This window comes from Gossypium arboreum, chromosome 6, assembly GCF_025698485.1.
Source record: "Gossypium arboreum isolate Shixiya-1 chromosome 6, ASM2569848v2, whole genome shotgun sequence".
Taxonomy (NCBI): Eukaryota; Viridiplantae; Streptophyta; class Magnoliopsida; order Malvales; family Malvaceae; genus Gossypium; species Gossypium arboreum.
Window position 1 is genome coordinate 6,381,642 of NC_069075.1, and position 144,179 is coordinate 6,525,820.

Consider the following 144,179-nt stretch of genomic DNA (forward strand, 5'->3'; position numbering starts at 1 on the left):
AGTCTTTGCTCCATTCTCGTTACACGACAATGAGCAAAGAGGGGCAGCTGTTATAGGCTAATTTTGACCCTATTACATCAAAGGCCAAAACAATTAAACCCTAGCTCAATACAACCTAAACTTATTTTCAAAAAAAAACAAAACCCTAACCACCTAGTGCCACCCCTATTGTCTGCTACCATCACACCCACTCCAACTACTCCCACTTGCAAAAGAAGAGAAAAACACACAAGAAAAAAAAGTAGCAAAGGAATAATATAATATGTATTCAAATCGGCTATAAAGCCAGAGAAAATAGAACACAAAGGAGGATTCTTTTTTGTGGCAAGAATACAAACATTCCATTTCAAAAGCAAAAAAAAAAAATTCCAGCAAAAGAAAACAAAAAAAAAAAGAACATTCAACAATCTAAGCAAGAAAAAAACTCCAATATCCGGCAAGCAACCAAGCAACCAAGGACTAACCACCATTAACACCACAACCAAGCTCCCAAATCGAAACCCACTCTAAATAGCCGAGCCAATCGATTATCAGCCACCCCAAAACCCAAACCTCAACTACCCGTAGCTTGATTTCACGCGGCGCATATGTTTGCTGTTGGTGGCGCGCACGGTGGAAGGAGAAAAGGGGGTTCGGCGACTTGAAGCTTGGATCTCTTCTTTCTTTCTTTGTTTGCTGCTAGAGACTTGTTTGTTTGGGGGGTTTAGTATTAAAAAAAAAAAGAGAAAGAAATATTTTAGTTAATGGATTGGTTTATGTAAGGTTTGATTGGTTAAATTTGGTTTGAGTTAATTAGTGGGTTGGGTTATATATTAAGTTAGTGGGTTGGGTTGGTTGTGTTGGGTTTCTTAAGTTAGTGAGTTAGGTTAGTTTGTATTATTATTATTATTATTATTATTATTATTATTATTATTTTAATGAATTGGGTTTAGTTTAGTTTGAAATATTAAGTTAGTTGGGCTAAGATTATTTTGTAATAGGCTGAAATGATTTGAATCTTTTGTCCTTATGTGAATTTTATTTGGGCCATGCAAAAATTTGGTCTAAAAAAAACAAATTTTAAAATATTCGGGTCAACCCGACTCTATTTATGATAATCGATCCAAAGGATTGATCACCAACAAAAGCCCATTTCAAAGAACCCGAGGAGAAAAGAGATTAATTTCAGTAACCCATAACATTGGGCTTCGATATATTCTTACCCTTTTTATTATTATTTACTCATTTCAATTTAATATATATTTTAGATCACATATTATTACAACATTATTATTAGTTTTCTTTTTATTATTTTAGAAATATTTTTATTTTCTTCTTAGGTTGTATTGGGCTAGGGTTTAATTGTTTTGGCCTTTGATATAATAGGATCAAAATTGGCCTACAACACTAAAATTAAAAAAAGGAAAGTTAAAAGCTTACATTTCATCAACCAAACCCTATGTATCAAGCACAAAAAATTTAGACTAAATTTGACCCAACCCAGCACACACAACATGCACTTTACACCAACCTTGACCCGAACCCGAACCCTTTTCTTGTAATCCTTGCAGAGTCTATATAATTTGAGTGACTAAACACTTTGGGTTATGTAATAGTGAACTTACTCTGTTTCAAGGGCTGCGATTTCATATCTCACTTCTTCTAAATGTTCGTTAATGGCAGTTACAGCATCTTGCACTCCTCTAATGGCTTCCTTGAGAGCATTATCATACTCGGCATTTGCCTCTGCTTCTTCGGTTCCGGCAGCTTCTGTTATCTCCTGGAGATGCACACATTCATGCTCCATTGGCTTCTTAAATGAGCAATTCTCATGGTTCACCAAACGCTCTGACGGACGACCTGCCTTCTTCAAGACCTGAATCGTGGCAGTCTATGTATAGAATATATATAATACACCGTCAGCAGAGAATGCAGGATTTTACAATAAGGCACATATTAAATATAGCCATACAGGTAAGAAGGTTGATGACAAAGAATATGTACCATATATATTTAATATAATATCGAAATTGAGTTTTATGTACCCATACCTGACGCTCATCTCCGATCACATAGAATGACAACATTAAATTGTAATTCCATTGTTCAATATAATAATCTTAGCAGCAATGGTACAAGAATGACTAGAGACATACCAAATGTAATTTCTGCTTTTCCTGTGTTTGAATGGCTCTGAGAAGCTCAGCTAGATCAACTCGGCAGTAATCGGGGTTTAAAAACAGAGATTCCATCTCAAGGACCTGCACTCAAACCAATGATGTAGTAAGAACATATGGTCTCAAAAAAATGAATCCAAAGTTTATGAATGTTCAGCTGTTGAACTCGGAACTTGTTTTGAGCAATCATTGAACTCTACTGTGATCTCACTGCAAAGCTGCTGGTAGGCCAATTCCCCTCCCGATTTCATATACTCCGAAAAACCCCTGATTAGTTTAATGCCAAAACTAACGTTCAAAATTCTCTCTAAAAAAACATGGTAAACATAACAAAAGCATAACATATAGTACATTCAGTCGAAGCCTTTTGAAGCATTATAATTATACCAGGCAAAGAACACACAATACAAGCAAACGAGAAAAACAACTAAAAACATGATACAAAAAATAATATGAACATGAATAGTTATCTTTAGATAATCTTTTCATGGTTTCTTTTGTTGCATTGGGTTGGTACTGTAGCAGATTTCAGCTTCTTTTGGATGATAAAAATCAGATTTATCCAAATAATAATACGAACAAGACAAGAATATACGAATGTATCAAAATCTACATAACATGAATTACTGAGTACAGAGAGTTTATAAGTATACAACACCTTAAACATTATGACAATAAATAAAATAATTACGACATAAAACAAAGATCACCAGGTCTAAAGAACACGAACGTACATTCTCATCACTCAAGGACACAATTTATTCCATGAAAATGGTTCATTAAGCATCAAAGAAACCTTTTTACAAACAATTTCCTATTCTTGCACCATGTCCATAAAAATTTTAGAAGTATATAATACCTTAAACACGAAAACTACACAAATACATGACTTTCCAAATTTAACGAATTCAATATCATACAAGTTCAAAGTATATTCTTATCACTCCAACACGAAAACATGAATATATGAATTATCAGCCGTAAAAAACGTTTTATAAACAATTTCCTATTCTACTCTTTTCATTTCAAGATAAAGCTTAAGTAAGCGTTAGAATAAGTACATGCATTTCATACTGAAAAACCTAGGTTCTAATTAGGCGCATGGATTCGCTTATTTACCACCAAAATATATACAAATAAGAAAAAAATTAAACCCCAAGGGAGGGATTTCAAGAACTACTAGACGCATGGATTAACTATTCATTGATATTTTCCCTGATTTTTAGCAATAACACTAGTATTGATTAGCGAACCCCAAGAAATAGTTATGAATAAGAAAATAAGTGAAACAAAAGAATGGATTTAACAAATCCAAATCAAATTTAGGGGTGTCTTTTTGGGGAGAAAAAAGAAATGAAGAAGGCTTACGTTTTAAGCTTGGAGTAAGCCTGAGCTCTACGCTGTTGAATTTCAAGGAATTTGCGAAGTAAATTGAGAATTTCATTGCTTTTACTGCAATTGCTGTTTTCTTGTTCAATCTCCATTGAGTCTTTTATTGAAACCTTCTTCTCAAAATCTTCCATTTTTTTCCTTTTCGAATTTGCCCCTTATTCCGATCTCTGCAAGTTTTCTTCGTTAATCTTCTGCGGTCACGCCTCCCTCTAAGAAACTGGAAATTGAAATGCTTCGTATTTACACTGAAACCAACAAATAACTTAGAAGGCTTTTGAATATGGGGAGTTAGAACCCAGCCCACTTTTTAATTTGATTTTTTTCTTAAATTTATTTTTATATATTATTCAAATATTTTTGGATAAGGATAAGGCCTTCAGACTTAAACCCTTAGTTGCCTTTTCGATTCTCGAATCAATTAATTTCAACAATTATTTAATTTAATTAAATAATTATAAATTTTAAAACTAATTAGTAAAAATTATTAAAAAATAATTTAATTATTTAATCGATTGAATTTTAACTCGATTAATATTATTATCCATACAAAATAACGTAAATTTGAATACTTGATCTACGTTACCTTTCAATTTAAGAGTTTAAAAAATTTATCTATTTAATTAATTTTTATTTCTATTTAATTAATCTGAAATTATTTATAAATCACTAAATTAATCTCTCCAAACCGATACTTCGTCCAATTTGATTTTAATAACATTGAATATGATGAGATTTCCCCCTCCAATATTAATTGCCTTGGTAAATTCTAAAAATAGTCACTTTTATTTGTTTTAAGTTACATTTTAGTCACTTATGTTTGAAATGTTATGTTTTAATCACTTACATTATTGTTTTGTTACGAAATGATCATTTTACTGTTAAACTCCATTACCTCCTTAACAGCAGTCCTACGTGGCAGTTCAAATGAGTTTTAAATTCCAACTGGGATGTCTAATTGCTGGAATAAAAATAGATTTTTAATTAAATAAATTTGATTTAGACTGTCACGTAGGACATCCAAGTTGGTATTTAAAACTCATTAGACTACCACGTGGGACCTCAGTTAGGGAGGTAACGGAGCTTAACGGTAGAGTGACCACTTCGTAATAAAGTGATAACGTAAGTAACTAAAATATAACATTTTAAACATAAGTGATTAAAATGTAACCCAAAACAAACAAAAACAATTATTTTTGTAATTTACTCTTCTTTTAATTGGTTCTTTCAAAATTAAATATCAAGATTAGTTATTTCAATAATTTTTTAATCTTTTAATTGGCCTTTTAAAATTAATGGATTATTTTCTATATCATCCGAAATATAGAAAATTTTAGAGACGATATTATCAAAAGGAAAAATTCTAGTGTACCCTAAAATGACTATGAAAAATACCAAAAATAAAAGCTTTGAACATTTCTAAAACAAAAACACACTCATCATTTACTCCTTAAAAACGTAAGTTGCAATAGTGGATGTATTGCAATTTCATGATACATTCACGTTGCGGATAAAAAAAAATTATGAAGTAAATATATTTATTAAAAGTTCACATAAAAGTTAATTGATATTACTCGTGGCTCGGCCTATTTAAAAAATGGGTTTTAATTTTTGTTTAAACTCATTTTTTAAATCTATATTTTTATCTAAACCTTCTTACTTTTTAAACTAACCTTCAAATCTAGGTGAGTGACTCGACTCATGATTAGATACCTTATTCATTGTTCGAGATTTTATATTATTTTAACTTGAACCCGCTTTTATTATCTTTGAGTCTAAACCCACATGTTTTAAATATTAACAATAATAAAATTATTTAAAATTTACATAATAAGAAAAACACTATATATGGTAATATTATCTTGTCTATATCTATAAGATTTTACATTTGACTGAGTCATATATGCTTAATCAATATGCTTTAATACATACATATATACATATATATATACATATATATTATATATATATTATATATATTCTCACGTATTAAGTCATGGCTTGCCTAAACAATGTAGTCAACTGCCCAAAGTTGGGTGGTTCTAACCATTTTAATTATTTATTTCCATTCTTTAACTTTTATTCTAACTTCTCACTGAAAAAGAAAATTAAAAACTTTTTTCTATTTAATAATTTGTATATTCTATTAATTATATTATATATATATTAAAAATTCATTTATTTACATCATATTTTATAATTGTATTTTGTATCGTGGGAGTGTACTTGAGTTAGTCTCAGTTTGTATGTTTAATTACATTTAAAGTTATTTAATTGAATTTGAATTTATTGAGTATTCATTTGTACTCCTCTCTTGAGAGGATTTATTTATATATTTATAAGGTGCAATCTTTTGATGTGATGTATTAAGATTAAATAGGTCTTTGTATGTTGACACGTATTTTCTCTTAGAATTAACATGTGTCCTCCAAATATGAATTCGTCTACATGGTGACAAAGTATATAGGCGAACTACGCAGGCTAACTACATGATAATTGAAGTAAGAAGAATCAAGTTGATCTTAGGCTTAGTTTGGATGGGCGATTGGGTGCGGTGTGGTGCGTTTAGTTTACTTTTTGTCTCACGCTGCAATATCGCTACAGTATTTAATCTCACCACCACCGCTATTTTTACACTAACCGCAGGTAAACACACCGCCTATCCAAACTCACCTTTAGTTGGATAGCGGGTTGGTCCAGGAACGGATAATGACAAACATTATAACAGAATTCAAATTAAATTATTTCAACACTAATATTTAATTGAACAATCAAGGAGCCTAATTGAGTATCTTAAATGTTCATTTTATAATTTATAAAAATGATCATTTTAGGATTTGTGATTGTTCTTTCTAATAATGTAATCTATAATATTTAAACTCAAATTTTTAAAAGTGTAAAATGTGCGGTAAATAATTTTTATTTTTATTTTCTAGAAAAAGTTGTTAGTTAATAGTTGACTTTAACTTTGTCACTTCATCATCAGCTACTTCCCCTTATAATATATTCCTTTGGTTCCATCTGAGTTTGGTTCATAATTTATACCATAAACTAATGAATCAACTGTTTGCCAATTGCTGATGTCAATCCGCGTTTCCCCTTATTTTTTCTCGATTATGTTGACTATTTTAGCAAACAAATCCTCAAGCTTCAACCTCATCCGCCATTGTTGCTTGCTTTACAAAGCTCAAAAGCTCTTCAAATCATCTCATTTTCATTGATTTACCCATGGGACAAGATAAAGCGAAACTAGTAGAAGAATACGAAATCCTAGATATACTAGGACGAGGTGGATTCTCAGTCGTAAGAAAAGGTATAAAAAGAAAGAACGGATCAGATCATGAGAAAACACAAGTCGCCATTAAAACACTGAAACGATTCGGAACGACGCCGTCACCAGCTCGAGTCGAGAAAACAATAGCTTCGATGGCGGCGTTATTGCCGACGCGTAACCAGGTTTCCATCTCCGACGCGCTGTTGACGAACGAGATCCTCGTCATGAGGAAGATCGTCGAGAACGTTTCGCCGCATCCGAACGTGATCGATCTCTACGACGTTTACGAAGATCAAGCCGGGGTTCATTTGGTGCTGGAATTGTGCTCCGGCGGGGAGTTGTTCGATCGGATAGTGGCGGAAACACGGTACTCGGAAGCCGGTGCGGCAGCGGTGGTACGGCAGATCGCGGGAGGATTAGCGGCGATCCATAAGGCGAACATTGTTCATAGAGATCTGAAACCGGAGAACTGCTTGTTCTTGAATAAAAATAAAGATTCAACGTTGAAGATCATGGATTTTGGATTGAGTTCAGTGGAGGAATTTACGGATCCGGTTATCGGGTTGTTTGGATCCATAGATTATGTTTCACCGGAGGCGCTTTCTCAAGGGAAAATCACAGCGAAGAGCGATATGTGGTCTTTGGGTGTCATCTTATACATCTTGCTTTCGGGGTATGTTCCCAAAATCTTCCATATTTTTTCCCGCTGTTCGAAATCTTAAATTATTTATTATTATTATTTGGTCATTGAATTTTTTTTTTTTTTGTTTTAGGAAAATTGAGAAATTATATTTTTATTTTAATTTATCAGAAAATTAAGTCTAATTGAGTAATATTATTACAATTGACATGAAAATCAATTTTTAATAATTAACAAAATTAACATTTCAGTCATTTGTCTGTAAAGAATTAGCAAATATCAATAATTTAATTTTATATATTTACCAATTTCTAAAAATTAAAATAGAATTATTAATTTTATAGCTTTTTTAAAGTAAAATGATATAATTCATATTAAACTCTTTTTATTTATTTAGGTTATATTTGATTCTAAGGGTGTGTAAATTTCAGGTAAAGCCGAATTAATTTGGTTAACCGATCGAATTCAGTTAATCAGTCGGTTAACCGAATTAGTCCGATCAGGGTCGGTTAATAATTTTTTGGAAATTTGGATAACAGTTTGAAATTAGTTGGTTAACCAAATTAACCAAACTTAATAAATAACATTATAATATATAAGTATTCAGTCAGTTCAGCTAATTTTTTGGAAGTATAAATGAATCGGTCGGTTAATTCGGTTAATATTTGATATGTTTTCTACTTGTTTTAATCAAAAATAAAAAATAAAAAAATATAAATTTCGGTTAACCGACCGAATTAACTGAAAATTTTTTATTTAGTTAATTTTTTTAAAAAAATTAAGTTCTATTAACGGTTAAGGGTTTAATAAAGTCGATTAATTTAATTAATGGTAATTCGGGTCGGTTAACCAATTTAACACCCCTATTTGACTCGATTTATCTCGATAATTTAAAATAAAAAAGAATAGCTTATGATTCGTCGATAAACATGTTCAAAGATTGAGCATTTTTAAATATGTTTGCATAATCTAAAATCAAAACATTCTTTTGAACTCTAAACTAATATACATGTTAAATGTATATACATTAGCAAAGCAAAATGAAATTTTGGGAGGTCAAATTTAAATTGTATATTTTTACGGTAGTAAAATGTAATTTTACTATTTTAATAGTTTATATCTTTATAATTTTTAAAAGATTAAATTAAATTTTTATCATTTTGAGGCTAAAGTGTAATTCTACCATTATTAATTTAAAATTTTATATATTATAAAATGCCTAAATGAAAAATCTTCCATTTTAAGGGGTCGGGGCCCCTGCCAACCTCCTCTGGCTCTACCAAGACTATATATATATATATATATATATATATATATATATATATATATATATATATATCTAACATCCTAACTCGAGTATGATAATATAGCTATTTGGTACTTAATTTTAGTTTCAAAGTTCAATTTGATATTTAAATTACTTCTTTTTTCAATTTGATACTTGAATTTGACTTTAATGTTTAATTTGATCTCCATACCAAATGATATCATGTGGCCCAAAGAGTACTAGACATATGTTCTCTAGTAAAAAATATAGGTACTTAATTGGGATAGAAAAATTTAAGTATCAATTTGAACATTAAAACCCCATTTAGGTGCCTAAATGGGATAAAAAACTTTAAGTATCAAACTAAAAAATTCAAATATCAAATTAAACATTAAAACTAAACTCAAATATCAGATTAAAAAATATTTTAATATTAATTTAACATTAAAGCAAAACTTAACTTTGAACCTAATATAGCGCAAACATGTTCATATTCCTGAATTTACGTAATATATTCACGCCATAATTGTAATGCCATTTCCTTACTTTCATATTTTGCAGGTATCCACCATTTATTGCTCAATCTAATCGTCAGAAACAACAGATGATCATGGCTGTATGTTAATTAGTTTTATTCCTTCTTTATAATTCATTGGATTTATTTGAATAATAAGTTAATATTTGATGCCTTGACAGGGAGAATACAATTTCGATGAGAGGACATGGAAAAACATTTCTTCATCAGCAAAGCATTTGATTTCTAATCTGTTGCAAGTTGATCCTGATAGAAGACCTAGTGCTGAGCAAGTATGTATATCATCTCCTTTCTTTTAACCCTTTTTACATTTGAAGCAACAGTCTATGGTTGGATTTGGATGGTAGCATCTATTTAAAAATATAATAATTTTATTATAGTGAGATCTTTTTGCAGGGACGTATTTAGCATGTTGGCAGGTCCGTCTCCCTAAAATAGAAAATTATTCATTTAGATTTTTTAAAATTTTTAAAATTTAAATTTAGTAAAAGTAAATTTACACTTTGCACCCTTAAAATGATAGAATTTTGATTTAATTTTTAAAATTATAAAAATATAGGCTATTCAAATAGTAAAATTGTATTTTTACTATCGTAAAATATATTACAATTTAATTTCGGCCCTCTAAATATATATATTTTTTACTTCACTTCTGCTACTGTTGATTATGTCAGGTAAGATTGCATGGAGAAATATGAGTTTACTTTTTTAACCTATTCAATTGGTTTTGACACTAAAGGAATGAAATTAAATTCCAAAAAAAATACATTTGATAGCTGGTTTAATAGGTTGCAGGTCACTAGTAAAATTTCCCGACTTTTAACGTGATTTAATCAAACGGTTACAATTTTTTTCTATATTTTAATCACAACCATTAATTTAAAAAGAATCTCACCTTAGGGGTTGGACTTACCTTCAGTTTTATTCGAATTTGAAATAAAATGACGATTTAAAATTAAAAAAGAAAAGAAAAGAAATGCAAATTAAATCAACTGCCTTCTTTCAATATGTACAGCTTCTAGCTCATCCATGGGTCATTGGGGATTCAGCAAAGCAAGAACAAATAGATGCGGAGGTTGTTTCAAGATTGCAGAGTTTTAACGCTCGTCGTAAGCTACGTGCTGCCGCCATAGCCAGTGTGTTGAGCAGCAAGGTTTTACTAAGGACGAAGAGGTTAAGGAGTTTGCTAGGCTCCCATGACCTATCAAAGGACGAAATTGATAACCTCAAGTCGAATTTTAAGAAAATGTAAGCATCCAAAACCGAGCTTTTTACTTTTCCCTTTTTAATAAGTTTGAGATTTCAAATATTAACATTTGCAATCCTTCCCTTCTCTAATATTGAACAAATTAAATCTCATCCTAATTGATTTATAAAAGATAATTTTCAAGTAATTTTGAGTTTAGATCCAACATCTACATCTCTTTCCCCATTCTCATATTGTAGCCCGAACTCGGATCTTACACTAATCATATCATGCAATCACTTTTACAATAGATCTAGAAAATTGGACATTTTCCTAACTAGTTCTTAAGACCATTCTTAAGGGATAGTGATCCTCCAAGTTTGACTCCCAGCACTGCAACCCTTTCACGCATGCACTTATCCTTGATTGTAGTCTTATTAAGAGATAAAATTCAATAAATTTTACAACTCAGATATTAGTTTATGCATCCATTCTTAAATATAGTATTTGGTAACATACAGATGTGCTAACGGTGACAATGCTACTTTACCCGAATTCGAGGAGGTGCTAAAAGCAATGAACATGTCTTCACTACTTCCCCTGGCTACTCGTATCTTTGACCTATTCGATAGCAATCGAGATGGTACTGTTGATATGAGAGAAATTCTGTGTGGATTTTCCAGTCTTAAGAATTCTAAAGGAGATGACGCTCTTCGCTTGTGCTTCGAGGTACATCTTTTATTTATCTTATTTTATAAATACTTTTATATTTAATGTATTTATAGTGTTTTAATTTAGGGTTAGTATTTTTTCAAGATAAATTTTTTAACTCGATAAACACAGTTAAATGAATGACATGTATTAATTTTGATTTTGTGTATTATCCAAATAATTTTTTTAAATTATGTACTATTAAGTTAATTACATGATGCTTTTTTTATTAAATTTAAAGTAATTTATACATATATAAATATGTATATGTATAATCATAAAAATAAAGTTTTTCGTATTTTTCAAAAGGGATTACCTAAAGTTATATATATCGTTAAAGTAGTAGAAACATAATATTTTGTTAGTTCTATGGTTTAAAACTCTTTGAATTTTAGTAATCATGAAGAACTTCGAGACCCGTTCTTAATATTTTTGAGGCCTTAAGTAAAATAATAAAATAAAGTTTTAGGTCTCTTAAAAGTTGATAAAAGAATTTTGACCTTTAAAAGTTAACTTTTTTTTGTGCCCTTAAAAGCTGGAAAATAATATTTTGAATCCCTTTTAGTTTTGGGCCTGGCAACAAGACTTTTCGATTCGACCCCGTGATCGGGTCTGAGAACTTCAATGAAGGAGATTTCAATTATTTTAGTAATTAGAAAATGGTCCTATTACTATCCTAGCTAAGGCAAGTTTTTTTTTTAAATGAATTTTTTTCAATTATTTGAAAATTTTGAGATATATTCTATAACATGTACAATAGAAAAAATGGAAAATATAAGAGAAAAACCCTAACAACAACACGACTAGCATAGCTTGAACTCAAGTCACACTTGAAAGAATAAATATCTTGACCATCAAACCAACACACAATGTTGATCATAAACTTTTTTTTTATTCTATTTATTAACAAGCTTCTATTTTCTTGGCTAACAGATGTATGATACAGATCGATCTGGCTGCATTACTAAAGAAGAACTAGCATCAATGTTAAGAGTAAATTCACTTCCTTATTCTTATAATTTCTTTTTTTCTAATTAATGTGGATGTGGGTAGTGGTGTGAGGCAATTTTGACAAATAACCATTTTTTCATATTTTTATAATATATATATTTATATTGTGCACGTACTAAACAAATTTATATACCAAAGTTTGCTACTAAATATAAATATATATACTTTTTACAATATTACATTGAAAATCATTAGTAGAAAAAGTGGGATGGAGTTACATGAAATAGTTATGGATATATCAGTGTTTTTAATTAGCATCCATGCAAGAGTGGTGTTGAAGAGGATGAGGGGGCTTTTTATCTTGGATCATTCTATCGTCATTTCTATATAGATAAGGGCTGCAAACGTTGTTAAGTAGGATTGTTTGTGACTTTTCTAATCTTTCATGGGAACTAAACTTAGAGTGATTTTTTAATATAATAATTTATTTTTTACTGTATTCCCGCAACATGTTTTAAGGATAATGGCATGAATAAACAAAGATTAATTAATTATTTTAGAAGTGTGCTGTATATAAAATAATGAAGGTTTCATTCATTACAGGCATTGCCCGATGACTGTCTTCCACCGGATATTACAGAGCCTGGAAAGTTAGATGAAATATTCGATCGAATGGATGCAAACAGTGATGGGAAGGTTACGTTCGAAGAATTTAAGGATGCCATGCAAAGAGACAGCTCTCTCCAAGACGTAGTCCTCTTTTCTCTTCGACAACAGTAATATTCATGTCTTTCCTAACTTTAATTATTAGTGTAGTACTTCTGAATCATGTTGGCGAATTTTGTGGTGGACGTGGTTGCGGGTGTTTTGACCATTATATGACATTTCGTCCTAGTGGTAGATGTGAACTTGACAGTGTTTTAAGGAAATTGATAATGTCATGATCGAACTGTGATGAGTAAAATGCGACAATGATAATTTTCGGTAGAACTTTGATTATTTATCGAAGAAGTATTCTGTTTTTTTTTTTTTTTAAAATTGTGATTCGAATATAAGTTATTGTTGGTGAAGACAAACATCCCACCAATAGATTACAATAGAAGTTTCGTGTTTTTAAATCATTATATCTAGGTTTAAGGGTATAAATTTTTTTCTAAATTTTTTCAAAAAAGCAATTATGATCTTGATTGACCGACATTGACCATTAATTTTTAACGATCAAGATGATGTAACAGTAAAATTTGACTTTTTTGTTCTGTTTTTTCGCCAATTGAGATGTCAACCCGGATGTCACATGTATTGTTGATGACATATCAGGAAAGAAAATGTTCATCAATACACTGAGTTTTGACCGTTTACATACTTAATTAAATGTAAAAAAGAAAACAAAAGTTTAATTAATATTTTTAAAATCGAGAATTTTTTACACTCTTAAGCTTTATTTCTATTAATCACTGATAAGTAGTTTATCGTTTTTACAAAGAATATATTAATTGTTTGAGATATAAAACATGAATTTAAATTTTATAACTATTTTTACCTATTTCAAAAGGGAACACTAAAATTTGCATATAATAAATTCAATAAATTTTACTAAGAAAGTTAGGTTAACATGTATTTTTAAATTTAACCAAGCAGATTTAACTTTTACCTTTTGGGTCATAATTGAAATTTCAAAATTTAAAAAGTGCATTAAAGTACAGGGACTAAATATACAATTTACTTAAAGTACAATACTAATAGTAAAATTTCACCTTTGGTATTCTTAAATTTGTTGTGTTCTCCTCCAAGTGGACTAAGGATGGGCCAAGATCCAAGTGGGCTAACCCTTATCTATCCTTATCATTTTCCCTCTCTTTAACTCAAAACGCAGCGTTTTGGGGGTACTATAAATTGCTGGAAGAAAACCCCTAATCCCCAATTTATTCTCTAGTTTCCTTCCCGCCATTCCTTTCCCCATATTTCGCCGACGTACGCCACCGTCTGCCGTCGCCATCGGCCGGCGTCTTTTATGATTCTTTTTTCTTTTACTTCCCTAGTCTCTTCGTCTTCTTTCTTTTTTCTGGTTTAGTTTTTTGTCAAATATTAAATTATTTTTTTCCTTTTAATTGTTTGAAAATCTAGATCTTGCAGTCGTAAAACCACTTGTTAAAATTGATTTTTGGAATCGGCTGTGATTTTAATAACTGTTTTCTTCTCAAAGTTGGGGTTTTTAATGTTTTTAAATTGTATTTGTTGTTGATTTTTTTTTAAAACCCTTACAGCTCGTGTTCCTTAATCAGTTCCGAGTTGCAAATAATTGAATCCGTTAAGTATGAAGAAGAAGATTTTATAATTTTATACATATATTTTCTTGCTCGTAAATTAAAAAAAAAACAGAAAAAAACTTAAACCCAAGCTTCCAATCACAATCCCACTTCCATGGCTGCCGTTGATAAGTACAACGTCGAGTCTGCTGAAATTCTCGCAAACAGTGCATTGGTCCGCCATTTTCTTTTTCATTTAATTTACATCTCTCCAGCTCTTTTTTTTTCTCCTTTCTTGTTGTTTATTATTTTTTATTTTATTTGTTATAGCATTTGCCAATTACACAAGCGGCACCAATTTATGAGCAACTCTTGACCATCTTTCCCACTGCTGTAAATTTCTTCATTTTGTTACTTTTTATTTTACTTTAAAGTTCAAATTGAGTTGGTTTTTATTTAGTTTTGAAAGTGAAAATTTCAGGCAAAATATTGGAGGCAATATGTGGAAGCACAGATGGGAGTAAATAACGACGATGCTACCAAACAGATCTTTAGTCGTTGTTTGTTGAATTGTCTTCATGTTCCTCTCTGGTAAATGCTTTCTAACACTGTTTCTTTCATGAAATATAAAAAAACCAAAAATTTAAGGCCCCGTTTGGTCCTTTACTGTTCCTTTTATTTATTTTACTAAGCACTTTTTTATATTGTTAAAAAAAATTGAAGAAACAATTACTATGGAAACACAAATTCTAAAGTAATTGCTCCTTAAATTTACGTTGTTAATTTTTTTGAATTCTGGAATTAGTTTTTATTCTTTTCCGAATGCAGATTTTGTAGTCTGCTATGGGAACCAAAAATTAAGTAATATAGACCAGTTAAGATAGGTAAGATAGATAGTTTTGGTCTATATTACCTGTACTCTTTATTTTCCTTAAAGTACCCATGTTTGACACCTATGTTTGAAAAATATTTGGAGTTCTGGATATTGGTATGGGGTATAATCCTTTAAGTATATGAAAAAAATTATAAAAAGAAAAATATTACCTGTGTGAAACTCTTGCTGTTGACGCTTACCCCCAACTCCGGGTAACATAAGTTTAGGTAATAAATATTTTAGCCCTTTTAGATTATATGGCAATTCCTTAAACCCTAAAGTTAGAAGGAACACCTTTGAATGGTGCATTCTGAAAATTAACTTCTTGGAGGTTTGGTTACATGTTTCTACTACTATTCTGAATAATGTTTTCAAACCATCAGGTTTGCTGCCATAGGAAATCATTGTGTTCTCTCTTCTTTAATTTTCTTTTTAAATGGAGCTTGGAAGGCTATTACTTTGGGAAATAGAAGAGTTTTGAACCCTAAGCATGGAATAAAAAGCAACCGAACATAACAGTACTACTGTTTGGTTTGACAAAACCCACTGAGTTGTTCTTCTGAACAAGCAGCTACCATACTTATTGCATCTATGTGTATATTGCCAATTATGTGTGCGATTAATCAGCCTGTTTTGTTGTTAATTTGTTTTGATGACATTATAAGCAAACGAGTACATTCTTAGGCTTCTCTCTCTCACACACACACACATTGTTTTAACATTCATTTCAGAGATCTTGGACCAGAATTAGCAAAATGAGCGGATACCTCTTGTCATTTTTTAACATTCATTTCAGAGATCTTGAACCAGAATTAGCAAAATGAATGGATACCTCTTGTCGTGTATTTTTCCTGAAGGAATGAGAATTTCATTATGTTAAGGTTGAGTGTCAACATTAATATGTCTTCTGTAGTGTTTTGTGCTGTGGAGTTAACTGGATAGAAATAATGCTTACTTGATGTGAGAACTTATTTCATCATGTTCCTATTGGTTTTGTAGGCGCTGCTATATTCGATTCATCAGGAAGGTCAATGACAGGAAAGGTGTAGAGGGTCAGGAAGAGACTAGAAAGGCTTTTGATTTTATGCTTAGCTATGTTGGTTTGTTTTCTCTTGAACTTTAAAATCTTTTTGGCTTTTCTCTTTTGCAGTACATATTGCTTTTGTTTTGGTTCAGGCATTTTAGAAGTAAAAATGGAAAGGATTTATATATGTGTATGTATATGTATTTGTGTGTTTGCGCCTGTTTCTATGCTGGAATGATCAATACAGCAGTCTTTATACCCTATTCAGAAAACTAATTTTCCCTTTTTCTGATGTGTATGTTATCAGGAGCTGACATAGCATCTGGACCCGTATGGATGGAGTACATTGCTTTTTTAAAATCAATGCCGGTTGGTGAAGTTTTTTGCCTAGATTTTCCATTAGTGTAAAGTTCCATTAACCTTTTATGCATGTATATGCTATTTTTTCCTTAGAAAGTGATGGTTTGCAGGCTGCCAACACTCAGGAAGAAACACAGCGAATGACTGCAGTGCGAAAAGCTTACCAGAAAGCTGTTGTTACTCCGACACATCACATTGAACAGCTATGGAGGGATTATGAGAATTTCGAAAATTCTGTTAGCCGTCAGCTGGTAAGGTTTTGCATCATGGTGATTACTTTTTTGGTTGGGTAGTTTCTAGTTTTGCTCTGGTGCAGGCATTCCATGTAAATTTATAGAATGCTGTACTTATTATCTTATTGGGCAGGCCAAAGGACTTCTATCTGAGTATCAACCAAAATATAACAGTGCGAGGGCTGTATACAGGGAACTGAAGAAATATGTCGATGAAATTGATTGGAATATGCTTGCAATACCACCCACCGACTCCTGCAAGGTATTTTCTTGCCAATTTCAGCCTTTTATTTTTGATTTTCATTTTTTCCTTTGGCTCATTGAAGTTAAGTGTCTAGTGCATGCACTTAAATTTGGATTGGTTATATAGGGGTAACCGTTATCGTATTATGGAATTGCTGTGAAACACTAGTGTTTCTGTTGCAGCGCAAGAATTGTGAAAGGTAGAGCAAGATGAGAAAATTATGACTGTGATGAGATATTGTATTAGTTAAAAAATGGTATTTCTTGGAAATTTTCTGGTTAAGTGGCTTCTTGATTGCATCTTGTGATTTTGGTTTAGTGTCGTGTGGAAATATTAATCCAACATAGTACTCTCTTAGTCTGTCTTACATGAAACTTAAAAGATGAGAAAAGAAAAGAAAAGAAAAGAAACTCTTAATTATTGCTATTGTTCTTGAGTAGCAACAATTATTTCTATTGTTCTTGATTAGCAAAAAAAGGTGGTTAATGATCTGAATTTATGTTTCTGAACTACTGAATTGTTCTTGATTAGCAAAAAAAGGTGGTTAATGATCTGAATTTATGTTTCTGAACTACTGAAATGAATGAAGAAACAGAAGAAAATATAAATTCTAGGTTTAAGAGCTAAAGCTCCTTGAATATCCGGAGTTGATTGCTTCACGTAATCTATATCTTGTTGTATAGTTTCTAAATTTTGAACTCCTAGTATGATGGTGGACTCTGTTTAAATAGTATATGATTTACTGTCTATTGCAGAACAAATTAAGACCAGATTAACATCAAAATTTATGTAATGTCAGCTTAAGTATTCAGCAGACTTCTAAAATTGAACTAAAGCTTGGTAAAAATGGGATCTACCTGCTACCTACAAACATAAATTTAGTATTGTTCAATTAGTAGAAGTATGCAAGTTTCAGAAAATTCCTCGTCCATGGACATGTGCTAAATTAAAGGCTTCAGCATTTTATCTTCCTTTTCTACCTTGTTTTAAGATTCTTTGTTGCACTTAACAGCATGAAACCTTGCATTAGTAACTGGCATTGTTCATGGATTAGAAAGACAAGTGCCAAAATAGGCTTTGAGAAGTTTTAAACTATGATGCAAATGTGATTAGGTTTATATGCAAATAGCAAAAGTCTTTACAAGGTTGCAATGTCTCTGCTGATTGTTCTGTGGTGGATTATATGATAGGAAGCTGACGACAGCTGCATATGTTTAATATTTGAATACTCCTTTTTTCATCGAAGATGTTACTATCTTGATTTCTGGTTTCCTTTTCTAATATTTCATTGTTATCTATTACAGGATCAGATGCAATGGGTTGCATGGAAGAGGCTTTTAGCTTTTGAGAAGTAAGACGCACAGCATTTCTTCCCCGCCCCCCTTTTTATGATTTAAATTTCAGACATGGTAGAAGGTTCATCGATCTGGGCACTACCACTCTAGGAATTTACTATTTTTTAATTAAGAAAATATGATCTCTTGAATTATGGCACAAGAAATGGTTTCTTACTTTTTATTTCATTGTTTTTGGATATTGACATTTTTGGTTCTAATGAGTATAAATATCATATGAACTGGAATAAGTTGAGCAGTTGCATGGACTGCCATCAATATCTCTTGTCAGAAGGTGAAACATGTACAAGAGCAAAGAAAATATTTGCTGATTGCTTCTATATGTGTATCATTTTAGTATTTACAAATTATTATTTTCTGGTGGTTTGCAACAACGTTTCCACTTCTCTGATGTGCCTGTAATAAAATAAATTTACACAGCAATTTTTGTATATATATTTTAAATGTATAAATAGCTGAAGATTTATGTTATGGTCGGATAAAAGTGCATCTGTTCCTACACTCTTGAATACTATTATTTACATCCTTAACCTCTTGAATTCAACTTTGTTGCAGAGGAAATCCACAAAGGATAGACAGTGCCTCCAATAAGCGAATTATATTCTCGTATGAACAGGTAGCTTAATACTCAGTATTTCATTTAATGATTGATATATCTACTTTTGGCTATTATGTATGTAATACTATTTGCACCCACTTGTCTCTAAACTTGATATCTTTTTCTAGATAGCATCTTCAGCATTAATGCATTTAAGCTTATGTGGAAATCTAGGGAGTCAATCCTACACTTATTTCCTAGCTTTTGTTTGCAGTTGCTTATTGTGCAATTTTCTGAATACTTTTTGCATTCAAGAAAGTTTCTACAAAGCAAAATCTGAAGCTACTAATAAAGAGCAAATTTATGTTTAATCAAAGAAGAAAAAGAAAATAATGAAAATGGGCTCAAATACTTTATCCATTTAAGCATAACTGTTTCTTGTAGAATAAAAAGGTACTTCACCCTAAAAGGTGCAAGATGCTCTTCTTAAGTGCATTGTGCCTTGGTGTAGCCGCATGCCTTGACTACATTAGATGATATGTTAAGAGTGGGCAAATTAACATGCAAGTTGTTGTTTGTGTGTATATATGTGTGATAAGCATAGGAATACAATTCTGTCAATAAATTAAAGGGCGATACACTTTTATCCTACTAAACATGCAAAATTTTCCTTTTTTGCTCAACATGCACCCTTTCCTTGTGAGAAGTATAGAGTGTGATACGTCCCTCTTTTAATTCTTAGAGGTAAAGTTAATTAATAACTATGAAAATAAAAGAAAAGTGAATTTCATTTACTTTTTTTGCACCTATAGTCTTGGAAAAAAAGTTCACTTTGGTGGGTCAGGTGCGTGCCTGATCAAATGCGCCTCAGGCCCTCACTAAAAAGGGTCTAAGATACTTATGTTGTTTATGGTCAAAGTGCAGCATTTAGGCACGCCTTGGTGTGTGCCTTGACAATATTGAGTGTAATGAATAAGGGTACCAGTTTCTTGTATGAGTAGGTGAAAAAAGGATTGAAATATTCTCAAATGTTACTAACCTTTAAACTATATGGTGACAAAGAGTTCTACAAGTTTCACTTCTTAATTTTGATAGTACTTTCTTTCAAAGAAAAAACTGTTAGTACTTGTATCCTCTAGGGGACCATTGAATTTTGTTTGTTTGTAGTGACCCTTTTATTTATTATTTTCTTGCTGCATTTATTTCTTTTCCTCATTCTTTGTCTCTATTAATGTTATTTGCTGCATTCTCATGTACCCAGTGTCTGATGTATTTATACCACTATCCTGATATATGGTATGACTATGCTACATGGCAAGCTAAAAGTGGCTCCATGGATGCTGCAGTCAAGGTATTTCAGCGAGCCTTGAAGGCTCTTCCTGGTAATTGGTTCTTTTCTCTTTGGCAAGAAAGTTGTTCAGAATATTTCTAGTAACATATTCTCATATGTATCTAGCCTCTGCCACGGTGTAGCCCTGTTGCACCTTTCTTCTTCTATAACTTTCCATCTGGTTTCTGGTTTATCAGAGTCAGAAATGCTGAAGTATGCATATGCAGAACTAGAGGAATCCCGTGGATCGCTTCAAGTATGTAAATTGTTCAATCTTTCCACTTAAAGTTGTTTAACTATTGGCTCTTTGCCTTTTTGATTTGCTTCCCCTTTGATGCAGTCTGCAAAGAAACTATATGAAAGCCTTTTGGGGGATGCTGCTGAGACCACGGCGCTGGCGCATATACAAGTAAGGAAGTTATAGGTTGTTAAATATAGTAGTTTTATCAATACATTGCAAGGAGTTAAGACAGCTTAAATTGCCTCCTTGTTATCAAGTGCGCACATGGTTTTCTTATATGATTAAAATTAAGGTTATTTTCTCTAAACTAAGGTTATCTCTCCAATTTTTGTCTGTCCTTAAATGGCCTATAAGAAGTTATGTCATAGCACTATTTTCTTATTTATTTTAGTGACTGTTTCATAGTTTCTTGCTGCAGTTTATTCGCTTTCTAAGAAGGAATGAAGGTGTTGAAGCAGCTCGCAAGTACTTCTTAGATGCTCGCAAATCACCTAGTTGCACATACCATGTTTATGTTGCTTATGCATTGATGGCCTTTTGTCTTGACAAGGACCCAAAGGTGCTATTTGTTTCATTTTCTCAAAAAAAAAAGAAAGAAAGAAAAGATTATGATAGCTTGTATGTGGGGAAGTGAAAGGAATAAAGGAAACAGTGCTACTTAAGATGATTATTATAAGAACCATTCATTTTCTTGTTTCTTCTCCCCCGGTTTGTGGAGGTTTAATGTTATTACATGATCGAAACAATTAATTATTTTCCAACAAAAAAATTGCCATGTGAATAATTTATTAAAAGAAAAAACCTCGCCATAACTTTTGCTGTTACCATCCTTTATGCAGGTTGCTCACAATGTTTTTGAAGCAGGGTTGAAACAATTTATGCATGAGCCTGTATATATTCTAGAGTATGTTTGTTTTTTCGTTATTTTTATTAGCATATTAGTTGTTACCTCGTTGGATAGTTTTGTAGGAATTTGTTCTCTTTGATGTTTTTCTTGAAAATGAAAACTGGTAGTAAAAGCATTATATATATTAGGTCTCCAACTTGAAAGTAAAAGTTCAAAATATCATGCCAGTAAATTTTGAGATAAGTCAAGGTGTTAACTCCTTTCCCTTTATTATACTTACCCTTGTTGCCTCAATGGCTAATTAAACAATAATTTTACTCTCAATCTAGATCATTTAAAATTCTTGGTTTTCTAGTTACTGCTTAGAGGGAACTTGACATATTCAGTCATTTGTTTTATGAAAACTTAGACTATTTAGATTAATCCCATGCAAATCATCTAAGTCAGAAGAGTAATTACATGAACCATTGTTTTAGAGTTCTCAATTCAAGTTTTCTTAGTCCTATAACGTTAGTGAAATCAGGTTTTTAGTTTTGAAAGAGAAATTGTTGGGAAGAACAAGATATTAGATTAAGAACAGCTCGTGCGAGTTCCCTGCATGTGGCTTGAGTGCTGAAGGCCCTGTTGATCTGTTATGTAGTTTGCAGTTATTATTTTAAATATTAAGTAAATGTAAACTTCTGTGCCTCAAGTGTTCTTTGGATGTGATCAACTTGTTCTTAAGTGTGCATATAATCTGCTAAATGATTCATTGCTTTCATTGCAATTAATGTTGTACAATATGGATAAAGACACTGTTATATTCTGATATGTGCAGATACGCAGATTTTTTGTCTTGTTTGAATGATGACAGAAACATCCGGGCATTATTTGAGCGAGCCTTAAGCTCACTACCACAAGAAGAATCTATTGAGGTACTATATTGAAATTAATAAACTGTTTCCATTTTTTTTTTAGTTAGTTAGTTAGTTAATTAATAAACTGTTTTTTTTCTCTTGGAGAAGTTGTATTAAGTTTGTATATAGTATGACAAGGATTAGAGAAGCATAAAATTTTCTGAGTAGTTTACTTGAATTAAGTTTGTATATGGTTAATCAGTGTCAATATCTACAGCTACCACTAAGGATGTGAATGCGAGAACAGATCCCTTTTCTGATTTATTATAAAATTTTCTAGAAGTCATTGCTAATGGCCCTTGTCCAAAATATTATCAACCCTCAACATGAAAATGGAAATAGATATCCGACTGTAAGGGAAGTGTCCACATCCTTGGTTTTACTGTTTTGCACTTTGAAGAGAATCTTACTGACTTCTGAGCAGTTAGAACCAGCAGAAGGTGGCATCATCTTAATTAATCTTCTCATTCACATCCTTGACAATACACCTTTACAAGCTTATGATAGAAGACCTGAAAAATAGTTACTATTTGAAAATGCAATGTTTTCTTATTTTCAAAAAGTGTATCTTTTGAAATGACTAGTTTATATTTTGTTTGTAAAACAGTGAGTTTTGGTTATATTTTGTTAACATTATAGCATCTAATTTTTGAAATTTCCCTCATTTGCAGGTCTGGAAACGATTCACCCAGTTCGAGAAAACTTATGGCGATCTAGCTAGCATGTTGAAGGTAGAGAATATCTGTTGGGTCATACTCGGTACTTTAATATATTTCCAGTGTGTTTTCGAAGCTGTTGAAGATTTCTTAGATCCTTGTTTCTTTATGCATGGAGGAGTTCTTGATATTATTTTGAATCTGGTCTAGATCTGCTTTGCTGAACAATATCTTCAATTATGTTTTAGATGTCAACCCTCAATCATCATCTTTGGGAGTTGTTCCCCCCCTTCTTTTAAGAAGAGCCGTAACTATTGTTTTATCCATGTAGGTTGAACAAAGGCGGAAAGAAGCTCTTTCTGGAACAAGTGAAGAGGGTGCTTCTGCACTGGAGACTTCTCTACTAGATCTTATATCACGCTACAGTTTCAAGGATCTCTGGCCCTGTTCCTCCAAGGATCTTGATCACTTGTCCAGACAAGAGGTTTCTCCTATCAGGATATACCATTGTCATTTTAGATGGATTCATTCTAGGTTGCATCCTTCATCATTTGTTTGATCTATGTGTAAATATTCATGTGTACTTGTGAAGTTGAAACATTATTGAAGTTCTCAGTGATGCTTTTACGTCATTCCCTTTTAGTTTTTGCATGTTTAGTTTGTCTGGCTATAAATTGTTTGACGGAAATATGCTTCTTGTTGTGATAGTAGTCTTAAGATTTTAAGGTATCATGATTCTGGGGATTGACTAGCACAACATTAGGATGTATAATCTTTGACTTTCCTTTGTATATCTGATTATTAGTATAAATAGGTTGTGTAATGTGTAATCTTTGACTTTCCTTCTTAGTATATCTGATTATTAGTATAAATAGGTTGTGTAATGGAGTGTATATACACAAGGAATATCTTCAGAACATAATTTTCTCTTTTCCTCTTCATTTTTTCTTCTCTTCTCACTGTCTTTTTCATGGCTGTTACAGCCAAAACAGTAACCAGCAGCAGCCCCTCTTTCTTCTCTTTCTTTCGATTTCACACTTCTCATAAATGGAACATTTCAATCAGAAAATGGAAAAGAGAAATCAGTTGCATGAGAAAGAAAATTTCTAAGGTTGTTGGTTTGCATATTTAACTGGGTTAATCTTATAAATCTTGAGGGGGAAAACTTGTGACATAATGCAGACTATTAGTTAGAACAGGAACTATGTTTGGTGATACACATTGAGAGTAGTAATTTTTGGTAATAGAGAGGATAGTTAAGCAGTACAACTTACGATTATGAATGGAGGAGGGTAAGACTAGGACATTTATTAAACATTGGCTTAGGACTAATAACTATTATTATTTATGTGCAAGAAGGTAGAAATATTTGTTAGTAAGTAAGACTTCTTAAAAATTGGATGTAGGATTAATAGTAGTAAGAAAACCGTGTTTGGTGCCGCCCTGGTCTGTGAATGGTGGTTTGCTCTTTAGGTGGGGATTTTGATGATTACCTGATTTTGGTTTATGCCTGTTTTGGCAAGAGCATTTTGGCATCTATGTTGAAGCTACTAGCCAAAAGAATGGCAGCTTTATGCTTGGTAGCAGATTAGAGTAGTATTGAAAATTTTAGAAGGGGACAAAGATACACACATACAAACACATCGTGTAGGTGCACACCTAAGAAGAAGAATGAAGTTCCTCTAGCAAGTATCTTAGCCAAATAAGTCCACAGAAGAATGAGCTATAGCTGTGTAGTCTTATTTGGTACTTGGTCTTGCAACAAGGGCCTTCTTCTTAATCCTCCATGATACAGATAGTTGTAGAGATCTCTATCAAAATCTTGAGGATGGCAGGTGAGTGTTATACAATTGATGACTGTTTTGGTTGATCTGATGTATTTGAGAAGTATGTCGTAAATAAAAGTAATATGCTATGTTTACGACTGATGGGAAATTTTGAAGTTCATTGATATAATGAGGTTGGAAATTTCCATGTCAAGATAACCATGTACCATTTCAAACTTTTTCTATAACCTATCAGCAACTAGGGATGTTATTCTTTTATTTTAGTCATAACCTTGATGTTTGTTATGGTCATTGTAATGTCATTGCAAAGGCCAATGCATAATTTGGCTCCTTTTAGAGCTTCTGATTGTACCGGATGCATATCTGCCTTTGGAACCTCCAGTCAAAATGAAATATTATGATCTTTTCTTACCCCAGATTATTGAGACCTGTCTTGATAACATGATTAACATCTACTTTTTAGATGCTTTAAGCTTGAACATGCTTTATTGTTCTTTCATAAAACCGCAAACTTGTTGCTCATGTCTCAGCAATAGATATGAAAAAAATTGGGACTTGTTTATGTGTAATTTCTTTTTCCTTTGAAAACTGTAGCTATAACTCGTAAAATTGCTTCTGTGCCTCTATGTTCAAATCATTGAAATTGCATTTGCTAATTTTTGAACTCGTTGATATTCTCTTCAGTGGCTCTCTAAAAACATTGGTAAGAAAGTGGATAAGTCAGCTCTCTCTAATGGATCTGCAATGACAGGTAGACTGTTTCTTGTTCCAGGTTACTATTAGTACTCATTGGGCTAATTTTTGTTTTCATTTGTGCAGATAAGAGTACATCTGCACCATCAGGTGTTTCGACTGCTTCTCTGAAAGTCCTTCGTCCAGATACGTCTCAGATGGTGATTTATGATCCAAGGCAGCACCATGGTACAAACATTTACTTGAATAAAAATATATGCCTCAATAGTCATGTGATTTTTTCAATGGTATTCTATTTTTCTTGGCAACTTCATTGGGCCATGAATGGACGCAGTATCTCATTTTGTCATCTTGTTTAATTATGGTGTTGACTTGTTCATATACATTGGTCATTGGCAGTATTGAACTTGAAACTAAAGATATTCTTTGTGTAGACTTATGCAGTCATTTATGCATGAAATAGGCATATAATTCTGTAGAAAAAATTAGACCTCATTGCCTCAATAATCATGTGATTGTTTCCAATAGTTTTTTAGTTTCCTTTTCTATTTTAGGTTGTTGTCTTTTTTTTTAATTAAGGTCTTATCTATATGCTTTGGTCATTAGCGAGATTGCAATAGAAGCTTTCAAGAAGTCCTTTTTAGAGACTTATGTGGTCATCTGTGTATGAATATTCAAGTGCTGCTTTGATGTGATTAACAAAATTTGCTCTTCTGATTCTTTCTAGTGAACTTCTGATGTAATTTGACTTGGAAATGAAATTAACTAAAACCATTGTTATTAATGTAAGTGATACTGGTAATGAGAGCAATTGAAATGCTCCATAGGGTTTATTTGTCTGATTGAGCTCTTCATTCTGGGGTGAGGTCCTATGGCTGATTCTGGGATTTATCTTATTAGATGATCCTTGATGCACACTGGTGAATACGAAGGATTATGAGATGTGCATGCACATGAGTAATTTATAAATCAAGCCTAAATCATTGATCTATAAATATCAAAGCAGTTTTACTTAAAACTGTCATATATGTCCAAGAATATGCCTATTCATCTTTGTATAACTACTGTCGTGAATCTTTGAAATGGCAAACCAAATATGAGTATTAAGAGAAAAGAAATATAAAATGTATTAGAATGGTAAATGATAAAGAGAAAAGCTCAACTTAGCCAAAGGGCCAGGCATTGAAAAAGGAAAGGAACCATAGAGATTCTCCAATTTTCAAAGTCAAGGGTGTTGGCTTAGAACGGGTCAAACATAAACATGTATCTCCTACGCTACTATTATGCTTTTAGAAGTGGTGACCCCTAACTAGCTTATAACTTTGTTGAAAACGGTTTTGTATTAACTTCAAGAGAAATGATGCTGGGTGATCGTGTGGTGCAGTGCAGTTATATTTCTGTTTTCAGTATATTAACTTCAATAGAAATGGTGCTGGTTGATCATGTGATGCAGTGCAGTTATACTCCTTTGTGTAACTTTTAAGGAATTATAGCTGTTAGGATTTTACGGTGTTTCTTTTTCCATTCCCTTTTTTGTGTTATTTCCTCATCGAGATAGAAGAGGGAAGGTTTTGAGAGAGGCTAGGGTCGGGTGTTTAAAATATCTGATATGTACAACGAATTATTTTATTTTGCTGTTCTTTTGGGCTTGATAATGGCTTTAAAGGTCACTAGCTTTTAGCAGTTCTGCTTATTTACCTTCCGGCAATTGACATGACTTGAGTGGCAAATATTATGCTTTTACCTTTTATAACATTAAATTGTATGCTTGTTGAATCATATTGAAATGCTAGATACTTAACTGACTGAACTTGTTTTAATGTAGGAACTACAGTTCCATCAAACACCACTGCTGCAATTCTCGCTGCTTCCAATTTGTCGAATCCCATGGCTACAGTTGTTGGTGCTGCTTCAAACCCATTGTCCAATCCCACAGTTTCAATGGTAGACGGTGTATCCTCTAATGCATTTGATGAAGTACTGAAAGCAACACCACCTTCTTTGTCAGCATTTTTGGCTGGCTTGCCTTCTATCGAGGGTAATCTTTCAAACTCCTACTGCAGTTGTGCATGCTGTAATATCTAACGCTGATTGATATTAACCTATAATCTGTATTTGAATTTGAATTATGATCCAAAATGCAACATATCGATGATGAAATACAGCGATGCATCTGCTTGAATTTCTCTGTCTAGTTGGCCTTTTTAAGTCCCTTCTGACCTGGTATCCTTGGAAAATTATTTGTTTTGCACTCTTGGCATTTTAATATCCTATTAGAATAACTAGTTTATAACTTCGGAATAATGATTCATTGTCAATTTTACCTTTTTTTTATATTTCTTTAATTTTTTAATTCATCACAAGGTTCATGCCATAGGGGCAAAGCTAGAATCAAAAAATAAAAAAGAACTTCATTGAGGAAGAAAATTCAGAGAATAAGGTAATAAAACCAAAAAATATAGCAGCTGAGAGGATATACAGAGCTATGTTTATCCGACCCTTCATTTTGCTTGAAGTATCCATCTTCGATACCCCTGTCAGAGTCTTCATTTTTCTTAAAGTATATGTTTTCAACACCCATGCCCGACGATGAAAGAACCTCTTTGAGAAAGTTATACGATGGATTTTGGTGGAAAATATTTTAAGTGAATTTTCATCATAGTTTCTGTCAAGAATACATTAAATGGTATATGTACATGTGCAGACACAAAACTATGTTACTTGGGTTGGGGGCAAGTGTCAAATAAGGATACGAGTATGGGATGTGATCCTTGTTTGATACCCGTGTGGATGCATGTTTGGCCATCGGTATGGGATATGATCCTTAAAAGGATTCTTCAAATAGACAGAAAAACTTAGAGAAAACTGAATATTTCCATATTTGACACATATTCGTATCTTGATATTCACACCCGAGCTGAGTAACATAGGGTGGTAGTAAGATCATTAAGTACATGATAAATTTTAATTGCTTATCTCAATTTGCGTCTGTCACCTGGTTATTCATTTCTTTTGGTAATGATTTCAGGTCCGGCACCAAATGTAGACATTGTATTGTCTATTTGTTTGCAGAATGACTATCCAACTGTCCAGACAAAAAAAGCAACGAGCCTTCCATCTCAAAGGACTGCAGGTCCTGCTCCTAGCACAAGTGATCTTTCTGGGTCAAGCAAGTCCCATCCCATTCCCAGTAATTCATCTTTCAGGCCACGGGACAGACAGCTCGGCAAAAGAAAGGATCAAGAGAGTAAGTTACTTGCCATTACTTTCCTGGTCTGAATATCATTTTTTATTGAGGATCAACTGCATTTTTTCTTATTTCTTATTGGAATGGGTGACTGGTCATGGTAATTGAAATGAATTTAATTAGCATGTGTTTTCTCATGTTGCTCCAACCCTTCAATTTTTGAGGTATTCAGTGTATATCTGACATAATCCTGGGTATAGGGATATTATTTTCCATGGACTCTCCAAATCTTGAAAAATTTGGATATACTCAGGTTAGACACAACAGAGTCCGAGTAACATAGGTGCTGTGGCACATGTACGTGCACAGTTTTGTTAAGTCTAGTTGGGTGCCTTTGTTAGTACATTTTTGGGGAATGGGTACGTGTCACAGGGCCATTACCCTCTTCCCCAAAAAACATGTCTTGTAGGATTGCAATGCACCCGCTTATATCCCCAAGGACTAAACGTGTGACATACGGCTATGGGAACATCCTCATATTAGCGTTAGTATTGAAGATCCGTTGTTAATCAGTGTGTTACTGTACAAGACTCCATTGCATCTAACCATAGGTGTTGTTAATTAGTGTGTTACATCCGTATGTTTAGATAAGATAGGTGTTTTTAACTTGTCATCCATTTTGAGGGGTAGGATTTGGCTAATCTGTGTGTGTTTATATTTTACAAGGGCAAGAAGAGGAGGAAAGTACAACAGTACAAAGCCAGCCACTGCAAAGAGATGCATTCAGAATAAGGCAAATGCAGAAAGCAAGAGGGGGTTCAGCTTCACAAACAGGTTCAGTTTCTTATGGAAGTGCTCTTTCTGGGGATCTCTCTGGCAGTACTTGTTAAATCTTTTTGTACTTGTATTATATACACTTAGCCACTTTCGCAAATTCTATGTATAAATTATTTCTTTTATATATTCATATTCATATTTGTGAGAGTAATTTGAGTGCAGCTCTTCATTGTTTGTGTTTTTTTCTCCAGTCTTGGACATGGTTTCTTATAATTTGGATTGGATGAGCTTAAATTATTCCTTTTATTTATTTTTAATAATAAAATATGAAAGATTTAAAGGTCATATTTTGCTAGTTTCCTTGTATTATATATAAGCCGTATAGACGATCGATGTGGTGAGAATCATGTCGCCATGGATCCTGAAGTTGGGCTGCAAATTGCAAAGTCCAAAGGACATCTTCAACGGAAGGACTAGCGGTCAGGTCGGTCATCGGACAGGCATCTCAGGCATATGTCCATCACTGTCTTCAAGGATTCAGTTGAGCATTCTATGATAATTGTAGGATCCACTATGCTTCTTGGAGCTGTATCATCCATCTTATTGATCACTTGTACCTGCACACAAACTGGAACAATAGCCAATACATCACCTTTAAGTATATATAATGTTTGATTCAAGAGCTTTTATATTCAAGTGAAGAGTGTGGATCATATTTTAATTTATTAAATTATTAATATATTAAATATAATTAATATACAGGTCATTATATAAACTTAAAATATATTAAAATATAGGGTCATTTTATATTTTAAGTTTATCAATTATTTATTTTAAAATGTTTTTAATATTGTGAGTTATTTTAACATATGGTCTTACTTGAATTCATTCAATATTTTATACTTCATTAATATTTAAAATATTTATTAAAATTAGTTATATTTTAAGTTTTATCTTGAATTTTTATACAATTTTATAATATATTTTAATTAAAAATATTATATAAAAATGCACGGAAGTGCATGGGATATTAATAAATATTTAAATCCATATTTAATAAAAAATAGATAAAATAAATAAGAAATTGAGACTTGTTATATTATTTATATATCACATAATATGATTACTAAATTTCAATTAAAACCAAAATATGTATTTACAAAATAAATAGCAACTCAAAACAGAATATTAAAAGTTATTTTTAAAAATTATTAAAATTAGAAAAGGTATAATATAAAATTAGCCTTTTTAACGTATATATTTATTGTCAATTTGATCTTTATTTTTTTTTAACCTAAATTTGAACCTCAAGCTTTTAAAAGAGATATATCGATCAACAACCTTTAGAATAAAAATCAAATTAATTTTTAAATGGAAATACGAACTAAAATATTAAAATTTTAAATTAAATCTATTTAAAAGTTCAAAAACTTTATTTTAACCAATGTCAAATAGAAGAAAGAATAGTTATATATGGATTCCACTTATGCAATTAATGTCAAATAAAAGAGTAATTTTATACTTAATAATGGGGATTTGTAGCAGGTTACAATCTTTTTCCCCACAGATCTTCTTATTTTGCCACTATATCTTATTTCTTTAACAAGAATTTGGGTCATATAACTCTAACATTATTTTTAAATATTTTCATAATTTTAAAAACTATTTCTTGATATAGCATATAAGATAAATAATGACATATTAACTTAAAGTGCCCATAAACTTGTCACACTAATATCATTTAAAAAATTGATATTTTAATTAATATTTTGGTTAAGTAAAGTAATTTGACTTTTCTAATAAAAATTAATGATTAAATTTAATTAAAAAATAAGAGTTAAATTAATAGAAAATATAAATACTAAGGACTAAATTTATGATTATGCCAACTACAAATTTCTCCTTAAACCCTAGATTAAGTCCCCAACACCAAAACCCTCCATTTCTCCGACCTTGTTCTCTGATGTCCATTCTCCGAAAACTCAACACCAAATTCCCTAACCCACAATTTATATCCAGTTTCTTCTTCACGCGCTTCTCCTCCTCTGCTCAGTATGTTGACCCCGGTCCATTCGACGACCCATTTCCGGACGAGCCCACATCGTCCTACTACGACCACCAGGTTTACAAAGCCGGCCGAAATGGAGATATGGCGACAGTAGGCTACCTTCTCAACAAGCGAATAAAAGACGGGTGCTTCAACACCATGAAAACCTTCAGCTTCATCACCAATACGGATTCCTCTCTCTCTATCCTCGACCCTTTGATCCAAACGTTGTCTCGTTTAGACAAAGGCGTCACGCGCAAGCAGGCTTTCGATTTGCTTATAGCACGTCTCTGCAAGATCGAGAGAATCGAAGATTCGCTGCGCGTGGTTCAGACGATGATGGAGAAAAGAGAGTTGAACGCCGCCACCTTTCATCCGATCGTGAACGCGTTGTCGAAGAAGAAGAGGATGGAGGAGGCGTGGCGGGTGGTGGATATAATGAGAGTCGCCGGAGTTAAACCGGACGTGACGGCGTATAATTATTTACTGACTGCGTACTGTTCCGAGAGTAAGTTGAGGGAGGCGAGTGCGGTGGTGAAGAAGATAGAGGAGGAAGGGTTGGGTGCTGATATGCGGACGTACGACGCGCTAATATTGGGAGCGTGTAGGGTGGGGAAGGTGGAAGGGGGTTTGGTGTTGTTGAGGAGTATGATGGATGCTGGAAAATCGGTGATGTATTCGACGCATACGCACCTGATAAATGGGATGTTGAGTATTAGGTATTATGACGGGGCGGTGAGGTTTGTGAAGGCATGTGGAGGGAGGGATGCAATGTTGGATCAAGAGAGTTTTGGGGTTTTGGCTAATAAATTGGTGAGTTTGGGAAGGGAAGTGGAAGCTATGGTTGTTTTGAGTGAAATGAAGAAAAGGGGATTGTCGTTCGGTAAAAAATTGAATGATTTTTATGAAATGCATCTTAGAAACATCAGCTAAGGTTGGTTTTCATTTTGGTTGATAATTTTTTATTTAGTATTTTTATCGCACATTAAATGTGAATAATAAGATTAGAAAGTATCTTTTCGGGAAGTATATAATTTGGTTTGAAGGTAGAAATATGGATGTAGGATTTACTAGTAGTAAGAAAACCTTATTAGTTGTATGTTTGGTGCCACCCTGGTCTGCGAATGGTGATTTTGGTTTATGCCACTTTTTGCAAGCAGCATTATGGCTTCTACTAGCCAAAAGAATGAAGGGTTTATGCTTGGTGGCAGTTTTGAAGTATTGAAAATTTTAGAAGGGGACAAAGATACACACATACACACACATTGCGTAGGTGTAAACCTAAGAAGATGAATGAAGTTCCTCTAGCAAGTATCTTAGCCAAATAAGTCCACAGAAGAATGAGCTATAACTGTGTAGCCTTATTTGGTACTTGGTCTTGCCTTCTTCTTAATCCTCCACGATATGGATAGTTGTAGAGATCTCTATCAAAATCTTGAGGGTGGCAGGTGAGTGTTGATCTGATGTATTTGAGAAGTGTGTCCTAAAATGTTTACGACTGATGGGAAATTTTGAAGTTCATTGATGTAATGAGGTTGGAAATTTCCATGTCAAGATAACCATGTACCATTTCCAACTTTTTCTAGAACGTATCAGCAACTAGGGATGTTATTCTTTTATTTTAGTCATAACCTTGGTGTTTGTTATGGTCATTGAAATGTCATTGCAAAGGCCGATGCATAATTTGGCTCCTTTTAGAGCTTCTGATTGTACCAGATGCATATCTGCCTTTGGAACCTCCAGTCAAAATGAAATATTAAGATCTTTTCTTGCCCCAGATTATTGAAACCTGTCCGGATAACATGATTAACATCTACTTTTTAGATGCTTTAAGCTTGAACATGCTTTATTGTTCTTTCATATAACCGCAAACTTGTTGCTTATGTCTCAGCAATAGATATGAAAAGAATTGGGACTTGTTTATGTGTAATTTCTTTTTCCTTTGAAAACTGTACCTATAACTCGTAAAATTGCTTCTGTGCCTCTATGTTTGAATCATTGAAATTGCATTTGCAAATTTTTGAGCTCCATTGGTATTCTCTTCAGTGGCTCGCTAAAAACATTGGTAAGAAAGTGGATACGTCAGCTCTCTAATGGATCTGCAATGACAGGTAAACCGCTTCTTTTTATTCTTGTTCCAGGTTACTATTAATACTCATTGGGCTAAATTTTGTTTTCATTTGTGCAGATTAAGAGTACATCAGTGCCATCTGGTGTTTCAACTGCTTCTCTTAAAGTTCTTCGTCCAGATACGTCTCAGATGGTGATTTATGATCCAAGGCAGCATCATGATACGAGCTTTTACTTTAGTAAAAATATATGCCTGTGATTTTTTCAATGGTATTCTATTTTTCTTAGCAACTTCATTGGGCCACGAATGGATGGAGTATCTCATTTGGTGTTGACTTGTTCATATACATTGGTCATTAGCAGTATTGAACTTGAAACTAAAGATATCCTTTGCGTAGACTTATGCAGTCATTTATGCATGAAATAGTCATTTATGCAATCATTAGCAGTATTGAACTTGTTCATATGCAGTTTACAAATCAGTGATGGCTGCAAACTATAAATTCCAAAAGCCATCAGCAGGTTTATCCACGAGAAATTTGTTCTTGTAAGTTATTCGGATTCGAGTCAGATAGACGATGGATGTGGTGAGAATCATGTCGCCATGGATCCTGAAGTTGAGCCGCAAATTGCAAGGTCCAAAGGACATCTTCAATGGAAGGTCGAGCGGTCGGGTCATCGGACAGGCATCTCAGGCATATGTCCATCACTGTCTTCAAGGATTCAGTTGAGCATTCTTTGATTATTGTGGGATCCACTATGCTTCTTCGAGCCGTATCATCCATCTTATTGCTCACTTGTATCTGCACACAGTTTTTAGTTTTGCCTTAAAACCTAAACCCGTGTTCATGTTTTTTATTTTGTTATCTGTAATTTTGTGTATTTGTATTTATGTTATATTATATTTTAATGATTTATTTTGTTATTTTTAAATCGGATAATCATATTGTGTCTAATATTACTAAATTCATAAAAATTAAAGAAATAACTCACAATATCTTTGACAACCATAACATCATTTTGGGACATGATTGGCCTTCCCACCAGAATTTCCATCAATATTACACCAAAGTCATAAATATCATCCTTCTCTACCTCTTTTTCCCTGCATTTTTAGTGCCAAAATTTATATTTATTTTGTTATAATCATATTTTATATAAATTTTAAGACACTTGTATATCGGTATTGTAATTATCATATATAAAGTTATTTAGAAATTAAGAAGTGTACCTTCCTCCAATGTTTGATTTGAGTCCATTAGAAGAAACTGCAGCACCACCCTGAAATTGATAAAAAAAAAAAAAAAAAGTTAATATGCATTTAACTCAAACAACTTATTTTTGTTTATAATAAATCTATCAATTATAATAGGGATAAAGTAATATTTAGTCCCTCAACTTGGTAATTTTTCTCAATGTAGCCCTTCAAGTTTTTTTTTTTTTTTTTTGTCTGTACACATTCATCTTGGAATCTAGTAGCTTTTCTCAGTTTTGGTCTATATAATGATGTGACACGAGTGTCAAGTTATTATAGGGACCAAAAGAAGAGAAAACCGTCAAAATTAAGAACTAATGTGAACCAAAAGTTTAAGGACCAAAGTATAAGAAAAAGAATACTAAGTTCGTGGCTCAATGTTGTTGATTGTAAATTACTAGTTTTCATACCATAAATCCAGCATTTTGATGAGCTAAAAGAGGGAGATTATAAGTGCAAATCTTGACATGGAAATTGGGATCCAACAAAACATCAGTAATCTTCAAATGATTTGAGAAAACTCCTGGCATGATCCCAGTATGCAGGAATTGTATCCCCTTTGCTACCCCTATTCCTGCTGTTATTCTTTGTGCCCAATTCAGCGTTTCCCCTCCACCTGCTTGGACGCGTATTTGTATTTAACTATATTAGCTTATATTCACATTCACATTCACATTCAAACACGTATTCGTTCCCAACACGTGCATATGATAGAAATGGATAGGATTTACCACAAATGGAGCTTCTCAAGGTGCCATTTGGAAGGGATTCGAACACGAAATATACGATGCCGACGGTTGAATCATCAGGGCAACATTCGAAACAGTGACCAATGCAACTAACCAAGTGGTTGTGTCTGAGTCTTGAGATCATCCCTATGTGTTGTGTAAACATGGTGGGGCTGTGTTTTTTTCTCATCTTTATGCTTCTGATCACAATTGCTGTTCCATCTCCAAGTTTTCCTCTGTAAATCTGTCATTTTTATTTAATACAAATAATGTAAGTTCTTCAATCATCAAACTTAATTTTTGCTGAATCATATGAACATAACAATACTACAGTATAATTAACCAACTACATGTCTATAAATCACACTTATACTTGAGTGTGAATCACATGCTATACCCAAAGAAGAATTTTAGATAGAAATATCAACTCCTTTTTTCTTTTTTAAAAAATTTTATTTTATAACAATTAAACAGAGAATGAGTAATTTGATTAGTTCGATGATAAAGAAAAAACTTTATAAAAATTGTTATGATATTCACGACTACCACCCACCAACCCGCCGGGTCTGACAATTACACCCAAGGGCCGGACTAAGGTGACAAGCACAACTCCCTGGTTACGCCTTATATGAGTAACATAGTTGTAAACATCGATAGATTGTAATCTTATGTTATTCCGGCTATTTAATTTTCTTAAAGCATTCATGCCTAATAATTCGTCCAACATGAATATAAAGATATGATTCTTTAAGACCCTTCTCAATATTAATAAAATTAGTCATTAGATTTACTTAATTGTAATTTATAAATTAAATATTCATTTTTTCAAAAATAGTCTAAATTAGAATCTTTATATAAAATTAACCAGCAACCAACGATTAAAATATATAAGAAAAATTAGATAGCAATTAGATTCGTATTTTGGACATAAATAAAATGACATGATTCATTAATTTTTATTAATATATATATAATAAAAATATTCGTATAAGGTACATACTTGAATAAGTGAAGGTTCACCAACGATGGATGGATGAGAGAAATTATTAGTAGCCTCCTTTAGTTCTTCCAAAGCAAAGGCACGATATGTAGGGAGGTTTGCTCCCATCTTCATTGTTTCTGATATATACCCTGCAATTTATACCAAAAAAAAAAAAAAAAAAATCACCAAAAGTAATATTTAGAATTGTTCATGAGTCGGGTTTAAGTATGATATGAACATATTTTATGTTTGTCTAAGTTCGGTCCAACCTAATATATGACCTATCATTTTGTCCAAAGCCATCTATATTTATGAAATGGTTAACCCAAACTCATTTTTGACTGCATATATTATTTTTAAAATATATATTTATTTTATTTTATTTTAATATTTTATTTTTTTATTTATTATAGTTTAATATATAATCATCTTAATTTTTTAATGTTTAGTATCATATATTACAATAGATTTAATCTTTTATATATTATAAATTACATAATATATAAAAACAACATTATATAAAACATGACAAATTTGAAAAATAAGCGGATCGGACTTAAGCTTTGAATGTATTTGATCGGGCCTAATTTTTTCCAAACTCATTTTGAGCTTAATATTTTTGCTTAAATTCTCTCAAATATTGGGTAAGCCACTAGACCTGAGTGTATACCATAAACAGGCCTAGTCACATCTTACCATTATTCGAACTCTTTATTTTTCTTAAAATATTTATATTTGTATTCATTTTTGAAATGATATTTGATTTTCTTTTGTCAAGCATACAATATACTTGATCTTCGTACCAAATCAATGTAACATATATAGTTAATTCTCTGTACCACAGTCTCATTTATTTGACAAAAAATAAATATTATATAGAAGTAGTTGTTATACACTTATAATAGCATTTGAGATACTTATAACAACATCTAAGATTTAGATTATATTTGAATATTTTTTAAAAACATTAAATTTAAAATTATAATATATATTTGTTTTCATTTTATAAAATACGAATATATTTTTATATAAAATTTAAACATTTTATTAAAATAATATTTTGGTTAAAATTTATTATTTTTATTTCACTTAAGATAGAACTGAATTTATTAAAATTTAAGACAAAATTATTATAGAGAATAAATTTTGTAAATAAGGTACTTCATATTTTAAGGCTATTGATGTTATAGAGCCTAAAATTAAAACATAAAATATTTATTTTACATATAATCGTGATTATTATAATAAATATTGTCACAAAATGTAATTATTATACTTTCTTTTTACATTTTGTCACATTTAATTAAGGTTAAATTGAATTAGAGAAGATATTAAATATAATAAAATGTATAATAATAATAATATATTTATCTCTTTAAAATTAATGATGTGGCATTATTTGATTGATATTTAAAAATAAAAATTTTATTTTTATTTTAATATAGATTATTCCTTAATTTATTATTATTTTAAACTTTTTATTATCTTTTGTCTTTGTATTGATGTAACTTAACTTTGAATTAAAAACTTTATAATTAGTATTAATAACAATATTAGTATAATTTTCTTTTATTTATATAAAGTATAAATGTTAAATTACTATAAAAGTTAGGTTCAAATCCTATAATTTGCGTATATTTTTCTTATTTTTTATAAAAATAATAAAATACATTTAAAATAATACAATTCACTTTGTAAAGTAAAATTATTTTAGTCATTATCCAATTGAGTTTATACCCAGTTTACTTGTAATATCAACTCTGTAAATTCTTAATATACAGTATAGATACCTATCATATATCTCATACATGTATATATATATATGAGGAGGGATCCATTTACATAGTATGAAAATTAAAATAGTTTCACATACTGTGGTGTATCTAGAGGGTTGGGAGGTGCCCTAATCCCCTAAAATGGAAAATTATCTATTTAGGTCATTTAAAAATTTTAAAATTTTAAATAAGTACAAATAAAATTACACTTTGCCCCCCTAAAAATAATAAAAATAATTTAATCCTTTAAAGTTTATAAAGAGATAGACTATTAAAAATTAAAATTTAATTTTAACCGTCCCTGAAAAAATTTCAGGCTTCCTCCCTATTTACACATTTCCATAACTATTTATATGATTAATATTTGAGCGATTCAAACATTAAATTTATCAATATAATTATATTTGTCATGCATATAAATTTTCGAATCGATCCGATATCTCTATCATATCAATCTAAAATACTCTATATATTCATATATATTTATCGTTGAATTTTTATATAAAATAATTAAAAATTTAAATTTACATCAAATTTTACATATATAATTAAATGTTAAAATATTAATCATATAAAATTATGAAAATGTATAAAATTATTTTTAATTTTACATTGATTTTTTTAGGATTAGAGGTTGAATAATGGAGAGAGAGAGAGAGAGAGTGAGAGAGAGCGAATCTTACTTGCATCAGATAATAGCTTCACTGTATTAACTGTTGAAAGCTTCTCAGTTATCAACCTTGTTGAAGGTCCTTTCATGGCCGCCCTTCTATTTCTTCTCTGAAAAACCCATAAACTCAAACCAACTATCACAGCTAATCCAACGATCCCTCCCACTAAACTCGATACAAGCACAGCCATGGCTTTACGTTCTTTATGCCGCAACTTTTGAGGCGAAACTTCGACGGCCAACGCTTCGTTATGGCAGAAACTCAAAGGCTTTTGATTTCCTTCTTCACCGGACAAACAGTTCCCGTCATAAGAAACAGCCCCTTCCTCGACTTTTTCTTGCAGACACGCCGGCAGCTCGCCGGTTAAAAGATTCGAAGACAAATTAATAAACACAAGGTGTGCATTGCAAGACATGTTTTGAAACAGCTTGCCGGTGAGTTTATTACCGGAGATATCGATGTAATTAATGGAAGGCAGTGAAAATAAAGATGGAGGGAAAGGTCCAATGAGTCCATTAATGGAGATATCAAGCTTTTCAAGCTGAAAATAAGAGTTTAATTCATTTGGAACACTGGATTTAAAACTGTTGTTACGGATATCAACAGTGACGACCTTGTGATGTAGAACAGGGAAATTTGGGCCAAAATAATTGTTTTTTAGATCAAGTATTTGAAGATTTGTCAAGTTTTGAAGACCGGGTATTTCCCCAAATAAATGATTATCCGCAATAGCCAAAACTCGAAGGTTTTCAGAGCTTGAAATGGAGCTTGGAAGTGACCCAAAAATTGAATTATTTTTCAAACTCAAAACAGCTAAATCATTAAAAGAAGAAACCCACTGAGGGATTTGACCAGTGAACTTGTTATGATCAAGAACAAGTGTCTGCAAATTGTTCAAATATGAAAGTTCCAAAGGGATAAAACCATCGATGTAATTGGAGCTTAAATTGAGTATTTCCATGGAAGAAAGCTTACCGATAGTAGCAGGTAAAGGACCCCATAAACCTAATGAAACCAAAGAAAGGACTTTGAGATTTGATAAACTTGAAATGCTTGAAAACAGAGCATCAATGGAGAAATTTTGGGGCAACGATGGTGGGAAAACGCCATTGTTGCCTGTGATGTGAAGCTGGGTTACATTGTCTTCGTAACAAACGATAGTTAAAAATGGCGATGGTTCGACGTTGCAGAAATCCCAAGTGCTGTCAAAGATGGTAAGAACCGATGGGTAATTGAGGAACTGCTGGATTTGCTTGAGAGCATTGTATTGAAATGGTTGAAACTGGTCTGAGAGATGAACACAAATAAAAAGAGTGGATAAAAATAGGAGAGAAGTGTGCATTAAAACTAGACTTGCCATTAAAACTACCGGAAGTTGTTTCAGTTGGAACAAAGATTGCATGTATATATATATATATATATCTGTGTAAATTCTGAATCAATTTGGCATCTTTATAATATCAATTGAGTGTCGCATCAATGTTAAAATTTTAAAAATTCGGCTCCACCGATTCAATTGGTTTAGAGTAGGTTTAATCGGTTAATATCAATTCTTGATCTAGTTAATTTAAAGCTATTTTTCGGATTAGTACTTTGATTGATTATCGATCTAGTTAATTTGATTGGCTGATATGGTCTGACTCAAACAACATTGAGTGATATCTATTTAAAGATTTCATTATAGTGGGTGTCTTTTAAATCAATGATCGAAGTAAATAAGGAGGAGAAGAACATCAATCCTTTGTTGATCGTGTCACGTAAAATTTACATTGAGAAATGTAAGTTTATCTTTTAAACAGTTTAACTACTTTTGACATAAAATAAATAAACTAATTTTTAAATAAAAGTAACTAATTTAGTACCTGATTTAACAAGGTTTAGGTACCAACTCAAGTTCCTAACTTTTTAGATGGTTTGATCAAATTATTACAATGTCCTTATTTCTATTTTTTAACCATAGTCGTTAATTTAAAAAAGATCTCACTATAATAATATTTACCTTAGACATTACTTAATTGAGAAAACTATTTTTTTATTTTTAATACAAGTTTTAGAAGTATTTTTTATTTCTAATTAGGGCAAAAGTTGCAACTTGAAACATAGTTCGAATAAACCAAAACTCATCTTATTTGTGTTGGCAATCTTTTTGAGCCAAAATGTGTTATACATTAAATTGGTTATCTCTAAATATTATCTATGGTCACCTATGGTGTTCATTTGTGCAGAATCAAATTTCAAAGGATTGGATCAGAATGTTTCAAAGTAATCCAAGTTTCCTTATTTATAGAGATTGGATCATGTTGGCTCCAGAATATTTTGAATATCTCAATCATTACCTTAGCCTTTACGAGTATAATTGAAGACCGTTTTGTATATAAGATAATATGATTGTAATTGATTTATAGAGTAACCTAAAACTCTTACATATGTTTAGCTTGTATTGAGTAAAAATTAATTGAGAAAACACTTTTCATTTTTCATAAAGGACCCAATATTTCGAGCACAAAATTGTAAGTAAACTCAAGTGAACCACTTAGTTTATAACTAATCTTTCAAGAGAAAAACTTTAGTAAAGAGTTATCCAAATTAGAATAGAAGAGCGAGGTTACTACATAGTGAGCGTATAGAACTTAAACTATTGGTTATTCCTTGTACTCGTTGGAAGTATAATGAATTAGCTCTCTAGGCAAGACTCCGCATTTATATAATGAGTTCACATTACATAAACAAGTATATCGTGTTCATTTCTTTTCTTACTTTAGACTTGTCACTTGGAACAATCGTAACTTACCAAATATTCAAACTTGCGACAATCAAGAATAAGCGTAATTTTTTAAATTGGTATCAGAGCTAGAGAGAAAATTTTCCACCAATAAATACTAGGTTAAAATGTTGTTTTTATAAATACATATTCAATGGTTGAAATTTTTTTTTATCAAATTGTATAGAAAGTCATTGTGCTATGTGTTTTTGGAAGATATAATGCTTCTATTATAATTTGAAAGTTTTCTATCCCTCTACTTTTTAAAATGTGAATTTTTATTTTTGAGGATAACGTTTTTAGTTAATTCTCTCATATATTTTTAAACATATGGTGATGTAGCATATGCATCTCGACATATCTTGTACCATTGGATAAATATTATACTATTTTTTTATCTTTTAAATATGCAAAAATTATTAAGGTATATATATATCACAACATCATATATTTTAAAAATAAGTCGTCAGATTATTTGACAAAATCGATAAAAAAGCTTGACCTCAAAATTAAAAATATACATTTGAAAAGTAAAAAGATTAAAATAATCAAATTAATAATAAATCCATTGAAAATATACAAAATTTTTACATTTAAAAATCTTTAGAATTTTTATCTTACTCAATACTTCACTTACTTGAAATTTAACTATTATATAATCAAGGGATAAATAGTAAAATTGTACATGAACTACGGTTAATATGCAATTGTATACATTAACTTTGATTTCGTGTAATTTTATATATGAAATTTTGATTTGATCAAATTCTTGTAAATTATTAACACAATTATTGATATAAAATTTATATATATATATATATATTGCATACATAAATAATTAAATTTATCCAATATAAAAATAAATTGATGTATTTATTTCTTTAAATGTGTATGATTAAATTAAAATTAAAGTTTCAAATATATATTTAACCACAATTAGAGCTTTCACGTGTATAATTACACTAAATTAAAGTTCATGTATACAATTACACATTAAATTAAAGTTAATGTATAATTTTAAGATTTTTTATATAATTTATATATTTCACAATTTCAACCTACTTCAATTCAATTATAAAGTAAATCATTTTTAAGAAAATTTTTTTGGCATATTTTAATTTTTATATTCTATTTCCTTGACGTGAATAGTGATAATTTTAAGATTCCAAAATTTAAAAATAAAATAAAATTAAACATAGTAAAAATATATAATACAAGAAAAGTAAACATAATAATTTTAAATATATATATATATATATATGAGTTTTGTCATGAGATGATCTGAGTTGGTCAGCAGATGACATTTTTCCCAAGAAAGAGATGAATAACGGTAGGGGCAGAATTCCATCCCTCTAATAATAGCTTTGGATTATTTGCCATCTTTTCTCAAATAAATATATTAATGTTGTCCCTATGTTCTCACAAATTGGTAATTTTGTAATTATATTTAATTATTTATATATTTTAAAAATATTCATATATTTTGGTATATTCGGAATAAGTGAAATATGATATTGTGTGAGCTGAAATTCATTTTAAAATAATTTTATATCAATAAATAAAAAAATGAAAAAAGAGTTGTGCCCGGTTGTCCTAGGTGTCATAATCGAAGAAAATTTGACGGGTAGGTCCACTAAGTTCACGGGACTCACACACTCCAAAAATTTATTTTTCAACTCTGAAGAAAGATCCCTATTCCCATGTCCCCAAAATACTATATATAATTGGTTTTTTTTTCAAAAATAATCTAAATAAATTAATTACTTATGAAAATGACTCATTTATAAAATCGTGTATAAGAATGACCTATTTTGAATAGTAAATTTCAGTATCGTCAATGGCAATGACGGCACCGAAGGTTACTATTCAAAACAGGTCATTTACGTACATGATTTTGAAAGTGAGTATTTTCGTAATTAATAAATTTTTTTAGGTATTTATGTTTATGCCACGCGCCGTGGATTAAAGTCTTTGATGAATGTGCACATAGTGGAACATGTGAAATATGTGGAGAAGTAGTGAATCGCTTAATGAAAATTAGGACTACCTAAGTAAATATGAAAAATAATATATGTAATCTAATAAGATTTGATTATAATCTTAGTGGATCATGTAAATCCCTTAATAATCTTAATTATAGATAGGCTTTAATCTTGACCATTGATATAAAATAAATTATACGGTTGGACCTTGAAGATCTCAACTATAAATAGAGTATTTTCCCTCATTTGTATTTAGATATGTACAGTAAATTGTACGTTTAGATATAGAGGAGCTCAACTATAAATAGAATTCTCTCCACTCATTTGTAATTATCTAACTGTATCTCATATAAAGTTAGTCAATATAATTTGACACAATTTACCCAAACACTTTGTGAGCGTTATTTTCTTATAAATTTTTTTGTTGTTTTGTTGCTTATTTGTCTTTTAAGTTTCTTTCGTTTTATTTTCAGTGTTTTAAAGAATTTTCTGTATGAATTCTTACTTTATAAGAGTTAAGCTAACTTAAACGAATTTAAAATTAAAAAATCTTCCAAAGCCACTTGAGTTACGAAATTAAAATTTTAACTCGTGACATTTATATATTAATATATTTATAAGCACATTTATGTTTTTTTTATATATATTAATTTATTGTATCTAAAATTATCTGATCTAAATAGAGAAAAAATAAAAGGCGACACCAAACTTTGCTCATATAAATTTGAAGGTACATATAAAATAATAAAAATAATGAGTCACGGGAGAGTTATGTATACCAAGCAACATGCTATATGTTGGAAAATGGTTGCATGACATTCTTTTTTGTTTGTTTTCTCTTGCCTTTTTCTTCTTAAGTTATAACACGTAACACGATGCGTAAACGATTACTTTTTGTTTTTCTTTTGTCCTGGTTATATCATATTTAGAGGTGATGTTGGTGGGGTTGGGCTTAATAAAAAGTTAAGTTTGATTTATAGATTTAGATTCGGCTCGAAAATAGGTTTAAAATTTTGTTTGAGTTTAGTTGAAATATAAATATTAAAATTTCAGCTTAGTTCAGGCTACCTGTATTAATTTATTTATATATTTTAAAAATATAATATATTAAAATATTAAAATATTAAAATAAATATTTTTCATTAACTTAAAAATAAATTTAAAAATATGTATACTTAAATAATATTAAAATATATACAATTTAATAAGTAAATGTCTCTAAAATAGTAATAAAATTAACAATAAAACGAGACTTATACAATATCTAAACAATAACAACAAAATAGTAGCAACATAATAGTAAAATTATAGCAAAATAGTGAGAAAACAACAAAAAAAGCAACAAAATAGCAAGAAAACAACAAAAAAATAATAATTTTTTTTTTACAAATTCGGGCAGGACTCAGGCCAAAAAAGCCTTACTTGAGGTCGGACTAGTTTTCTAAACAAGCATTATTTTTTTTTTGTCCAAGCCTATTTTTTGAGTTTATATTTTTATTCAAACTCTCCCACTTTTTAGACGGGCCTTCGGGCCGACAAGTTTAATCATATCTTCCTACTTTATTTAGTATTTTTTTTTCATTTTAGGAATGAGCAATTTTTCTCATTTAATCAAATAATTTTAAAATATATTTGACTAACCCAATTAATATTGATTGGTTGACCTTAATGAGATTCATAAAGAGGAAAAGACAGTGGTTATAGTAGTAGTTCACCTTTGGTTAGGGCAATGAGCTACTGAAGGAAGAGTTTCGTAAAATTGTTTGAGGAGGTAGGTTTAAATATGAAGAGGAAAGAGAAGTAGTTTTTGTGTCTTAATCTCTTTCTCAAATGTTGTAGTGAATTTATATATAGGAGACAAGAGAGTCTATGCACATGAGCTTGCTAACAGTAGAGTTATATTTTGTTCTTTTGCAATGGCAGCAATGTAACTTCTTAGAACAATTGAATAATTAATGAACCTAACACCCCGCGTGAATCTAGTGAGGATAGTCTTGAGAAGGTTTGCCAGTCTACTGGTGTCCAAGGTTCACTAGACTCTCCTGATTAAAAGTTCACCCGGTGTGAATACGTTAACCTGAAGTTTGCTTGTTGATGACACGTAAAGGAAGTATAACAAATCTTTTTTTAGAATAAATTATTTGTGTCATAATCATGTAGTATCATGTCAAAACTTAAATAAATAATTTTAAATGTGTTAACATATCGTGTTAAAATAATTATGTTGTGTTGGTGTTTTGATGGTAAAACTTGATTATTCCTCTAAAATGTTGGTTTTACTTCAAATACATAAAATAAATCAATTAAAATTATGTTTCTCTAAATTTTATGTAATTAAAAACTATAACTTTGTACCCATATTCGATACATATTAAACATAAATATGAAATAAGTATATTTAAAAATAAAAATAAAAGCAAATTAAAATATAAACAAATTGTATATTAGTCATCGACGTCTTGTTGTTGTTGTTTTTGCCAAGTAAGTTCATATGGTGTAGTTATATATAGTTTTAATGTATATATGTTGAATTATGATTTTGTTTGTATGTAAATGTAATTAGAATTGTTTACAATTTGGTACAAAAGGTGATGTGTTAAATGTGCCCGAGTGAACGTATTAAAGGCTAGGATACGACTGACATGCCAAAAAGGTTATTTGCGCGCTGGTACGAGATATATGTGATGGTACAAAGTTATTGCTGATTATATCGGAATCCAACATTTCTTTCAAATTACTGAGTTATATGCCTCTATGGAGACTCTGGTGTGGTGGAGGGATGTATTGTTATACAATTATATGTTGCCTACGGGTTTTGCATTTTAGTGCTCTGGTGTTGTGTAGTTACTGCTCTAACAAACAATCTAGTGTGGCATAGTTACGCGTGTATCCAAATATGTTTACTATAGTTCATCCGGTTAAATGATTAATAAAAAAGAGAAATGACAACGAAATGTTATGAGTTTGAGGTTCAAATGCAAATATGATGATTTGATATTGCATACAGAATTGAATTGTGGATTCTATGTGAATTGTACTAAATTGAATACCATATTAAATGTTGAATTGGTATATGACTCGGTTGTGTGATGAAATCATCTTATTATTGCGAAATGCTGTGTCAGACAAATTATGTCGAGTTAGTTAGTTTGATATGTTTAATTGTAAATCGAGGTAAGTTTATTTTTTTAGTACGTATAGATTTACTGAGCATTCAAAATGCTTACTTAGTTTTTTTCCTATTTATGTAGATTGTTTATTTGCGGAACACGTCGACCGGATCACCTTGAAGCCCACACTATCCTGTTATCCATTCGATACATTTTGCTTGTTTTAATATCAGTTATGTGGCATGTACTTAGACGTTAACATATTAGTGTTTATTTTGGATGCGAGTTTGATTTGAACTATGGTTGATGCTTGAATATGAGATTGTTAATATTTAAGCATAAGAGTGTATATGTTTGGCATTATATTCAGCTAAACATGAAACATGAGTAGCAAATTTGGTTGTATGATGGTTTGGATAAAAAGATAGAATTAAATGATGAAGTATGTTTGAATAATTTATAAATTCACAGCTTTAAATGACATGTCTAAATGTCTAATTGATGCATAATAGTTTGGTGATTATGGAAATGGTAAAATGAATGTTTGGTATATGTTTTGAATTGGAGTGTGCTTATAGGCACCATTTGAGTATATTTTGGTTTGGGCATGAAATGGATACTAAAATGGAAGATTTTGACATATTTGACACTAAAGTATTGATATAATAGGAGAAGGTATCGATATTTAGTATTTTCCAATCAATTTTTCAAACATCGAGTCCCAAAATGATATCGATACTGAACTAAAGTATTAATAATGTATATCAGAGTATCGATACTTTACAAGGGTATCGATACGTTAGGTTTTTATTTGATTTTTACAAACCATCGAACCTTAAAATGGTATCGATACGTAGGTGTAACACCTTTAACCCCGTCCCATTACCGGAACAAGATTGCAGAGTATTACCAATCATTCAGTACATTTGCACATAAACTAGTATAAATGCAATATATCCATCTAAATATAATTTTAATGGGTCCATGGTACTTTACAAGTGTAATTAAAACAAATCGGGATTCAATTCTAAAGCTTAGTAAATTTTTTGTGAAATTTTAAATTTTCTTATTTTGAATAGTACCACACGCCCGTGTGGCTAATTTAACATGCCCGTGCGGCATGGGACACGCCCGTGTCCTCAACCCGTGTGCAACACTGACTTTTAAACACGGCCATGACACACGTCCGTGTGGCCTGCCCGTGTACTAAACTAACTTTAAGATACGGCCGTGGCAACCAAGGCACACGCCCGTGTGACAAACTATGTGAACTCAAAATGAACCTTGTATTTTAAAAATTTACCAATCCTGTAAATTTTAATCCACAACCAATACAAATACCAATATTAAACCAATTCAAACGCATTTTATATATTATCTAATACTTAACTTTAAACACTTATTATGTATCATTATCAATTATCAATTATCAATTTACTTATTTCACTATTACAACTACAATTACAATCCAATATAACACACTTAAGACATCCTAGGTACATGCCATTACCGATAATTAACATGCTTTACCTTTTTGAGTTCGGGATCGACTTATGATGCTGATTCGACGATCTGTCTTTAACCTAACCTGCGCACGGAAACAAACCGTACGCTGAGTATGAACTTAGTGGTATTTCTATAAACCGATACTTAAGTCAATAATAAATCATATATCAAAGAACCTTGAGAATTCAATCTATTACTCCTAATAATTCAATCATTTTTTTGATATATATATAATGTTAAAATCTTGTTAATCACTTTCGATGAAATGTATACAGTTTCAATGTTTATTCATTATCCGTCGATTTTTCATATTTATTCAGTAATAACCTGTGTTCAGTATCATTCAGACATTCAGCAGCAATCCATTATTCAATAACAATTAGTTTTTCAGTACTTTTATTTACAATTCATTTGAGTAATAATATTATTCACCTTTCATTCAATATTTTGTACTATCTCATTTCAATAATAGTCAATATTCTTTGGTACCAACCAATTGATTCTTATCGTTCAGTGCTAGTCAATCAACAGTAATAATCAGTTAATCAGTAATATTCATTTATTCAGTATCAGTCGTTTATTCTGTAACAGTCAATTATTCAGTAGCAGACATTCTTTAATATTTTTCATTACCCCTATTAACATGACTCGGACCTAGACGGATACACGGATCTAACCTACACACCGGGGATAGTATATAGTATTTCATCGGCAGAAGCTGAAATACCTTGTAAGGAATAATGATATGATAATAATAATGATGGCGGTACACAAAGTACCTCATCGAACAAATCCGAAATAGTAATGTGAATGATCGGTACAAAGTACCTCTTGAACGAATCCGAACGATCACGATGAGTCGACACATATAGTGTCTCATCGACACTGATCGAATATCCTGAACACTTCCAATCCTATAGCATGCCAATTATATCCGACTAGCCCGACACTGTTAATAGGGTATTCAGTAAACTTTTAAATTTTCAATTTTATTCGTAATTTAATTTCAATTCAATTTAATACGTTTTCCATATCAATCTACATGCAATTCAGTTGCAATACAATATACATTTTGATTCATTTCAATAATCATAAAACACAATAATGCTTACCTTAATTACTTACCATAACATTCAATCAAAATATAATAATTAACAATTAAATTTCACTTTTTAATGCATCACCCTGTACCTTAAATAATAAATTCAACAATTAAATATTAAGTTCGGATTATAGAAATACAAACCGTAATTTCCAAGCTAACCCTCGTTGACCTCGTCTTTTCCTTTCTTAACCGAAGATTTTCCGTCACCCCGTTAGCTATAAAATTAATACAATTTATAATCATTAATACAATACAATTTTCAAATTGAATGTTTCAATTTTTATTCAACTTTTGTCTGAATTCCAATTTAGTCCCAAACCGAGACTAACTTTTATTCTTCACATTTAACTTAATATTTTCATTCAATTTTCACTTTAAACTAATTTCAGCTCTCTAATTTCAGCATAGAACCATAATTTTGAAATTCTTTCAATTTGGTCCCTACTATTCAAAACTTATGAATTACTTTACAATTCAATCCTTATCTCACTTCTAACTTAAATTTTTATCAATTTAGTCCCTAATTCATCATTTTATTCAACATGAACCATATTTAGAAATCCAATAACTTTCAATATATCAACTTAATTTCATCAAAACCTTGTTCCAAAGCTTCTAAAACATAAAAATTAAGTAAAAAGGGCTAAATTGACTTACCTATTTAAGCTTCAAGCATCAAAACCCCCAATTTTCCCTTTTTCTTTCTTTCCTTTGTTTTTCCTTCTTTCCATCCCTTATTTCGTCCCTACTCTGTTCTTTCTCCTTTCTTTTTCTTTTTCTTTTGTTTCTTTATTTCATTTACTTTACTATATATATATATTATATTAATATAATATAATATAATAATAATTCTTATATTATAAGTAATTATATAATTGTATTACTCATGTATGTATTTTGTCGAAACCACCCCTTTTATTTAAAAATCTTTTAAAATTTTAACATTTAATGAAAATACGGGGGGAATCGACTGTTTGAAAAATAAATACATGGAGTCACCACCGATCCTTTTGTTTTGGTATGATCGGGTCACCTAAGAATTTAGTTATTTTAATAAAACATTTTTGGTTCACTAAAACAACGATTTTGGTCTACGAAAATATGAGAAAACAGGCTCGGGAGTCGGTTACGTATGAGGAAGGATTAGCACCCTCATTACGCCCAAAATTGGTACCAAATCGATTAAATACTGTCCTTATGTCTAAAATTAAAAATGTTTTTGAAATGCGGTTCTTGTTAATAACATTTGAATAACCCGAGTTAATTGCTAAAAATCTTCTTGTTTCGACGTCTGAAAGTTTATAATTTGAAATTAACAAAAGGATGCCAACTATTTGGTCCAACGAAAAACCGAAACCCAGCACAGTAGGGCACGATTCCTCGAATTTTCGAACATCAAACATTACCTCACCTTAGAAAATACGAGTGAAATTCTGAAGGGATCTTCGATTGTTTTGAGCGAATGAAAAAGCGCAACCCAGCACGATAGGGCTCGATTCTCAAATCGCCAAACATCGAACATCGCCTTCGTTTTGAAAGGTTTTTAATAAACATGAATGAAAACCTAAAGGAATATTCGATTGTTTTGAACAATCGAGAAATCACAACCCAGCACGATAAGGCATGATTCCCGAATTGTCAAACACCGAGTATTACCTTCGTTTTAAAGGATTTTTAGAAGACCTGAGTGAAATTTTGAAGGGATATTTGATTATTTTAAACAAATGAGAAATTGCAACCCAACACGTTAGGGCACGGTTCCACGAATTGCCAAATATCGCATATCGCCTTCGTTTAATGGATTTTAAAAGATATGAGTGAAATTTTGAAATGATATTCGATTATTTTGAGCAAATGCGAAATTGCAACTCAACACATTAGGGCACGATTCCCCGAATTGTAACATATCAGATCTCGTCTCCGTTTTAAAGAATTTTTGAATGAATGATTATAAAGCTAGCTTAAGACGTATTAATTGGATTTGAAATAAGATAAAATTAATCATAAAAATTTGGATTTTATAGAACCACATTTCAAAAATCAAGTGAAACGATGATATGGGGTAAAAGGCACATATGATGGTACGATGTTTGATGAACAAGAATATTAATCGATTAGAAGAATAATCAATTAAAATATAATTAATCTAGAAATTATAACCTAATTTCAATCATGTATGATGAGTAATTAACAATTCAATAAGATGGATACCATGCAAGGAATGTATATATATATATAACAACCAATAAAGTATATGGAAAACATAATGGAATTTAGAAGTCAAAATGGTATAAGATTAATAAACTCGTGCTATATAAGTTGACAAGTTTGAATAGAAACTAGGAACATACATAACTATTGAAATAGATATTAGAAAATGAAAGTTTGAATTAAATCATATGTAAAATAATTTAAACACAAATTCATTTAAAAGTTGACAAAGTATGTGATAATTTAGATAAAATATGATGCAAAAGAATGATAAAGATGCATAAAATAGATTTATAGAACATATGTACATGCAGTATATTATAAAAAGAACATGAGATTAATAATAAGATATATATAAATTTTAAAATAGTCTAAAATTATACACACCCTATATTGAAACATTTAAATGATAGATTATATAAAATACAAAAGCAATGTAATATAAAGAAACATAAAAAAATAATTTTAATTGAAAGAGTTTCTAAAATTACTTCATATATACATAAAGAAAATATTTGGTAAATCACAAAGAAGGGTATTTTATAATGAAAAATATATTAAAGTAATAAGTGTGTTAATGCGTATATATGTACATGTAAATACGTGTAAATTTATATAAAAATGATACTATGTTTAGGTTTAGTAATGAATATGAATCAAATACATATACTAATATAAATGAATATAAAATAACTTAAATCTTATATAAAATATATATATACAAAGCACATTTGAATAGCAAAAATTACGTATTAAAATACAAGGATAGAGTCAAAAGTCATTATATGTATGAAAATACATTAACTTTATTATAATATATACATAATATGTATAGTAATACAAAGGAAATGAACATTTAAAATGTACAAAATGTGATAATAACATTACGAAAAACGAATCTACAAGAATGAAGAAGCAATTATCAAGATTAATTAAAATGTACAAATAAAATAAAATAAAAAGGGGTATAAAATAAAAGGACTCGATTAAAATTAAACTAAAACACATTGGGTAATTAGAAGATAAAACAGTAATGATAAGAGGACCAACATCCAACGCGCAAAAACATCTAGGGACTAAAGTTGGAAATATACCAGATTCCAAAACGCTGCGTTTAGGAGTGGGTTAGATTGAAAACGGATGTAAGTTACAGGGCCAAATTAAAAAACGAACAAGACAAGGACATTGGCTGATTTGAATATGGCGCGAAAGGGGAGGGACTTGTGCTGAAAATAACCCATCCACGACCAGGCACGCGAACCTTGAGTTTGTGCGGGTCGGATTATCGGGTATAGGGCTGCCCAAAAGGTATTGTTTTAAGACCATTGACATTGGCCCAAACAGCATCACCTAATACCCCCCATAAGAGCCTAAACTAACCCTAAGAAAATGCTCAGCCGCTCATATGAAGAAAAGAAGAAAAAGATCAAAACTTCTCCCTTCAATATTCGGCCGACCGATGGTTACCCACGACTGCTCCTCTGCCTCTCCTTTCAACCCCTAGAACAGTCAATCGAGGCTTCATTGAACCAAGGGGATCCGTGGGTCTTGCTTACCAGCCCCAAATCGCCACTGTGTTTCGATGGTGGCGGAACAAGCAGGGACTCGAAGGCTTCGGAACGCAGGTAAATTTCTTCACTTTCTTTTGCTTCTTTTTGATGATAAAATAATAAAGAAATCGAGTAAATAAAAATAGAAAGAGCAGAGAATTCAAAAAAGAGAAGGGAAAATCATCTCCTCTGTTTTTTTGATTGATTGTTATTATCTTTGTGTTCGTATTGCCTATTTTGTATTCGTAACCTTTACAACGATTAAAAGCTTGGCTTTTATCGCCGAAAAAAGAGAGAAAAATAAATCGAAAATATACAATATATTTTTGTTTCTATTCGTTCTTTGCTCTATTTGTGCGCTTGCTTGCAAATGCTGGTGTCTTGTTGGCGTCTGAGGCGTGGGCGTGGCGCCAGAAGTGGGGTGTCAGAGGCATGGAGCTCTTGTCAGAGTTCTTTATTCTGGTGCAGGAGAAAGGGGGTGACTTAGGGTTTGTCTTGGTTTAATATTCTGGGCCTATCGGGCCTTGTAAATTTGGGTTAAGTTAAAATTGGGTCTTGGGTCATGGTTTAGTTATTGGTTTTGGGCTGATGGGGTCATGTAGCTTGGCTTGTTGTTTGGGTTTTGGGTTAAAGCCTTTAAATGGACTGTGGTTATTTTACTATTTATTTATTTATTTTATATTTATATATAGGTTTGGGGTTTTTAGCGGTCCGAGCCAAAATTAGTCACTACATATTTAATTCATTACACATGTATATTTATTACCATACATTTGTCAACTTTTAATTTATTTCATAATAAATATCAATTTAATAAAAATAACATTAATAAATATCAAATATAAAACCATAATAAATAATAATAATAATAATAATTTAATATACATATTTATGCATAAAATTAAAGATTTTATGCATCTGCATCTCACTTAGGACAAATGGCATAATTTCCATTTTGGTCCTCTTTATTTTCTTTTAATCTACAATTAAATTTTCACACTTTATTCAATTTGGTCCTTTTACTTAATTACTCTTAATTAAATTAAAATCACTTAATTAAACTCTAATTAACCACTCATTTTACTTCGTAAATATTTTTAATAAATATTTACGAATCCGTTATTCAGAAATGGAGAACCGAAAATACACTTTTTCGGTAACAGTAAAATTCGGGTCATTACATAAGGTATGGTATCAGTACCTAAAGGAAAATATTAGTACTATAAGTTTAGTATCGATACCTTTTGATTTAAATTGATTTTTTTGAAACATCAAAACTTAAAATGGTATTGGTACCTAACAAGGGTATCGATACCTATTATGAAACTTTGAAAACTTTGCAATTGATCATATTTCGTGCTCAGATTAATAATTGAGCTTTTATAGGTTCGATTGAGTCTCGGAAAAGTTTGTTTAGTGTATAATGACTGTATTTATGAGACGTTTGATTGTTTTATTTTCAGTATTTCTGACGGTAGTTATTCCGATAACAGTTGTAGCCTCCCGTAGCTCGGACTCGGTAATCGAATCTGACGAAAAGTGTTACATATATACTAGTTTACATTTGAAAACTAACATGTTTAAAAAATTAAATCATCACTATTAAAATCATTTATTTCAACATTGTTCCACACATCTTTATAATTTAACACAAATGAATCAATAAATTATAGTCATTGTGATATATGTTGTATGTAAGTCGTTTTAAAAATAAATATGTAAAATATTAATAAATAAAATTATATGACAAATAAATTAATTTGTAAAAAGATAAATTAAAGTAAAGAATTTGTAAAAACTAAAACCTAAACCATACAAATCTAGTTATAAAAATAAAAATTGAACTCGGTATTAAATCGAAAAAGTTAATACTTTAAATTAAAGAATAAAAAATACGAATAAAATTAAGCGAAATAGGCTTAAAATTTAAGTAAATTATCTAATATTTTAAGATGAAATTATAAAATATATATAATTAAAAATGAAGCTAGAAGGATGAATGTTACAAATACAAAATGCAAGCATACATAATTTCATAATAATAGAGAGTTAAAGTGTCAATCATGGATACAAATTCGATAAAAAATTATAAGTTGCAACTCGATAAAAGATTTAATATATACAAGATAGAAAAAAGATGAAATGTTAAGAGACTTTTGGGTCAACATGGATCCCGAGTCATGAAAGTTTCACTAATACAAGATAGTATAATTACAGGTATAAGTGTAATTAAATATAAGTTTGAGCAATTACAGTAATACGTAGAATCAATCAATATAATATACAATAGATGAAGAATCAAATAAAATCCACACAAAGTATATACACACGATGGGGAGAGACCCATGCATCGAAAATGTAGATGATAAGACTCAAATTTGAGCCTTTAAGATCTAAAACCTCAATTTTTGCCAACAATACTAAGACTTAATTCTAATTAAAACGTTATTCAAAACAACTCATTTAATACATTATTTCCATTAATTCTATATAAATAATATATATTATATTACTTTCTTTTTTAATTTTACCCAAATCCATTTGGACTAATTTGAATTTATGAGCAATCATGGGATTGTTAAGTGTGTATAATCCCAAAACTCAATTTCACAATTTGTGTTTTGTATTTATATTATTTTTTTATGTAGGATGGTATTTAAAGTGCTACTATATGTTTTAGTTCAATATTTATATTATATAGGTTAAATTTTGTTATCATTCCTTGTATTTTGCGAAGGTTGTGAATTTAGTTCTTATATTTTAATTTGATCAATTTTAGTCTATCTACTTTTCAAATCGATCAACTTTAGTCCTGTACATTTCGAGTTTTGAAACTTTAGTCCTGATCCAAAACAGTAATAATTCAATTACTAGTCATGTATTAAGTGTACAATTTTAGATTTAGTCCATATTCTCCATTAGGATCATTCTAAGTCCCTATACTTTTCGAAATTTGAAATTACAATCTTGACATAAATCACCGTCGTTAATCAATTAATTGTATTTTTAGTGAGTAATATCTGAAAATAAAAAGCTGATGTGGCATTACATATATAATAATATGTTTGTCGCATCAGATTTTGAGAATAGCAGAACTTAATAAATTTAACCGTGATAATAGAGTGAGGACTAAAATTTAAAAAATTAAAAAACATAAAGACTAAAAATGATACTAAATTTATAACTTTTGTAAAGTATAGAGCCTATTACTTAAATAAGTAGAATTTTAATTCAAGTCCACCAAAACCAAATTGAATTAAAAATAAATTTATTCAAACTCGATTTGAATCGGATCCGATTTATCGAATTAGAAAATTAACCCGACCCGTATGGAGTGACAGTGCAACGTCGGTGGGAGGAAATTAGCTAGACAACAGCTGGCCTTCAATGAAGACTTTTGTTAGTGTTTAGGTCTACACCGCACAAGACATTACTATTTTTTTCAATGCGCATATGAATAAAATTATTGTTTTTAAGTAATTAATTAAACTTTAAAATTATTGATTAAATATTATGAGGGTTTTTTATTGGAAACAATCAAATTTGAATTTATGTGTGTTATATTAAAATTTATAGTAAATTATATGATTAGTTACTAAAATATGGTTAAATTTTTGTTTTGATAACTTAATTAAAAAAGTTATAATTTGAGGTTAGTATTGGAGATAAGGGAAAAAAGTATTTTGAATTTTGGTTAATAGATTTATAACGTAGAAGAGAAGGGAAAAAGAGTTCTCGATTGGTGCATGCAGTACAAACAGAGAAATCTATATAATATCGATTTTAACAACTTAATGACTTAAATGAAAAATCTTGAATAGTTCAATGATTAAATTGTAATTTTTATTAGTTAGATGGACAAAACGAAAATTTACTCATAATTTAGAGACTAATAACATAATTTACCCTAAAATTTAAGCGTTTTGGTACCAAACCTCCGACATTAATTAAGAAAAAAAAGGGGTAATTATGCTTTCCACTTAACATACTTTTCCAACATTTGGAATTTAATTGCTTTATTTTTAATTTCTCCATTCTAATGAAAATTAATTGATAACACCGTAGAAAAGTCCAGATTAAGTGACATTTTAAAAATAAAAATTTACTTACATGGCTAATATTGCATGTGGAAGATCAAAAAATAAAAATATTGAATTTGATATTGTAAGGCAGGGGCAGATCTAGGGCTACAAGCCCAATCACCTAAAATAAAATTTTAATTTTAATTTTTATAATTTATAAAATTTTAAATTAGTAATAGTAAAATTATACTTTAACTCTCTAAAAATAATAAAAATTTAATTTAATCATCTAAAATTATAAAGATATATATTATTAAAATAATAAAATTTTATTTTTAAATTTTTTTACTTCGCCCCTTATAAGGTAGAACTATTTTAGAGAGAGAGAGAAGGAGTTGATGTATATATTTTGCTAACATGGCTTTTAAGTAGAGGTGTTCATGGGCCGGGTTAGATCGGGTTCAGGCCGAGCTTAATTATGATATTAGCGTACTTTATATTTGCTCAAACCCGGCCTGACTCAAAATATGAACTTAAAATTTTACTTAAATTAGTTTATATTTGCAAAAGGTTAACCTAAACGCATTTAGCCTCGCCCATATTATTTTTAAATTTTTAAAAGAATATTTATAATATAAATTTTAATATTTAATAATTTAATATATTTTTATATAGTTATCTTAACATTATTTTAATATTTACATTAGAGTAGTATTATACATTTAGTATATATTTATTTTTTAATGTATTCTAAATTACATAATATAAAGTATTATAAATTTAAAAATGGTTCAAGTCGGGCCGGGTTAGAGCTTTGAATGTTCAAACCCAAGCCCGGTTCATATTTTAAAATAGTTTAATTTTTTTATCCAAATCTATTTTTCGAGCCTAATATTTTTATCTAAATTCTCTCAAATTTCGGATAAATCTTCAAACATAAAAGAATAACCCGAGTAATAAATAGGTATATTTCTAAACAGTTTTAAACTAAAAAAAGTCTCATAATTCAATTTAATGGATTAATTGAATTTGGACTGCGAAGTCAAACTCGACTTTTGGAATTAAAAAATATATGTAAGGGAAGTTTGAAGAAAATTAAGGAGTGATTGACCAGTTACTGTCCATATCGACTTCTTAGCTGGGTTAGTGGAAATGTCAAGGAAAAATATCGAGCTTTAACTAGTTTTGCTCTCTCTTTTCAAACTACTCTCATTTTTTGTTTTTTTGTTTTTTTGGTATTCTGCTCATCAAATTCTACATTTCTTCAGTCTTTTTCAAGGTATGATTTTATATTCTCTTGATTTAATTACATTTATTTTTATACTATATTTAATGTAGGTTTGTGAATGATAAATGGCTTATCTAACATTTTGTTTATCTCAGATTATTCTTATGCATTTTGTTTTTCCGGTTGAATGTTTGATTCTTTTACATTCTGTTCGGTAAGAAAGAAAATCAAGGTAAGAACAGTTGTGGAAACTGGAAAGAAAGAAATATATGAAGGATGGATCTTTTTATTATTTGTGTTTGGTGAGAAAGATGGATAAATAGAAAGAGGTAATATTTAAAGTAAAAAGGAAAATTGTTAGGTTAAAATGCATTCTAAGTCCCTATACTTTTTTGTACATTTAGAATTTAATCTCTGTATTTTTATTTTAATTTCACTACTTTGCAGATCACTTTGTTAAATTTTTATTTTTAAATATGAAATTTTGATCATCATTTAGCATCCTCATTACACTTCATCATCTCATTGTTACGTTATTTTGGCATCAGAGCACATATTTAGCAGTGATTTTAATCTGAACATGATTATATCGAAAATTTAAGTTGTAAGAAAAAGAAAACATAAATATACGGATACATATATATTGAATTATCTCTGAATATTCATTGATTGTTGTTGCAGATAAGTTAATCAAATGGATGCTTTGTCTGTCGTTGGAGGTGCACTTTTAGCAGCTACATTTCAATGGTTGTTTGCAAAGTTGGATTCTACACAATTATTAAGCTTTGCAAAACAGAATCAAGTTGGCTTGGAGCTTAAGAAATGGAGGAATTTGTTGTTGAAAATCCAAGCAGTACTCGAGGAAGCAGAAACGAAGCAAATAACTGATCCCTTGGTGAAAATCTGGGTTTCCGAGGTTAGAGTTTTGGCTTTTGATATGGAAGATATCTTGGATGAATTCCCACTACTGTTTGACGAAGCTCAAACAAACAATTCATCGAACATGTCCTGTGCATGGTTTGCTGGTACAAGACGAAGCCATTCCATGCCAGATTATGGAATAAGAAGCAAGATAAAGGATGTTACTGATAGATTACAATGCATTTCATTGGAGATCAATGGTCTCGGTTTGAATTTGACAAAGATAGCTGTAGGAGACATGTCCAAGTCCTGCAGGTTACAAGAGAAAAGACTAACTACTTCTTTGATTGGAGATCATGTGTGTGGTAGGGAAACTGAAAAAGAAGATATTCTTCAATGGCTGCTGAAGGGTGATGAAAATGGAGTATCTGTAATGCCTATAGTTGGTATGGGAGGAATGGGCAAGACCACATTGGCTCAACTTGTTTATAATGACGAAAGTGTTGCCAATCATTTTGCCATCAAAGCTTGGGTTTGTGTTTCAGAACAGTTTGATCTTATGATGGTGACAAGAATAATACTGGAGAAAGTTTTGTCGAATTCGTATGAATGTTCGAGTGATCTAGATTCACTTCAAGTAAGGTTGAAAGAGGAGTTATCAGGGAAGAAGTTTTTATTTGTTTTGGATGATGTTTGGAGTGAAAGTTACCATCAATGGGATCTCCTAAGAAGACCCTTCAAAGCAGGGGCACCTGGAAGCAAAATAATAGTCACTACTCGCCATTGCAAGGTCGCATTGATGGTGGGAAATGTCGCGGCTTATCATCTGCACGCATTACCATATGATGACTGCTTGTCATTGTTTGCTCAACATGCATTTGGAAGGAGAGATTTCAGTGCACATCTGAATGTTGAAGAAATCGGACAAGGAATTGTAAGAAGGTGTAAAGGATTACCGTTGGCCGTGAAAACCCTTGGAGGACTTCTGCATGGTAAGCGAACTTGCGATGAATGGAATGACATATTGACTAGCAAGCTATGGGATTTACCAAATGAAGGGAATGACATTCTTCCAGCTCTAAGATTGAGCTATCATCATCTCCCGTCTTGTTTGAAACAATGCTTTGCTTATTGTGCGATATTTCCCAAAGGCTATGAATTCGATAAGGATGAATTAGTTTTCCTATGGATGGCAGAGGGGCTTCTTCTGCAGCAGCCAAAAGGAATGGAGCAAATGGAAGACTTAGGCCACAAATATATCCTCGATTTGTTATCAAGATCGTTTTTCGAAAGGGCAAGTAACAAGGAATCGCGGTTTGTGATGCATGATCTTATCAACGAGTTAGCTCAATTTGTTGCAGGAGAAACTTGCTACAGTTTTACAGATAAGTTCAAGCACGTCAATATATCAAATGCGAGCTTTGAAAAGTTCCGTTACTTGTCTTTTACTAAGCAGAACTTCGACACTTCTCAAAGATTCGAAATGTCTCACCACATGACGAGCTTGAGAACATTCCTATCGTTTTCTCCATTCTCGCATTCATTTCGCAGCTTTTTATCTAACAGTGTGCTGCATGATTTTCTGCCAAAATTGAGATATTTGAGGTCATTATCTCTTTGTGACTATAACATCAAGAAGTTACCAGAATCAATAGGGGAATTGAAGCATTTGAGATATCTCAATTTATCTCGTTGCGTGATAAAATGTTTACCGGAATCTATAACATCCCTTTTCTACCTGCAAACATTGATCTTAAACAGGTGCTATAAGCTCTGCCGGTTGCCTGCAACTATCGGGAATCTAATGGATCTTCGGCATCTCGATATCACACACACGAAGGCTTTAAACGAGATGCCATCAGGGATAGGTAAACTGAGAAATCTGTTGACATTGCCTAAATTTGTTGTGGGGGAAGTTGATGGATTGAGACTAGGAGAATTGAATGGCCTATCACATCTTAGAGACCAGTTATCTATTTTGCAGTTGCATAATGTGTTGGATATACAAGATGCAAGGCATGCTAATCTAAATGAAAAGAAGGGCCTCCAGGAATTGAAGCTAGAATGGAGTTGTGATTTTCATCACTCGAGAAACGAGACACGTGAGATGGAAGTTCTTAACTGGTTAAAACCTCATCAAAACCTGCAAAAGTTAACGATTAAGTTCTATGGAGCTAAAGAATTCCCTTCATGGGTAGGTGATCCGTTGTTTTCTAAAGTAACACACTTGGAGATTAATCATTGTCCAAGAATCACTTCCCTACCGTCGCTTGGACAATTGTTGTCATTGAAAACATTGGTCGTAAAAGGCATGGTTGCAGTAAAAACAGTGGGCTTTGAGTTTTACGGCTGTGGTTCTTCTTCGATTGAGGCTTTTCCATCACTAAAGATTCTAAGATTTGAAGATATGTTAGTTTGGGAAGAATGGTCTTCTTCACTTGTTGGCATTGAACATAGAAGGGTTCGGCAATTCAAACGACTTCATGAACTCCAAATTTACAATTGTCCTAAGTTGGTATCCAAATTGCCAACCAATCTTCCATCACTCATAAAACTTGAGATCTGCAAATGCCCACAGTTAACATATTCATTTGTAAGTCTTCCATCTCTTAGAAACCTGAATTTGGAGGAGTGTAACGAGATGATTTTCCGAGGCATGGTTCATCTCAAGTGTCTTAGGACATTGGAAATTACCAACATTTCTCATCTTGCTTGTTTGCCAACCACGTTCAAACAAGACATGATAGCACTTGAAGATGTGAGGATCGAAGAATGCACTGAACTGACATCCTTGTGGGAGGATAGAAGCAATACAGACAACCTTGTTTGCCTTAACCGTATTGTGATCAAAAAGTGTCCCATGTTTGATCCCTTGGCAAGGGAAGCTCATCAACTTGTTCCATCACACAATCTCGAAGCTTTGGAGTTACTTGATTGCAACAACCTTAGAAGGCTACCTAATGAGTTATTTAACATCTCATGTCTAAGAATATTGAGAATTATAGGGTGCAAAGAGCTCAAATCATTGGATGGGATAATGAAGATAGATAGTGGAAACAATGGCAACATCATGCATCTCGAAAAGTTGGAGATAATACATTGCCCTTCTCTCAAATATTTTCCGAGTGGAAAATTATCCCCTACTCTCAAGAAGTTAGTCATCAAAGATTGCGAGCTCCTTCAAGCTCTACCCCAAGGAATAATGTCTAATGGTGATGATGATGATGATGGCATCCTGCATCTTGAAGAGGTAACCGTTGGAAACTGCCCTTCTCTCAAATCCTTCCCAAGGGGCAGATTTCCTCCATCGCTCAAGACGTTGCTTATCGAAGATTGTGAGCTCCTTCAAGCTTTACCGGAGGGATTGATGTGCGACAATGACAAGACATTGCATTTGGAGTGTCTTAGAGTGCAAGGACTTCCATCTTTGATGTTCTTCCCAAATGGACAACTTCCGAAAACCCTTAAGAGTCTCGTTGTGTTCAATTGTAGAAGATTAGACTCATTTCCAGACAGGATGTTGCAACACAGCAAGGCACTTGAAACCATTGAAATTTCACATTGTACCAATCTGAAGGCCTTGCCTCTTGACTGCTTCAACAGCTTAACTTGCTTGAGTAGATTGGTAATAAGCGGTTGCCACGGTTTAGAATCCTTTCCGGAATCTCAACTGTTAATGCCTAATCTCAAGTTTCTAAGGATAAACAGATGTAAGAATCTTAAGTCCCTTCCTCAAGCAATGTACAATCTCAAGTCACTGAAAGAGCTGAAAATAAAGAGTTGTCCAAATATCTTGGCCATTCCTGATGGTGGTTTGCCTCTGAATCTATCACTTCTTTTCATCGATTGTGAGAACCTGAAACAACCGATGTCCGAATGGGGCTTAGACAGGCTTATCAATCTTCACCATTTATGGATCCATTGGATATGTCCTCCAGAGAATGTTCTTCCTACTTCATTGACTGAGCTTTACATTAGAAATGTAGCTGATCTAAAATCTTTACCTCAAAAGCTCTTGAAAAACCTGTCATCTCTTCAAGTCTTGGACATTTCTCGTTGCTATCAACTTCAGACATTGCCGAAAGAAGGCCTGCCTCCTTCACTTGGATCACTCAGGATTGATGAGTGTCCAGTTTTACAACATTGGTGCTTGGAAAACAAAGATTCTCGGCGTCTGATAGCGCACATTCCGTGCCTTTGGATAGGTTAAAGATCAATAGGGTCCTATATTTGGATGTGGCATTAGTGTTTATTGTACAGATTCGGGTTTGGATCATTTCAGGTATACACTGTTTACAGATTCTGAATTTTTTTTTCCGGATTCGGTCTATCTTAGCTTCAGTTCCTTTTCAGGTTGTACTCTCTGGTTGCTGTTGGAGAACATTACACTGGCAGCATGCTTAATACATGCAACTCAATCAGGAAGTGAAGTTTCCGATGGTAGACAGTTGAATAATGTGTGCGAACCTACCATTGGAAATGGCATAACAGCTGGAAATGACTACTAAAACCCTGTACGCTGAGAAATAAGGGGAGGAATCTGACCGAAGGAAGGCTTGTGTCGGTAGCTAGTCGAAGAGACAATAGCTTACTAGCTTGATGATCTGCCACACTGAAAGTTGAATTATCTTTCTATAACATCCATTGAAATATTTTCTTACTAAACTTTCTAGCCTTACTTGATCATCAAGGTTTTATTTGCAAACAAAGAGAAGACCTCTTTGTTCATGGATGTTCAAATATTACATCTTACACTCATGTAAATCAAATATGAATAAATTTATCTTGAGCTCATGTACTAAGGTTTTCATATATTTGAAGGATCTTTAGAGAATCGTATTTGATTTAATTTTAAATTAATACAAAATAAAATAGCACTTTGACCTAAAAATGATAAAATTTTGATTTTATTTTTAAAAAATTATAAAGATATGAGCTATTAAAATTATAAAATTATCTTTCAAAAAAAAAATAGTGAAATTGCATTTTAACTCTCTCATAAAATATATAACTTAATTCCGAACCCAACAAATTTTTTAATGAATTAACTCCAATGCCATTCGCCCACCATTGACTCGTATCTATTGATCAAATGTATTCTCTTTTAAGGGCTGGAAATAAATTAAAATAGAGCTGTTGTCAAACCATTTCATCATCAAAATCCAAACTTGACCACCCAACACTATCATAGGGGTTGGAAATAAAACAAGCTTGAACAAATGAATCTTTATTTATATTCGTTTGTTTTTTTTAATTTTATATTCAATTCATGATTTAAAAGAAAAATTTTAAAATTATGTTCGTGTTCGTTTATTTAAAATTATATTTATTCATTTAAGTTAAATGAAATGTACACATTCTTGAACATATAATTAAATATGTTAACCAATAATATTAAAAGTAATAAACAAATAATAAATATATACATATATATATATAATTTTTAGACCAATAATATTAAAAGTAATAAACAAATAATAAATAAATATATATATATAATTTTTAGATATAAATGTATATAAATAACCAATAATGATTTTAGTAATTTTATAATTTTTACTTTTTACTTTTTACTATTTATTTACTATGTCATGAATTTTAATTCCTTAAGGTTTTAGTAAGTGTTGAAATGTTAGTATTTATTTTATATATTTTAATATTTGTATAATTAACTTTTATAAGAAATTTAAAAATAGGAGGGATTATTTACATCAATGTTTATTTATAATTGATATTTTAACAATTCAATCATTAAATTCATTAATATAATTGTACTTGTCATGAGTCAATGTAAAATAATTTTTATAATTTTATATATTTTTAAAAATATTTTATTATGACTTGCCGCTTGTCATCTTTTTGTTGGTTACTAGTGCCATATCATCAAATTTTCCTGCAAAGGTACCAAAATATATTGCTGAATTGAAGTTTAGGTATTAGTTAGATACAACAAAAAGAATTAAGTACCAAATAGGGGTGAAGTAGAAAATATTTTTAGGGGCTTGAAATTAAATTATAATTTTAAAAATTAGATTAAAATTTTATCATTTTAGAGAAATTAAATTATAATTTTACCTTTATTAATTTAAATTTTAAAATTTTAATGGACTAAAATAGAAAAATTTAAGGGCAGGGCTCTACCAACTTCTAAATTCACCCTTAGTACCAAATAAATACTAGTGGATAAGTTCAAGGGTAAAATATATTAACCTTTTTTAAGACTAAAACTACACTGCTAACTATGATATTTTTGTCACTAATTAAAAACTTTTCGAGTTGGTCACTGATAGTTTTGGAATTTGATATTTTGGTCCTTTAATAATGAAAGTTTGTGAATTTTTAATTATGGACATAATATCATATTTAACCCTTCAATATTTATATATTATATCGATTTAATTTTAATTTTAAAATTTTAATAAATTTAGGACTCACCATTAACAAAATTTATTAATTTAATTTAATTCTTAAAAAATGAAAAAATAGATAAAATAAAAATATTAAAATATTATATAACGATTTTTTTATTAAAAATCTAAAATTCTATTAAATTCAAAAAAGATTATTACAAAAAATCATTTCCCTTACTCGCTCCGTACTCCGTAGTCCAGAGTTGGCTTGGCCTCCGAATTTTTGGGTTCAAGTTCCCCCTCCAAGGCCTCCGTTTTCGTTTCTTTCTCTTTCAAATATCTCCTTCGAGTAAGTTCCTCTTTCTCGCACTTGTTCTTTTTTATTTGATTCTTAGGGTAGAAATTTTGGGTTGTGATTGCCTTCAACAAATTCTGTTTTCTCTCTATTCAATTCATTGAATAATTACCACAAATTTGTTTTTGGATCATCATTTAGACCATTTAAATTTGTTAGCTTGCATGGTAGAATTTGTCATTCCTCTTTTTACTTTTTTTTTGTTCTTCTTTGAAGTCGTTGCGAAATAGATAGCCATGTCTCTTTCTACTTATATTTGCTTCGAGATTTTCTAGTACTTGCATTTGCTATGTCAAAATCCTTTGTGTTAATGTGGTCAAATATCAGTCAATTCTTTGAGTTGCAGCTGGTAATTAATATAAGATTTTTTCTCCAGAAGGTTATAATTCAGCTCTTTTCAGTAGTATGTATGGACAAAATTCTATGGAGATGATTATATGGTAGTATTGTGCTTTTTACGAGAGTCTAAAGAGAAGTATCCTTACTTTTAGTTTACCTCATTCCTTAAGCAGATTCATTGAAGTTGTAGAGCTATTTTAATTCAAGAAACTTCCCTTCGTAACGCTATCACTAGCAATACCATCTATCAATTTAAAGATTAAAAAAGTTAAACCTATTGTGCAAGCATTCTTCAATTTGTGTGAAAATTACAGAAAACTATCATCTCCCGAAGGGAGAAAGGAGCACCAACTATATTAGAGAATTTCATTGTCTAGGTGCTTCTTGGCAGATATGTTGAGACTTCTAGACAAAACCGATAGTTTCTTAAATTAAGCCTACAAAAAGTATCATCTCCCAAAGGGAGGAGAATTTCTTTTTTCTTAAAAAAAATTAAGCCTAGTTGTTGCTACCTATGATTTTTTTTTATCGAATAAAAACATTTTTAGTAATTTTCTATTTTTAAATTTTTTTTGAATTTTTTGAATTAGGAATAAATTGACAAATCTTGTAAACGTTTAGGGCTAAATTTGTTGAATAATTTGAATTGTTTAGAATTATGACCAAATTGATAGAATATGTAAATATTGGAGGGCTAAATTTATTAATATGCCAATGGAAAAAAGCCAATTTGTTTAAGGGGATCTAAAATTAGTTATCTATTTGCAAAATAAATTTTTGGTAGCAAATTGAATATAGAAGCCAAAGTCCAGTAACATTTGGTATATTAACCTTGTTGATAATAAGGATATGATTTAGTTAGTTTTAGTTCTAGCTGGCCCGTTTTCTTTTTTTAACCTTTGCTCTCTCTCATGCTTTTGCTTTCATTATTTCTTCAAACTTGCAGTTATAGAAGTATTACAATTTTGCCGTTATTTGTTGAGAACACCACTGACCAACTTAAATATAATTAAGAAAGTGTGAATTAAGCTCTACAGGCTCAAGTATGTTCCTTTCACTGGATGGTGAATTAGAATTTTATTTTTGGTTAGTTCATCATTTTGTCAATCATTTTATCAAACAGTTAACATGCATGCTTGAGTTGCTATGAATTAAATTCTTTTGCTCTGAAGTTGTATTTTATTTGCCATGGTTCATCATTCCTTCAATCATTTTATCAAACAGATAATGTGCATTTGCAGCGAATTATATTCTTTTGTTTTGAACCATAAATAAAAAATATTAAATCATTGTAATTTCCAGGTTGAAATGGATGAATTGTTGCAGAACCATTTGTTTGCAACTCATGCAATTGCTGCTTCAGGGTCTGTGGTTTTGGGCACTGCTCTTACTTATCCTCTTGATACTATCAAATCACTAATTCAGGTTCCCCTTTTCTTCCTTTTTTTTTTTTTTTTTCCTTTTCATTTTAATGACCCTTTTTCTAGTTCAATAAAAGATAATACTCTATTTATTTCCAATATGCTTAAAATTTGAGGTGAGCAGGTTGGTTCAGGTTCTGCTAAACAATTAAATGCCTCTCAGGTTATAAAACGAGTTCGAGCTTTTTCAGGGTATTCAGGTAAGTCCTTGACCTTCTCTTTTATTTACTTATTGTTCTAAAAAATACTGGTCTTCCACCTTTAAGTAAAAATGTTATTTAGGCAAAACTTATGAATGTTGCATGGCTGTTAGAATTTTTAACTTACAGTAAATACAATGATTGTATATTTCGTGGAATGGAAATGTGATGTGATTACTTTTTCTGTGTTCAGTTTTTACATTAAGGGGTGGTTAACAAATGTTAAAGTTTTGTCGAATACTTTATCCTTCTTATCCTAGTTGCTTTCAAGTACACTAAGAATTGAAAATGAAGAAATGTTCTTTGCTGATTTGAAATAACATCATAAATCTGTTGCCTGTAATTTATATATTTGGCAATATGTCATGTTTGACCAAGGCTTTTAGTGCCATGAGAGAAAATGGTGGAAGATAGATGGAGAGAAAAGCTTATGCGCAAAGTTAATGCTCTGTTCTTTTTTATGGAAGCAAAACTGTGGAGGATAATGTACAGTAGCAGCAAAATGGATTTTGTTGCAGCCAATGCCTTGATATTTAAACTAATGGTATGTACAACGAAGACAAAGTTGACATGGTTGAAAGGTTTAGCTGTAATTTGGGAAAGCATGGAGCACAAAGAATCTAACTTGTTTAGTTAAAAGATTAGAGTTGAATGATTAGCAGTTGTTTGCTTTAATGCCTTTGGATAGGAACAAAACCTGTTAGAGCTATGGTTTGCTTTGGTAACAGCCCTTTTTTTAAAATGCAATAGGCACAAAAAAGATGGATTGTTTGATTGAAGCTCTCTTGCATTTTTTTTTCTATTCTTTTTGTTTTCTTTTCCAGAAAATAATATCAAATAGAAAAAAAAAGAGTTTGAAGTATTGAAAACGGAGTGGATGGAGTCTTGGGACAGTCAGAAATTTGGAAGATGGACAATCTTCCTGTTTTTGATTGATAGCACTCAGAATTTTGAATATACAACTATAGAAACTAAAATTTGCAGTTCCTCTCTCCTCAACACTTTCTTTTGGTCCTTCCTTGCTTTCTAATTTTAGCATTGATTTTTATTGGGGGATACAAGTATCCAAACTTTTAGAAGACTTTGAGTTTTGCTTTATTTTGAAATATATAGGTTTGTACAGTGGCTTTGAGTGGTTTGCCTGGGGGAGAACTTTTGGTATGGCAGCTCGCTTTGGAATATATGAAGTTTTGACAGCCTTCTATAAAGGTATTCTTGTCATCCACTTAATTCTGTTTTGGAAGTCATTTTACCCTGAATGTTGTATTCTTGATATAACATGTTTGTTGCTTTGTTTTCTCCAACTATTTGGGTGTTAAAAAACCATGAAAACCATATTGTTATATTTATGGCTGTTACAGAAGAGACATCTTAGGAGCTATTATGGTGTTGATTGTTGTAGAACGACAACCTGTTATTTTATCAAATTGCAAGTAAATCAGAAAGTTATTCCATCTTAATTTGGTTTATGATAATACAGTGCCATATTCAGAAACGGAGGACCCTTATCTCAATTTTTTCGGGTAGTGTTTTTCTTTTGACATTTTCCAAAACCAACTGAATTGTACTGTTATCACTCCTACAACCTAGCTGTATATCTAGCACAAGTATTCTTATTTCTTTTTGCCCTTTCTGGTGTCCAATTTGCTAGTTATGTGTAAACATGTGTCGTAAAATGGTACGGATGTTTGAAAATTAATTTTTTAATATCATCATCTCTTCATTGTACTTGAGAATGGGATTCAATTCAGTATCTGTATTGTAATGGGGCTAAAAATCTCGATTCTTATACAATTTCTAAATAATAATCTTAAAGTATTTGTGGATTTTACTCCCTCTGTCCCGTTTTATTTATCCATCTTTCCCTTTTTTAGAGCTCTTAAAACTATGCCCTCTTTCTTTTTTTATGAAAACCTAAGACATACTTTTTTTTAAGTTTCACATTCGTGAACTTTTTTTAACCTTTTGACGTTAAAATCCTTGATACCTCAATTTTATAAAAAAAAATTAAAATTTAATATGAGTCGAAGCTTTTTTTAGTTTTTTGTTGAAGTCCAATAAGGACAAGGTTTTTCAGACGTAGTATATAAGAAGCCTAATGGTTATAATCAGGTGATTCATTTTGTGATGACTGTAGTAGCTGCAATGATGTGTTTGCTATCAGTGATTGCTTCTTCCCCAGTAACTTCCTCCTCACTATTTGAAGATTTTCATGTAAATGGAATAATATAAGAAAATAATTTAAATGAGCTTTTTCTTTTCCCATTACATCCACAAATTTCACTGCATTATGTTTATATGGGTGTTCTGCAGATGGTCGAGAAGACAATTTTGTGTATGTCTCTGAGGCCCTTATGGCAGGGATGGCAGCTGGTGCTGTCGAGTCACTAACAAGCACGCCGTTTGAACTTATAAAACTCCGTGCACAGGTTACTTCTGCTTCTCGTATTACAAGAGCATCATCAGCATCAGAAAATAAAGCTGTTATGCCAGCAGTCTCCAAATTATTACGTGGATATACTCCGGATATGAAGGCATTGAACAATGCTGTAGGTATGTTGTCCATCTTAAACAGCAAGCACTCTAATATGGTCGGTGCCATACAAGAGTACCCTTGGATGATGACTGGGTCTGGAAGGCCACCACCAGTTTATGATGTTCGGAGACCATCTGAAATTATTTCGTTGGAAGGATGGGGTGCATTATGGAGAGGCCTTCGTTCAGGAATAGCTCGAGACTCTGTATTTGGTGGCATATTTTTCTCTACTTGGGAACTTTTGCACCAAGTTATGCTTAATTGGAAGGCAGCTGGGATGGATCCCCCACCCAGGTGCTTTTTTGAGCTTTTTCCTTGCTATTTGGTGCATAGAGTTTCCCTGGTGGATATCATTGGTTGATTAAATGCATGCAACTTCTTATTTAGTTTATTATAAACCTGCAACATCGTTCTAACCTATGTTACTTAGAATCGGGTGTGAGTTCCAGATATTGATGTGTCTAGTAGGAATATTAAAAGTTTAATGTTTTTCCATGTATTTGAAGGGTTATATCCTCATACCCATGTCCAAATGTGTTGGACGTGGGTACTCCACGCAAAATGAAGAGTCAAAGCAACATTGGTTTCAACTATGTTTTACACTTTATGTCAAGGAGAATAGAGAGAAGGATCCTGAACCAAATATAGCTGAAAATCTGCTAATTCTTGGTTCAAGTTTACTGTTGTCTCATGGGGAACTTCAAACCTTTATTTAATGTACTTTTACTGTGTTAATGTGATAATGCAGAAATCTAGTGCTTGTAAGGTAAAGAAATTATTAAAGAAAATTGAAAACAAAAAAGAAAATGTTTTTAGATGCTCAGGGGTGTTCTCTTGAGGGAAGTTATTAAGCATTGTATATGAGTCTTGTTATTGATGTTCTTTCTGGGCAACTTTAGATGCTAAAGTTCATCAAGCTTGTCAAACTTATGATCGAGGTTCAGGGATTTTGTGTGTATTTATCAAACTTCTCTTAGTATTTGTTATCTTCATAGGTTTATGAAGAACAAACCTTTGTTTCTCTATCATGTGTGTCTGTTTTGTCAACAGACTAAAAGAAGGAAAAGACTTCAGAAAATGTCTTAGGTTTCCTTGCCTTTGCGTCTTTTTGGCATTTATAGTATACTATTGGTTCTTGATTCTATCCAATGAAGGTAGTCCTTTCTGATCCCTTCAATCTTACCCCTTCTCCCTAAGGTTTAAACCTGTTAACTCTCTCTTTGAAAGGACCAAGTTAGTGTTCCCTTGAATCTATGCTTAGTTGTTAATGTATCTATAACTTTGTCTCTATCTGCATATGTTTAAATAAAGTCTAAGACTTCGATTCTTTTTCTTATACCGCTTGTTGCACTTTATTTGCGAATATATTGGATATTCCCTTTTACCTATGTTTTTCTTTTTGGAGAATTTTTGTTGGCCTTTGTGATAGAAAGGTGACCATATGATAAAAGCATACTTCTTGGGTCAAATCATGATTTTTAAATTAGACAGACAATCTGAAGCAGATTTTATTGCGAACCAGAAATATAATATTTTGGTTCCTTTAAAATAAAGATCATTTAAAGTTAAAGCTCATCTGGGTGCTTAGCTTTTTGTGACCTTTTAGTGAGAGCTAGTCCTATAATTTCCATGTAATTTATGGTTAATATTATCTTAGGTTTGTATGATGATGTATGTAATCAGAAGTTCCTATGACATGCTTTTCCTTGTTTGTAGTCTCACAACATTTGCTGGTTGTTGGTCCGTTGTGCTTGGTTACGGTTGTATACTGGTTGTTGGTCCATTGTGCTTTGTTGTGGTTGTATAAAAGACTAACATGAAATCAAGATATGAAATATCAATCATATGGAATTTCTGTAATCGGAGGTTCTTGTGACATGGTTGTTCATGTTTGTAATCTCACAAGATTTGCTGGTTATTTGACCGTTCCACTATGCCGTGGTTGTGTAAAATGAACATGATATCAAGAATTTAGATGGAATATCATTATATGTAATTATGTCTAATCATCTGCGATTAGTTTCATCATTGCCTGAACTTTTAAGTAGGATTTTGATGGTAGTTTATGTGGCTGAAGTTCGAAATCCTTTTGTTGTTCTCCCTCAGGTATGATGAAGAAATCGGTCCACTCTCCCCTTTAGCTGTTAGTCTTGCAGCAGGATTTTCAGGTTCAGTTGCTGCTGCAGCATCTCATGGTTTTGACACTGCCAAAAGTCGATCACAATGTATAGTGTTGCCCAAGGTATTTCTTTTACTTGACATCACTTCGCCTTTGATGACTGCTTTAGCATGTTGGCTTTGTTCATCCAATTTAACCTTTTCTGTCAGCTTTCCATACAATCAGTTAGCATGCAAGATGTTCCTCTTTTCATCTTTGTCAATTTACCTTTTATGATATATTTCTTCTTTTTATTCCCTTGTATGTACCCTATATTCTACTCAAAACTCAATAAATTGTGATTGTTTAGTCTTCATGTAACTCAAGAAAAAAAAATTTAGAAAAAAAGCAAGTATGAAGTGAGACACTATGTTTACTCGGACTCGGGTATGAATGGGTATGTGTCCAAGATAGATTGGTCAGATTTTTTGAGTTTTTCCTTGTATTTGGAAGATTATTGGAGGTCATATGCCTATAACCATATCTCAAACACTAGTGTTTCAAGAAAAATGAAGAGTCAGAATACCATAGTTACAATCAATGCTATATTCATGGTATTTTGATTTGACTAGCTCATATGTCAGATTGCCTTCATATATCCACTTTTTCCATGCAGTTCGTTTCAATGGAGAGAAAGCTTCTCAAGTGGAAAACACCAGGGAAGAGATTCGAGAAACTCACTGGCATCCACCCTGCAGATAGAAATATCTTATTTCGTGGCATTTGGTTACGGATGGCTCGTAGTGGAATTGCATCATTTGCAATTGTGGGAAGTTATTACTTCTTCATTACTCATCTTGTTTCCAGTAATTGATTCTTGACTGCTCTGCATCAGTAAAGAATTTGAAAGGGAAGAAAAGGACAAGTGGGAAGGGTCAAAATCAAGTAGGAAATGGTGGTTTGCTGATAGTTTCTTAAACCTCCATCACCTGGACTCTTTTCATATTCCCTTTAAGTACACATGTTCAACATGTATTCGAACATATGGGGTTATGATCCTCAAGCATATCCAAGTTCGATACATATCAGCACTCCTCACTTCGTAACAATGGTCCTAAATTCTCAACTGACCACATCTTGGAAAAGAAAGTTTTGAGTTTCTTTATATTTGGAAATGCCAGCTTTAACATTGCAATTTATCTTTCTCATGAGTTATATCAATTAGTAATTTGTGAAGTCTTTTACTAACATCATTGGATCAAAAGAAATTCATTAATGTTAACTTGTCCAAAGTATGCTTATTTTTATTTAATAAAGCGACATCAATTTTACTATTTCGTGTAATATATCTGCTGTATAATATTAATTATTTAATATATAAATATAGTATTTTTAAATGGTAACACGGATTACCGTACCGACCTAAGCTTATTAATAAAATTAAAGGCGGTTCTAAGGGTGGCTAGCATGGGTCTTGATCTATTAAAATTTGTTATTTAAGTATTTTAAATTTTTTTAAAGTTTTAAATTAATAAAGATAAAATTATATTTTAGCCCTTTTTAAAATTATAAAAATTTAATTTAATACTTTAAAAATTATAAAGATATAAACTATAAAAAATTAAAATTTCATTCGGCTCTCTAAAAAATTATTTTGGCTTCGCCCCCTGTATAAAACCATAGAGATACAAAAGATATCCATTTTTTTTATGCTTCAAAAGCAAAATTTCAAAGCAAAATAGTAACTTGTTTGTTTCATATTGTTATTGGATTGAGAGTTTTAGTCACTATAATATAATGCACTGCTGAACAAGGTTCGTTAAAGACTTTTCATTCCAGATTCATTCTCATGGTAAGTTTGGTCATACCGTTCGTTACTTTTTTCTTCTGTCTTGATATATGTATCATTTCAATAAATTCCTCCCTTTCTCCCTAACAAGTTTTGATCTCGAGACTGATTACTTAACAGGTTAACTACCTCTATTCAGTCCATTTTTAAGATAATCTTCTTAACTATATTCTCTCATGCTAATTTAATTCCCTCACCCACCCCCCCAACAAAATAATTCAGCTTTCAGTACCGAACAAATCCCTAACTTATGGAAGAACCCCAAAACCGTCCCCCATTGTCCCTAACTACTCCCCCACTGCAGCAACTGACGAACCAGCTCCCACAACTACATCAATATTCACCTTTATCCATTTCCCTTCCGTCAGCTCCCATCTTATCCCCCTTCTCCCCTACTAATGTAAAGGATATCCTGTTATTATTTCGCTAAGAGCACAAAATACAAATCACACATTTCGATTTGAGGGTAATATTACCTACATTATTGCAATTTGAGATGCTTTTGCATACAATCATTTAAGAAACTTTGCAGAAATCCCACTATTCATTTTGTTTTGGAATATATTTTCTGAGAATCTCATTATTCTTTTTTTCTTTACTTTTGTAGATGTGTAGGGAATTTTCATTTTTTATCCTTTTCTTTTAAAGGCTTTTACAAGCAATTATCTATCATTCTAATTGATGACGTTGAAGATTTGTCGTCTTCTGAATGGGAGTCTATTGAACTGAGCAATTATGAGTTAGAGGTGTTAAGGATAAAGTATTCCTATCGATAATTTTAATGATTTAAATTTTTTGATGGTAGAATCGTTTGTAGAAACTACGAAAACTAACAATGTTCCTTTTCTTAAGGAAAATTGACTCTTCTAAAAACTTTACCTCCAACCATTAATAAGAATTTGACTGAACCTTTAATAACACTATTAATGACAAGAATGTTCACCAAATATGCTATGATTGAACTATTCTAAAAATTCCATCAAACTAAATTTATAAAACATCAAGGTTTGAAAGTTATGCTTTTTGTAGTTATGTTATAAAAACAGAAGAAAAAATTTGGTATATTCAAAAGGAATATGAAACCATCTAATTACTAGATAAAGTTGTTATCAATAAACGAAAAGAACAAAATTATAAATATATCCATTTTAGATTAGTCCAAGTAGATGTCAAACCTCTCAATGTTGAAACTACAAAAAAATACATCAACTTTTATTATCTTAAGAGACCAAAAACACAGGTTGATTTTAATCATTTTCCAAAATTTTATGATTTCATTAAACAATAAAAACAAAAATCCTTTGACCCTTCAAGCTCAGATTCTTAATTACAAAATGCGCACTCTGGAACGAAAGTGCTAATATCAGTATATCTATTCCATTTCAAAGCCATGTACTCCATAGTCGGGCCATACCAGTCTTGGCTAACATCATGATGCAGACAAGGAACAAAAAACATTTATTCTAAGTTACTAAGACTAGACTATTAGTGTAAGATATGGATGTCTCTGATATCATATCTTCGTACCTATTCAAATATTTGAGAAGTCCTTGAAGGATTATATCTTCGTATCTATTTTCAGACATCCCAAAAGTCCTTGAAGGATCATATCTTCGTATCTATTTTCAGATATCCGTGGGACAATGGCACCTTCCAGAAAATTAAAGAATTGATCAATATAGCATTGTTTTAATTTCTTCTCCATTTGCAGTTCAGATCTCTACTTCTACCTTTCAGTACAAAAGTAAGACAATGACGCCATGAAACCAGAGTTGGTTTGCATGTGAGCTTATTGGTTTCGGCAACCCTGATGTTCCGGCCGTCTATCAAAGAATTAGCCGTGTCATTAGTTGGAAGAACAGCATCAGAATGTCTCACAAACGTGCTTGTGGTTCTACAGTCCCTGGAGAAGCAGAGTTTTCTTTGCTTTCCCTCTCTTTGGAGGTAAAAACCTCCATTTTAGCTTGAGAGCTAAGGTAAGATAATGACTGCAACCATGAAACTAAAGTTGGTTTCCGAGTGACATCATCTGATTCAGCGACCTGGGCATATAGCTCATTAAGAACCATGGTCTGGCCTGTTTTTGGCAGTTGGATAATTAACTGTGCTAGCAACTTCATTAGAGTCGGTAATACCTACACAAATAAGTAAATGTTAATACCATCTAGTACTTTGTTGCTCAGACTCCAGTGTGATTGTCAGATATATGAGTGTATGTCAAAGATGGATATGTTTTATTTTTTCTCAGTTTTTTTCTCTGTACCTATATCTAGAATTTATCAGATATTGACTATTGGACAAAAAACTTCAAAAAAATAAGTCAGACAACATAGATTTTAACTGTGAATGTGAAAGTTGCTTCTTATGCTCCATATGGATGAAATAGTATTTACCTGTATATCAACTAGAGAAATAAGACGTGAAAGCAGCTCGAGGATTTTTTTACAAGGCTCTGGCCCCCCTTGCCAGTTTTTCCAGTCATCGGCCTTTAAAGCATTCGCATCACTGAGGAGGTTATTAGCTTTATCAACAAGACTGTGAATGCAATAAAATGTTGCTGGGCTACCAGCAGGAAGATGTCGAACTAGGGCCGCAACTCCTGAAGCCATGCCCTCAAAAGGAGTAATGTCGGGGTATCCCTATATTCATAACAATGAAGAATATTAATTTAGTCCCACAAGTTTGATAACATGTTTCAGGTATTACTACTGTCTGCTTCGAGAAGTTTTAGGTACCTCTAAAGATCTTTGCATGTAATAAAAAACAAGTTGCTCCTTCAGTGACACTAGTTCATCCTTGAAGTGTTTTCCTGAAGACATGAATGCTACAAACATTGAATGCGAAGCTCGAGCTACTTTTCCGTTTGGATGTCCCATATATCTAATAACCATTGTTATCAGGAACCAGAGTTTATAATATGAATTGTAAATTTCTCAAGTAAAGTAACCATGTATTTTAGGATACAGGAACATAGCTGGAGTGACCACCCTCCTAAACACGTGGGCCGGCAATCGTTCAATGCAAGTTGGAATAACCCGGACATAAAATAAAACACGAGCAGTTTGTACCTCATCTTTGGACCATTCATACCCCATTTTCTGCTTGGACGAAAAGTCTACAAGACAAAATTCAAGTCCATGTAAAACTAACAATTTATAGAACAAAAACATGAAAGATATCCAGATCTTTAAACTGCTGCAAAATTACTTGAGCATCTAAACCTAGCACTCAATGAAAACAATATGTAAACATCAGCTTTCCATGGCCAAAAGGAGGGGGAAGAAATATCACCTTGCCAAGTGGTCAAGTCAACGTAGGTGGGCATGGATTCCACGAAAGAGATGCATGCAGACTCGTTTTCCTGAACACATGCAACAACTCTTCGTATTGTATCCATATATTCAGGCAAACGCATACGTCGGAAATACTCTAAGCAAGAGAAGGAAACTAATATCTGGACTGATTTCTCCCTCTGTATTTCTTGAGAGAAGTTTGAATTTAGTCTCTGCTTTGTTACCGCCAAAGCAAAAACCACAACCATAAGAAAAGCAGATTCCGCAATTTTCTCCAAATCAACTAGTAGCTCATTGTTTCTTTCGCGAAGCAACAAAGCAACCTGCCAGTGACCAGAGTAGACATCCCGACAGTAGTCCCATATAAGACTCTCCACTAAACTTTTGCTGTCCTCATCTGCTGAGACATACTGGTTGCAGAAAACACCAGTTATGACACCTGCTTCCTTAAAAAGAGTACAGTCCAGATGTCTTTTAATCTCGTTGGTATCAAATTCAGACCCACTACCATGGATAAACTGAAGAATCTCCATATATAAGTGGCTTAAGGGAAAGATTTCCCTTAACAATGCTGATGCAAGGCACAGAAGCACAGGGGCAGTGAAAGACACTGCACCACTTCTAGCCAAGGCTAATGATAAACATTGTCGAAGAAGACTGTTCGCAGAATCATTATCTGAGTTTATATAGCCTTTAGTTTCAGAAATCAACTGTTGTGCTACAAAGGCTATTTGATTCTCAGCAGAAATCCGTAGTCTGGAAACAAACTCTAACCCTTGGCCATTGGCTGCTTGTCTACTAGCTCTCAATACTCCTGCTGCAACCATAACAAGAGCAAATGGAACATAGCTCGCCTTCGAAGTCCCTAATATCTGCTGTGAGAAAGCTTCAATTTTCTTAAGAGAACGTGATTTTATGCAACCAGAAACAACCCATTCAACCAAATGCAAGATCATTAGAGCCGTAGGAACTGTACTACGAGGCCCATCTTCCTTTCCCCAAATTCTCAACAAAGAATCCCAAACTCTAACAAAATGAACATCCACAGAAGAAGATAATGCATATCCAATCCCAGCCAGCACATCCGGGATAATTTCTTCTCCTAATCTAACCAATTTATAATATTCTTCCAACAGCCTACAAAGCAACTCCGAGCATGCTATTTTCGAGCTTTCAGATACAGAAGGCACAAATGAAATGGCCCCTAAAATAAGAATACCTTCAGCAAGAAAGGAAGGACTTTTCTTCGAACCAAATTCAGTAGCAAATACATGAGAAAGGACATCAACAGCTAAATCAATAAGTGCAGTGGATGGCCTGAAAGACTTCCTCACCCAAATATAAAGAAGCCTGAGCAAGATAGGATATGATTCGGAAGGAAGATCGAAACTTCGGGATGAGAGTACAGATAAAAGAAGTTTGGCTTGAGGATCAGCAACATGGAGAGAAGCTTGTGAGTTAAGGAGGGTTTTCAATGATTGGAGGATAAGGGGATTAAATGTTTGGTTCTGAAGCGAATCCCGAATCTCAGACCAAGCTTGAATTATGGCACGAGCAGACGAAGAAGAAGTCGACAACGAAGAGTGTCCAGAAACAGAGTAGCTAATACCACCAATATTAGTCCTCAACCATTGTTCGAGAAAAAGGGTATTAGTTTGTCTTGCCATTTTATCAAATATTCATTGCCAAACTGCAGAAACATAAACATCAATACAACTAGGTGTCAAAAGGACAATCTCAATTCTCAACACCATTATTACTAATCTAAAATTCCAAAAATAATTAACCAACACAAGTCCACATATCCATTTGCAAAATCAAAATCCGGAAAGTCAAAATTTGATCAAATTTTTCAAGCAGTAATTCGAAATTCAAAATTACTTTTCCATTTTTATCAACTATTCATTCCCAAACTGCAATATAACAAGGGTTCAAAAGGACACTCTCACTATCAGTTCTTCAATCAATATCCCTTAATAATGATTAATAGCCAAATAATCAACCAACCCAAGTCAAAGACAAGTCGAATTGCAAAAACCGAACCGTGGGAAGTCAAAATATGATCAAATATTCAAGCAGTAATCGGAAAGCCAGTTTCCAAGTTCAATTGACTGAGAATTAGCTTTAATAGAAAAAACCCAAAGAAAGAATCAAAGTTAAAAGGAGTTTTTGATTACTTACAATGAGCTTGAGAATAGAAATTCCAATCCTTGGTTCAAATATTTGATAAAAAGAAAACGTTGATTCAAGGCGGTAACCCTGTTTATATTTCGGCAGCTGCTAGTAATTTCATGATTTTCTGGATAACAACACCGTGGCTGTATTAAAATCTTAATTCATTTATAAACATGAAAAAATTAGGTAATAAATTTAAATTTAGTTGAAATTATAAAATTGTGATAAAAAAATTAGAATGTTTTGTCTTCAATTATTATTATTATTAGTGCCAATGTAACGCTCCAATTTTCGGGAATTCTGTTAATGTTGGTAAAATTTCATGCTTTAATTTTGTCATTTGTGAGTGAAATTATGAAATAGGACCTATGTGAAAATGTTTGAAAATGTTATAGGCTAAATTGAAGTGACCAAATAAATAGGAGTGCAAAATAGGAGGATTTGCATGACAAACCTCCCATTTTACATGAAGTGGCTAGCCATCATGCTGATGTAGACAAAATGTACACTTGATATCCATAATTTATGGTACAAATTGATACAAATTGATAATAGGTTAGGTAAATGTTCCATGATAATGGGTTAGGTAAATGTTCCATGATAATGGGTTAGGTAAATGTTTCATGATAATGGGTTAGGTAAATGTTTCATGATAAGAATTTCATGTCTTTTGTATTAAAGAATTAAATGGATGAAATATGAAGTTTTATTAAAAGAAAAAGGGGTGAAAAGAATAAAGTTTTGTCCATCTTTATTCATCATAGCTGAAAGTTAGAGAAGAGAAAGGAGAGGAGAAAGCTCTTAAGTGTTCGGTCACTTGGGGAAGAAAATTGAAGGTAAGTTCATGGTAGTTGGCTTCTATCTTGATGTTCATGAGTTCTTCTTGATTCTACCTTAACTCTTGAAGCATATTTTGGTTTTTGGTTGTATTGTGAGCATTTGGTCATGAATTAAAATGAAGGAAATAGTTGTTGTTTCATGTTCTTTTGATGAAAAATGGAAGATAGGTGAAGTTGAGCCAAACAAATGAACATGCATGTGCCTTAGATGCTAAAGGAAAAAATCGGCTAACATGTTGTGCTTTAAAATGATGAAATGGAGATTATACTTAAGTAAAATCATAGATATGTGATGATTGATTGGTGATATACATGATTAAATAACATGCATGCAAGGTATGTGTGAAAGAGTGAATTTGGTAATAAATCTGCTTGGGACAGCAGCAGTAACGTGACTTTGGAAAATCACCATAAATTGTGGGAGATGAATTAGAAGCTGAATAAATTATGTAATTAAAGCTTGTTGAGTCTAGTTTCAAATGAAATAAACGAGAACATATATTTGAATTCTGTACAATGAAAAATTTGATTCTTAATGAAGAGTGGTCAGATTAGTCAAACAGTGAAACATGCGAAACTTTGAGAAAAATTTGGTATTGATTGGCCAAACCAAAAATTCTGAAAATTTTATGGATATAAGATATATGAGTCTATTTTCAGGGAAAATTAACGGCACTTGATTTGGAGTTTCGTAGCTCCAGTTATAAATGATTTAGTGACTGTTGCTCAGGAAGATAGCTTGCAGTGAAATTATGATTATGTGGTAAACATTGACAAAAATTTGTTAATGAGTTGTTTATTGATTTCTTATAAGCTTACTATAATCTGTAGGTGTGGTTGGTCGAATATTGTAAGGGGTTAATACGTAGTTTGTATTTGAATAGTTAGATTAACGTGTTAGTAATCCAATTGTAGGCAGTTCGTGTGTGGATTTCGTCAGCATATCGTTGCAAACAGGTGTGTAACTAACACCCTCTTTCTTAGTCTGGATCGGCAAAAGTCGAAAAGTCGAAATGCCAAAAACCGGTATTTTGTAGATTTGCGAGTGTGCGAATGCTCGTGAGGTAAATCGATTAATGTTTTTGGTAAGCTGCAAAATTTGGACTACAAAGTGCATGATTTCTGTGCCCTCGATATTTTTGGGCTTAATGGGCCAAAATTGGAATGATGGGCCAACGGGCCCAATTCGGTAAGAACCCTCGGTACGTGATTCTGTTAGTACGTGAAAAGTAAGAATATGCATGAAAAATCCTAAAATAGATAAATTACTGAAATACCTTTAAAAGTAGAAAATTTACAATTTTACCCCTAGTAGATAAATTACCGAAATACCCTAGGGTTAAATTGACCTAAATGCATGTTTGATTGTTGTTATTTATTGCATGCCATGTTGTTATTATCGATGCATGGGATTGGGATATTGATGGAGGAAGTCTTGAAAGTGGCTTGTCCACATCTTGGAGGCTTTGCCTCAATTTATGATAATCGAGCAAAGCAAGGCAGAATCTGTGGAGTGTTAAATTTGGGTGGGTTGAGCTATTCCCACATGGAGTGTATGGATGGTACGGTGGAGTGTAGTGGTTGGTGGGTTGAGTAGTCTCCCAAATGGGCTTGCATATGTTTATTGATGTTGCATGTAATTTGAAATGGGCCTATGGGCCATCTTGTTATCTGAATAAGGGCTAAGGCCCGGTTTATTGTAATCTGAAAAGGGCTCGTCCAAGACCATTATTACTGAATGGGCTTAGGCCCAATAGGCTTGAGTGACTTGGGCTTTGAATGGGTTTTCCTTACACACCGAGTTTCCCCAAACTCACCCATTTTATTTTCATCCACGCAGAAATCCCCAACCATAGTGGGCTTGAGTCGTGAGGGAATTTGAGTGGCCACCCGCTCGAAAGTTTGATTTTCTTCCGTGAACTGGACATCCTTTTAATTACGTTTTGAGGTTTTGGGCTTTTAAATGTAATAAGGCCGCTTATTTATTTTTGATGGTTTTATATGTTTTATTAAGATAGGTAATATTTATATTTAACTATTGAAATTGGATAGCTTTAGGCGTGTTTTCAAAAACAAGAATTGATTTCAAAATAACACGACAACAAGCAAAGCTTCCAGAATGAAAGTATTTTCCAAAATTAATCACTTTTCCTAAAATGACTTAATTAAATCGGTTTCCTAGAAATATCCATGACGTTAAGGTGTGGCAATGGAGGTACGCATGTTTAGGATTGGATCCGAAGGAGCTTGGTACTTAGCATCCGATGGACTCACCACCTCTTTTCCGCTTTCCTACCGATGCATGACTTCCATTCACTTTAACCTATAATGAAATTATCTTTAAAACACCAAGTAAGTTTTTCGGATCAACAATATAAAATGTTTTGAACGCTCGATGTGGCATGTCGGAACCGGTCATAACGTCTGGGCCGGGTTTGAGGTGCTACAGCCAAGCTTTTTTAAATTTATCAAAATATAAAAATATAAATTTTTAAAAATATATTTATTCTTTTATTAAAAAATATAAACTTTTAATAAATTTACAAATGAATTATAACTAGATTGTCCATCGCTTCTACTGTGTTAATTTTTTTATATAAATATAAAATTAAAAAATAACACATTAAATATACTAAAACATTAAAATAAATATTTCTAAATTTAAAAAACTTAAAGAACGCGATAAATACAATTTAACAAGAAAATACATCTATAGTAGTAACAAAATTAATAATAAAATAAGAGTTATACAATATCTAAATAATATCAACCAAATATTAGCAATATAATAGCGAAATGATAGCAGAACAATAAAAAATAGTGGCAAAACAGTAAAAATCAGACTAGGCTCGAGTCAAAAAAAGCTTACCCGATGCTCATCCCGTTTAGAAAACGAGTTTTTATATTTTTATCCAAATTTATTTTTAAACCTATACTTTTGTTCAAACTCTCACACTTTTTGAATAAATTTTCGGATCACGAATCGGTGAACTAACCATAAACAAGTCTAATTACGACACAGGTTACAATAATTTCAACCTATTAAATGCCTTAAAATTATATATTATGGAGTAAAAGATAATTAAAATAATTTTGTCATCATATTTGGTGAAAAGTATTTGAAAAGAAAATGTTGTTTGAATATCACACTTTTCGTCGTGTTTGTTTATTTATTAAGAAATTTAAAGTTGTACGTAATTTTTTTGGTGTTTAAATTAAATGTTTTTATGAGCAATAAAATTAGTTTTTTATAAAAAATCAGAAATAAACATGAAAGGTTATGAATTTTTATTATAAATTCCAATTAAGAACACAAAACAACACTTGTCAACAAGAAAAAAGTTTTATGAAATAAGAACGTCACGTCATATATATTCATTTTAAAATAGTTTTATGTCATATTAGTATTTTTATATTGAAAAACATTAAATCTAAATTAAAATTTGAAATTCAGAATGAAATTTTATAAAACTATTAAAATTTGATAATACTCCTATTTGGTATAATTTTTTACCGTGGATAATTCCAACTAAAAATACAAAACAACTTTTCTTTTTTATGTTTATTTTTGAAAGTCAACCATAATGTTGACCGACATTGAAGTGAGGACTTCACTATTTATGTTGTGTTGTGCTGAAGCCTACGACATGAGACAACAAGAATGATGGGTTTGATTTGTGTATGTATGTATGTCTTTTGTGGTGGACACATCTATTTTTGTCGTGGATACCATGTTTAATTAATTAGCTTAATTCAATCATTTTGATTTTTAATTAAATTAGTGCATACATTTATCAATTTTAGCTTATCAACAAATTGCTGCAGGATAAAGTCTAAGAAAATTTATTAGGTGGAAATGTAGAAGGATTTAAATAAAAATATAGGTTTAAAAAATAGATTTGGATAAAAAAAATAAAGTCTATTTTCTAAAGTGTCAGGCCTCGAATAATTTTTTTAGCCCGAGCTCAGTCTAGCCTGAATTTGCAGAAAAAAATAATGTTGCTACTTTTTACTGTTTTTCATTGTTTTGCTATAATTTTACTATTATATTGCTACTATTTTGTTGTTATTATTTGTGTATTATATAACTATTGTTTTATTATCAAAATTTACTACTATTTTAGAGGTATTTGTTTGTTAAGTTGTATTTATTTTAGTTTTATTTAAGTATTCTTTTTAAATTTTTTTCATTTGTTGGGAAACATTTATTTTAATGTTTTTAGTGTATTTGATTATTATATTTTTAAAATTTATTTTTATATAAAATTTTTAAAAGCAGGCGAGTTGGGCCGAGCTCGAGTTTTAATATTTTTATTTGGGTCGAACTTGAGTAAAATTTTAGATCCATTTTTCGGGCCGAGAATGGACAATTCTAGTAATAAGTTAGTGAAACGGTGAGTTTTGGTAAGTAAAAAGAAAAGGTGAATTTTGGGATAAATGTAATGGGACATGAGTTTTATTGGGTGTTAAGGTTTAAGTGATATTGTGTATATTATTAGTAATGGTTTGATAGTCTCTTGTAACTACTTTCTCCGATTGGTCATTTAAAATCAATTGGAGAAAAGGCTATGAAAAACCAATTAACCACTCAGTCAAATATGAGTTTCTCTTCTTTCTCTCTTGCTTTTCTTTCCTTTTTTCTCTGTAAATTCTGCTTTTGCATAAGATATTTTGATATTTATTTATTTTTAAAAATATCTTTCTAGAGTTTTTTTTTTTTTTTTTACAAAAGCTTGAAAGTAGAGCTCTTTTTCTTTCTTTTAAGATTCTTTCCATCCTTTAAAGATTTTTTTTTAAGTTTTAGAGTTATACTTGATCACTTCTTCTCGTTAAGTAAGTTTAGGTATTGTTAGTAGTTTATGAGAATAAATTATATTAAGATTGATCTAAAAGTATAGTTTTTAGGTACTATTTTTTAAAAATTTGGTAATTTTGTGTAGTTTATTCCATATTATTAACATATAATTTTGGCAACCTAAACACCTTACCCCAAATCTTGAATCTTGAACTTAAACCCTAAACCTTGAACCTTGAACTCTAAACCCTAAAGTTTAGAGTTTAAGATTTAAGGTTCAAAGGCTTAAGCTTATGAGTTATGAGCTTGAAGTTTAAGGTTCGAGTTTAGGGTAATAGGTTCAAGTTTAAGATTTAGGATTCAAGACTTAAGATTCTAGACTTAGAGTTTAAGGTTTAGGGTTTAGTATTTAAGATTTTAGATTTAGTGTTTAGGGTTTATTATTATAGGGTTTTAGATTTAGGTTCAAGGTTATGTGTTTGAGTTTATGTTTTAGGTTTTTAGGTTTTGAGTTTAGGGTTCATGGTTACGAGGTTTAGGGTTTAGGTTAAAGGTTAAAGTTGTTAATTTGAGTTTAAAGTTTAAGGTTTGTAGGTTTAAGGTTTGAAATTTTAGATTTAGAGTTCAATATTTGGGGTTTATGATTCATGGTTATGTGTTTAAGTTTATGGTTTGTGATTTTTGGTTTTGGGGTTTTTTGGTTTAGAATTCAAAATTCTAGATTTATGGATTAAGGATCAGTGTTTAGGATTTAGGGTTATAGGTTTGAGTTTAATGTTTGGTCTTCTAGGTTTAGGCTATATGGTTTAAGATTTTAGATTTAAGGTTTAAGGTTTAGGGTTATTAGTTTGAGATTATGGTTTAGGCTTTTAATTTTGGGTGCATGGTTTGAGATTTTAGATTTAGAGTTTAAGGTTTAGGGTTGAAAACGCCATGAGTTAATACCTATCACTTTGTTTGTAGATATGGGATGTATCCAACTGCCGCAGGGTAAGAACAATGGAAGGGTATCGATCACGTGTTGGGGTGTTAGCTTGGAGCTCTTTTCTATTATCTTCTAGTAGTCATGATAAGAGTATTCTTCAAAGAGATATGCGTGCTCGGGATGATTTTTCCAGTAAGCTTTTTGGACACAAGAAAGAGGTGAGACTCTTACTAATCTTCAGTTTGATTTAGCATGCTCAGCAAAATATATATTTTGCCCTGACAGTTGTGTATATATATGCATTTATACAAATACTATTATAGCAGGATATTTGTTACTTTTTCAAACGCTCAGATTTTTCTGACATGCATCTCCTTTTATTTCATAATTGCCACTTATTTCTCTTGTTTGTCATGAATTCATCGTCCAATGTTTGTCATTAGTTATTTTGGGAATGGTAGTGCTACTTTTTTTTGTGTTCATTCATTTTTATGTGCGTATTCTCGAACTCTTGAGTTTGAATCTCTGGTGGCTTTTTGTAGGTTTGTGGATTGAAGTTGTCTTACAATGAACATGAACTAGCATCAGGCTGTAATGAGAACAGAGTATGTAATACATGTTTTTTTTCCCGTCTAATTTGTAACAACCTGATTTTGGACTTAGTCGGAACAGTGGTTTCGGGACCACAAATCTGATGAGAAAAATTTCATTTTTATTATATTTTTATGGTCTACGATTTCACGAAATGGTTTCGTGAAAATTTCGTTCAAAAATTTTGACGTTTGAGCACTCAATTTAGTAAAAAAGATTAAATTGTAAAAAGTGTAAAAGTTGAGTTTTACATGTTAGAGGTGTCTAATTGTCATGAAATTTTAAATGGGAGGTCCTTAAATGATAATTAAACCATTGTATAAATTTTTGGACAAAAATGGCCTTGTTTGGGTAAAATTTGAAAGAATAGTAAAAAGGGCATTTTGGTTATTTAGGGGTAAAATGAATTAAAAGACAAATTTTAAGCCCCAAATGTGTCCCTTTCTTCTTGCTACAGAAGAATGTACCAAGAGCAGCCATGGTTAGGATTTGGCCAAGCTTCCAAGCTTAGTAGTAAGTGATTCCGAGCTCTGTTTTTAATGTTCTATGTATTTTTAAAATCCCAGTAATATAATCTGCTCATTTCTACCATTATTTTGAGCTAGGATTGATGTTTAAAAATTTACCCATGAATGATATGCATGTATTTTGATGTTTAATGGTAGAATATGAAGCTTGAAATTGTGTTAAACAACTGTTGCTAAGTGATTTTACGTGAAAACGAGTAAAACGACATAATCGGTAAAAATACTTAATGTTCATAAGTACATGTTAGAGTGAGAATTCGATGTTTCCATGGAAGGGAAAAATGATCAGCATGTCATAAAACATAAGAAAATAGGAAGAAGTTTAATTTCCAAACCTTGGGCAAAAGTGCAATATGCAAAAGTTTAGGGGTCAAAATGAAAATTTTTAAAAATATGATTTTTAGACCCATATGAATAATGTGACTAATTAGTAGGCTAAATGTGATATTATAGGTCAAGAAAATCGAGATTTGGGCTTAAATCGGGGAAATACAAGGTTATGGACTAGAATAGTAAATTGCCATTTCTGGATCCGAGGTAAGTTTGTACGTAAATAATGTAACATTCCAAAATAGGGCCTAAACGGAACAGTGGTTGCAAAACCACAAATTCAGGGTAAATATATATATATATATATATATATATATTTTATTATTATTTTGAGGTTCATGGTATGATTACATGATTGTGTGAATTTCGTGATAAAATTCTATGCATAAAGTGCTTAAATTGAGGTTAGGGACTAAATCGAATAATTTGCAAAACTTGCATTCTAGAAGTTTTAGTATGAAATTATTTTGGAATATTAATTAGGAGATCTTAAATGGTAATTTGACCAATTTTAAGTTCATGGACAAAATTAGGACATGGAAGGAATTTTGAAAGTTTAGTAAGGAGGGCATTTTGGTCATTTGGTTATTAACATTAATAAAAGGTAAAAAGATGATAAAATTGTATCATCTTCTTCAAGTTACCAGCAGAACCTTACCTCTCTCCATAGCTGGGGTTTCTTCAACTTTCAAGCTTCATAGTAAGTGATTCCAAGCCCGCTTTTAATGATCTTTACGTTTTGAAGTCCCTTAGCTCGATAAAGCTTATGCTAGCAATAATTTAAGTTAGAATCAAATTTGGAAAAATACCCATAGGTGAAATTTGTGTATTTTGATGTTTTATGATGGAATACGAGGTTTTAAATTATGTTAGACAACTTGTGCTACTTGGTTTTAAGTGAAAACGAGTAAAAGGCTTAATCGGTAAAAATACCTAATAGTCATAAGTACATGTTAGTGTGTGAATTTGATGTTGCCATAGAAGGAAAAATGATCAGCATGTCATAAAACATAAGAAAATAGGATGAAGTTTAATTTACGAGCCTTGGGGAAAAAGTGCAAATATGTGAAAGTTTAGGGCAAAATGTAATTTTTCCAAAGTTTGAGTAAAGGGTTGTTTTGATAAATGTTGATATTAAATAAGCTAAATTTGCTATTATAGATCAAGAAGAGCGAAATTGAGAGTAGATCGGGAAAAGAAAAGTAAAGGACTAAATTGTAAAGTTTAGTCACATTTTGTATCGAGGTAAGTTTACAGTAAATAAATGAATATTCTTTTATTTTACATTATTATTGTCAATTTCAGCATTTATATATTTATGTTATGAAAATATTTAAAGTCGAATTTAAGGTGAAGTGATGAGAGGAAAAGTGTTAGAAAGCCGGTTGAACCCTAGGAATGTTAGGATATTAGGGTTGACAGATGTGAACGAAATGAGCCATGTAAGTCCATATTAGAAATATGGCTTTGAAGACAGGATTGAGCCATGTAAGTCCATATTATATATGGCATTGGAGCAGGAATAATTCATGTAAGTCCATGTCAAAGACATGGCATTGGCGAGATATTGATAGACGAGAACGACCCTAGTATCCTTAGTATTCCGAGTGGTTCAACGGGTCAGGATACGAGTTAAATTACAGTGAATTAACAGCAAAGGAAAAGTAGATTATACTTATGAAAAGGAAAGGTCGTAAGAAAGAAGGTAAGGGAATAAAGAAGAAGATAGAAATTGAGAAGTAAAGAAATTTATGATGTTAGATGATATTATGCATAATTATCCATTATGTTGAATGTTGTGATTTATTTGCTTGTAAGCTTACTAAGCCTAGTGCTTAATCTCTTTATTTTCTTCTTCTTATAGTACTTATCTAGCCACTCGGGGATCGAAGGAAACGTCGGAGGCCGATCACACTATCAAAGAAATAACTCGGTATAATTAGACGTTTTGTTTTGTGTATGGCATGTATAAAAACTTAGCCACTTTTGGTATAATATGAACAATGAATGATGTGTAAATACTTGCTAGTGATTAGCTAATAAAAATGGCCGATGATATGCATGTTTATTAATATGTATGATTGAATGGTGATTATCACATGAAAATTTTGAAAAATGTGAAAGTAACCTAAAAACAGACTCAAGTAACAGCAATGACGTAACTTTGAAAAATCACTAAAAATTACATAAACATAGTTTGAATATGAATAATATATGAAATTAAATCTTATTATGTCTATTTTCTTATGGAATAAGAAAAATAGGTAAAGGTATTATATTTCATGATATATCTGAGTTTTAGTGAAACAGGGTCAGAGCAATTTCTGGGACCCCTGTTTCAACTTTGGAAATTCACCATAAATTGTAAAAAACTAATTAGAAGGTATACTTTATATGGTTATAATCCTTATTGAGTCTAGTTTTAAGAGAAACAAACGGATTAGTGATATGAATTTTGTACAGGAAGAAACATGGTTCGTAGTAACAAGAGGTTAGTGCAGTCGAGTTTTGAAACAGGGGAAACTTTAACTAATAAACTGTACTAATTGGCCAAGTCAAAAATCTATGAAAAAAATTAGTAGATAGATATATGAGTCTAGTTTCAGGAAAAATTTACGGATCTTAATTTCGAGTTTTGGAACTCAAGATATGAATTTTTAGGCGACTACGACGCAGAATGGCAGTACATTCCAAAATGCTTAAATAAACAATTTAAACCTATTTAAGGGATAGAATAAGTTTAGTAATGCCTCGTGCTCGATTCTGGCAACAGTCTCGGGTAAGGAGTGTTACAAATAATTTATCGATTCTTTTTATTTTATTATATTTTGTTATCATATAAAACGTGGCTGCCTATAGAATGATTATTTGTTGTAAATTGCAAATTGAAAAAGGACTATAAATAAATTGTAATATGTTAGAAAATGAGGAATTTCCCGGTTGAGCCTTCGAAATAGAAATGATACAAATGATCTATTGTGAGGTCACGTGTGTAGTACTAAGTTCAGGCTACTACGTGTACCTGATTATTGGTCGCATGTGTAGTACTAAGTGCAGGCTACTATGCGTACTCGATAACTTCGATCACGTGTGTAGTACTAAGTGCAGGCTACTACGTGTATCAGATGGTTAGGTCACGTGTGTAGTACTAACTGCAGCTACTATGTGTACCGGATAATTGGTCGCATGTGTAGTACTAAGTACAGGCTAATATGTGTACCAGATAGCTTTGGCTACAAGTGTGAAAATATGTGTAGGCAACTAAGTATCAGTTATTATTCCGAAGAATTCAACAAGAAAATCGATTAAGTAAAAAATACATGTGAACATGATTATATGATGAATAAGTGCAGGTATATGTTTAAGAAAATTTTGAGCAATATGCTCGACATTTGAGTGAACTTCGATAAGACAAAATGGATTAAGTGAAATTATTTAAGAGTGAATTTTAGTAGTAAAACAGTGTTGGACAGCAGCAGTTGTGTGACTTTAAAAATTAACCAAAAATTGTGTAAGCTGAATTAAATTTAAAATAAATTATGGAATTAAAACTTAATGAGTCTATTTTCATATAAAAGAAATAGGGGGAGCAAAAGAGTTATATATTATGTGATATTATAATTTTTGTGAGATAGTGTCAGAATGAATTTGAGATCCCCTATTTTGACTTGGAAAAATTGTTAAAAATTTTATAAAAATAATTATGGGTTATAATTTATATTTTTAGAATAATTAATGAGTCTACTTTCAGGATAAAGAGACGGGAACATTATCTGAGTCTTGTAGTATGAGATAAATAAATTTTAGTGAAGAAAGGTTGAAGCTGTCTAATAGCGAAACATGGGAGACTTTGAATAATAAAATGTACTTATTTACTGGACCAAAAATTTTGAAAATTTTATGGTGGAAAGATATATGAGTCTAGTTTCTGGTAAAATTTACAGATCTTAATTTGAAGTTCCATAACTCTAGATATAAATGATTTAGTGACTGTGACTCAAGAAAGCAGCTTAACCAGAACATGTGTAAATGTACAATTGGGTTAGTTTTACTATGGAAAGCATGTTAGTAAATTGCTTATTATTTTCATTCGAGCTTATAGCGTAAAGCTTACCCCCTCCTTTCTATTTCTTTTAGTGTTGTCAGGTTAACTCCGGGTTGGAGATCGTCGGAGGCAGCATCACACTATCAAGCCAACACCTTGACAATATAAACACATATGCTAGAATTATCAAGTGAGTGGCATGTATAGGGACCTAGTTTTTATAACATGTGTTATTATAATTTGGCCAACTATATTGGTTTTTAGTGAGCTCATGATTCTGACTTATAAATCTAGCTATTCATGTTATGTCTGATATTGGTGATGTGCATATGCTTGTTTGCCATGCATGGTTGGTAATATGTTATGTGTTGTTGTGAATGTTTAAGTCCGTTAACGCCTCAAACCCTGTCCCGATGTTGGATACGGGTGAGGGGTGTTACATAATTTATTCCTATCCTTATTAAATTGTTCAATTTTTGAACTGATTGAATGGGGAAACTCTCGACCATATGCAACTTCTTATTTAGAATCAACATTCAACTCAACCTGTCCTGAACATTGAGCATACCGCTGCTGTAAAAGCAATTGCATGGTCTCCTCGTCAGTATGGCCTTCGTGCATCAGGAGGTGGTGTAACTGATCGTTGTATTCGATTCTGGGATACAACCACTAACACACACTTGAGCTGCATGGACACTGGCAATCAGGTGATCATTTCTTTTTTGGTCTTTATCATATGTGCCCCTTTAATTTGTCCTTACAATACACCAAACAGATATGCCACTAGTTCATTTTTGTGCCAAAGTGCTTAATACTAGAGTTTACAGTTATAATGTCCATTTAATGCATGATAGATAAGCAATCTTGTATGGTCTAAGAAGTCAATGAACTTGTGAGTACTCATGGATCTTCCCAGGACCATATAATTGTTTGGAGATACCCTACCATGTCAAAAGTATGCGAAGTTTAAATATAGTGTATATTTGACAATAGTTGCTCATCATGTACTTTTGTTCCTTTCTAAATTTTTTTTGTAATTATGCAGTTGGCTACTTTAACGGGCCACACAACTCGAGTTCTTTATCTCGCAATCTCTTTGGATGAACAGGTAAGTTGCTTTCCCACGCTTATGATGGTCACTAAACTAACTAAAATTACGATAAAGACAAGCGCATCTATCGAATAATAGTATAGCTATGGTGAGTAGGAAATATTGTATTCATGAGGACTAAAAATACTAGTAATGACTATTTTTCTATTATTTAGCAGACAAATTAATGGGATTGATTTTAATCTAAAATTAACTAACTAATTACTAAGAACGCAATAGAGAATGAATTAGGAAAATAATTGAAGAAAACCAATGAGATAGACAACACCCAAGAAAGAATCCACCTAGACTTCATCTATTATTTTGAATCTAAATTAAACAATTTATTCACTTGTGTCTTGATCCGTGGAAATCCCTAAATTATTTTAATATCTCTTTCGAGAGTAAGAACAACTGACTTTAGGTTGATTAATTGAAATCTCTTTCTAATTAAAATCCCTATTGTTGCATTAACTCGATCTATGGATCCCTCTAGTAGATTTGACTCTAATCTGGTAGATTTATGTCGTCCTATTTCTAGGATTGCATGTAACTTCACTCAATTATACTAGATCTACTCTTAAACAGGGACTTTTGCTCCCTTGAAATAAGCACATTTAACATGAACCAATATCCTGAAAATATTAAAACATGAAACAAACATGTATAATTGAGAACAATAATCAAGTATTTATCATGTAATTCAGAAATCAAATAATAAGATTCATCATAGGTTTCATCTTCCCTAAGTATCTAGGGAATTTAGTTCATAATCTGGAATAAAAACATCTCAAAGTTAAGATAACAATAAGATATAAAGAAACCCAATAAAACTTTTAGAGAAATTAAGTGGAGATTTTCAATTTTGAAGGAGATCCACTTTTGAGTTGCTTTCGATGGTGTTCTTCGAGTAATTTCTTCGTTCTTCTTTGCATGCCCCCTTAGGTCTTCTTCTAATATGTATTTATAAATTTTAGAATGCTCAGAAACCCTAAAAATTAGATTTTTCCGCGTAAAAGGGAAGCAAGGTTCGAAATCGACACGGGCTAGTACATGGGCGTATGGTCAGCTCGTGTGGATCTGCCCAGGCCGTATGGATCCTGGAAACAACTCTTTTTGTCCGATTTTGGCCCATTTTTTGCTCCTTTCGCCCCCCTATGCTAACCTAAGTATAGAAACATGAATTTAAAGGATTAGGAGCATCAAATTCACTAAATTACATAATAAATCATCTAAAAACGCATCAAGAATGGGATTAAAAATATGTTACTTTTATAGCTTATCAGCTTCATAGTTACCCTCACCTTCTACTCTATAGCTGAGCTTACATGTTTTTCCTATGGTGAAATGATCTTTTCTTTTATTTTTTTTTCTTGTAGAAAATAGTTACGGGATCTAGGGATGAGACACTTTGCTTTTGGAAGTTGTTCCCTGTCTCTAAATCTCAGGTAATGGCGTACATTCTTGCTCAACAAAGCTGGTTTTTATTCAGTACTGTTGAATGCTTACTTTTGTTCTGTTTCGTATGCAAACTGCTTGTTAGCCAAAAGTTTATACAACAACTAATTTATTTGTCGACATGATGTTTTTATACAGAAAAGTGATGGCAAAGTAGGAGCATCATCTTTTGGATGAACCACAATTCGTTGACTCTAAATCGTGCTCTGAATTATCAGATTTCATGAAGAGATGGTGGGAGCATAACTCATGCTATGAAATACCAATTACCCATAGCTTGTCCCCAACCCATAATTAAGAGGATAATACGTTTCAGTGCATTCAAACTCATGTCCTTCTGTATTGACAACAATACCATACAAATCAAGTTAAGACTCAATTGACATGTTTTCGTTTATTTAAATGTTTACAATTGAACTAAAATAAAAATTTCATGTATACAATGAACAGAAACACAATTTTCATGTGTACAATTATACCAAATAAAAATTTATATAACAAATTGCACACAAAATTCATGTATAAATTTAATATTTATTCCATTATTTTAAATAATTTAATAAATTAAATTTATAAAAAATTGAACATTCATATTTTTAAAATATTTTTTCTTTCATAACTAGAATTTAAAATAAAAAATTAATTGTCAAAAATCAAAATATTAGAATTTAATTAGATTAAGGAAAGTAACAAAGATATGGATAAAAAGTAAAAATATATTTTTATTTTGTTTTATTTTTAGAAAATGTTAATTTTTATGAATAGAAAATGTTAATTAATATTAAGTAAAGTGGATAGTTTGAAAAATAAAATTAATAAAATAATACAATAACTAATAAAAACCATTAAACATAATTTTGTTTTTAACATAATTATTAAATATCTTTGACGTTGACCCACTTTTGTTGACCACCAATGATGTTGGGTTGTTTTGAAGCATGGAAGGTAGGAAAATTCTTGGCAAAGCTCACTACAGTGAGGTTTCTTGTAATAGCAGATGGAATAAAGGGTAATTCGGTAAAAAAAAATTGGAAGAAAATGTCCTTCAAATTTTTTACTATTCCCCCTATAATTTTTGCTAATTTCTCGTACTTTTTTACATATTTTCAGAATTTCTGATATATTTTAAAAATTAAGTTTTGACATTAAACATCTATTTTTACTATAAAAAATCATTTATATTTGGTAGTCCCTTGTAATTTTGATAATCCCTTTTTTCTTTATATTCTCTCGTGTTTTTTGATATTCGCTTTACCTCACATGTTTTTTAGTACTCGTCTCATAATTTTTATATGTCCTCACGATTTTTTATATGCTTTCGAATTAAGTTTTGGCATAAAGAATTAATTTTTAGCATAAAAATATATGTTTTTACAATTCTCATAATTTTGGTACTTCCTCACATTTTTGACACTCATCTTATAATTTTTTTTGTTATTCTCTTTTTTTTTTTTTTTGCATTCCTTTGTAAGTTTTGTACTCTTTCATGTTTTTCGATATTCTCTCGTAATATTAATACGTACAATTAATAATTATCAAAAATTCTTAATATACAAATTAATATTTTACACTAAAAATATATATTTGCGATCATTTAAAAATATTAAAAATTATGAGAGGATGCAAAAAAAAAGACATGTACCCAAAATTATATGAAAATATAAAAAATGCAAAATGAAAATGAAAAATGCCATAAAATATGAATAAAAACAAAATATTATGAAACTTATACCAAAAATTTTATTATTTATTTGTAATCTGCTGAATAAGTATAAATATAAATTATTTAAAAAATTATAATGCAATGAAAATACACTAAAACCTATAAGAAAATTTATTAATATTTATATAAATATATAAGATGAAGCATTTAAAGAATTAAAATGAGGTCTATATAAATTTTTTAATAATTTATATAAAATTAGATTATACACATTCACATTGCGAGTGAAAAAATTATATGAAAATATATAAAATTAACTTGAAAAATTCGTATTTAAAAAATTTTAAATCTTTTAACTTAATCAATCATCCGTTTTTAGTAAAAAAAAACTTTTTCTTCGTATTAGATGTTAACTCGTGAGAAAAAAACTTTTTCTACGTATTAGATGTTAACTCGTGAGACTAACTCGTGAGGTTGATTGAATTATGAATAGTAATTAATTAATAATAAAAATATATGAAGGCTATCCACAAATAATTGAAACCTGACCTTTAAAAGCTTTGTTTTGTTTCCTTTACAAGAGAAGAAGGAAAAATCTTTAAAATCAGAAATGGGTTATAAAACAATTAAAATCTGTTCTTTTTTGTCTTTTTTTCTGTATTTGAGACAGTAATTTCATAATGTACTTTCTCTTTCTCAATTATTTTTTTGTTCTCTTTCTTTTTAATTTTTTTTTTATAATTTTTTGCCTAAATCTCTCTTTCCCCACTCCACCCAAAAGAAAAGCCCAAAGCTTCTTTTTTCAACTCGGCTAAATGAATCATTTTGACTCGTCGTCAACTCAGCTCTCAGTGTGAATGCCCAGATGTTCCTTTTTGACTTCTCAGGTACTTATAATCTCTGTTTTAATTCTGGGTTTTTCCTTTTTTTTATATATATTTAATATGTTTTAGTAATTTTTATTTGCATGAATGGCGTTTGAATTTTTTTCTTTATCAGATACTTAGAGAATAGTGATAATGGAGAACCCTAAAACCCCAGAAACCCTAGAAGCAAAAAACCCAGATTTGGATCTCCTAGAGGAAGCTTATGAACCTCCTGATTTGCTCACTTTGATTGAAAGTAGTAATGGGTTAGGCTCCATTTTGGATGTTCAGCTTCAAGAAAATGGTAATGCTTTTGGTGGAGATAGCTTAGCCATGGATGTAAAAGAGAATGGTGTCAATATCATTGAGACTGAAGAAGTTTGTTTAGTGGGTGATGGAGTTGATAATGTTAAAGAGGATCAAGAGGAGAGGTTGGAACTGAGAGTGGACACTGGCATTGGAGATAATGCAGTTGTAGAACCTATTAAGGAAGAGGGGACTAAGGAAGATGATCGATCGGGGATTAATGGAGTTGGTTTAGTTAAGAGTGTTCAAGTTTCCGGAGACAACATTTCACTTTATGTAGACTTTTCGGGTACTTTAAATGAAGTAAACAGTACTGGGTTAATGACGGGTAAGGAGGAGTTAATGGTTGATGGGCAGGAATATAAGTTTTATGTCGGTGATATTGTTTGGATAAGAACCAAAAGTCAGAGTTGGTGGCCAGGAAAGATCTTTGATCCTTCAAAAGTGCCGGAGTATGCTTTGGCTGGGGAGGAGAAAAACTGGTTGCTAGTTGGGTACTTTGGTAGTAGCCATGTTGCTTGGTGCTGCTCATCTCAGTTGAAGCCTTTCCATGTGAACTTCCGTCAGATGATTGGACGGAATAAAGCTCGTAGCTTTCTTGGTGCAGTTGAGAAGGCTGTGGAGGATTTTGGTAAGTGCCTGAAGATGGAGATGACATGTTCATGCATTTTGAAAGAAGATAAGTTCTTATCTTATGGTTCTTCGACTAAGGAAGGAGATTCCATGCCCGAGCGCAAATCTGGTCGACTGGGGGAGTTTTCTGCCACTCAGCTTGAGCCTGTAAAGTTTCTTTGTCAACTCAAGAGTTTTGCACAGGTTGTTTCAAAGCCTGATATGCTTGAATTCGTTGCCCTACAGAGCTATTTGTCAGCATTTTACTGTTCCATAGGACATTGCCAGTTGCCCTTGCACCAACTGTGGGAAACAACATATGATGCAGATAATGCAGGCAGTGGTTCAATGGGTGAAAGGGATAACAATGCTGGTTTAGGTGAAGGAAACAGCATCTCATATAAGTTCTTGCTGGAACAATCTGATGTAATGAAGAATGAGATGTTACAGCACAATCTGAATGGGGTTACAGTGAAGACGTCAGGTGAGAACTGGGGAGCTTTACCGGAGAGCTGTGAAGACATCATTGCTCGAGAAGGGGTTTTCTCAAGCAAACAGGCTTTGACTTCGAGGAAGAGAAAGAGGAAAGTTCATTATGAAAAGAGGAAAGTTCATTATGAGCTGAGCAGTAGCAGCACTCCGTTTGAAGGGCCTGATCAAGGCACATGTCTTTCTGTGGAAAATGGTGATGATGACAGTGAATTAAGAAATGAAACAGGCTATGAGTTGAGGGAACGAAAGAAGAGCAGGTACTTATCATATCCTTATGTTAACTTGGAAGGTAAAGTTTTACCTGTAACGGAAGATTCTAAAACTTTGAAAGTTTCTCATGAGGAGGTTAAGGAATTTATCGGGTCTCCTTCATCTGACAAAAGAAGTGCAAAGAGGTTCCAGAAAACATGGTATAGGAAATTTATAAAGGGAAACGATGTAACTGCTTATCCGGAGCTCAGCAATACATCTTCTGCTGATCTGCTTTCTGAGTTACATTTGCTAGCTGTTGATTGCCTGTTTCAAACCGAAAGTAAAACCTTTGGTCTGACTGAGTGGTTCTTTTCTAGATTCAGAATCTCGTCATATCATGATGAGTCCATTTATGAGATGCACTGCAAGAATATGGCTAATCAGAAAGAGGCTACCGTTACTGATCCTTGCTTGTTGGGGAATGATCCACATCAAACGAAGCCTACTTCCTCGCCCCTCACTTCTCCTAGGAATAAAATGCAGAAGAAAAAGAAGCTTACAAGCTCTGCAACATCAAACTCTAAATCTCCTTCTGGCATGTTAGATGGGAATATTAACTTAGTGGCATGTAACTTATCAGCAAAAGAGTCGCAGGCAATGACCTCTGAAGCACCTAATGGGAAACAAACGCATCAGGAGAATAAAGAAGCTAATAACATACCTGATTTAAATGGAAATGGTGCTATAAATCGAGGCTTATTTGTTGCAAATGGAGATAATGCGAGCTCCAGATCGTTTATGTTAGATTTTCAAGGGACTGACCCACATTCTGTTGAAACAATTGCTGAACAAAGTAACAGAGAAGGGTTGAATGTTAGCCTGCCTGATTCTAGTGGACCTATTGCACCTCTGACAAGTCCAAACATGGTTTCATTTCTATCTGAAAGCAAATCAGGTCAGAAGAAGAGAGGAAGGAAGCCAAGAGCGCCATCCAGCAGTACGAACCCTGTGCTCACTTCAAACATACCGGACCTAAATGGAACTAGCACAGAACCCAACACATCGACAAAAGATTCACAGGAGGCAAACAGTGTCCCATCTACAGGAAAACCTGCACGGAAGAGGAGGAGGAGGAGGAAAGGCGAGATTAGTTTAGGCACTCCGAGTATGATTATAAATTATAATGGAGCAGGGACAAGTGGAAAGCTCCTTGCAACCACTCTCCTCTTGACATTCACCCCTGGTGCTTCCATGCCTTCAAAAGAAGTTTTGGTTGCCACATTTTCCAGGTTTGGGCCCTTGAAGGAATCGGAGGTTCAGATACTTAAAGATTCTAGTAATGCCCGTGTTGTTTTTATGCGTAACGAAGATGCTGCAAAAGCATTGCGGAGTTTAGAGGAGAGCAATCCTTTTGGTGCAAACCTTACGAATTATCAGCTTCAGAATAACAATATTCTAACCACTCATCAACACATGGAGGGATTCCGGCTGCCTGCAAAGCTTACCGGCACAATGCCTCGCCTCGGTGATGCACCTCCAATTGACGTTATAAAGAAGAATCTAGAGATGATGACATCAATGCTTGAGAAATCGGGGGATAATCTGTCTCCGGAGATGAAGGCAAAGCTGGAGAGCGAGATAAAAGGACTACTGAAGAAAGTCAGCCATTGTCCTGGATCCTCTTCCTAGTTAGAAGTGTAACTTGGGGAGGCTGCTTCTTCTATGTATGTTCTGTGATGTAGTTTCCTAAAAGTAGAGACTCATTTGTCTTCAAGGTAGCTACCTATCTGTAGTGCTCTCTCTGTGTTAGCTCTTAAAAGTAGCTGAGAATGTTTGTGGTTAATTTGTATGTGGGGAGAGCATTAAGCGGTGGCAATGATGTGCATCTCTTCTTAGTTTCTTTCAATAACTTTTGCCTCTCTTTGAAATGATGGTTGTTCTTAATAACAAACCTTGAACTTCAACTTCAACTTGGTGCCATTTTCACATAAAAAACCTTGATGTTTGTTTTGCCTGGCAAAGCTGAATGTCTGTATATGGTATGGGAAGCTCAGGGAAATATTGGTGCTTGTTTTGCCGTTCGGGACCATTTCACTTTCAACTTGTTTTTACCGCTTCTGTGTTTCTTTTAATATTTTTGAAATTTGATCAGTACTTAAATTGATTAGATTATTTATTCTTGGTTCGATCGGTTCAAATTATTAAAATAAAAATTATAAAAATAGGTACAATTCAAGTTAATTGATATATTTCAAATATTTTTTTGATGTATATTTTAAGTTTTTTAATAAAATATATATTATATACACATGCAATTATGTTTTAATTAATATACAAGTTATAAGAAATTTTAATTCACATGATTTAGAATATTTTCCTAAATTAAAAAAGTAAATATTTTAATTTATTTTCATATAGTTTTAAATGGTTTTTTAAGTAATGACAAGTCCCAACTAAATTTTATAAAAATGTTTTTTTTAATTAGGTTTTTAGGCCGTTTTTTAGGATATTTAAGGAAATAGGACTATTTTAGAGAGAGTGAAAACACATCCTGTAGGATGCATTTTCTGCTTATGTGATTGAAAGCGCGTCCTACAGGGTATGTTTTTGCAATGGTAAAATTCCCAACGGTCAAAAACTCCAATGACTACAAAACGATTAGTTTATTTGCTATATAAACCCAAGCCATTTTCTCCATTTTGCGTCCAAATCCGATTTTCTCAATTATCTCAATTTGGAATTCTCTCAATTCTCTCAAGTTTTTAGTTCTCAATTTTTCATTAAATTTCTCTAAAATTCTTATTGCTTTAAATTTCTCTTTCGTATTTTATTCATTTTAATTGATTTCTATAATGGTAAATACCCTTATTCGTTTCAATGGCAACCACATTTCCGGTGTCCAACTGCAAATAGTAAGAAAATATTCTTTAACTTTTTTAATTTTAATTAAGTTCATTATTAAGTTGTTAACATTATTAAATTTATAGTTTTTTTATTTTTTTTATATTTAGGCTGAAGATCGAATTTTAAAGACGTACATACATAACCTATCATCGAGGGCACTGCGTGTAATTGAATGATACTTGCAAGAGGTGGGATTCTTGCATATGTCTTGTATGCTAGGGGGTGTAGATTGAATCTCACACTTATCAACGTGTTGGTGGAAAGATGGAGATTTGAGGCACACACATTTCATCTTCCATGCAATGAGTGTACAATCACACTCAAGGACATAGCTTTACAACCCAGTTTACCAGTGGATAGGCTAGTCGTTATAGGATCAGTGATCATTGGCGGTTGGAGCGGCATTTGTGAACAACTATTAGGCAATGTGCTAAACAAGTTTTTTGGTAGCCGAATAAAAATGAAATGGTTGGAAGATAATTTCGATTATCTCAACAACACCTCGAGTGCACTTGAAAGAGAGCAACATGTCCAAGCATTCATCCGGAGGTTAATCGGGGGTGTTCTAATGCCCAATAAATCTCAAAATTTGGTACATTTAAGGTGGTTATTACAACTCGTTGACTTGAAAGAAGTGAGCCGACTTAGTTGACGATTAGCTGTGTGGCCACGTTGTACCGTACGATGTGCTAGGCAAAGCAACCATAAAATATTAAAATTGGTAGTTGCGCACTCCTTCTGCAGTCATGGGCATGGTGTAAATAACGGGGTCCACTAACACTAGATATTTATATTTCAAGCTCGAATCCTCCTCCGGCTTAAACTCCCCACTTCCCTCCTAATTCTTGACCCGAGCTCAGGAAATTATATGATCCGATTGAAAACCAATTCTAATGTTTGGGCTAATGCAAAAACAACACCAATATCAGTGTTACAAATTTCACCATCGTAATAAATAACAACTTTAACTCATCCACTCATCTTTAACCAAAAAATTTTTTCACATGTTTAAAATGAAAACATTATGTAGAAAAGAAGAGTACTAATTATCCAATAACAACAACCATGTTATTATTTAATCTAATTTAGTGTGTTGGGTTGATTTTTGAAATTCAGCTCTGTAACGTAAATAATCTTATCCTTACGTAAATTTTCTTATACCGATAGTCTGCTCGAAATTTCATTATGGAAGTTCTTGAAGAAAATGGGAACTCGTTTTATACCAAATACTACCTTCAGATATCAAACATAACTTCAGATGGTTCGAAAAGATTGTACATGAAAAGTCTAAGTGGTTTTTTTTTTAAAAACACATCTTGTTAGAAGCGTTTAAAAAAATATATATATATAATAAACAAATCTGAAATTATATTTGGATTCTCGGAATGTCTGAAAAATTATCCCAAGATTCCCAGGTTTTGGACAGTTTTCAAGGGTTAGGTGGGGTTGAAAATAGGAGGGGAAAACACGCCCCATAGGACGTGTTTTTAGCTGAGGTGGCAAAAATGTTCACTGAAAGCGCACCCTGTAGGACATGTTTTCATTCTGCATGGTAGCCATGTCGGCTGAAAACGCGTCCTATAGGGCACGCTTTTAGTGAATATTTCTACCACCTTAGCTGAAAAAGCATTCTATGAGGCGCATTTCCCCTTATCATATTCAACCCTCACCCCAAACCGAGAAAACTTTCTAGAACTTGGGAATCTTGAGATAATTTCAGATTCACCTCTACATATATTGTTTTTTTTTTTCAAATCTTGCCCACCTAGTTTCCTATATAAATGAAGGGGTCGCTCCTCCTACTCCATAAACTCTCGGCCACCACCTTTCAACCTTAAAAAATTCTCTTAGAAATTGTTTTTTTTTTTTGTTCAGTGTTGAAATTTTTTGACGAAACGATTTATTTGTGTTTGAAGGGGACAATGCGCTAGCTTTAAGGTGTGTTTGAGTTCACGATAATGCGGTGGCACTCGAAGACTCATACATTTCACCTGTCATGTCGGGATGAAACCATTGCCTAAGAAGCTGTAACACCCCTAACCCGTATCCGCTGCCAGAACAGGGTTTCGAAGCATTACTACCATTTACAGACCACTAAAAAAAATTTAAATACTTACCGATTCAATGCATCATATAAATAAATATATTACCATTCAATCAACAGTTTGACACTTGTATAAGTATCAAACAGCAACATTGTTAGTATACTTGCACATATCTCATATAAATTCAACATTGATATATCTATTTTCTCGACATATCGCACTTGAGTTTAATAATAGTCTCAACTTACATAATTTCCTTGTCTCAACATATCAAAGATAATCATATATGTACATGTCATGAAACATATCATGCTCTTACTGTTTCTTCATAAGCATATATCATTCATTTCATTATATCAATATTTCATGCTCCATCATTTCCATATATTTTATGTATATTTATTCCGGTAATAGCTTATATCAAACTTAACATAAATTATATTCCATGTACTTATACTTATTTCGTTTATCTATCTTCATAATTATTTCATATAACCATTCGTCATCGATACATATTACACGAATATCAATTGTTCAACAGATGTTTAGCGTCTCCCATCCACGGTCTTATTTATCTTTGACATGATGCCATGGTGTCTTTCAACTATGGTCTTACTCATTTTCGTCATGTTGCCATGGTATCTTTCAACCATGGTCTTGTTCATTTCATATCACGTTGCCATGGTATCTTTCAACCATGGTCTTACACATTTCATATCAGTCGCCATGGTATCTTTCAACCATGGTCTTACACATTTCATATCGAGAGCACACTCCATGAACCTCATCCTTACAAGTGGGATTACCAGTCAAAGCTAAATCCTCAGTAATATAAACTCATAGAGTATTGTCTGGATTACCATCCAAAGCTAAATCCTGCAATGACAATTACTCTAATGAGCTTGATCCAATTACCATCCAAAGCTAAATTCAGACCCTAATTCGGATTACCCGTCCGGGCTAAATCCATTTTACACGTATTCTTCGGGAGGGCTATATCAGAATAGGATCATCAGTCCGGGCTAGATCCTTTTTACCGTCAATTCCTTTTCAGAGATCCATCGAGTTTTCCTTTCATTCAACTGGGATTTATTTTCAATTTATATAGAGTATTATCAATATTTCATCAAATATCATGAATTGAACATTCAAATCATATTTTCATCACATAACCACATATTTCAAGTATTTAAAATACAATTCAAGTTACACAAACTTACCTCATTGCTTGTTTGTGTTTATAATTTCATTAATCCGATATCTTTTCTTTTCCACGATCAAGTCTCATATTTGAGTCGTCCGGATCTTTATAAATAAATTTGATCATCATTTTCATTCATTTCATCTTCTAATGCATTTAATTAATGCTCTAGGCAAAATTACCATTTTGCCCCTAAACTTTTAATTAATGACGATTTCGTCCTTAGGGTCAGGAAAATAAAATTCTTGCAATTTAATCCTTATTTCCAGCTATTATTCTCATATATATTGATAACAGTCCATGAATTCTATAAAATATCAGAATTTTCCATAATTTCAACACTTTTCAATTTAATCCCTAAAACATGTTTTCCCCCGATCTTGAACTAAATTAATAATTTCATTCAAATTTGTAATTTAAATAATAAAATAATCCATTTCATGCAATTTGGTCATTTTTGACATTTTTACAAAATTACCCATAAAGTTTTACTTTTATTCAATTTAGTCCTTAAGCCTAAAATATGCAAATTAGCCATGCTTAATGAATATTCATATATGTTTTCCTCCTCCTCCTCTCCATTCCACATCCTTGATGTATGTAGCACACTTGTAAGTAACATTATCTATAATCTTTATTATTTACTTTTATGAATATTCAAGCTGTCCATCTATGTCATAGTCACTAAATTATTTATATCTGGAGCTATAGGACTCCAAATTAAGATCCACTAATTTTTCCTGAAACTAGACTCAGATATATTCTTACCATAAAATTTTCAGAATTTTTGGTTTATTCAATAAGTACATTTTATTCTTTAAAGTTACCCCTATTCTGCTGTCTGACAGTTGTGACCCTTCTTCACTAAAAATTAATTATCTCCTTGTACAGAATTCGAATAATGTTCATATTTGTTTCTATTGAAAATAGACTCATTTAGAATTCTAAACATATAAATTTAAGCCCCTAATTATTTTTATCCAATTTTTTTATGATTTTACAAATTCAGAACAGGGGAACCCGAAATCATTCTGACCTTGTCTCACAAAATTCCTCATATCTCATGATTTAGAATTCCATTGCTTATCATAATTTGTTCTATAAGAAACTAGACTTAATAAGATTTAATTTCATATTTTATTCATCCTATAATTAGATTTCTAAAATTTTTGATGATTTTTCAAAGTTAGACTACTGCTGCTGTCCAAAACTGTTTTAGTACAAGATATTAATTACCATGTTATAACATCCTTATTTTCTTTTTCTACACCAATTCTCATCACTTTCTCTTATTTTTTCTTCACTAACATATCAAGAACATAGGACCTTGTGTAAGAAAACTCCACTATAACATTATTTCCATGCTTTATCAATAATAACAAACTTAAAAACATATTGAAATCTTGATGTACTTACCTTTTCTTATTTACTTCAATCTTTAACTTGATTTTTCTCTCTCCTCCAGTTCAATTTCTTGAATCCAACTTGATATTCTTGCTCCCCATCATCTCCTTGCTATCTTTCTCTCTTGATGGCTATAGAAATTCTTTCAATTTTTAGGTGAAAATAATGAATTTTTGGTGAAAGGACTAAATTGTAAAGAAAGTAAACTTATTTTCTTCTTCTTATCTTACGTTAGTTTGCATGGAAAAGGAAATGTGTTGATAATTCTTCATCTTTCCTTCCTTTTATACTAAATAAATAATAATATAATAATAATAAACATCTCATAAAATATTAATAAAATAATATTTATCTAATTAATTAATTTAAAATATCATCAACATAATCATTACATTCTAGAATTCTCTCTCTTACTAATTGACCATTTTTCCCTTCATAATCTTTTAGAATTCCATCCTTGAGTCATCACTTAATTTGGTAAAATTGTGATTTAGTCCCTCATAATTTTTTTACCTATTCAATTTGGTCCTAATTCATCAATTTTTCTTGGTTTCTAGATCATTCCACCCTTAAAATATTTGCACCATTAGTCCTTCAACTTTTTTATATTTACACTTTAACCCCTTAAATTTTGAGTATTTACTCTTGTGCAACAAGACTTTTCTCATCTTTGCAATTTAGTCCTTTCTTGAATTAATATATCATAATATACTTCTCAATATTGACATCACTCAAAAATTCCCTTTTTGTCACTTTATTTCCTTATTTTACTATATCACGGATAATATTTTACTGTAAAAATTTTCGGGGTATTACAGAAGCCCATTGCAAGACATCTATAGTGAGGAAGGATGTTTGACCAAGACTAGGTGATCACAGGATAGAACATAGGGGTTAATAGAAGAAAAGTTCCTCCAAGGGCTATCTTCAACGGACAGTCCTTTCGGTAGTAGAAGAGGATATGGTTCGTTAGGAACTATCTACTAATTTAAAATTTCTAGAAGATTAGAACAAGGTGCACTAGCAACTTTGGGCTAGTTGTAAAGTACGAATTTGCCAGGATGATAGGGCATCTAATCGGTTAGCTTATCGTCATTATTAGAATGATTAGTTGGACTGGAAAAAGTGCTAAAGCGAAAAATTGTTAAGGTTAATCTAGTATGGGATGAACGAATCAAGGTAAGGATCTGAATTTAAGAACATAAATGAAAGTCAGCCAGTAGTAGGCAACGAACCTTATTCTCAAGTTTATGGCTGATTGTGAGAGAGTAAACTCGCTAGAGTATAAAGGAATCTAAGATGAGGCGGTACTAGACCAGAACCATAGAGGATCATTTTCATAAAGGTCATGTTTACGTCCAAGATGGAGAATAAGTCTTCTAGTGATGAACCAAAGGGCAAAGTGTCGACCACACCGGTGAAATCTGGGAAAGGCTAAAGACAACAAGGGGTTTGAAATCTCTGCTCAAAATTGTTACTTAAAGATTCTGAATTATTGTTATAGCGCTGTTTTACGGAATATCACTAAGTTCATTTGAAATCTCTACAGGCGAATTTGAGGGTTTGGCGTGGAAGTCATACATGTGTATAGAGGGCTCCCTAAGAGGCCACGTCTTGAGGATTAAGTTGAAAAAAAAAGTTTAAATTTAGAATTGTAAATACTACTAAGATTGTAAGGCAGTAACTTTTAGAAGAAATGTTTCTTAATATAGTTTAACGTGCAATTTAAATGTTTAAGAATATAATAAGATTCAAATAAGAAATTTCATCAATTTATTTGGGTCTTTACATCATCCAGTACCTAGACCTAGTGATTGGGTTGGGTATAGGGTGTTACAAGTTCCACCTCACTAGAAAAGGATGGTTCGTAAACTTGATACATAAGTTTGACATCATAATCATAGGGAAAATCTAAAGGGTTTTCTAGTATAATCACTTTAATCTTTTTCTCCATCTCCACCAAAGGCAATATCATTCTGAAACCTGTGATGGAGTTAGGGGCAAGAGGACTTTCAAGGGAGGAGTGACTTTATCGGTGGACAAAAGGTGAAGGTCCTTTCAGGTAGACAACGATTGCTATGATTAAATAACTCATTAATAACTACAATCACTGCCACCCTGACTCAAGTTTTACCTTCTCTCCATTGCTACAGTCATTCCCCCCTGATAGGTCTTCTTGCATCCAACTCTATCACATGTTTTAGGTAGAAAAGTTAAGGATACTACTTTTGCTGGAGAAGGAGAAAAATATTAATTTTATTATACTGGAAAGCCCCTTAGTTTTTCCTTATGATTATGATCTCAAACTTATGTATTGGGTTTACAAACCATCCTTTTTGTGGTGAGGTGGAATTTGAACCCGTGACCATAAAACCACTATCAACTTGGCTTCTAAGTTATACTCTAACCGGTGATCGCACATTAACATCCGTCAAGTACGAGCCCTAGTTATATTTCAACTCGAGACTGTAGAAACATCGTGAACTCGAACCTTGAATTGCAATGTGATGGGCTTCTGAGGCAATGATTCCATCCCGACACGACAGATAAAATGTATGGGTCTCCGAGCGCTATCGCATCACCGCCAACTCAAATATACATTTTAAGCTTTCACAATATCTTCCTCAAACGCAAACAAAAATAAATCTTTCTCCACGAATTTTGAACCTTAAACCCTAGACAAAATAAAAATCTTAAAAAACCCTAAACGAGGAGAGAGAAAATAAAAGTGCGTCCAGCAAGATGTTCAGCTGATAGGGTAGGAAAACGTATCCTACAAGGTGTGCTTTCAGCCACATAAGCAAAAAACGCGTCAACAGGATGCATTTTCACACTCTCTAAAATCGGTCTATTTCCTTAAATATGCCAGAAAAAGACGTAAAAACCTTTTTATTTTTTTTAAAAAGACATTTTTATAAAATTTAGTCTAGAAGTCCTAACAACAAAATATCCAACATAAAAAAAAATTAAAAGAAAATTTACCTTCATGTGAAAAAACTGAGCAATGAAATCAAAAAATCGATTCGAACTAATATATTCAATTAAGTTCGATTTGGGTTTTATATTGTTCGATTCGCTTCATGTTTTTCACATGGAACTCGTTTTATTAAAGTAAATTTTACATTAGAGTAGACATATTGTTTCTTGAAGGTAATAATTATAATGGTAAGCATTATTCTAATTTTAGGAAAATAGTTTTAAATTTTTAATATTTTATTTATAAAAAATAAGTATTCACGTCTTGTCAATTATATATATGGTTAATGTATAAATTGGTCACTATACTTTAGATAGAAATTGAAATTTGTTACTATGTCTTGCCATTGTACTTTTAAATTAAACTTTGAAATTATCATTTTATTTCAACTCTATATTAAATTTTGTCACTTAACTTTTATTTGAATGAATTCTAAAACTAAACTTTGATTCCTAATATTTAATATTTAAGTTAAATAAATTTAAATTTAATAAAATATTTTAAATATTTATTTAAATAATATAATTAATTAATTAATTTACATTATATTAAATATTAATAAAAACTATTATTTATGAAAAATAAAGTATTTTTATATATTTTAAAATTTTCAAGTCTTCTATTAAATCAAAATCCAAAGTTAATTTATACTTTTTAATAATTTTATAAAGTAATTTAATATTCACTATTAAAATATATTTGAAATCATTTTACCTATTAATTTTTTCAAAGCATTAAAATAAAATTTAGTAGTAAAATTTGGGCAAATTACCAATAAAAGCCCCTTTTTTTTTAAATTTACCGAAATGGGCCAGGTCAGAAATTATTTATCGGAATGGTCCAGTTTTTACAAAACGCGTCAATGTCGTAGCGTTGGCGGGGAAAAGTAAAAGCGCTTCCTCAAGGCGCTTTTTCACGTGACGAAAATGCTTCCTTGAGGGCGTCTTTACATCACGGCAAAGCGCTTCCTGAGGAAGCTTCCTGTTTGAATAGTAGCAACGGCTACTTTTTTGACCGTTAGTAACCCCCCCAACGGTCCAAAAAAAAAACTATAAAACCCCCCACCCCTTTCATTTTTTTCACACTTAAATTCTTTCAATCTTCAATCTTTCAAAATTCTCTCAAAATTCTCTCAAATCTCTCAAATTTCTCTTAAATTCCTCTCAAAACTCTCGTTAATTTTTTCAAAAAAGCTCTAATTTTATTTTTTCTAAATTTATTTTTTAAAATAAAAAATTTGATCGTGTTAGCAACGACCGGAGAATTGATTCGCTTCGATGATAAACACATATCCGTCGAACAAATGCAAATGGTAAGTGTTAAATTTAATATTTAAATATTATTTAAGATTTCTATCATTTATGAAAATTTAAATAATTTTTATTTTATTATTTCTTATAAAAGTCTGTAGATCGGATATTGCAATGCTATATCCGTAACATGACTGGTCCTCCATTACCGTTGATAGAGGATTACCTACGGGAAGCGGGTTTTTGGCACGTGGCGATGATAAGTCGAGGGTGCAAGTTGGACCCGAAACTTATTAGTGCGTTGATAGAAAGGTGGAGACTCGAGACGCACACATTTTATCTTCCATGTGGAGAGTGCACTATCACTTTGGAAGACGTGCATTTGCAATTAGGATTGCTGGTGGACGGGGACGCAGTCACTGGTTCCGTTCATTCTGCTGATTGGGGAGCGGTATGCTACGAGCTTTTGGGTGCTATTCCGGATAATATTAACGGAGGTCGGATCGAGATGGGCTGGTTACGAGACACATTTCCAGAGCCGGATGATAATTCTATCGAACTAGAAAAAATTCAATATGCTCGAGCATACATTCTTCAGATAATTGGAGGTTATATGATGCCGGACTTGTCACGAAACCTTGTACATCTGAGATGGCTGCTGAAACTTGTTGATTTTAGAGCAGCTGGTGAATTTATTTGGGGGTCTACCGTGTTGGCAACACTGTACCGGGAGATGTGCAGGGCTACGCGATGGAATAAAGCGAAAATTGGAGGTTGCCTATCACTACTGCAATCATGGGCACGGTTTATGTCCTCGAGTGGATCACCCATATACATTCCCACTCATAACGAGGTAAATTTTATATTAGATTTTATAATTATTATGTAGATTTAAAATATAATCGTATGCTAAAAATTTATTTAATTAGGTGGAACCATTCGGCAAGTTATGCTCGATTACTTACCTGTCTTGAAGATATATGGCTTCTATTAGAGCAACGGTCGGAAGCACAAGTAAGTATTAAAAATATATATATACATACATAATAAAATAGTGGATTCGTATTTAGTATTTAGTATTTAGTATTTTTTATTTAACTAATATTTCCATCATTTTTATATAGTTTCAATGGATACCATACGAGGATCCGACAATTCGGGTAGTAATTCCGGATGAATACTTGCAAAATCCGAATGCTTTGCACGTGAAGGTCCCATTGGTCAACTTTGCTATTGTGGAGATGCACCAATCAGACAGAGTATTACGGCAATTTGGATTCCAACAACCGATTCCTGTGGCACCTGAGGTGTTGGATGATCATCACGAAATCGACTTACGCCAATTGCATACGGATTGGCCGAGATTCTAGTCACACTATATCCAAATATGGGAAGATCGGTATGATTATATACCTACTCGGGAACCGATCATCGTTCCAGAGTTGGCGTGCATGCCGGAATACATGCCATGGTTTAGGATCCATGGCAAGCCATATTTACTATCAGAAGAGGAGAGGCAGCAGCAATTGCGTGTCCAAAGGGAACGACGTAACCCTTTAAATCCTAGAAGAAGGGACAACGACGCAGACCCATCAACAGCGCCCACACAATCACCTGACCCAGCAATAGGACCTACACAGTCACCGGGCCCAACAGTTCAACCGTCGACACCCACAGCACAGCCTCTTCAGATGATGCCAGGTACGTATCCTAACCCTTTTATGTATCCTAGCCCTTATATGTTTCCTTTTTCTAGTCCCATGGCAGATTGGAATGCATGGCCCGGTTCATCTCCATTTCCGATTACTCCGAGTGGAACGCTGATCTATAGGCAGTCGTCGCACGAGAGATCGTAGGAGGGGCCGTCGGGGAGCTCTTCTTTTTACCAATCCCGATCACCTTATGGGTTTCAAACACCTCCGCCATTAATGATGCAAACACCTCCACAGTCACTATTCTATTAAGGTGGGTCATCCTCCCAACACCCACAACCAGAATCCTCGCCGGAGTAAGCACAACTCTCGCCGGAAGCTGGACAAAGGAGGAATCCAATGCGTAACCTTCGACGACTTCCATGTGGCACTGAATCCGACTGGCACGGACATTGATTTTTATTTTAATATATTTGTACAAACATTTTGAATCTTTTATATTATTTCATGTAATTAGATAAAATGTTGTTTTAAATAAAGTAATTGTAATTTACTTTTATATTTTTAATAAAATAGAAATTATTTTAAATAAGGCAACATTTTGAATATTTTTATATTATTTCATGTAATTAGATAAAAGGTTGTTTTAAATAAAGTAATTATAATTTACTTTTATATTTTTAATAAAATAGAAATTATTTTAAATAAGGCAACATTTTGAATATTTTTATATTATTTCATGTAATTAGATAAAAGGTTGTTTTAAATAAAGTAATTGTAATTTACTTTTATATTTTTAATAAAATAGAAATTATTTTAAATAAGGCAACATTTTGAATATTTTTATATTATTTCATGTAATTAGATAAAAGATTGTTTTAAATAAAGTAATTGTAATTTACTTTTATATTTTTAATAAAATGGAGATTATTTTAAATAAGGCAACATTTTGAATATTTTTATATTATTTCATGTGATAATATAAAAGGTTGTTTTAAATAAAGTAATTATAATTTACTTTTATATTTTTAATAAAATGAAAATTATTTTAAATAAAGCAATATTTTGAATATTTTTATATTATTTCATGTAATAAAATATAAATAATACAACATATTGACAATTACAACAACTATCAACTATTGCGATTTGGACATGATCTACTTGTATGGCCTGGGTTCCTACACCATCCACATAACTTCTGTTGATTTGTTGTTTCTCGGATATCCATATTGTTGCGTATTCTAGTCGAGCAAGGTCGACCCTTTGGTTTACGCCGCAACTCTCTATCCGGTAACAGCTTAAACAGAGCAAGCGATACAGAGGGCCTCTTACGCTCATCTGGGACCTGTAGGAATATGTGTCTCCACATGTTGTACATGTATTCCAATCTGTACACGTCGTCGACATAGCTCATGGGATCCATACGAAGATTTTGACACGCTGCAATTACATGAGCGCATGGATAACAAAGTGCGTCAAACCTCCCACAATCGCAAGTCCTATTTCTTAATTGTACACGATATTGCCCGCCAGTAATACCTTGGTGCGGTTTGTCAAACTCTGTCACACGAAACCATAAGTTGTCTCGATCGTGACACACTGTGTACATAGTGTTCGCCCGTGCCTTCGCCTTGTTAATTTCTTGCAATACCTTTGCGCACCATACATGGCCTCCCTGCATTTGGCCTGCATAACTCGCTGCTCGTTTCGAAAATAGTGCCGCTAAACGAAAATATGTCTCTCGCACAACTAATGTTATCGGTAAATGACGTGTTCCTTTCAGAACAGAATTTATACATTCGGCCAGGTTTGAGGTCATGTGACTATATCATAAGCTGCCGTCGTATGCTTGTGTCCACTGTTCGACGGGTATATTACATAGGTAGTCATGGCCCTCTTTGTAATGACCCAAATTTTTACAGTTATCGGGAAAGTGAATTTTCGGGTCTCCATTTCTAAAAAAATAGATTCATAAATATTTATTAAAAATATTTACGAAGTCAATTGAGTGGTTAATTAGACTTTAATTAAGTAAATTTAGCTTAATTAAGAGTAATTAGTGGAAAGGATTAAATTGAATTAAGTGTGAAAGTTTAATTATAGAATAAAGAAAATTGAAGGGACTAAATAGGAAATAAGCCAAAAAGGGTGACAAATGTATGGTTAAAATAAGTTAAATTTGTACAAATATAAATGGTACACATGTATTATACATGTGTATTTACTTATTATATAAGTAAAATAATAATAATTAAAGTATATTATATTAATATTATTTTATATTAATTAATTAAATAAATAAAAGTTATGACAAGTGTAAGGTGATAAATTAATACATGTGAATTAATAAATATACACATGTATAAATAATAAATATTATAATAGTTTAATAATAAAATAAAGAAATGAAATAAAGAAATAAATGAAATAAAAGAAATGAAAAAGAAAAACAAAGCAAACGAAACAGAGAAGAACAGGGGAGAAAGAAAGGAAAGAAAGAAAGAAAGGGAGAAAAGGGAAAATCAAGGTTTTGAAGCTTTAAACTTTAATAGGTATGCCAATATAGCCCTTTTTACTTAATTTTGATGTTTTAAAAGCTTTAGAACAAAGTTTTGATGAAATTAAGTTGATATTTTGAAAGTTATTAGATTTATAAATATTGTTCATGTTGAGTAAAATGATGAATTAAGGGCTAAATTGATAGAAATTCAAGTTAGAAATGAAATAAGGATTGAATTGTAAAGTGATTCATAAGTTTTATGATTTAAGGACTAAATTGAAAGAATTTCGAAATTATGGTTTTATGATGAAAATAAATAATTATGTCTAAGTTTGGTTAAAATTTAGTAGAAATAAAGTATGAATTATGATAGAAAATTAAGTGAATTTAGTTAGGATTAAATTGAAATTAAAAGTAGAAAATCAACATTTTGCACTAAGACTATTTTGGACAGCAGCAGTAGTTTAAGTTTGAAAAATCACCAAAAATTTTAGAAATTGAATTATAGGATGAATAAAATATGGAATTAAATCTTATTGAGTCTAGTTTCTTATAAAATAAACAGTTTAAGCAATTGAATTGTAAATTATGAGATATAATGAATTTTGTGAGACAAGGTCAGAATGAGTTCGGGTTCCCCTGTTCTGACTTTGGAAAATCACCAAAAATTGGAGAAAAATAATTAGAGGGTTAAAGTTATATTTTTAGAATCCCTAATGAGTCTATTTTTAGGAGAAATCAACGGGAATATTATCCGAGTTCTGTACTGTGAGATAATTAATTTTTAGTGAAGAAGGATCGAAACTGTCAGACAGCAGAATAGGGGTGAATTTAAAGAATAAACTGTACTTAATGACTAAACCAAAAATTCTGAAAATTTTATGGTAAGAAGATTTGTGAGTCTAGTTTCAGGAAAAATTAATGGATCTTAATTTAGAATTCTGTAACTCAAGATATAAATTAGTAATGTATTAATGATTATGAATTGTATTAATTTGTAGTCAATGTCGGCTAAGAAAGGACAAGACAAAGTCAACGGGAGTTAGCTCGAAAATTACGGTTTGTATTTCTATAACCCGAACTTAATTTTTAATTATTGAATTTATTATTTATTATGTATGGTAGGTGCATTGATTAAATTATTTGAAATAAAATGAATATTGATTGAAATTGAAGGGTGAATTTGAATTGAATTGAATTGAATGGAATGGAATGGAATTATGATTAATTGAAATCTGTATTGGTTGGATATTGAAATATGAGAAATTGTGATTGAATTGAAAGCGAATTTGAAATAGAAAAATGATTTGAATACCCTATTAGCTAGTCGGATGAGTCGGATATAGTTGGCATGCCATAGGATTTGAAGTGTTTAGGCAATCGAGTGCCATCTTGGTGTGTTTGGTTGAATCAGATATCCGCCAAGTCCGAGTCTTGTTAATAGGGTAAATATGAATATTAAGTAAAATTGGAATAAGAATTAAATTTCCTATTAACTTGTCGGGCTAGTCGGATATAATTGGCATGCCATAGGATTGGAAGAGTACGGGATTTATCGACTTTACCGATCGGGCACTTTATGTGTCGTATTTTAGGCACTTATGTGCTAGTTATCGTTATTCGCCATCGCCATCATATCGATTCGGCATTTTGTGTGTCGAATATTGTTACTGTTACCGTTACCGATTCGGCACTATGTGTGTCAAATATTGTTACTGTTACTGTTACTATTCCGGATTTGTTCCGATGAGGTACTTTGTGTACCTTACTGCTACTTTTACTGTTACGTTCCTGTTCCGGCTTCGGCCGATGAGGCACTATGTGCCGTACTGGTGTGTTGGTTGGATCCGTATCCGCTCGAGTCCGAGTCATGTTAATAGGAGTAAATAAAGGTATAAAATAACCGATTATTCTTGAATAATTGATCGTTACGGATAATTGATCATATGGATATTAGATTCTTGAATAATCGAATATTACTGAATAATTGATTATTACTGAATGAATGACTGCTACTGAATAACTTAATAGTTACTGAATATCTGATTTTACTGAATAATTGACTGTTATTGGATAACCGATCAATTAATCGATACTGAATAACTGGTTATTATTGAATAATTGATTATTACTGAATAACTGATTGTTACTGAATAAATAATTATTCTGAGTGTTAATGAGCATTACTGATTGATTAATTGCTATTGAAAAATAATAAATGATTTGAAATTTAAAGTAGACCAAAACATTGGTTGGAAAGTGAATGTTTGAATTCTCATTGAGTTTGAATAGTTCAATATATATAAATTAATATGTTTTATAATTGTTTTTAAGTGTTCAGATTATAGAAATACCACTGAGTGTATACTCAGCGTACGGTTTGTTTCCATGCGCAGGTTAAGTTAAGGCTAGACTGTTGAATCAGCATTCTAGGCCGATCCCGAATTCAATGAGGTAAAGTATGTTGAGTATTGATAATGGCATGTACCTAGGATGTTTAATGAGAGTCATTTAAGTTGTAAAAGTATTGATGAAATAAGTAAATTATGGTTGGCAACGGTATATAGTATGAATTTTGAACTATAAAAAAAAATTCGTATTGATTCTAAATTAGTTCCAAATTGAATTTACTGTCCATATTGGACCGCGAGGGCCCATTAAAGGGACGACATCTTAAAACTAGGATGAGTGTGAATATTTATTTTAATTAATGACTGAAATTAGACTGTACTGACTGGTAATGTCTCGTATCCCTGTTCCGGCGACGGTATAGGGTTAGGAGACGTTACACTCTTCGTTAAATGAATGGAAAACTGCTAACATCTCATGAAAACGGTCCTTACTTATCTCATACCCTGCCAATAAAAGTTGATAACGAAAATTACATACCACTTTTCCATTTAAAATAAATTCAATATTCCAAACGAAATTATATTAATAGAGATAAAGTTAAATACCCATGTTGGCCACTTGCTGTCGTTCACCTTTAGATGGATATTGTCTGTAGTAGTTGGAAGCAATGTACCTTAGGCAATACCGATGGTGTGTGCGATGCCATAGGCTTCCTTGTCGTTCAATTGCAGCTAGTATCCCGGTGCCTCGATCCGATATAACGCATATATCAGGTTGGGGGCAAACATGCATCATTAACCTAAAAAGAAAGAAATCCCAGTCATCAGCTGACTCCCCCGGTGTTATTGCAAACGCAATTGGAAGGATTCTTCCACTACTATCCTATGCGATTGCTAGCAATAGCCGATGGGTATATCTACCGTACATAAAGGTACCGTCAATTTGTACCAATGGCTTACAATATGAAAATGCGTCTCGGCATTGCTTAAAGCTCCAGAAGAGACGCTGAAATACTTGGCATCCACGGAGCAATCGGTTGTTGTAGTATGCAGGTTCAGTTTGAAGGTCTGTTATGCAACCTGGGACGTATCTCTCTAGCACTTGACACCACTGCCATATTTCATTATATGAAGCGTCCTACCCACTATACATCATCTCTAAAGCCTTCTGCTTAGCTATCCAAGCCTTGCGGTAAGAGGACGTGTACCCCATTTGGTTACGAATATTGGCAATTAAGACTGGCACTGAAGTCCTAGGATCTGCCTTCACCGTAGGTAGTATTAAGCTAGCTAACATAGCTGAATCCATCTTGGGATGATCTTGTGAAATACCTATCAACGAAGTACGTTAAATAATGTAACATTACATAATAACAGTATTATTCAAAAACCTTAAATACTGTACTTGCAGCACATGTATGTGGACCTTTATACTTTTTTATCTCCCACAACCCTATCATTTTCCTCAATGAGGCGTAGATTTTCTATGAACAACTTCCGTCTTACACTACACACTTCGCATCAAACTTATCGAATTTAGATTTAACCACGTGGTAGTTAACACCGTTATTGATGCTATGTCGTTTCAATGCACCAAGAAAACTATCCTTATTGGAAAACTCCTTACCAACTTCAAATTCACTCGAATCCAATAACGAACTTGTATGATCACGCGTTCTGTGTGGTAGATCTGGAAACTCCAATGCTTCATCTGCAGATAGATCAACATTATGCATGTGGGCTGGAGGCGAGTATGCCCTGAATCGTGGATCTTCTTCTTCATCTGAACCCCTTTCAACATCTTCAGGTTCAGTTGGAATAGGCTCCGGTTCAAAAAATAATCCAACTTCTGTACCATCGCGGCCGGGCTCTCGAGGTGGATCCACATCGGACTCATCATCTAACCCACAATCATCTGCGACGTATGAGGTCCCCTCACCGGTGGACGTCATAGGGAGTACATCATCCCTTCTTCTGGGCGTTTCATAACGTCCCAAATTGGATTTAGATTGCCAAGCACTATAAGTTGATGTCGTTCCCCAGTACGTATTTCCAGTATCAAACATCGACCCACCTAGGTGCATGTCCCATCCACTAACAGAGTGTCGTGCAGGGGTTGTGTATTCCATACCGCTACCAAAAACCGGCGGTTCCGTGTTATGTAACCCACTAACGGAGTGTTGGGCAGGGGTCGTGTATTCCTCTCGAATAGCAGCCGCAAATGTATCATTTAGCGATGCAAATTGTACATATAACTCAATATATGGTGCTCCACTAGCAAGATGAGTCTGCACCATTGCCTCCAAGCTACGAGCACCTTTGATGTCGAACGAGTTATATGTTACTGGATCAATAGAAGCACAAAATCGATACCTAATAGACAACACTTTCATTGACGTCGTTCCGAATATTTTACGCCTAATCCTTTTACGAAGTTCTATCGAATCTATGTTCTGGTTAAAAACCAGTCGTATTGTATTCTCCGAAAAAAAAACAACACCGTTCTTGGTGTGACGAACCTCACCATTATAGTAAATAACAGCACTAATGCGTTCACTCATCTTTAATTTTTATCCTTCTTAGCCTCTCTATTTTTTTTTTTTTTTTGCTGTAAGTTATGCAACCTGAGAACAAGATTTGGCTCATTTATAGCCCAAGTTATTTTAGAAACCACTATAGCAAAAGAGCGTCCACGTGGGAGCTTCTTTCAGTACTTTTGCTGAAAATGCATCCTGCTTGAAGCGTTTTTGACACTATTTATGCAGACACGTCTTCTCAAAATTATTTTTTCAGAGACCACTGTAGCAAAAGAGCATCCACGTGGGAGCTTCTTTCAGTAATTTTGCTGAAAATGCATCCTGCTTGAAGCGTTTTTACCACATTTGCGCAGACATGTCTTCTCAAAATTATTTTTTCAGAGACTACTGTAGCAAAAGAGCGTCCACGTGGAAGCTTTTTCAAGATTTTTTTCGACAATGCATCCCGCTTGAAGCGTTTTTACACTATTTACACGTATACCGCCTTCTCAAAATTATTTTTCAGATACTACTGTAGCAAAAGAGCGTCCACGTGGAAGCTTCTTTCAGTACTTTTGCTGACAATGTATTATGCTTGAAGCATTTTTGACACTATTTGCGCAGACACGTCTTCTCAAATTTATTTTTTCAGAGACTACTGTAGCAAAAGAGCGTCCACGTAGAAGCTTTTTTAGATTAACAAATAATTTAATTAAGTTACCCTAAACCCCAAACTCTAATTTATTTGATTTTTTTTCTTAAATACCTTAAAACCCTAAACCCTAAACCCTAAAATCCTAATCTAATTTTTTTAAAATTTATAATTAATTTACTCAAGTAACCCTAAACCCTAATTTATTTGATTTTTTCCTTAAAAACCATAAACACTAAACTATAATCTAATTTTTAAAATTAGTAATTAATTTAATTAACAAACACTAAACCCTAATTTATTTAATTTTTTCTTTAAAACCCTAAAATTTAAAAATCCAAATTTCCCAAAACCCTAACCCTAATTGCAGAAAACCTTAATAAAAACACGGGGAAAACGCTTCCTCAAGGAAGCGCTTAGCCTACGTGGACAGAAAGCGCGCCCTCAAGGAAGTGTTTTCTATCCACATAGACAAAGCGCTTCCTTGAGGAAGCGTTTTCCTGCTTTTTCCCCTGACAATGCGCTGACGTGAACGCGTTTTGTAAAAACTGGCCCATTCCGGTAAATAATTTCTGACCTGACCCATTTTGGTAAATTTAAAAAAAAACTTTTATTGGTAATTTGCCCGTAAAATTTTATTTAAAAATTTAAAATTAGTGAAAATTAATTAAAATTTAAAATCTAATGACTAATTTTATAAAAATTGAGTGGTAAATTTATTTATATTTTTAAAATATAAAGATTTAATATCAATAGTGACAAATTTCAGCATCCACTTATGGTATAATGGCACGTTTACATTATAACCCTTATATAATTAATTAAACTAATTAAATGAAATTAAATGAAATAACAAGACATTAGATATATAATTGATTTATGCATTTGTTTTACTTTTAACAACTTCCAATGATTCATCAATTTAATAATTTAATTTAAAACAATTTTAAATGATCTTATAAGTAATTAATTTAATTATTTAATTTACTTTATAAATGTATAAAAAATCTAAAGCATGTATTATAATTATTATAAAAAATAAAAATTATATCTTTTTAAACCCGAAACAAAATGATATTTGTTTGTTTGTTTTTTTTTCCCTACAAAACCCAAATTTACTAAAACTCCATTATTTGGATCTTTTATTTCATAAGGTTTTTCTCAATTTTTGTCCAAAAACTGAACCAAACCCAATACGTATTGGGAGAAGAATCCTAAATGAACAAAGAACAATAAAAAGTTGTGCATAAATCTTTGCATACTTAGAAAGCATATCAGGTTTCAAAGCATATAACACCATTTCAATTACTAAAATACTTGCACTATTAAAAACAAAAAATAAAGGACTACCAAAACACAACAATGTTTTGAGAATCTTACTCTCAAATGTTCTTTCTTTTTTTTTTAACCACAGTACATTCCATCGCCAAAAACCACCGTCTGTGTCTCGGACATTCGGCTTTTTTTATCATTGCTGAGCGCATTGTACTCTCTGCGCACCACCATGCATGTCCTCATCTTCATCATAAGCTTCTTGTTGAGCTTGAGTCTGTTTCCTACGCATCACTTCCTCAATGTTAACATCATGCAGGGTTGTTTCCTCGCACTCATCCAGCTCCATGTCAGTCAGCTGAACCGATGCCTTGGGAGGAAGCACAGCCTCTAGTGCCTTGCACTGGTCCGGGGTCAACGAGTCAGGGAAGTCAACAGTGAACTGAATGTACAGTTTACCTCTCATAAATGGCCTCTGATAAATCGGCATTCCTTCATCGTTTATTGCTTTGAATTGATCTATGTTAAACAAAGAGAAATCGTCAATCATACATAAAGATAAATATCGACTACAAGCTATCAAAAGGTCAAATGGCAACCTATAAATGAAAAGAGAGTTCGTCGACAACTACTGACAACCATTAAAGCTGCAAGTAAAGACATTTATCATAGAAGGGTTCGCAGAAAAATCCTCACCAGGCTTAACGACTTCCCCAGGTTGGGTTTTAATGAGAAGTTGTCTGCCATCTAAGTGAGTCAGTATGAACTGAAAGCCACAAAGGGCCTCAGTAAGTGCCAATGTATGCTCTACAAATAAGTCATCACCCTTTCGTTTAAATTTAGGATGATCTTTCTGTTGCAGGACGAATACAATGTCCCCAGTAACCGTATCGGGCTGCAAAAGAGCAAAGTTTCATAATCAACCAAGTTAGCAACAAGATTAGTTGTGGATTTGTTACAAAATTGCAGTCTTATTTTAAGAGATTATCAAATCTTTACCGCTTCATCAGCTTCTCCTGGGAAAGTAATCCTTTGTCCATTCTGCATACCCTTCTCAACAATAACCTCCAAGACTTTCTTCTCTTGCACAACCTTATCACCTTTGCATTGTGGGCAACGATCCTTATCGTTGATGGTTTCACCAGTACCCTTGCACTCATTGCAAGGATGCTGCATTTGTTGGATCATGGAAGGACCAAGGTGCCGAATGGAGACTTTCATTCCTGAACCTTGACAACCGGTACATTTCATTGATGCACCTGATTTAGACCCTTTGCTGCAAAAATTTCATGTAAAACAATTTCCCTTAACAAAGACCAAAGATCGAAGCAGTCTAATCTATAAATACCATACATTACTCAATTCAAACACTAACCCCTTGCACTTGGAGCATATTACGTTTCGTGAAAGAGAAAGCTTTTTCGATGTTCCATTGTAGAGATCTTCCAATGATACCTTGAGGGGATGGATTACATCCTCCCCCCTTCTTTGTCTTCTGCCTCGGCTGCTTCCACTAGCTGCATTCATAACCGAGTTTTAGGTTCCGACAGATTAAAAGGAATACATTTTAATCTCCAAAACTGTAAACAAGTTTTAATTCAAAATCTCACCACCAAAAGGATTGCCACCAAAGAATGACTGGAAGATATCGAAAGGGTCATGGCCACCGCCACCGCTGCCCATCCCTTCTTTAAGGGCGTCCTCACCATACTGATCATAAATCTCACGCTTCTCCGGGTCACTCAGCACCTCATAAGCTTGAGCCAACTCTTTAAACTGAATTCCAACACACAATGCATAATTGTAACAAGCTAATTTTCCAGACAATTGAACAAACACATAATCCAACAAATCCTAAACCCCAATGTTTTTAACCATCCAGGAAGTAATAGGACTTCAATTTCACCATCCCCTTCAACCAAATTAATTAGAAGGAATTTGAAACAGCATAAAAATCAAAATCATATACTAAAACAACAAATCAGTCAATAATTGCCCCAATCAAAGAACGCCCAGTTCAGTCAAACACATAATTAACCGAAAAAACTAACCTTTTCAGGATCGCCGCCTTTATCGGGATGATTCTTAATAGCGGCTTTTCTATAAGCTTTCTTTAGATCATCTTGAGAAGCGTTTTTCGATACTCCCAAAATCTCATAGTATTTGGTATTATCGCTTTTCTTCGGTGCTCTCCCAAACATGTTTTGATATTTTTATCCGATCTGATCAGATCAAAACCCTAAAAAGCCAGAATGAAAATTCAATAAAACCCCAAAAAAAAAATTCAGATCATAAGAAAGTAGATCAGAGATTTAAAGAAGAAAACGAACAGATCTTGAACCAATAAGCGAGAGGCGAGACGGCTAGTGAGGCAGAAAGAGAGAGGGGGAAATGGGTGGCCAGAGATCGAGTTATATGGGGTGAAAATGGACGGTCCAGATCTGAAGTTGAAATGTTAGGAGAGGTTGATGATGAGAAGGAGAAGGGTGTTTTAAATTCATAAAAATTGGAAAAGTGATATCATGGAAGGATCTAGAATTGTCCACAGATGTCGAAACCAAAAGAGGGCCAATCTGAGCCGTTGATTTAGTCTATTTGTCACTGTTGAATACTTGAATGTTAAACAAGCTGTGAGTGGGTGGGAGTTTCTTCGTAATGAATTCAAGGACCAGCTTTTCTTTTCTTTTAACTCATTTTCTTAATTTTTTTTCCTTTTTCTTAGTAATTAAATTTTATTATTAAATATTTAATCTAAATATTTGTTGAGAATAAAGTTTGTTATAAAACTAAATATATAAATATTATCTTTTATTTAATAATGCTAGATTCATAAATTATCATTACATTTTTAATAAAGTATTTAGTAAATCAAACATAATAATGTGACTTTCGTGGGATTTTAATTAATACATTTTAATGTATATCAAATGTTGTAAAATAACTTTCTTGACAATCACATCCCCAACAATCATATTTCAAGGGATCACATTCCATTGGGATCATAAAGTGGAAAAGTACCAAACAATACCTTTGGATAAATTGCACTCGTGGTTATTTAATTATCAATAAGTTTCTTTTTTTAATCATTTAATTATAGAAGTTTACAGAATAGTCACCTACGTTTTAGATTTTTTTTGTCACACAACCATTAAATCTAATAGAAAGATGATGGTGACCTGACATAATAACAAAATCAGTCCTTATCATTTACATATTATGGCAGTTTGATCATAATTCTAAAAAAATAACTTTTGGCGTTTGCCTAATGTGTCAGTTTCGTCTTGTTGACAGGTAGAGTCAACAAAGAGGAATAGACAGTTATGTTGATGGCAATTCACCCTAGACTGGGGCAAATAGCCGCTATTCTTGGTGAGAATGAAAAGAGTTGGGAGGATAGCTTGGAGTTGGTTTCAGAAGAAGATTCTAAGTATACTAATGAGTGTTCTCTGATCTATCAGGTGTTGTGATTAGGCTTATATATGGGAGATAAGGGAAGGCACACATATCTTGAGCTTGTTGGCGGTAGAGTCATATCTTGTCTCCTTGAAGTGGCAGTAATGTGACATTCTAGGTTGATGATAAAACATCTAAGGATAGTTGAGTAATCAATTGGCCTGAGGTTCTATGAGCATTTGGTGGAGATGGTTTAGTGAAGGTTCATCACAGTGTTACCTGATGCCTAAGGTTCGCCCGAAAAAGACTCGTGTATGGTATGTGGTTCACTAGCTGGGAACATGCGTAAGGGATTCATGGAAGTGGTATAGCAATTGCCCTTTAGACGATGGGAGGTTATAAAGTGACCTTCATGAGTCGACAGAGAAACAAGGTTCACCAAGTCTATTGAAGGGACAAGTTCAATGATGTCAGCTGAGACTGACTTGGATTTCATTCATGTGATTTCATATAATTTTAAAAATTAATAATTTGTAAAAAGTTATAAATTGGGAATTTTGAGAATTTAAAATTTAAACTTACCATTTAGAGCGGACTCTAAATGTAGATGTAGTGGGGAAGTTTTAAGAGCATGCATTAGAATGACAGCGCGTCTGTTGAGTAATCGAGGCAACCAATATTGGTGACGCAAGCGGGTTACATGTCTTGCCATAGTGGTTAAGTTCTGTTGTTTGTTGTAAATCATGCGTGAGTGTCATGCGTGTTTGCTCTGCTATCACGTACTAAGGGCACATTTGGTTGGAGGGAATAGAATAGAGTTGTAATCAGTAATTCGGTTGTTTGGTTGAATGGAATGGAATAGAGTTGTAATTGTATTCTTGTGTTTGGTTGAATGGAATAGATGTTGTAATAGTATAAAGAAAAAGACTTAAATAACCAAAATGCCCTTAGTAGAATTTTTTTAGATAGATGATTATTGTTTTTAAATTTTAATAAGGTTATTATTAAATATAGTTTAATAAATAAATAATAATTAATTTAATCATATCTTAACATGATTATTATTAAATACAATTTAATAAAATAATATATAATTTAATAATTGTAATAACCCATTTTCAAGTGAAATGGGAACAAAGTGGTTTTGAGACCATAAATCCGAGCCGAAATAAAATTTATTTTAATATTGTTGCATGGTCTGTATTATAATAGGAATGTTATATGAAAATTCTGATAATAAAATTTTATCGATTATGTGTTTAATTATGGAAAGGACCAAATTGCATAAACGCAACAAGTTGAGTTCTAGTAGCTATAAGTACCAAATAGCTATGAAATTCAAAACTTGAGGTCCTTATATGGAAATTAGACCATTAAAGAAAAGTTAGTAGCTATTTTTAATGAATCATCCATGGAAAATTAGAAAAAGGCAAGGATTAAATTGGAAAGTAAAAAAATTAATGGATGATAAATAATTAAATAAAATATTATCATTTTATATCATCTTCATCCCCAAAATATACATGAAAACCCTAGGAAAGAGAAAACAAGCTTTCTTGGCATAATTAGGTAAGTATTCTTGTCTCGTTTTTAGTAATTTTTATATTTTTGAGATCGGAATAGCTTAATTTATCTATTTTGGGGGGTTAATTTGAAAAGATATCAAAGTATAGAAATTTTTCCATGGATGAATATGCTGGAATTTTAAAATTTATGGTAGAAAATGAAAGGTTGTTAATAGATAAACAACTTTTACAAAGAAAATTTTGATGAAATTGTGATTTAGGGACTAAATTGAAAAGTGGTAAAACCCATGGAAAAATTTTGATTTTTGTGAAATTCATGGGCTGTTATTGTAACATGTAAAATTTGGTTAGGCTTGGAATAAAGATTAAATTACATGAATTTCATTTTCCGAGCCTAGGGATGAAATTGGAATTTATGAAAAGTATACGGGCAAAGTAGTAATTTTGCATAGGGTGTAAATTGAATTCAATTGAATATGAATTGTATTAAATTGATGATTAAATTCATTTATATAGATCCGAAAAACTCAAATACGAAGTTAGATCGAGAAAAAAAAAATATCGGATTAATAGATTTCTGTATACGAAAAAGTAACGAGGTAAGTTCATGTAACCAAATTGTGTTTATTTATATGCTTGAATTGAATGTGGTATGTGATTGTATGAATTATATAAATGTTAAAAAAAATAAATGACATAATCATATATTCAATCATATCCGGGAAAATATTAAATTCCGTTTGAATAATGAATTTCGATGGATATATGTGATTTTCCATATTACATGTGGTCCTGCATATGTTGCGGACAAAATATAGCTCAGACGAGCAATCCTATTTTAGCCCTTTCGAGTATCCTATTAAATAGTTCTTGCGAGCATCCTGATCGGTAGTGATTTTGCATGTGTTGCACACTTCTACAGCTCTGTGTAAGCGTCCTGTTACATGATTCGATCAGTTGTGATCCAGCATATAATGCAGGCACAAACGCAGCTCTACGTGAGTGTCTTGATATAAGCTCTTATGGGCTTCCTAACATGGCTCGCTTAAACTCCTTGTTACCTTATCTGGTGCTCCCTGATATTAACTCTTTGGAGTTATCTGTTAAGCTGTATGAGCTCCCTGAATAAAACTCTTATGAGTTTCCTGCTTAGCCCGAATAAGTGTCCTATTACACGGCTCATCTAAGCATCCTAATATGTGGTTCGAGAGTGTGCTTCCTGATTAAGTGCCCTAATGGGTGCCCCTGATTATGAGCTGAGGTTTATAGTTTTGTACACCTTGTGTGCACTACCTGAGTATCCATCAAAATTTCAATGATTCAACGATTAAATTCCTGAAATGAGAAGCTATGAGATTAAATAAATTATATTTTGAATGTTCCCAAAATACTTGAAGGTTTGTAACATGATAAGCTCATCTATGTTTACTTGATTTATGTATGAATTATGTAACTAACTTGCTTAATTGAGTGTATGTGATTAGGCAAATTGCCAATTTTTTTAGGAAGCATGTTATTGTTATGCTTATTTAATTGAATATGATTGGTAAGTTTAATTCCTGTTATACGAATTTACTAAGCATTAAATGCTTACTAGGTTTTCTTTTCTCTATTTTATAGTGTTCAAAAGCTCACAAAGGTTAGAGATCGGTCGGAATATCATCACACTATCCACCAACTCATTTTGGTATAAATAATAAACTTATTTTGGTATAATGGCATGTATAGGCTAACTTTGCCAATGTTAGCATGTAAATGGTTGTTGTAATCTAGCCATTGGAATGGCTAGAATGATATGTTTTAGTATATAATTATAAGGCCATAACATATTTGATGTGTTTTGAAATGGTTAAGTAGTAGATGATATATGAATCAAGTGGTAAATGAATTTGAGTTAGTATATGTGATACAAATTTACCTAAGAACATAAATGAAAATTTGGTAAGCTTAATCATTTGAATATACATGTTAATATATCTTATACAATACTAGTATTAGGCTTGATTATAATGTCTTGAATTGGTTGGTAAATGTGTATAAGTGTTGTTATAGGTTAATGGTGAATTTGGGTGAGAAATAAAGCTAGGAAATGACCTTATGTTGTCCACATAGGTAGACACACGAACGTGTATCTTGACCATGTGTGACACATAACCTGGCACATAGGCATGTGGTTTTGCCGTGTGTCCCTTGCATCTTAAATTTGAGAAGAATGCTCAAAATTGGGCACACGGCAAGAGACACGGGCGTGTGTCTCAGTCGTGTGTGATACACGGCGTAGAACACGGGCGTGTGTCTTGGCCGTGTGAAACTTACACCTAATTTATGAAAATTAAATTGATCACAAGGCCTAGCATACGGGCGTGTGGCAGGCAGTGTGGCACAAGTCAGAGAGTTAAAGGGTAAGGACACAGGCCGGGACACAGCCGTGTGCCTCACATTGATTGCCCACACGGCTTGAGACATGGGCATGTCACCTAGCCGTGTGAGTCACACGACCTACTCACACGGACCTGTAACCTCTGTATTAAAGAAAAATTTTGAAATTTTGCGAAAAATTCTCCAACACCCCGATTTAGTCCCGACTTGTTTCTAATGCTTAAATTGGGCCTCGAGAGTCCATTCAAGGGACAATATGATTAGTTTCGAATATGAACAGTAAATGATATGAATTATCTGTAAATTATTCTGTAAACTCTGGTAATACTCTGTAACTTTATTACGGTGATGGATACGAATTAGAGGTGTTATAATAACATTCTTAATAATATTATTAAAATATGAATTAATAAAATCATATATAATATTATAAAATAATATATAACTACTTTATTATTTTTAAACACATATTTAATGTGCTAAATGTTCCATTATCCATTTATTTTTTCCTTGCACTCTTTTTCTTCCTTTAATAAATTTCTTTTATCTTTTATATATGATAAGCCATAAAAGTAATATATTTTAATCACATTCTTGATGCGTTTTTGGATGATTTATTATTTAATTTAGTGAATTTGATGCTCCTAATTCTTTAATTTCATATTTTATACTTAGGAGAGCATAAGGGAACAAAATGAGCGAAAAACGGGCCAAAATCAGAAAAAAATGACTATTTTTAGGATCCACACGGCCAAGCCTTTTCCCACACAGGCTGAGCACACGCCCGTGTGAGCCACACGGGCTGGCCATACCCCCATGTGCCAGTTCGTGTCGATATACCTCCCTATTTTCCAAAAATGCGGAAAAAACCAATTTTAAGGGTTTCTGAGCATTCTAAAGTTTATAAATACATACTAGAATAGGACTTAAGGGGACACGGAAAGCTGAACGAAGAAAAGACTCGAAGAACGCCAACAGATTCAACTCAGAAGCAGGATCTCCTTCAAGACTGATGATCTTCATTCAATTTCTCTCGAAGTTTTTGGGTTTCTTTATGTTTTGTTGTTTTCCTAATTTTGATATGTTTTCCTTCCAAAGTATGAACTAAATTCCCTAGATATCTAGGGAGGATGAAACCTAAGACGGATCTTATTATTTGATTTTTCTAAATTACATTATAAATATTTCTTCTTGATCTCAATTATGTGTTCTTATTTCATGTTTTAACGTTTTCAGGATATTAATTCATGATTGATGTGCTTATTCAGTGGAGCAAAAGTCCTTGTTTAAGAGTAGATCTGGCATAACTGAGAGGAGTTGCATGCAATCTTAGAAATAGGACGATATAAATCTACCAGATTAGAGTCAAATCTAATAGGGGAATCTATAGATCGAGTTAATGCGACAATAGGGGTTTTAATTAGAAAGAGATTTCAATTAATCAACCTAAAGTCAGTTGTTTTTATTCTCAAAAGAGATATTAATATAAGTTAGGGATTTCTACGGATCAAGACAAGTGAATAAATCGTTTAATTCAGATTTAGAATAATAAGTGAAGTCTAGGTGGATTCTTTCTTGGGTATTGTCTCTGTCATCGGTTTTCTTCAAATATTTTCCTACTTTATTCTCTATTTCATCTTAGTTATTAGGTTAGTTAAGAATAGGTTAAAATAAATCCCTTCAATTTATTCGGCTAGATAATAAAAAGATAGTAACTACTAGTGCTTTTAGTCCTCGTGGATACGATATTCCCGACTCACCATAGCTATACTACCATTCGATAGGTGCGCTTGCTTTGTCGTATTTTAGTTAGTTCATGATGTCATCAAGTTTTTGGTGCCGTTGTCGGGGACTAAGATATTAGGAACGTTTGATTTTTATTAATTTCGCCATTTTTTTTATTATTACATATTATTATTATTTTTAGTTTAATTTTTATAATCTATTTTTTCTTTTATTTTGTTTTTGGCAGGTTTCTTTAGTTTATGACTAGAAGAAATCCGTCAGGACCATTACTTTTTGACAGTAAAATTGAAAGTACAGCTCGCAGAAATCATAGAGAAGCAAAGTAGAACTGACAAAGTACAGTGGAAGAGCAAGAGGATGTTACTGAGGAGATATCTAATAATCAGAATAATCAACTACTTCCTGTGGATCCTCAAAATCCAAATCCAAATCATGCTCCTCGTACTATGTACGATTATGCTAAGCCTACTCTCACTGGGGCTGAATCGAGTATTGTTAGACCTGCTATTACTGTAAATAATTTTTAACTGAAGCCTAACACTATTTAAATGATTCAACAGTTTGTTTAGTTTGATGGTTCGTAGGATGAAGACCCAAATACTCATTTGGCTAATTTTCTAGAATTTTATGATACTTTTAAGATCAATAGCATTTCTGATGATGCTATTCGCCTACGGTTATTCCCTTTCTCATTGAGAAATAAGGCTAAGCAGTGGTTAAACTCCCTACCACGAGGTTCTATCACTACTTGGGATCAAATGACCGAGAAGTTTTTGCTGAAATACTTTCCACCGGCTAAGATAGCCAAATTGAGGAATGATATCTCTTCCTTTCTATAGATGGATTTAGAGAACTTATATGATGCATAAGAGAGATATAAAGATTTATTGAGAAGGTGCCCTCATCATGGATTACCTCTATGACTGCAGGTTCAGACTTTCTATAATGGTTTGAACCCCTCAACTAGATAAATGATCGATGCAGCCGCTAGTGGTACTATAAATAATAAAACACCTGATGAGGCTTATTAGTTTATAGAGGAGATGTCACTAAATAATTATCATTTACAAGTCATGAGGACAAAGCCGACAAAAACAGCTGGTGTTTTTAACGTTGATGCGGTCACCGTGTTATCGAACCAGGTAGAACTCTTAAATAAAAAGATTGATGGTTTATGACGTAGGTACATCTAGTGATGCAGTGTGAGAAAAGTGGATGTGGAATAAACAATGCAAAATATTTACCCTACGGTCCTAGCATGGAGAATGAGCAAATAACTTATATGGGTAATAATTCTAGACCTCAAAACAACCCTTACAATAATATTTATAATGCAGGTTAGAGGAACCACCCACATTTCTCATGGGGAGGTCAAGGAAATCAAAGACCACCACTCCCTCCAGGTTTTCAGCAACAATCTTATCGGCCAGAAAAGAAATCCAACCTTGAAGAGATGTTGGAAAAAATTATTTCGGTGTCAGAGACTCGCTTCTAAAACACCGAGACAGCTTTGAAAAATTAGCAAGCCTCGATTCAAGGGCTCGAAAATCATATTGAGCAGCTTGCTAAATTAGTCTTAGAAAGGAAACAAGGTAGTTTACCTAGTAACACCGAACCCAACCCAAAAGAGAATGGGAAAGCAGTTAAATTAAGGAATGGGAAAGTGTTAATTGAACCTGAAAAGAAGCTGCCACAGGAAATTGATAAGGAAAAGGACGTAGAAGTAAAACCCAAAATGAGTATAATATCGATACTCAAGGAATATAAACCACCATCCCATATTCGAAAAAGTTGAAGAAAGACCGCATGGATGCACAATTCGGTAAATTTCTTGAACTTTTTAAACAGTTGCATATTAACTTACCTTTTGTTGAAGCTATTTCGCAGATGTCTACAAATGCAAAATTTTTGAAAGAGCTATTAATGAATAAAAGGAAGTTTGAAGAGCTATCTACTGTGGAACTCAATGAGGAATGTTCAACTATTCTCCAAAATAAACTACCAACCAAACTGAAAGATCTAGAAAGTTTTACTATTCCCTATTTAATTGGTAGTTTAAATATTGAGAAGGCATTAGCTGATTTAGGTGCTAGTATTAATTTGATGCCTTATAAAATGTTCAAGTAGCTTGGTTTTGGGAAACCAAAACCCACTAGGATGAGTATCCAATTAGCTGATAGATCTGTTAAATATCCTAAGGGTATTATTGAAGATGTGCTTGTAAAATTAGATAAATTCATATTTCATGTTGATTTTGTTGTGCTTGACATGGATGAGGATGTTGAAGTACCTTTAATTTTAGGTTGCTCATTTTTAGCCGCTGCTAGGGCAGTTATTAATGTAGGTGATAGCGGTAAACTTGTGCTTAGGATAGGTGACGAAGAAATTATTTTTAAAATCTATGATGCCATGAGATTCTTTAGAGAACAAGATGATTCCTGTTATTTTATTGATTCTATTGATCATATTATTCAAGATTCTTTACAGGAAATTTTTCATAAAGACACGTTAGAACTGTGTCTTGTCCAAGGAGAGGAGGTAGATGACGACGATGCTGTGATAGGTAAGACAAAATTTGATTTAGATTCTAATGAGTCTTCACTGAGACAGTAGAGTTATGAGGGTATTGATGTAAACGATGAATTAAAATTAAAACCCTCTATTGAAGAACCTTCCAAATTAGAACTAAAGCAATTACCAAATCACTTAGACTATGTGTTTCTTAGAAATAATTCTACATTACCAGTGATTATTGCTTTAGATTTGTAACCGAATGAGAAAGATGCACTACTACAAGTATTGAAGGAGCATAAAAGAGCCATAGCTTGGAAGATTTCTGACATTAGAGGGATCAATCCTTCTTTATGCACTTAAAATCTTAATGGAAGATGAATATAAACCATGTGTGCAAGCTTAAAGATGACTGAATCCTGACATGAAAGAAGTAGTTAAGGCTGAGGTAATTAAACTTCTAGATACTGGAGTTATTTATCCTATTTCTGATAGTACTTAGGTGAGTCTTGTGCAGGCTGTTCCTAATAAGGAAGGCATGACTATTGTAGCAAATGAGAAGAATGGGTTGATTCCAGCAAAAATAGTCACAGGATGGAGAGTTTGCATTGATTATAGGAAGTTAAACAATGCCACAAGAAAAGATCACTTTCCTTTACCATTCATTAATCAAATGTTAGAAAGATTAACTAGGCATATGTATTATTACTTCCTAGACGGACTCTCTAGCTACTTTCAAATCCCAATAGCTCCCGAGCATCAAGAAAAAATGACATTTACATTTCCATATGGTACGTTTGCTTATCGACGAATGCCTTTTGGATTATGTAATGCTCCTGCTACTTTTCAGCGATGCATGTTGGCTATTTTTGATGAACTCGTAGAAGAAATTATGGAGGTATTAATGGATGACTTCTCGGCATTTGGTAATTCTTTTCATCTTTATCTTAAAAATTTAAAACGAGTTTTAATGAGATGTGAGGAAACAAACCTTGTACTTAATTGGGAAAAATCTCACTTCTTGGTTCGAGAAGGGATTGTGCCAGGTCATAAAATTTCTAGTAAAGGGATTAAGGTTGATGGAGCGAAAATTAAAACCATTGAAAAATTGCCTCCCCTTAGTTCAGCTAAGGCTATTTGAAGTTTTTTAGGACATACTGGGTTCTATAGAAGATTTATCAAAGATTTTTCTAATATATCAATGCCTTTAACTAATTTGCTAGAAAAAGATGTGCCTTTCGATTTCAGTCAGGAATGTTTAGAAGCATTTAATACTCTTAAAGATAAATTAATTAATGCTCCGATTGTAGTTGCACCGGATTGGAATTTACCCTTTGAACTAATGTATGATGCGAGTGATTTTGTAGTAGGTGCAGTTCTTGGACAGCGAAGAGACAAACATTTTCAACCAATTTATTATGCTAGCAAGACATTGACAACTGCACAAGAAAATTATACTACCACAAAAAAAAGAATTGATAGTTGTGGTTTTTGTATTCGATAAGTTTAGGCCATATTTGATTTTATCTAAAGTTGTCGTTTACACTGGCCATTTTGCTCTCCGTTATTTCCTCACTAAATCATATGCAAAATCTCGACTTATAAGATGGATTTTATTATTGCAGGAATTCAATTTAGAAATCCAGGACAAGAAGGGAGCTAAAAATCTTGCAGTAGATCACCTTTTCAGGTTAGAGAATTCACATCTCAAGGAGCTTGATGAGAATGAGATAAATGACTCGTTTCCTAAGGAACAACTTTTGGTTATAACTGAACTAGAAGTTCCTTGGTTTGCAGGTATTGCGAATTACCTAGCTGCTAACGTCCTACCAAAAGGGTTGACATATCATCAAAAGAAGCGATCCTTTGCCGATGTGAAAATTTATTTTTGGGAGGAACCTTTTCTTTTTTTGTGTATGTGCAGATCAAGTAATTCAGAGATGTGTTACAAAACCAAAAGCGAGCAAGATCTTGGAACATTGCCACTCAGGACCAACAGTAGGACATTACAGTGGGACTAGGACAACACATAAAACTCTTGAATCAAGTTTTTATTGGTCCATACTATTCAAGGATGCAAACACGTATATTACTTCTTATGATAGATGCCAAAGAACAGGTAATATTTCTAAACATGATGAAATGTCTCAAACGTATGTGCTCTCATGTGAAATATTTGATGTATGGGGCATTGACTTTATGGGTCCATTCCCTAGCTCGTTTGGTAATAAATATATCCTAGTAGCAGTCAATTATATGTCAAAATGGGTAGAAGCTTAGGCTTTACTTACTAATGATGCTACAGAGGTAGTTAGATTTCTCAAAAAGCTTTTTTCTCGATTTGGAACACCTAGAGCAATTATTAGTGATATGGGTACGCATTTTTGTAACTCTAAATTTGATAAAGTTCTTAAAAAGTATGGAATATATCATAGGACAACTACCCCTTATCACCTTCAAACCAGTGGACAAGTTGAAGTCGCAAATCGAGAGCTTAAATGCATCCTAAAAAAAACCGTAAAATCAAATAGGAAGGATTGGGTGATGAAAGTAGATGATGCTCTATGAGCCTATAAAACTACTTTTAAAACACCTATAGGAACATCTCCTTACTTACTTGTTTATGGAAAAAGTTGTCATTTACCATTTGAATTAGTGCACAAAACATTTTGGGCTATAAAATTCCTAAATTATGATTTCAAACTTGCAGGTGAAAAGAGATTAATGCAGCTAAATGAGTTAGATGAGTGGTGAGCGAATGCTTATGAGAACTCGTGATTATATAAAGAAGCGAAAAGCGACACCATGATGCTCGTTTGAAGCAACCCAAATAATTTTCAGCTAGAGATCTTGTCCTTGTATATAATTCAAAGCTTAAAAGTTGTTTCCTAGAAAGCTAAAATCAAGATGGTTAGGTTCATTCGTAGTACAAACCATTTTCCCCTACGATACGATAGAGGTAACTCATCCAGAGTATGGCACATTCAAGGTAAATGGTCATCGACTTAAACTTTATAGTGGTGAGGATTTTAGAAATGATTGAGAGGAGCTTTAGCTCCGCGAACCCTCGTAATCATATGCACAAGGTAAGTCTAACTTAGACTCTAAATAAGCATTTCTCGGGAGGCAACCTAAATGTTAACACTGCTAATTCATTTACTTTTCATTTCATAATATTTCTTTAAAATTAACTAAATATTAAAAATACAGGTTTTTGACCCACACGGTCTGGACACACAGGTGTGTCCTTGGTCGTGTGGCCTAATAGGGGTTTAAGAATGAGTTACACAGCTTTGAAACACGGTTGTGTCCTTGTCCAAGTGGACCCTGAGACTTATTTTTTAAATTTTAAGGAAATTGACAGAGAGTTACACGGCCTGGCGACATAGCCATATAACCCATATGGCCTGGACACACGGGCGTGTCCTTGGCCGTATGGATCCTGGAGCTTAAATTCCTAAAAATCGACAGAGACACGACTTAAATATAGTCCACAGGAGTATGCGACACAGCCGTGTGAACCACACGGCTTGAACACATGGGCGTGTCTAAGGTCGTGTGAAACCTAGAGCTAAAATTTTCAATTTAAAAACAAGTTAGAGAGTTATACGGGTAAGGCACATGGCCGTGTGTTCGGTTACACGGGTGTGTGGGAGGTCACATTAGCGTGGGAAAAACAAAAGAGACTGCACACGGCCTGAACACACGGGCGTGTCCAAGGCCGTGTGAAAACTAAGCTTATTTTATTAATTACACACGGGCGTGTGAAAGGTCACACGTGCGTGGAAGAAGTGAACTAGAGGCCGTGCGACACCCCCGTATGAACCACACGACCTGGACATACGGGTGTGTCTGAAGTAGTGTAAAGATAGGGCAATAATTTTTAACGCACATAGGCTAAACAGGAGACCACACAAGCGTGTGACACGGCCGTGTAGCCCAACATAGGCCTTACACGATCGTGTCACCCTTTAAAACCTAAATCCTTTTTATTTTCTTTTTTTTTCTTCTTCCTCCTTTCTTTCACCCTAGCTGTCGCAACCCCTCAACCATATTACTCCGGCCACTATCGTTCCCTACCACCCTCACAACCCCTACCCGTCGCAGGAGCCCCCGTTCCTTTTCTTTTTCTCCTCTCTCTTTTCTTCTCCTTCGAACCCAAACCGCTCCCCCATTCTCTTCTTTAATTCTCTCAAACCATAATCCCACCTTAACCCCTTCCATCCACCTCGGCCTCCCTCTTCCCTTTACCCTCGTTGAGCGCCAGCCTCACAAGCCCTTTCTCCTATTTGCGTTAGGCCCCCAAGAGGATTTATACCAACTACATTGCATACGACCACTCGGCCTATGCCTCTGCATTGATTAGGCCACATTAGAGCAGGTCCGATTAGCTGATGACGTACGCGCCATTATATTTTCCATCATAGAGCCCACCTACATGAAGCTGACCTTAGAGTTTTGTGCTACATTTTCGGTACAACAGGTCATAACGGTTCATGACAAGCCAGCCACTATCACTTTTTGCCTAGGTGGTTTGCTGCATCATATGAGTGTCCTAAAGTTCGGTGCTGCCATGCGACTCTAAACAGAGGAGTTTATGAGCACCAATGACTTTCTTCAGCTTCATCGACTCATCTATCACTCACCATTGCATTGTTGGACTGATTTTACAGCTAGCCAGACACCCTATGATGGAGCCGCGCGAAGGCAACTTCTCTCTCTCCAGCCTTATGGCACATTTACTCACTCTTAGTTCACACTTTGGCAGGTCGAAGAAAGAGCACTGGATTCGTTAGCACGCACGACGCATACTTTCTATGGAGCATGGCCCACGGCCATATTATTGATTTGGCGTACTTCATTGTTTTATCTTTTCACCATCAGATTGACTGTCACAAGAGGGGCCCCATCTGCTTTGACCCTTATGTGACTTGCCTCACTCGACACTGCGGTTTCCTCAAAACACTGGAACAATCCTTTACATTCACATTAATAGGCCATATGTCCCCTCAGGGTATCTTGAGCATGATACAAATGAAGATGATCGAGCGGCATCGTGGAGTGGACCCTTCTCAGTATCGATTGTTTCATTCTGACGCTTAGAATAAATTTGAGAACTTCACTGCTGATGTCCCTCCCTATCACGAGGACCCACCACTGACTCCACCTTCAAGTCACCGACCTGTTCCTTCTGCTGCTAGCTTCCGAGGAGTATCCACCGAGGAGTTCACTAGCTTCCATCAGTACTGCGATCAGAGATTCGATCATATTAATGCGAAACTATAGCAAATTTGTCAACATTTTCATATTACTCTTCCAGCGCCGACAATTCAGGATGCTGATACGTCTGATGACGAGGACCGTTGAGTCCATTTATCATTTCTTTTTATTTTTATTTCTAGTTTTCTTTCTATTTTTATGTTTATTGTTATGGTTTTTTAAACTTCTTCTATTTTTATATTTTGAACTATACTTTTTAATTATTATGGTTGTTTCTAATCGAGTAACCCTTTAATCTCTTCTGCATTATGTTTATTTTCTTATCAGTTCTCAGAATCATGCTCTATATCTACATTTATCTACTATTCTGTTTTTCACTATTCTGGGCATTTCATCTAATATTTAGGACAGTTTCAATTCTCTTCCTCTCTTATGATATTTTTGTTTCTACTGTATTTATCTATTTTTGTACATTGAGAACAATGTACATTTTAAGTGTGGGGAGGTTATTTATATGATCATTAGAAAATCCCTGAATTATGTCTTGTATTCAAGTAATTTTCTCATTTTACTATTAGAATGGATTCTTATTGATTTATAATTTTTATTGATATGTTTTAGATTAAATTCATAGGTAATTGTGCATTGATTATTTAAACTTTAAGGCATGAGAGAACCAAGCATGATAGTCTATTTTCAGAATTAAAAATTGCTAGGTTGTTTCCCTAAATTGAGGTATTACCTTGAAGTTTGAAATTTGCAAGATTGATATAAAAAACCATAATTTTTGTGAGATTTTGAGCCTTTAGAGCATACACTTTTCTTGCTCACTTTATTATTGGTTATGAGTGTGTCAATACTGATTTATTATTCTAGAACTTGCTTCGATGATACATGTCGAAACCACACATTTGATTTGATATACTGAGATGATAAAGGCACCTAGGTCATAACCTACTATCCCAAAAAGCCTACCTTAATAATTAACCCTTAATGAACCACTTTGAGCTTAATAAACCATTTCTTAATCTACCCTTAATATTAACTCATAACTTATTCTTTTTGATTCATTAAGAATTTTTCCTATTTTATTGAGTCCCTTTTTTGTCGAGATTTGATTTGATTAGTTACCTAACTATGTTCTTTTGTTTCAGTTGTTAAATTTTCTCTTATTATCCATTGATCTAAAAAAAAGTCAAAAAAATATATGTACATATATGTTGATTATTACTAGTTCTTTGGTTTGAGCTTAAACGATTAATTTCACATTTTTAGAAGAAGCTCGTGTTATTATTGATTATTTCGATTGATGTAATTATTCAGCATTAGTTTATTTTTCTAGTTAGGTAATTTATCAATTCAAACTTGATTCTAACCCTCTTTAACAGCCTTTATCCACACCTTTAACCCAAGCCCCATTACAACCCTTTAAAGCCTTTTGATTTGTGTATCATCTCATTTTATAGTGGTGGAGATGTGATTTTCATGCAAGCCTATGGTAATGACTTTTCATGTTTGACTTCTGAGTGCTTAATTTTTTAACCTTAAACACTTTAAGTGATTTGAGTGAATCTTTAACGAGGATGTCAATTCTTGTCGGTTTTGAATTAAAGGTAAATTACTTAGATAAAGGGAAATACCTATGTTTTCATTCTTTAAAAATGTGTGACTTGGATTGTTTGAATCTTTAATGATCTTTTAGTTGTATTATCAATGTATGATTATTTGTGAATTATGATAAAACATTATTGATGAGAATTATGAATTGAGAACGTTTAATTTTAATTGTGAGTTGAGGATTTTGCTTGAAGACAGCAAATGCTTAAGTGTGAGGATATTTGATAAGTCATAAAAGTAACATATTTTAATTTCATTCTTGATGCATTTTTGGATGATTTATTATTTAATTTAGTGAATTTGATGCCCCTAATCCTTTTATTTCATGTTTTATACTTAGGAGAGCATAGAGGAACAAAAGGAGCGAAAAACGAGCCAAAATTAGAAAAAAAATGGCTATTTTAAGGATCCACATGGCCAAGCCTTTTCCCACACGGGCTGGCCACACGCCCATGTGCTAGTCCTTGTCGATATGCCTCCCTATTTTCAAAAAACGCGAAAAAAACTAATTTTTAGGGTTTCTAAGCATTCTAAAGTTTATAAATACATACTAGAATAGGACTTAAGGGGACACGCAAAGTTGAACGAAGAAAAGACTCGAAGAACACCAACGGATTCAACTCAGAAGTAGGATCTCCTTCAAGACTGAAGATCTCTATTCAATTTCTCTTGAAGTTTTTGGGTTTCTTTATGTTTTGTTGTTTTCATGATTTTGATATGTTTTCCTTCCAAAGTATGAATTAAATTCCCTAGCTACCTAGGGAGGACGAAACCTAAGACAGATCTTATTATTTGATTTTTTAAAATTACATGATAAATATTTGTTCTTGGTCTCAATTATGTGTTCTTATTTCATGTTTTAATGTTTTCAGAATATTAATTCATGATTGATGTACTTATTCAATGGAGCAAAAGCCCATGTTTAAGAGTAGATCTGGCATAATTGAGTGGAGTTGCATGCAATCCAAGAAATAGGACGACATAAATCTACCGGATTAGAGTCAAATCTAATAGGGGAATCCATAGATCGAGTTAATGCGATAATAGGGGTTTTAATTAGAAAGAGATTTCAATTAATCAACCTAGAGTCAGTTGTTTTTATTCTCGAAAGAGATATTAACATAAGTTAGGGATTTCTACGGATCAAGACAAGTGAATAAATCTTTTAATTTAGATTTAGAATAATAAGTGAAGTTTAGGTGGATTCTTTCCTGGGTATTGTCTCTCTCATTAGTTTTGTAATGACCCAAAATTCACGGGCATCGGAAAAGTGAGTTATAGGGCCTCCGTCTTAGTGAAATAAGTTCGAAAATAATTATTAAAAATATTTATGAGCCTAGTGGTGTGTCTAATTAGGATTTAATTAGGAGAAATTATCTTAATTTAGAATAATTAGCAAAAAGAACTAAACTGAAAAAAAGGGTAAAAGTTTAATTCTAAAGTAATAGAAAATAAAAAGGATCAAAATGGCAATTAAGCCATTTACATAAATTGAGTGGTAAAGGGAAGAAAAATCAAGATTTTTCTTGCATGTATGTATTATACATATTAAAATTATTATTATGGTTTTATAATTATTATGATTATTTAATGAATATTATATTTTAAATAAATTAAATAGTTGAAAAATATAATAAAATATACATGTGTAAAAAAATTATATTGGTACATTTGTAATTTAAATACTAAATTACTTATAATTTAAGTAAAAAGATATTTGTTAATTAAATAATTAAATTATTAATTTATGAAAATTTTGTTTGACAAACAAATTGAGTAATGACAATTGTAATAAAAATATTGGTACATTTGTAATAAATAGATACATGTACACTTGTAATAAAATAATTAAGTTACTTAATATTAAAGTAAAAGATATTTGTTAATTAAATAATTAAATTATTAAATAATTGTGTGAAAAAAATAAAATAAAATAAATGGTGACAAATGTATGGTATTGATGGTGTACACTTGTGTGTATATAATTAAATGCTTAATAGATATTTAAAATAAATATATTATAATATATGTTAATTAAATAAATAAAGTAAATAAAAGAATAAAAGAATGAAATAAAAAGAAACAAACAGAATAAGAAACAGAGAGCATTCAAAAAACAGGGGAAGAAAAGGGAAAATTCGGATTTTGAAGCTTCAAACTTGTTTGGAAAGCTAAATTTAGTCCTTTTCTCTTAAATTTGATGTTTTAGAAGTCTTAAGAAAAGGTTTTGATGAAATTAATTTGATAGTTTGAAAGTTTAAAAGCCTTTAAACAAAGTTCATGTTGAAGAAAAAGAAGAATTAGGGGTTTAATTGAATGAATTTTAAGTTAGAAATTGAAAAAGGGATTAAATTGTAAAAAAAGCTATAAGTTTTGTGTTTTAGGAAATTAAATTGAAATAAAATTTAAATTGGGGTTTTATAATGAACATTAGATTGTTAGGGTGAACATGGAAGGAAATTGAGTAGAAATGAAGTAAAAATTAAGTTAAACAAATAAAAGAGTTAATTAGGATTAAATGAGAATTAGGGAATAAATTGAATAAAAATTCAATTAATTATTAAATTAATGCTGTAATTAATAATGTAAATTGTTATTATTATTTTTTTCATAGCTAACAAGGAAAACGAGGCATCGGCATCCAAAGGAAAAGAAAAGATCGTTGAGGAGTAAACTCGTGTTTCGGGTTTGTATTACTATAACTCAAACTATTTATTAAATGTATATTGAATTTATAGTTATGAAATAACTAAGATAAGGTAAGTATTATATTTAAATTTAAATATAAGTATGTGTGAAAATTAATTTGCATATGAATTAAGATAATAGATATTTGAATTGATTGAGTATTGAAAATTTTTGTGTAAATGAAATTGAAATTAGAAAAAGTAAAATAATACCCTATTAACTTGTCGGACTAGATTTGATACAAATGGCATGCCATTGGATTTGTGATGTGATGAGGAGATTGTAGTTCGGCCGAGAAGATATTTCTGTTATTATATACTTCAGTTTATCCGAAGAGGCACTTAATGCCTTACTGGTGTGTTATGGAGGATTTATAATATTCTGGGTGTGTTTGGGTTGGACATTCTGGTGTGTTTGGGTGGAATCTGTAGCACCAAAAACCCGGCCCAGACGTTATGGCCGGATCCGGCATGCCACATCAAAAACGTAAAAAAAAAAAATTCCATTCTAAGTCCAGAAAATCGTACTTGATGTTCAAAAGATTAATTCATTAAAGGTTAAAGTGAATGGAAGCTGTGCACCAGGTAGGAAACCGGAAAAGAGGTGGTGAGTCTATCGGACTGCTTAAGTACCAAGCTCCCTTCGGATCCAATCCTAGACATGCATACCGCCATTGCCACACCTTAACGTCATGGATATTTCTAGGAAACTGATTTGATTAAGTCATTTTTAAGAAAAGTGATTAATTTTGGAAAATACTTTCATTGCAGAAGCTTTGCTTGTTGTCGTGTTATTTTGAAATCAATTGTTGTTTTTGAAAACGCGCCCTAAAGCTATCCAATTTCAACAGTTAAAATAAGTATTACCTATCTTAATAATACATATTCAAACCATAAAAAATAATTAAGCGGCCTTATTACATTTAAAAGCCCAAAAACTTCAAACGTAAATAAAAGGATGTCCAGTTCACCAGAAGAAAATCAAACTTTCGAACGGTGGCCACTCCGAATTCCCTCACACTCCAAGCCCACTATGGTTAGGGATTTCTGCGTGGATGAAAATAAAAGGGTGAGTTTGGGAAACTCGGTGTGTAAGGAAAACCCATTCAAAGCCCAAGTCACTCAAGCCTATTGGGCGAAGCCCATTCAGGTAACAGTGGTACTGGGCCAGAGCCCTTTTCAGATTACAATAAACTGGGTCTTAGCCTCTTATTTAGATAACAGTATGGCCCATAAGCCCATTTCAAAATACATGCAACATCAATAACATATGCAAGCCCATTTGGGGAGACTACTCAACCCACCAACCACTATACTCCACCGTGCACCACCATACACTCCATGTGGGGAATAGCTCAACCCATCCACCCAACACTCCACAGCTTGTAGCCTTCACGCTTTCATTATCAAAGAATTGAGGCAAAGCCTCCAAGACGTGGACAAGCCACTTTTAGTACTTCCTCCGTCAATATCCCAATCCCATGCATCGATAATAACAACATGGCATGCATAAATAACAACAATCAAACATGCATTTAGGTCAATTTAACCCTAGGGGTATTTCGGTAATTTATCTCCTAAGGGTAAAACTATAAATTTTCCACTTTTAAAGATATTTTAGTAATTTATCTATTTTAGGGTTTTTCATGCATATTCCTACCTTTCACGTACTAATGTAATCACTACTGAGGGTACTTACCGAATTGGGCAGTTGGCCATCATTCTAATTTTGGCCCATTAAGCCCAAAAATATCGAGGCACGTAA

The 144,179-nt window shown here is 32.4% G+C and overlaps 12 protein-coding genes, 1 long non-coding RNA gene and 1 other non-coding gene across 17 annotated transcripts; 8 read left to right on the plus strand and 6 right to left on the minus strand.

The window, feature by feature from the left end:
• Positions 1 to 1,392: 1,392 nt before the first annotated feature.
• LOC108484425 (uncharacterized) lies at positions 1,393 to 3,856 on the minus strand. Its single transcript, XM_017788201.2, has 4 exons — positions 3,525 to 3,856; positions 2,330 to 2,423; positions 2,136 to 2,240; positions 1,393 to 1,870 (listed from the first exon to the last, which is right to left on the minus strand). Exons 1-4 carry the CDS (start codon positions 3,677 to 3,679, stop codon positions 1,601 to 1,603), a joined length of 624 nt encoding a protein of 207 aa, XP_017643690.1. The 5' UTR covers positions 3,680 to 3,856; the 3' UTR covers positions 1,393 to 1,600.
• A 2,676-nt stretch (positions 3,857 to 6,532) lies between these two features.
• LOC108485793 (calcium and calcium/calmodulin-dependent serine/threonine-protein kinase-like) lies at positions 6,533 to 13,147 on the plus strand. The gene is made up of 7 exons (XM_017789640.2): positions 6,533 to 7,492; positions 9,288 to 9,342; positions 9,423 to 9,533; positions 10,277 to 10,509; positions 10,969 to 11,176; positions 12,092 to 12,151; positions 12,713 to 13,147. The coding sequence occupies exons 1-7, from the start codon at positions 6,774 to 6,776 to the stop codon at positions 12,887 to 12,889; spliced, it is 1,563 nt and encodes a 520-aa protein (XP_017645129.1). The 5' UTR covers positions 6,533 to 6,773; the 3' UTR covers positions 12,890 to 13,147.
• An 855-nt stretch (positions 13,148 to 14,002) lies between these two features.
• Positions 14,003 to 29,608, plus strand: LOC108486072 (cleavage stimulation factor subunit 77). Its single transcript, XM_017789885.2, has 22 exons — positions 14,003 to 14,590; positions 14,686 to 14,748; positions 14,837 to 14,946; positions 16,229 to 16,329; positions 16,561 to 16,622; positions 16,724 to 16,864; positions 16,980 to 17,108; positions 18,395 to 18,441; positions 19,001 to 19,061; positions 20,245 to 20,365; positions 20,511 to 20,569; positions 20,654 to 20,722; positions 20,973 to 21,113; positions 21,394 to 21,458; positions 22,219 to 22,315; positions 22,969 to 23,028; positions 23,285 to 23,437; positions 25,425 to 25,491; positions 25,560 to 25,661; positions 27,259 to 27,471; positions 28,462 to 28,680; positions 29,347 to 29,608. The coding sequence occupies exons 1-22, from the start codon at positions 14,531 to 14,533 to the stop codon at positions 29,508 to 29,510; spliced, it is 2,304 nt and encodes a 767-aa protein (XP_017645374.1). The 5' UTR covers positions 14,003 to 14,530; the 3' UTR covers positions 29,511 to 29,608.
• Positions 29,609 to 31,281: 1,673 nt separating this feature from the next.
• On the plus strand, positions 31,282 to 34,447 carry LOC108486073 (pentatricopeptide repeat-containing protein At2g40240, mitochondrial-like). Its single transcript, XM_017789889.2, has 3 exons — positions 31,282 to 32,378; positions 33,491 to 33,555; positions 33,633 to 34,447. The coding sequence occupies exon 1, from the start codon at positions 31,361 to 31,363 to the stop codon at positions 32,375 to 32,377; it is 1,017 nt and encodes a 338-aa protein (XP_017645378.1). The 5' UTR covers positions 31,282 to 31,360; the 3' UTR covers position 32,378; positions 33,491 to 33,555; positions 33,633 to 34,447.
• On the minus strand, positions 33,926 to 40,371 carry LOC108486071 (probable inactive leucine-rich repeat receptor-like protein kinase At3g03770). The gene is made up of 7 exons (XM_017789884.2): positions 38,938 to 40,371; positions 36,498 to 36,628; positions 35,501 to 35,741; positions 35,180 to 35,385; positions 34,746 to 34,795; positions 34,508 to 34,619; positions 33,926 to 34,317 (listed from the first exon to the last, which is right to left on the minus strand). Exons 1-7 carry the CDS (start codon positions 40,325 to 40,327, stop codon positions 34,039 to 34,041), a joined length of 2,409 nt encoding a protein of 802 aa, XP_017645373.2. The 5' UTR covers positions 40,328 to 40,371; the 3' UTR covers positions 33,926 to 34,038.
• A 17,820-nt stretch (positions 40,372 to 58,191) lies between these two features.
• LOC108484675 (putative disease resistance RPP13-like protein 1) lies at positions 58,192 to 64,095 on the plus strand. Of its 2 annotated transcripts, XM_017788552.2 has the most exons (4): positions 58,192 to 58,451; positions 58,556 to 58,632; positions 59,082 to 63,543; positions 63,615 to 64,095. In XM_017788552.2, exon 3 carries the CDS (start codon positions 59,095 to 59,097, stop codon positions 63,469 to 63,471), a length of 4,377 nt encoding a protein of 1,458 aa, XP_017644041.1. In that variant the 5' UTR covers positions 58,192 to 58,451; positions 58,556 to 58,632; positions 59,082 to 59,094; the 3' UTR covers positions 63,472 to 63,543; positions 63,615 to 64,095. The 2 variants fall into 2 exon arrangements, with proteins under 2 accessions (XP_017644041.1, XP_017644042.1); XM_017788553.2 differs by lacking the exon at positions 58,556 to 58,632.
• A 1,724-nt stretch (positions 64,096 to 65,819) lies between these two features.
• On the plus strand, positions 65,820 to 73,906 carry LOC108483986 (mitochondrial arginine transporter BAC2). The gene is made up of 7 exons (XM_017787571.2): positions 65,820 to 65,960; positions 67,608 to 67,730; positions 67,851 to 67,926; positions 69,040 to 69,135; positions 70,240 to 70,756; positions 72,569 to 72,704; positions 73,237 to 73,906. The coding sequence occupies exons 2-7, from the start codon at positions 67,614 to 67,616 to the stop codon at positions 73,432 to 73,434; spliced, it is 1,140 nt and encodes a 379-aa protein (XP_017643060.1). The 5' UTR covers positions 65,820 to 65,960; positions 67,608 to 67,613; the 3' UTR covers positions 73,435 to 73,906.
• A 1,748-nt stretch (positions 73,907 to 75,654) lies between these two features.
• Positions 75,655 to 80,022, minus strand: LOC108486027 (uncharacterized). 3 transcript variants are annotated; one of them, XR_008284330.1, is made up of 7 exons: positions 79,884 to 80,022; positions 77,701 to 79,392; positions 77,374 to 77,524; positions 77,145 to 77,289; positions 76,803 to 77,048; positions 76,140 to 76,544; positions 75,655 to 76,059 (listed from the first exon to the last, which is right to left on the minus strand). XR_008284330.1 is itself a non-coding variant. In XM_053029967.1 (6 exons), exons 2-6 carry the CDS (start codon positions 79,367 to 79,369, stop codon positions 76,284 to 76,286), a joined length of 2,379 nt encoding a protein of 792 aa, XP_052885927.1. In that variant the 5' UTR covers positions 79,370 to 79,392; positions 79,884 to 80,022; the 3' UTR covers positions 75,655 to 76,283. The 3 variants fall into 3 exon arrangements, 2 of the variants coding, with proteins under 2 accessions (XP_052885927.1, XP_017645338.1); XM_053029967.1 differs by having other exon boundaries at positions 75,655 to 76,451; XM_017789849.2 differs by having other exon boundaries at positions 75,655 to 76,544.
• A 9,057-nt stretch (positions 80,023 to 89,079) lies between these two features.
• LOC128294096 (uncharacterized) lies at positions 89,080 to 89,956 on the plus strand. Its single transcript, XR_008284353.1, has 2 exons — positions 89,080 to 89,129; positions 89,749 to 89,956. It is a non-coding gene; the product is annotated as an uncharacterized LOC128294096 (long non-coding RNA).
• Positions 89,957 to 96,671: 6,715 nt separating this feature from the next.
• LOC108486026 (serine/threonine-protein kinase ATM) lies at positions 96,672 to 100,536 on the plus strand. Its single transcript, XM_017789848.2, has 2 exons — positions 96,672 to 97,027; positions 97,140 to 100,536. Exon 2 carries the CDS (start codon positions 97,160 to 97,162, stop codon positions 100,295 to 100,297), a length of 3,138 nt encoding a protein of 1,045 aa, XP_017645337.1. The 5' UTR covers positions 96,672 to 97,027; positions 97,140 to 97,159; the 3' UTR covers positions 100,298 to 100,536.
• Positions 100,537 to 110,579: 10,043 nt separating this feature from the next.
• On the plus strand, positions 110,580 to 111,759 carry LOC128293754 (protein MAINTENANCE OF MERISTEMS-like). The gene is made up of 3 exons (XM_053029260.1): positions 110,580 to 111,193; positions 111,319 to 111,403; positions 111,514 to 111,759. Exons 1-3 carry the CDS (start codon positions 110,580 to 110,582, stop codon positions 111,757 to 111,759), a joined length of 945 nt encoding a protein of 314 aa, XP_052885220.1.
• A 1,417-nt stretch (positions 111,760 to 113,176) lies between these two features.
• Positions 113,177 to 113,725, minus strand: LOC128293755 (uncharacterized). The gene has a single exon (XM_053029261.1). The coding sequence runs from the start codon at positions 113,723 to 113,725 to the stop codon at positions 113,177 to 113,179; it is 549 nt and encodes a 182-aa protein (XP_052885221.1).
• A 7,578-nt stretch (positions 113,726 to 121,303) lies between these two features.
• Positions 121,304 to 123,923, minus strand: LOC108486025 (dnaJ protein homolog). The gene is made up of 7 exons (XM_017789847.2): positions 123,666 to 123,923; positions 123,387 to 123,574; positions 122,946 to 123,111; positions 122,711 to 122,852; positions 122,335 to 122,611; positions 122,032 to 122,230; positions 121,304 to 121,854 (listed from the first exon to the last, which is right to left on the minus strand). Exons 2-7 carry the CDS (start codon positions 123,534 to 123,536, stop codon positions 121,532 to 121,534), a joined length of 1,257 nt encoding a protein of 418 aa, XP_017645336.2. The 5' UTR covers positions 123,537 to 123,574; positions 123,666 to 123,923; the 3' UTR covers positions 121,304 to 121,531.
• Positions 123,924 to 131,185: 7,262 nt separating this feature from the next.
• Positions 131,186 to 131,292, minus strand: LOC128294373 (small nucleolar RNA R71). The gene has a single exon (XR_008284685.1). It is a non-coding gene; the product is annotated as a small nucleolar RNA R71 (small nucleolar RNA).
• Between the last annotated feature and the right edge of the window lie 12,887 nt (positions 131,293 to 144,179).

Bases quoted from the DNA above. Each gene is read 5' to 3' on its own strand.
- LOC108483986 (XM_017787571.2), top strand. From the start codon at position 67,614: ATGGATGAATTGTTGCAGAACCATTTGTTTGCAACTCATGCAATTGCT. The intron at 67,927-69,039 runs GTAAGTCCTTGA...TGAAATATATAG, and splicing joins AGCTTTTTCAGGGTATTCAG to GTTTGTACAGTGGCTTTGAG. The intron at 70,757-72,568 runs GTGCTTTTTTGA...GTTCTCCCTCAG, and splicing joins GGGATGGATCCCCCACCCAG to GTATGATGAAGAAATCGGTC.
- LOC108486026 (XM_017789848.2), top strand. From the start codon at position 97,160: ATGGAGAACCCTAAAACCCCAGAAACCCTAGAAGCAAAAAACCCAGAT.
- LOC108486072 (XM_017789885.2), top strand. From the start codon at position 14,531: ATGGCTGCCGTTGATAAGTACAACGTCGAGTCTGCTGAAATTCTCGCA. The intron at 17,109-18,394 runs GTATTTTCTTGC...TATCTATTACAG, and splicing joins CACCCACCGACTCCTGCAAG to GATCAGATGCAATGGGTTGC. The intron at 18,442-19,000 runs GTAAGACGCACA...ACTTTGTTGCAG, and splicing joins AGGCTTTTAGCTTTTGAGAA to AGGAAATCCACAAAGGATAG.
- LOC128293755 (XM_053029261.1), bottom strand. From the start codon at position 113,725: ATGCAGGGAGGCCATGTATGGTGCGCAAAGGTATTGCAAGAAATTAAC.
- LOC108486071 (XM_017789884.2), bottom strand. From the start codon at position 40,327: ATGCAATCTTTGTTCCAACTGAAACAACTTCCGGTAGTTTTAATGGCA. The intron at 35,742-36,497 runs GTATGTACCTTA...TAAAAATGACAG, and splicing joins GTGAACCTTCACTTATTCAA to ATTTACAGAGGAAAACTTGG. The intron at 34,796-35,179 runs GTATGAAAACTA...TATCAATTTCAG, and splicing joins ATCAAAATGCTGGATTTATG to GGTGGTGCTGCAGTTTCTTC.
- LOC108485793 (XM_017789640.2), top strand. From the start codon at position 6,774: ATGGGACAAGATAAAGCGAAACTAGTAGAAGAATACGAAATCCTAGAT. The intron at 9,534-10,276 runs GTATGTATATCA...CAATATGTACAG, and splicing joins GAAGACCTAGTGCTGAGCAA to CTTCTAGCTCATCCATGGGT. The intron at 12,152-12,712 runs GTAAATTCACTT...CATTCATTACAG, and splicing joins AACTAGCATCAATGTTAAGA to GCATTGCCCGATGACTGTCT.
- LOC108484675 (XM_017788552.2), top strand. From the start codon at position 59,095: ATGGATGCTTTGTCTGTCGTTGGAGGTGCACTTTTAGCAGCTACATTT.
- LOC108484425 (XM_017788201.2), bottom strand. From the start codon at position 3,679: ATGGAAGATTTTGAGAAGAAGGTTTCAATAAAAGACTCAATGGAGATT. The intron at 2,424-3,524 runs GTAAGCCTTCTT...TAAACTAATCAG, and splicing joins GCTTACTCCAAGCTTAAAAC to GGGTTTTTCGGAGTATATGA. The intron at 1,871-2,135 runs GTATGTCTCTAG...TTCTATACATAG, and splicing joins AAAAGCAGAAATTACATTTG to ACTGCCACGATTCAGGTCTT.
- LOC108486073 (XM_017789889.2), top strand. From the start codon at position 31,361: ATGTCCATTCTCCGAAAACTCAACACCAAATTCCCTAACCCACAATTT.
- LOC108486025 (XM_017789847.2), bottom strand. From the start codon at position 123,536: ATGTTTGGGAGAGCACCGAAGAAAAGCGATAATACCAAATACTATGAG. The intron at 122,853-122,945 runs GTGAGATTTTGA...TTATGAATGCAG, and splicing joins TGGTGGCAATCCTTTTGGTG to CTAGTGGAAGCAGCCGAGGC. The intron at 122,231-122,334 runs GTAAAGATTTGA...GCTCTTTTGCAG, and splicing joins CAGGAGAAGCTGATGAAGCG to CCCGATACGGTTACTGGGGA.
- LOC128293754 (XM_053029260.1), top strand. From the start codon at position 110,580: ATGACTGGTCCTCCATTACCGTTGATAGAGGATTACCTACGGGAAGCG. The intron at 111,194-111,318 runs GTTTATGTCCTC...TTATTTAATTAG, and splicing joins CTACTGCAATCATGGGCACG to GTGGAACCATTCGGCAAGTT. The intron at 111,404-111,513 runs GTAAGTATTAAA...ATTTTTATATAG, and splicing joins AGCAACGGTCGGAAGCACAA to TTTCAATGGATACCATACGA.
- LOC108486027 (XM_017789849.2), bottom strand. From the start codon at position 79,369: ATGGCAAGACAAACTAATACCCTTTTTCTCGAACAATGGTTGAGGACT. The intron at 77,525-77,700 runs GTGATATTTCTT...TTTGTCTTGTAG, and splicing joins TGACTTGACCACTTGGCAAG to ACTTTTCGTCCAAGCAGAAA. The intron at 77,049-77,144 runs GTACCTAAAACT...TTATGAATATAG, and splicing joins ACATGCAAAGATCTTTAGAG to GGATACCCCGACATTACTCC.